Genomic DNA, 140,887 nt, shown 5'->3' with positions numbered 1-140,887 from the left:
GGAGACCCTGAGAGGATCACAAGTGACTCCCGGGCTCTGGGTGCAAGGCTGAAGGGTGAGGAGCTCAGGTAGTCTTGTCCTTGATCCTTGAGCTCAAGGGGAAGGGCCTTACAGGGAGTGGACGCATCTTGCAGAGCAGTGCATGGCTTCGCAGGTGGTGTCACCAGCAGGGCTTTGGCTTCTTCAGCTATGGGATGTTGTTCCAGAAGACGCATTGTTGGGGAGACTTGGGATCCACCGGACACAGGAGGGAAGGTCACGTTGCAGATAAGCTGGCTAACCTAGCGAGGAGGGCTTTAAACCTGGTTTGCCAGGAGATGGTGACCAAAGCCCTGCGGTACTTAGGGAAATGGGTGACGTGGAGGAAGCAGAATCAGGACGGGGAGAAGAGTCAAGTTAGCGGGCTGTTGCATTTCATTGTAGCCGTACTTGTCTTTTGTTCCTTTTATTCAATTATCTGTATTGTTTCTCTTTAGTGTCTATAGCCAGTAGTATTAGCAGTACTAGGAATTAGAGTTAGTATTCTTTCAAATTAGTATAGTTAGTTGGTAGTTAGCACTCATATTTATTAGCATTATGAGGACATAGTTGCCCATCATGTTAACAATAACCCCCTTATTTCCTAAGCATCCTGGCCACAAAGGAGCAGTTCACAGACTGTGCCGGTCCGCAGCTTGCTGGGAGTTTTCTCATGTCTGCTCCTCCTGGCTGCCAAGTCTTGCAATCTGGATCTCTCTCTCCATTGCTGGAGTATTTTCCTGATGCAGGACAAGGCCTCCAGTCCCCCACACCCTCCTCCCTGGGCCGTCCTAGCGCCTGGGCACTGAATGAGCAGAGCTCTCCCTCGGGGAGCAGTGATGCTGCTCGTCCTTGCCTGCTCCTCGGGGAAGCAGGACACGGGGACTGTGGGTAGCGCTGAGCTGGACGAGCCCCTGCGGCTTGCCCACGTCCTGCTGGGGACTTGTTTCGAGCCTGGGGGAGAGGCTGGGCCCCAGGTTGGTTTCTGTGAAATATCTGCTGTGTGTGCCTGTGTTGGCTCACCGCTCCACCCAGGAGCAGCACAGGCCATCTGCACACGCGGCCTCAGCCTCACCAAGGCAGTTTGTGCCTGAAGGTCTGCAAAGAAGAATTTTCCCACCTATTTATTTGATGCAATAAAAGAGATCGCATTCACCCCAAGAGCCATGTCTGCCCTGTCCTCGCACCAGGACACGAGCTCACACCCGCCGCCGGAAGTCAGCGGCAGAAATTCCCGTACTCCTTTCTGCGTGTGCCCCGGGCAGCCGAAGTGCGGGGCAACGCCACTTGGGGCATCTTCCCTTGGCTGCTGTCCCGAGCAGACGCTCCTATCTCGAATTCAGTCGCCTGTGTTTCACTAAAGCACGTTTACCAGAAAGACATCCCATCCTGATTTGAAGATGTCAAGAGATGGAGACTCCACCTTAGGTGGAGAGCACATACTTATCCCAAATTACAGCCATTGCAAGGAATAAGAATTACCTGCTAATTACAGACCAAATACACAGTGCAACTTTATTGATGCAGCATCATGCACACACACATTAGATATATTCTATATATCTGGCTTGTGGAACATATGGCCCGCAGGCCGCCAAGCCATTTTCCCTGTCCCGAGGTCCCTCGCTGGGGACAGGTGGGTGGGGGAGGGGTGGGGAGCTGCTCACCCCTCGGGGCTGGGCTCATCGCCCCCGCGGGCGGCCGGGCACCACGGTGAGCGGGGCCATGCGGACGAGGGGCTCCAGTGCAGCGGCCGCCTCGCTCCGGCCCCCCTTGGGCAGCGCCAGCTCGTGGGGTTCCTCTGCTCGAGGGATGGGGATATGAAGCCATTTATTTCTCCCCTTCGGTCTCTGGGGCAGGGGCTGGCTGGATGCAGAGTGGGTCCCTCCCCGCCTGCCCCTGCCCACCAGCCTCTACCATGAACCTGGCAGTAGGGCCGCACAGGCAGGGTCTCTCTGGCCAGCCCAGGACAGAGGGTGTAAAGGGGTCTTTGTCTTGGGTTATAATAACTGACTGGCCTGTGGGGCTAGCTGACAGCGCTGCCCATGTGGGACCCAAACCCAGTAATGGCTGGGCTGCCCCAGCCATGACACACAGACACCGGGACTGGCCCCAGGAGACAAAAGTCCTAGTCCTGCCCTGACTCCCCATCGGCATTTGAGGTGCACTTGGCATATGATGGCAGCACCTGCACGTGTCAGGCTGTGCCGTACATATTATGACTATACCTGATGGGTGGGGGTCCATGTTGACACCACAGTATCACTATATCATAATAAAATGGTGATTTTTAATTGGTGAGTTGTTTTTAACTTCACCTGTCTCTGCCAAACTCGTTTTTCTATGACTAAAATTAAGTTTGGCTCTATTAGCCACAGGGCCTACGCTACGCTCAAAAAATGGCAAATCAGAGGAAACGAAAATTGATGCTGAATGTCGAGTTTTCAGGGATAGTTGGACCGCTGATTTTTGTGTTGTTGAACAAAACGGGAACATCCTGTGTCTGATTTGCCAAGAGAAAGTGGCTGTCGGCAAGGAGGACAACGTGGAGCGCCGTTATTCTACAAAACACACAAAGAAATGTGGCAGCGCGGTGGGGCGCAGTAGACTTGCTCGGGTGAAGTCTCTAACACGGAGCATGACCAGGCAGCCGTCTGCTTTCAGAGCTGTGAGGCAGAGGTCGGAGGCAGCGACCACGATCCGTCTCCTGATATCCGAGGCAATAGCGAAGAGAGGGAAACCACTGTCCGATGGAGAATTTGTGAAAGATGGCTTGGGCAGATTTACTGATAAACAGTCAATCCACACGTCCAAGCCTTCATTCACAAGCTGCAGTTGTTTCAGAAACAGTTGAATAAGAAGAATGTCACCCAACTCACAATACCGTTAATGGGATGTGCTGGGACTGTGACCCACGACAAGTTTTCTGCACCGATCGGCCGTCCGCTGAACGAATTCAAACAAAGACGTGCGGATTTCAGGGAACGCAGCGACGAGCTGGACCTGTTTGCAGATGCATTTGGAGCGGATGCCACCGATGTTCCTGGCACGATCCAAATGGCACTAATTGACATCCCAAATAACGGTGCCTTGAGGAGAGCTTTTGCCGAACAGGACCTACTGACATGTTATAGTCAATGTGTTACGTGGCACTCTTTCCCAGATCTAGAGTCACGCACTTCGGTTCATTGCCCTGTTTGGCAGCACGTATTGCTGGGAGCAGCTTTTCTCAAGACTGAAGAACATAAAAACAAAATCAAGATCACTTTGGGCAGACGGACATTTATCTGGAGTACTCCGCATCGCCACATCGAGTGTGCCGGCAGGGACTGATAACTGCTGCAGGCAAAAACAATGCCAGGTATCACACTAAAGAAACCAGTGTTCGTTGTAGTTTTCAGAAAGTTAAGAAGAGTAGACTTGTACACGTCATTGCTTTACACTGTTTTTGTACACGTGCAGCGTGGATGGGAGCTGCTCGTTTTCTTGAGACTTGACAACGGTTGTATTGCCGCCTGTCTCTTTTTTTGCCTGGATAGTTCCTGTTGTAACCGAATGTCCCAGTTACGAACGCACTGGAGAGCTGTGCTGTACGCTTGTTTAAGCCTGACCAATATGCTCAAGAGCAGAGCCCGAGCGATCTGGGCTCCAGCGTGAATTTGGAGCAGGTAAAATCTGTGTACAAATACTGTCCAGGGCTTGGATCGGGTTTGCTTCTGTTTCTCTTTGCGCAGGGTTGGGGGCTCAGCTTGTTAAAGATGTGATGTCCGCTGACACTTGGGGAGGAGGAGGTAAAACTAACCAGACACCTCCATAGACCTACTCTAGGCCGATGAATAGACCCACACGATCCTACAGGGAGCCCCAGGGGAAAAGACAGACTGGCAAAGACATGAAACCTCCCACTCTATCAGATATATTACTAGAGCCTCTCTTCTTCCTCAGACCCAAAGATATCACTGAGCTTATACACTTCATCCTCACACGCAACAATTTCACTTTTAATAATCAACATTTCCTCCAGATGATGGGAACAGCTATGGGCACTAAAATGGCCCCACAGTATGCCAACCTTTTTATGAGCCACCTGGAAGATGACTTCCTCAAGAACTGCACCATCAAACCCTTGCTGTACTTACGATAGATTGATGACATCTTCATCATTTGGACTGAGAACCTGCAATCTCTAATTGAGTTCCACCAGAAATTCAACAGTCACCATCCCTCCATCCGACTTTCCCTAGAATACTCCAGCACCAACATCCCCTTTTTAGACACAATGGTCAGTATCCAGAAGGGTAAAATACAGACCACAGTATACAAGAAACCCACAGACCAACACACATATCTGCACAGAACCAGCAATCACCCGAAACACACCAAAAAAGCTGTGATATACAGCCAAGCCCTCAGATCCCACCGCATCTGTACTGAAGAGCACACCCGGGATCGCCACCTCACCAATCTTAAAAAGGCTTTCACCCAGCAAGGACACTCCTCCAGACAGAGAGATCACACGTTTGAAAGAGCCACCCAGATACCACGTGAAGAACTGCTGCAGTACAGAAGGAAAACACCCACAAATCGCACACGGCTGGTTATGACATATCACCCCTCCCTCGAACCCGTACGGAAAATCCTCAAAAAATTGCAACCCATATTAGAAAAAGACCCTATTCTTAAAAAGATCTTGCCAGAGCCACCCATCCTAGCCTTCAGACAAGCACCGAACCTCGCCAACCTCCTCACCAGAAACAAACTTCCTCAAGCCCAGACCACACCAAAAGGGTCCAGACCGTGCCAGGACAAGCAATGCAAAACCTGCCCCCACATCTCCACCGCCCCCACTATTACTACACCCCACAACACAGCCATCAGCACCCCAGGATCTTACAGCTGCACCTCCAGAAATGTGATATACCTCATCCAATGCACCAAATGCCTTGATGGAAAATACGTGGGGAGTCCAGACAACAACTGCGCACCAGAACGAACGCACACCGGACATCTATCAAAGACAGAAACACCCAATTACCGATGGGGGCACATTTCTCACAGGAGGGCCGCTCTCTCCCCAATCTCTCAGTCCTGATCCTCCCTCAGCTTCCCGCAGGAGCCATGACTCGATTTTACCTGCACTGCTGCCGTGCCCCGAGGTGTCACAGGGCTGCCCTCTGCCGACATGCGGTGTTCATCCAGCTGGAGCTTAAAAGCAGAATTCAAATCCACATCATGGAAAACTAGTGTCACAGGCTTACTGAGACTACCGGAGTATGTAAGTGCAGGACGGGCTTTGCAAGAATTGAATCTCAAAGGAGCATCTCGGTTAGACACCTGTAGCAGGACTACAGCCCACTGCTTCAAACTCAGCTGTTTTGGTTTTTTCATTCCAGTTTATACTTGACTAACACAGAGCTTGGACACTGGAATGACATTTAAAATGAGGAGTCCAGCCATTGACTACGAACTTGGAAAAAACTCAGTTTAAGCAGAAGTCTGGGGACAGAAGGATTAACATTTTATCTTTTGAATGTTAGGAGTTCATCTGACTCCCATTACCATTGCACCCACGTGCCTTACAGCCTACGGTGGATGTATCTTCACAACTTCCCCGTGAGGTAGAGAAGGAGCATTCCCACTCACGGTCAGCGCACTGAGGCACAGAGGGACAAAAGGATGTGCCCAAGGTCAGCAGGGCAGGCTGTGGCAGAGGCTGGAACGAAGCTCAGCTTTCCAAAGTCCTTAGGTAACCGGTGACCGTGTTACCTCTCGGTAGAGCTTGCGTCTCCTCTCCTTTGCATGAAATGCAGGAGTAACCACAAACGCATGAAATACGCACCAGAAAGATAAGATTGAGGGCCAATGTTTCTATGATGAGGAATAGGAATGACTGGATCATTTCTTTTAAAAATTAGGGGAAAAGCCTCCATACGTTTCTCTTTCATACACCTCACTGCAGGATCACCATGCAATACAGCACAGCTTTGCTTCCCAAAGGCCAAAAAAACCCAACAATCTTTCTGCCTGAAAAACAATACAATTTAAGTCTTTTCAAAGGTTTGGCTTCATTCAAATGATTTACATGTGTTGTTTCAGTACAAGACACAAGAGGCATGCAGAGGAAATGTATGAACTCAACACAAGTTGCACCTTCGACTAATTTAAGTTATAAAGTTAAAGTAAAAAAAAGAAAACGTTTTCTATCAATGACTAGACAGAGATCAATAGGATAATCAAGCTGCTTTAAAAGCCTACAGCAATCAACAGTAATTGAATATAGTTTTGCTGTCATTTCATCATCTCTCATATTTTTAATTAGTCACCAAACTTCAACTAACCTTTGGCTGGCTTCTGGGTAAAAATTAGCTTTCAGGATCTATTGACAAGGTGGCGGAGTGCTTAAGGCGACGGGCTATTAATCCTTTGGGCTCTGTATGTGTGGGTTCAAATAACTTGTCATGAGTTACTTGTGTAAATCAGGGCTGAACCACTGATTGTCCTTCTGCTGACTTCCCTAGGAGCCAGACTGTCAAATGGTGAAACTTGGGCAATTTCGTGCACTGGGCACGTGTGTTTTGGGGGCTCTGGGCTCCAGGCAAGTGGGGAAATGTTAGCGCCCACACCAGGCTAGCCCACATAACAGACATCCTACCTCAAAAAGTATTCACTTCACAAGAGGTTGTGGTGGAGCATGACAGTGGGAACACCAAGTGGGCACTCTGCTCCCCACACACCTTGTCATCCCATTCCCAGTCTGGCCTTTCCCCCGGCGAGGCTTAGAAAGCCCCAGGAGTTAGGAGGATCTTGGGCGCGACTTAGAAAGCCCCAGGAGTTTGGGGGATCTTGGGGCGGGGGGCACTTGGCAGCAAGCTGAGCAGCTGCCTGGACAGGCACCAGGAAGGAACAACTCTCCCCAGTAATGGGATTTCTCTGCCCTGCGCGCGGCAGGTCTCACCCCACAGTGTTTTATCATGCACCCGCGTTCACCCCGCTGGCCCTTTTGCTCCAGCCTGACCCTCTGATCCCTGCGCGGCTTAGGAATGTCTTCCATTTTCTGCCGCCCGGGGGGATTCCCTACCCAAGACGGCTCCCGTGAAGAGCACGATACCGCGTGGATGAGCCCCTGTTGGTGATGGACAGGAGGGGTTTCGGAGCAGGGGGGACCAAAGGGGTCACCTCTGTGCAAGTCCTCGTGTCCTTCCCACCAAGGGGCAGAGAGGACACGCGCACTCAGGGCCCTCATTATCCCCCACGGGTGGTAAAAGGCTGTAAATTATTGTAGCCATTTCCCCGAGATGTCTGTCACCACCCTTCCCTCCGAAACATCACACAGAGACATTTGGGGTGCAAGAGAGACGAGCGTACATTCGAGTATGCACAAGGAAGAGCTTTCCAGTCCAGGCTCACAGGTCATTTCCTGATATTTCGTACTTTCTTAAAGCAAATGGCACTTTTTTTGAACCCGAGCATCCCTGGGGAGAAGTAAAACCAGGCCAGATGGCAAGTTTCAAACATCAGCCTTTCCATACAGACCACCGTAGGCAGCACGAGTTACAATCACCTCCGAGGAAACACTGGCATTTCTGCCGAACTTGTGCAGAGCTGGAAGGGTCTTGCGCAGACTTCCCCAACAACCTCGGAAACATTGTGGGATGAGGCTTGTTGGGCTGACAGTGTTTAAATCTTTGACCTCAGGAAGTGCTCCCCAAACTTTGCCTCCATATGAAGGAAGCTTACACCAGGAAACTACGGCTATGGACCGCACCCAGAGTGGTGGCGGATGGGTCCTTCTCGGCCTGGAGGGAGGTGGGCACTGGGGTCCTGCAGGGTTCAGTCGTCGGACCGGTATTATTTAATATCTTCATCAGCGATTTGGACGAGGGTGTGGAGAGCACTCTCTCCAAGTTGGCTGATGATACCAAGTTATAGGGGAAAGTTAGTACACCGGAGGGCAGGGAGCAGATTCAGGCCGACCTGGACAGGTTGGATCAAAGGGCAGAGAGAAATAGGATGCAATTTTAATAAAGATAAATGCAAGGTACTCCACCTGGGAAGGAGGAGCCCCAGCACACCTATAGGTTGTGGAGTGTCCTTCTCAGCAGCTCGGAGGCAGAGAGGGATCTTGGAGTCATAATTGACTCCAAGATGAACAGGAGCCGGCAGTGTAACGAGGCCATCCACAAGGCCAATCGCACCTTGTTGTGCATTAGCAGGTGCATGACTAATAGCTCAAGGGAGGCGATGCTCCCCCTCTATGCGGCACTGCTCAGGCCGCAGTTGGAGTACTGCGTCCAGATTTGGGCGCCGCACTTCAAGAGGGACGCGGGGAATCTGGAGAGGTCCAGAGGAGGGCCGCTCGCATGATTAGTGGCCTTCATGATAGACCCTACGAGGGGAGGTTGAGAGAGCTGAATCTCTTCAGCCTTCACAAGAGACGGCTGAGGGGAGATCTTGTGGCCGCCTATACATTTATTAGTGGACGTCAACGGGGAATAGGGGAAGCGCTGTTTCCTAAGGCGCCCCAGGGAGTGACTAGGAATAACAGGTGTAAACTAGTTGAGAGGGGATTTAGGTTAGATATCAGGAAGAAATGTTTCACAGTAAGGGCGGCCAGGATCTGGAATGGGCTCCCAAGAGAGGTGGTGCTGTCACCTACCTTGGAGGTCTTCAAGAGGAGGCTAGATAGTCACCTGGCTGGGGTCATCTGACCTCGGCCCTCTTTCCTGCCGGGGCAGGGGGGCGGACACGATGATCCATTGTGGTCCCTTCCGACTACAATCTATGAATCATCTTCTCTCCAACAGGCCATGGTTTGCTGTCCGGTGAGCCCACACACCCCCAGACAGCCTCAGGCTTCCTGGGTATAAGCAAGAGTGGATTTTGGCCAAATGAACATCTCTCCTCACCTGCCGGGCCAGTAGAAACACATATAACATGTTCCTCCCCCAGCGAGTTCCCTTCTCCTTCTTCGCGTGGAGAGGACATGAGTCCAGGAAGATGCGGAGGGACCCAGAGGCCAGCTCTACGCTGGGCTCCAAGCCTGCGCCCCAAACCCTGCGGGATCCCTCTGCGCAGGTACTTAGGTCTCAAGCGGACTGTGATGTTCAGGGTTCAGTAATGTTACCGAATCTGGACTCCATTTCCTCGTGTTTTACCCTTGAGGTTTCTAACAAGATCCGCGAGAGTTCACGTGCGACGTAGTGAAATATCTTTGACCACGCTCGGTAGTTTCCCCGCACGGTTATGCGCTTTGCCATTGTAAACGACAGCTTCACCCGAGAAGATCAGCTTGGGCTGGATTTGAGAGCACCTGTCCAGCGCGCCCTGAGGAAGAAAAAAGAGACAAACAATTGCACCATGAATCGCTGCAGGGGGATCCATTGGTGCTAAATCCAAAGCCTAGTCTCAAAGGAGCAATAAGGGAATAAGAGGGGCCACATACACGAATAACATTAAAGCACTGACTGCACCTGTTCTTTCCACCCCCGCCCCCAACATTGTGATGACCAGTGGTTTGGTGAGGGCCAACCCTTCTCATGATCCAGCATCTGACTCAGCCACTTCAATACTGCAGGAATCGCGCAAGACCTTCCAGCACGGGTGCGGTTTTTTGGTATTAAGAAAGATTTTTTTTTTGTGGTAGGAATTGTAACAGGCATGACAAGGTGGCCGAGTGGTTAAGGCGATGGACTGCTAATCCATTGTGTTCTGCATGCATGGGTTTGAATCCCATCCTTGTCGTGTGGCACTTTTGTGGAGTGAGGTGGGCACGCTGGAGGGGAGGAACAGGATCCAGCTAGCTCTGGACAGGTTGCAGAGGTGGGCGCATGAAACTAGGCTGGGATTCAACACAGACAAGTGCAGGGCAAATGAGCCAGCAGCACACCCATAGGCTGGGAATCACCCCTCTTGCCAACATGGTTGCGGAAAGGGATCTTGGAGTCATCGTTGACTCCAGGACAGACATGAGCCACCAATGCGAGGAAGTGGCCAGCAAGGCTAACCGCACCTTGTTGTGCATCTACAGATGCATCACAAGCAGGTCCAGGGAGGTGATCCTTCCCCTCTATGCGGCGCTGGGCACGCCGCAGTTGGAGTACTGCGTCCAGATGACGGAGAAGGAGACGCATGCATGCATTTCCAAATCACAGACACAGCGCGTGAGACAAGCAGCCTGCACATGGAAGATCTTGCATTTGTTTTAATCCGAGAACATTTAACAAGGATGGCCGCATATGTAGGGAACAGATAAGAAAGGCTAAAGTGGCGACCAAGCTTAGATTAGCAACAGAAATCACGGACAACCAGAAGTCCTTCTTTAGGTACATGGGGAACAGGAGGAAAACATGGGAGTGTGGGGCCATTCCTCAACAACACAGGAGAGCTGGTTACCAGCACCCAGGAGCAAGCTGAACTCCTGAATGACTACTTCGCCTCGGTCTTTCACTGGACCACGGGGAAAACAGCGCCAGGTGGAGTACAGGATGAGCACGGCAGGAATAACTGCCTTCCTACTATTGCCGTAGAATTGGCGTGTGATCAACTAAAAATATTAGACATGGACAGGTCAGTGGGACCAGATGATCTTCATCCAAGAGTGCTGAAGGAGCTGGCCGAAGTCATTGAGGACCCCTTGGTGAAACTCTTCCACAACTCGTGACGCTCTGGAGAAGTCCCTGAGGACTGGAAGAGGGCCAATGCTGTGCCCATCCACACGAAGGGCAGGAGGGAGGACCCGGGTAACTACAGGCCTCTCAATGACCTTCAGTCAACTGAAATCTCAGAGGTATTGCCAATTAGCAACAGATGCAATGAATCTCCTGCTCTGTTCAGCATTGCTGAGGCCTCCCCTGGGGTCCTGTGTCCTGGTTTGAGCCACACGATTCAAGAAGGCTGTATCGGGAGTTGATTATGCACCAAGTGCTGAGATGCAGCTGCTTCTGGGGTGGGGCATGCTGGAGGCTAGGTCTACAGCACCCCCTGTCATGAAAGAGCCAGGTGCCTGGCATGGGTCATGGTTGATGCTCTCCCAGGGTAACCCTGGCAGCATCGTCATCCTCTGCTGGGGGCATGGGGTAGAAGGAGCAGTTCTGCACAGGAGGTGGTAGGGATCGTTTGGGGTCCTGCCGCACCCCACCTCAATGGCGTGGGCAATGCCTTTGGATCCAATGCAAGGAGGCCAATATTTCCCAACTACCTCCAAGCCTTTTTAAGAACAGCAAAGCTCACAGGGATGCACTGTATTGCCCAAGGATGCATTTAGGGACACGGTTCAAAGGAACCTCAGCCAGCTTTCTGTTTTGTGTGCTTATAACTAACTGCAGTTCAGTGTTAGCCTGTAGACAACTCCCTGGCTGATGCAAAGGAACAGCTAGATGTTTCCCTTGCACCGACATTGACTGTGCTGCGAAACACTTGAGGCCACTTTCGAGATGCAGACTTCCCTGCTGCCACACTTCACAACACTGATGTCCAAGTTGGAGTTGCTAAATATAGAGACTCCCCTCAAGGAGTTCACTGGGGGTGATATGCAAGTCTCACACCACTAGCATCCTCCTTCATCTGCACCGGGTATTACTTGAAAGCTGCAGTCACCGACCAGGACACTATTGCCCTAGATATACAAATGCAGAGCAGAGATCGTTCCTACCCTACAGGAGCTTGCAGTGCAAGGACCTGGTTTCACAAAACCCAGCAGCATAGAGCCAAAGCAGCATCTCGGAGGCTGCTGCCAATGTAGTGCCAGACCCCGGCTGTTCCAAGCTTGGGCGAGGCGAGAAGGGTCGTGCAGTCATCGTTCCTCCGCCCTGCACAGCCAGGACCAAGCACAGTGACAGTCTGCAAGTTCCCAAAAGAGGCAAGGGACTGCTCACTGGGCATCTGCCCCAGATGGAGCACAGGCCGGACCCTGGAGGGATACGCCACGTGCAATGTGGTGCACTAGGGAGCAGCTCTGTGTCTAAGGCACAGTTTTCCAGAGATCCAACAATGCAGCAAGACTCCAGCTTTCCCCACTGTGGGCCTGTGCACTCATGGCACAGCAAGACTCAGGGGCGGGAGCTGTCCCTGGCATGTTTTTACATGATGAACAACACGCCCAGGCACTGCCCTTCTCTTCTGGCAGGGCTCAAGGTTATGGCAGCTCTAATGCAGCCTTCTGTTTAGTACCCAGAAATGGGGCTCCAGCAGTCCACCATCCCGGTCCCTTGGATAGCGATGTGGTTATGAACAGTTCTTGTGAACACATGCTCCTGTCCTGTTAACAACAGGGCTAAGCAAGATGCTGCTCCAAGCTGGACTGTCTCCTACAGCTTTGTCCCTCTAAGTAAGATCACCCATATAGTAGCCAAACATCTGGCTTGTATTTTATTATGAGTTTTGGCTTCCGCATGGAGAGTCATTTCCTCTGAAGCATACACTCAATATTATGCAAAGGCTTCCCATGCTCATTCTCCACCGCTGCCAGGCACTGTGCTCTGTAGGATCATTCCTGCAGTACATGGTGGGAGGCGTAACAAGAGCCCCAGCTCAGGTTCAACTCAAAAATACCCCAAAGAAACAACCCCACAATCCAATTTTTTTGGAAAGCCAGTGTCATTTTCAGACTCCCAATAGACAGTGTGGACAGACCAGATCTCCATGCTGCGACACCAGCACACAGAAGTGTTAAACCTCAACCCCACGTGAGGCCCAACGACTAGGGAATCCGACGAAGCAATTGCCCGTGGGATCCTGATACCCGTTAGCCAGAGCAGAGCAGGGGAAAACCCAAGCACACGCCGTGCTCAACTGCTTTATTAGAGCGGAGGCAACTTCAGACGGGTGCAGCCAGCGCACACGCCCTGCAGAAGAGCATTGCTTTCGTACATTTATACTTCTCAGTTCACCCTCATTACCATCAACCACGCCCAGTTTCCTTCTGCCCCGCCCACGGTTTCACCCCCGCATTTACATGGAATTGCCTAGGCCTGAGGAACCTGTCCACTCTGCCCCCACATGAGGTTGGCACCCCACTTCACCCCGACTGTCCCTACTTCATCCTGACCATCTTTAGTCACAGGTCTCAAAAGCCTTCTTTATGCACCCATTGGTTTCCTTTCCGTTTGGTTTCAGTTCCTCTACTTCACAATGAAACAAACAGTTAAACAACTAAACAGACTATTAACCATTTAAAGCCCTAAGTAAACAGTGCCTAGTTCAATCTCTAACTTGATTCAGCTCAGCTCAACAAGGGAAAAGGGTGAGAAAGAGCAGATTGCAAAAAAGGTGAGAAAAAGCAAGCATTAGGAAGGAATGCAGGAGCTGTAAGAAATCACCATCCTAACAACAACTAAGTACCAGCTTGCGCCCGTGTGCATGCACACTCATACAGGCACTGGACAGGGTACGTTGGGTGGCTGCTGTTCTGCAAGCCCGCTGCCAAGCTGCCCGGCAGTCCTGGCTGCAGTTTTTGCACCACAAGCAGCAGCCTAAAGAGGAACACGAGTCAGGAGTACAAAGAGGTGCAAGGATCATGAAACTAAGCACTGCCTGTGAAGCAATATTTCCAAGAGCAGCTTGGCTCTGCCCAAGGTGGTGCCTGGACTTGCAAAACAAGCATTGCCGAGTGGGAGAAGATGGTGGTATAGATCTCGGGGAAGTGGAAGAGGCTGCAGATCTTCAGGGTGACCAATAACAGTGTCCTGGAGATCACCGGGGATCTTGCTCCAGAGGACCCGGCGAATGGGAGCTCTGTCGCCCTTCGGACGTATGCAGCCACTCATGGAAGTGTCCAACCCCCAACCGCTACACGAGCTGGGCCTGGGACCCGGGAGTCCAGGGGTGGGAGCTGCGACCTTGGTGCCCATCGAGGGCAGCCACAGCTGTCCATGCCCTGCCATCCCCATGGGGCCCCTAATCTGCATGGGCTTTGCTCAAGCCGGTGGGCACCAGCCCAGCGTGAGTCCTGACCTGCCCCAGGCGATCTGCCCCAGCCCAAAGCATGCTGGGAGATTGCACCAGGCAGCAGAGCCAGGGGGCCTGAGTTATCTCCCTGCTCTGGGAGAGGGAGTCGGGGGCAGGCCAGGAGCCCGGACCCCTGAGCTCCCCTTGCTCTGGCAGGGGCTGGAGGGTTACGCGGGGGATCTGGGAACCCAGGCACCTGGGTGCCCTCCCGCACCCCAGCAAGCGCTCACCCACCTGAGGTCGGTCTTCAGCTCCACCGCCACGTCTCTGCCCCCCGCGGGGAGAAGAGAAGGGGAAGCAGAAAAGCTGGATGGGGAAAGGGCAAGAGGGGCTGAGCCCAGGGCAGGGCACAGAGCACCTCTGCCTGGACGCCCTGCCATGTGCTGGGCACCAGGGGCGCCCGCCCCAACTACATCATCCCAGCCAAGGCTTTTTCTAGCCGGGGCTTCAAAACCTCCAAGGATGGAGATTAGAGAGCCTCTGTGGGAGCCTGTTCCTGTGCTTTACTACCCGCCTCCTGAGCTTTTCCTCTGATCTAACCTAAACTTGGCTGGATGCAACCTGAGACCAATACCCCTTCTTATACCTAGGCCAACGTCTGCCCGCAAAGGCCAGCCACCTCTCCTATTCCCGCTATACCCAGCCTGACACCCCCACAGCCAGCTGCAGCTGCAGCTCCTGTCCCTGTTATACCCAGCCCAATGCCTGCAGAGCCAATCGCACCTCCTGTCCCTGTTATACCCAGCCCAATGCCCCCAGAGCCAATCGCAGCTCCTGTCCCCGTTATACCCAGCTCAATGCCCCCAGAGCCAGCTGCAGCTCCTGTCCCCGCTATACCCAGCCCAATGCCCCAGAGCCAGCTACAGCTCCTACCCTTGTTTTCTGCAGCTGGTCACCCCTGCCAGACCCAGCCACAGCTCCTACCGATTATACCCAGCCTGACGCCCCCCAGATCCAACTCGGGGCAGCAGGGAAACTGAGGCAGGAATGGCGTGACCCGCAACCCAGCAGCAGGTTGCCAGTGAGTGGGGTGAGCACCCAGGTGTCCGGGTCTCCAGGCCGTGCTGCCCTCTGGCATTGCTAGGTCAGAAATCTGAAATTATTGTATGGGAAGCTCAAATCCATGGATTTTCTGCAAAACTATCCTACAAAAAAAGCGTGCGAATAAGTCTTGTTCTTTTCGTAACATCCCTTTGCCATATACTGTTCTCATCACGTCCTCAGTCTTGATCAACAGCTTCATGGAGGCGGTGGTGGCGGTGGCAGGCCCTGCCCTGGGCCCACACAGCGCGTCCCCAGCACTGCAGCCTTGGTGAGGCCATTGATCAGTGCCATGAAGCCTGGCTACCCACACGGCTGGTCCAATATCTCAGCCCGAGCCCAGTCTGGCCCGCTTGCAAGACAAGTGCCGAGTCCTGTCCCCAGCAACGCTGGGCTGGGAACGGGGGAGAGGAGACTTGTCCCCACCTGGATGTGGACGTGTGCAATATGCCCAGATGTGTTTCCCAGGTGTGGGGGTAGCAGCTGGCCTAGAGGACCTGCTGCAGCTGGAGCCTTTGGCTGCACCAGGCCAGGGTGCTGAGGGGGTTGAACCCTGACCCCATGATCCCGGCGGGGACGTGGTCAATCCCCCGCCCCGGGGCACCTGGAAGAAGGCCCCGGCCCAGCCCCGTCTCCTGGGACTGCAAGGGCGGGCAGCCGGCACTGCCCCGTGCACAGCACAGAACCGGGGGCCAGTTTCAGGCTGGATGTAAGGAAGAATTTCTTTACTATACGACCCCCAAGGTCTGGAATAGCCTGCCGCCGGAGGTGGTTCAAGCACCAACTTCGAACACCTTCAAGAGACATTTGGATGTTTATCTTGCTGGGATCTTACGATCCCTGCTGACTTCTTGCCCCTGGGGCAGGGGGCTGGCCTCGATGATCTTCTGAGGTCCCTTCCAGCCCTAATGTGTATGAATCTATGAATCAATGAATTCATGCCACAAAAAAATGCATGTGCACTTTGAACATACAGCATCATCTGTTGAGCATCACGCACACAGGGTCGGGACCAAGAGCTTTCAACTTTACCCAGCCAAGGTCATTGCAGGCCACGCTGGCTTGCCAGGGCTGCAGCGTGTGTGCTCTGCTGTCTGTGGCCTCAAGACCGGCTGCCTGGATTGCGTCCCCAGGCCCGCTGGGACGAGGCTGTTGCGCCGGGCTGAGTGCAAGGGGTGCCTGTCCCCGCCAGGGCTGGGCCTGTCTCTCACTGGGACTGGCTGGCTGCAGGCCTCTGGCCTGGCCTCATTGCATCCTGCTCAGTACATCTGGACAGACGGCCGGGGCAGACATTACGCTGTAACCGGAATAAGTGATCACAGTCCGGTCTATATCCACTGCACAAGAGAAGTTTGGCACACGTCGTTTAAATGGAGGGAGGTGGTTTGAGATTTGCACCCCCTGCCAAGGGCAGAGGTATTCTCTTCTTGCTACCAATCTAAGTTACACTGCGTAGAGATAAAACCGTAACTTAGATCAAGTGCACCTCGGCCTTTTTGAGTGTCTCTACTCGCCAGGGTCACCACACCGGGAACCTCTATGATCCATTTAGATGCTGCGGGATCCATTGATTTATGCCATGATGTTACATAGGTCTGACCTAGCACTTCCCACCAGCACATCCCAAAGGGCTGTCACAGCAGAGGCTGGGGCTGCTATCGCCCTACTCCACGTGTAGAGGAAGGCACAGCAAGGGGCCCCAACTCTTGAGCTGTGCACAGCTCTCCCCAATCCCTATCCAGGGGTTAGTCCCGGGCCCATGCTGCAAACTGTTGAGCAAGCCGGCTTTGTCTGAGGTTTGGGACCCCACTGGGGCTTCACGTCGCCCAGCTGAGCAGTGCTGCAGGCCCACAGCCAAACATCAACTTGCTTGGCCTGGCTGGGGGTGTGCAGAGGGGTCCTGACTGCCACCTGGGCCTGGGCTGAGCCCGCATGCTGCCACAGCAACTGACTTGGTGCAGCTCTGCGGGGGTCAAAGAGCTGGTGTTTCATCTGACCTTCTCCCAGGGCCAGGAAAATCAGCAGGCTCTGCATGATGCCCAGGCTCAACACCTGGTTGTGAAGCAGGAGGCAAATCTGGGGCCAGCTTGCTGCACGCTCCTTGCAGAACAGGTGGTCAGAGATGGGTGGGTCATGGGTCCTCGTTTGAGAGGGACAATCACGCTAGGGTGAGAGCAGAGCTGGCCCCTGACCCTGCTAATAGAGGAGGAGGCCGGCTTGACCCACAATCACCCTGGACGGCTCTGAGTTTACATCAGGGAGGACACAGGACTCAGTCTTGTGGCCCATGGGCAGGTGGCCCTGCCCAAGACTGAGCTACAAGTCCGTGTCTCCCATTTCTCCCTCCTGCTTCTTGCAAAAAAAGACAACAGTGTCCTGGGCTGTATTAACAGGAGTGTCATGTGTCCATCGAGGGAAATGACTCTTCCCCTCTATTCAGCGCTGGGGAGGCCTCACCAGGGACTTTCTGACCATGAAGGGCCAGACATTGGAGCAGGCTGCCTAGAGGAGCGGTGGCATCTCCGTGACGGGAAACTTAGAGAAGCAGGTTGGACGGACACTTGGCTGGGATGGGATACTCAGGGATGAGAGTGCCTGGATCAGGGGGCTGGACGAGATGACCTTGTGAGGCCCCTTCCAGTCCTCCTGTTCAATGATCCCATGTCCCTGGAGACACATCTGCTCACATGGAGCCCATCAGGTCCCCCAGTGAAGAATTTCCTATTTAACATGGACGGAAATCTCTTCCACATGGTTTGTGCTTTTTTAATTATTGCTTGAAGTTAGAGTTTCATGAACATTATACGAAATGCCAAATCCAGCCCCAGCCCCTTCCATGTATCCCACCCTGCGACCTGCTGTTAAGAAAGCTCCTGATGGACTCTCCTGCCTCTCCTGTTTAATCAGCATCTCCCCTCATGCTGCTCTCCTCGTGTCACCTCCACCCATCACAAGGCAGCTCCTGCCTTCTCTAGAGATGCTCCTGTCCTGGGCTGCAGACTGTCCCACCTGCTTGCTGGTCCCCAGTAAGGAGGCAGTCAGGCCCTCCCCTAGCCCTCTGCCATGTGCAGACAACACAGCCCTTCAGCAATGGCAGGTGTAGCATGGTGTCAGCTCCCCTTGTGCTCTCTGGCCTGCTCTGTCTTCCTGGACCTGGTCCTGGGGAAGACTCCAAGCAAGGTATCCTAGAGGGGACCCTGCCGCAGTGGTCAGGTGGGATGAACGGGGACCCAGATTTCTTGCCGTGACCCCAGTGACACCAGTGCAAGAAGGAAAAGATGGCTGGATAGATCAGTGCCCTGCAGAACAGGGCCTGTGACCAGCCATGGCCTCTCCAGGGGAGTTCAAGCCCTGGCACCTCATGCGGACGTGGTCTGGTGAGATCCTCAAGGCAGGACTGGTCGAGAGCAAGGGCAGGATGACCTGGACATTTCCCAGGTCACCTTTATATCCCATGGTGACAAGAGTGGGGAAGAGGGCAGGCTTGGATCCCACAAGCTGCCACAGCGCTGAGGGACCGACCCCATGTCCTCACATTTACTGGGATCTCTGCATGTGTCAGGCCAGGGAGCTGGACCCCAGAGGTGAAAGCTCCCACCTGGACGGTACCTGCATAGAAATCCTGATGTGATCTGCCACCTGAAACCTGGCCTGACCCGGCCTGAGGAAGGGGTCAGACTCCTCTGGGAAGTGGAGGAGGAGAAAACCCTCAGGGCAGATGGGAAGCAATGACTAGGGGAACGTGCAGGATGACGTGCTAAAGCAAACCCAAGCACCTTCTCTTCAGTGAAGCCCTTATGTGAGCCCAGGGAAGGTTTCATCAGGATTTGCAGTACTGGTATAATAAATTATCCCATTTTTTATGGCATGTTACATATTACACACCTATTTACAGGAGTCCTTTTCTAACACACTGATGCAGGTACTTCTATTTAGAGTTCATGTTATTGTGTCAGTTTTGAATGGTTGAGTAATATGAAGGCTGTCGTTCTCGCTGAACAAGTCGTGATGTTTCTTTTTGGAAAAGCCTTGAGATTTTTTAGCACATCTCATGGATGCCTTTCTTGAAGCTCTCGCTCTTCGTTGAGTGATCAGTGGTGCCAAGAGTGTCAGGGCAGTTGGCGTGTTTGTCCGTGAAGAACTGGTGGAGATGATGTCTTTTAGCAGGGTTTCTCCAGCACTTGACATTGAACCCCTTCTTTGGTTGCTTCTTTTGCTGACAGCAGTTTGTGGCCGTGCGGACGGGCATGGTGGAACATACCAAATGCGGATCCATCCAGCAGCCTTTTGTACTGCTCGTCCTCTCCTCCTCTTATAGATTCACAGATTCATAGATGTTAGGGCCGGAAGGGACCTCAATAGATCATCGAGTCCGACCCGCTAAGGCAGGCAAGAGTGCTGGGTCTAGATGACCCCAGCTAGATGCTTATCTAACCTCCTCTTGAAGACCCCCAGGGTAGGGGAGAGCACCACCTCCCTTGTCACTCATTCTGTACAGGAGCCTTTCAAAATGAAAAGACCAGCAAAAACACGAATGAAGGGTGTGACGGGCTGGCTCGCAGTGACCTAGCCCAGGGGTTTTGAAAGGGCAAAAGGTGATTGGAGGACCTGGGATTCCCTTTCCTCACCAATCAGGCCCCAGAAACTTGCCCCTCATGTCCCCTGATTGGCCCCTTGGGTCACCTGGAGGGGGATAAAAGGGCAGCACGGCTGACTCAGGGAAAGACCAGCAAGGGACCACTAGGAAGGAGCTTCAAAGAGCTGGCAAGAGCTGAGCCAGCGGGGCGGGAGCAGTTCCCCAGAAGAGCCTGAAGGAGCAGGACCTGCAGGCAGCAGTGGGACCCTCAGCAGCACGGCGTGTGGCCGGCAGGAGAGGCGTCCTGCTGGGCTCCAGGATCCCCGACGAGAGGCTGCAGCCAGCAGGAGAGCTTCCTGCTCCAGCAAGGATCTGAGCAGCGACCTGAGGGGTCCCAGCTCAGCTTCCAGCTCCTCCCATCAGAGAGCAGGCAGCTCGCCGGGGGGCCGGGGCTCCAGGAAGGTCCAGAGCCCTAGCGTGTTGGAGCAGGGCTAGCACTGGCAGCACTGGTGGCTGTGTGCCCGGGCTCCTGTCTCCCGCATGGGAGATCTGAGTGCAAGGCCCAGCGTTGGTGTCTCAGGGTGAGTGAGCTAACAAGGAGAAATTCCTCTTGCAGTGGAAAGGGGCCTTTGTTTTCTCCCTTTCCAGGTACCCAGGCCTGATATTTCTTTGTCCTTTGACATTTTGTATTTTGTGCCTGTTTATATTTCCCCAACCAGTACTGTTTGCTCTGCTGTTTGTGTTTTATATTTTGTTAACCCTGTCTTTTGTCAATGATTGTAAGTGTCTAACCTTTGTTGAATCCTGCCCCTTGGGGCATTGTGGTGTCCACTATAGCCCCTGATTATGCCCGTTATGTTCCCTCATTAAAAGGTCTATGGTTAGGTCCCCAGTGGTGGTCTGGCTCTGCTCTACAGGGGGAGGAGAGTCCCTACACCTCCCACAGCGCTTGTTCACCTGCTCTGATCCCTTCAATTGGAGAGGGGGTACCTCTTGGAGTACCACCCGGGTTACAAGGGTATTTTTAGAAGCTGTACCTGGCCCCCTGGGGGAACAGAGAAAGGCAGCCCTGGCCTATGTCAGGCAGCCCTCAAGGCATTCTCCTACATTCAAAGAACACGGAAAGGGTTACGGGAAGACATACCGTGACAGCTTGATTGCTGGGGCTGGGACACAGGGCAGCTCTGGATGCAGTGGGAAGTCGGGCGATGGGCTGGATCAGGTGTCCTGCTGTGCCTGGGCCAACTGCACGGGGAGTCTGCAGCGCAGCAGCGTCCTCACCCCTCTCTGGTTCTCGACTGGCATCCCACTGCCAACACCAGGCCTCACTGCAATCGTCCTGGGCTTGGCCTAGTGTCAGAAAGGGGACAGGACAAATTGATGAAAGAGACTTGTATTGTAGGGGAAAGGGTTTTGTGACAGGCTCATGCCAGATGCAGTGGCCGATGGGCCACAGACAACTTCCACCCCTCTGGGTCACGCCACGCCATGCCAAACCACGCCATGCCACACCTTTGTTGTTTCCACTGGGTGAAACTTCACTTGCCTGGAGGCGATCAGTGGTTCCCTGAGGGTCCAGGTGTGACAGCATGCTCATGACTTGTCTGGGGCTCCTCCTTCCCTGCAGCTCACCCTTTTCCACTCGGGTCTTGTAATTAGCCCTGGTGACATCTTGATGTCATGAGGTTGTCTTTTCTTCTCTGTGAGGTGTCTGGTGAGAATTGAAACCACAAGGACTCTGCTGCTGCCTTTTATGTCCAAATCACAAATAAACAGGTCACGTACGTTAAACAGCTCATACTAGGCAACCAAGTAGGGCAACGATGACTTTGCGCTGAGTGATCCCTTTCCTAGGCTTGGGTTGGCTGGTGCACCCCTCACTCGCCCACCGTCCCTCCCTGGTGCTAGGTCAGCTATGGCACCATCTCATCCTGACCTCCACTTCCTCTGAGCGAACCCCACTTACCCCGGGAGGAGGCCGGTGGGAATCCCAAACTCACAGGCGTACCAGCTGGGTACGTGGTGTTGGGAAGCGTCCTCAATGGAGTTCTTCACCTGTTTCCTGCTTCATATCGCCCTGGGCAGCCCTTTCCCAGGCCCACCCAAGCTACATGCTTCGGCACAGGCTTCCGTGTGCCTTTTGGGGACCTGCTGCTCCTTAGCTCAGGTGCTCACCGACTCTGTTGGATGAAGAGCATCCGCCTGGGTCCCTGATGCTGCAGCAGTCAGGAGAGCCTGCGGTTCTTTCCCGGCTCTCTTTTCCTCCAGGGGAACCTGCTGGATTCCTTCGTGTGGCAAGCTGAGCATCCAGGTTTTTCCCAGACACTACAGAAGAAGGACGAGTGTCCAATGCTTCCCCAGCTGTGCTGACCTTGGCAAAAAATCCCTGATCCCTTCCGACAGCTGGGAGAGCATCCGATCCTGTTTAAAGTGTCCTGGTTCAAGACCCCGGTGCCTCTGTATCCAGGCCCACTCTCAAGCCGTTGCACCCGGTCCTTGGGGCAATCAGCGGGGCTCCTGTGTTGGGCGTGGCACTGCCTGCCTTGATTGCAGCCGGGTCCCTGGAGCCGCGGTGCCGAGGTGCAGCGGGCAGGGGCCTGTTACAAGGTTACATGAGAGTGAGGGGGGCAATCCCAACATTAAGATTTCCTTGGGCTTTGAATGCTACAAGCAAATGGGGACGCGATGGGCTAGGGGTCGGAGGAGTGGTAAGGAATGGGATCAGCCAGCATATAGCCAAATGATATCATCTTGCCCAGGGCTGTCTCACTGATGACCTGTGCACGCAAGCATTTTCCTTCCTCATAAAAGCTGTAGACGTCTACAGAAATGCCCAGGCCTCTATTCACATCTGTGCTCTGAGGACAAGGGACGTTTTCCCAGGGAATGTGTAGTTCCCAGCTGGACACTTTGGGGGATATACATCACAGCAATGCCATAGGTAACACAGCTGCACTGTGAATCAGTTCAAAAAGTTCCTCCCTTTCCAGAGACACTTGTGACCCTTTCCATATGGCTTTAAAGGGACTCCAGAGGAATTTGAAGGGAGCAGGGGGCAGGAAACAAGGTTAAAATAAAAACAAAATTGAAAATTCAAACTACAAATTCTGAATGAAGAGTCATTCCAACAAGAGCATTGAAATGCTCCCCTCAGAAGGATCCAAGCAGGACATACCAAGCTCATCATTGCTCAAGCCCTTTTAAAAACCATGCCATGATTCTGATGGCAGTGGGTTGGACTGTCCGGTCCAGATCAGATGGTCCAGATCTAGGCCAAGACCACTCCATTAAAGACCAGAATGGTGAACAGGTGTCAAACTGGAGCAATGCGGCAGTGGTTCGTACCATGCCCCTTGCTTCACCGGTCACACTTGTGCATCCTCCTTGCCTAATAGCTCAGGTGTACTTGCAGCCTGCCTGGCTCATGGCCACGTTCTAAGGACATGGCTCCTAGTGGCCCTAAGAAGCCCTAAGGTCATGATGGCCCCTAGGTTGGAGTGTGCAGCCCAAGAGAAAGGGACAAAAGAAGAGTCTGTGGAAACCTCGAAGGAATGGGAAACCACTTACATGCTCAGAGAGGCAAAAGCACCAACACTGGCATCCTGTGGGCCATCCCGGATCAGGCAGGGGAGGATGGAGGGACACCTGAGTGCCGGTGTTTATCATGCAGTTGTTGTCTCCAAAGGACAGTGAGTTCGTGTCCGGTGCGCTTGTGTCAACAAACACACAGGGGTGAAGGATCTAACGTAATCTTTATTTTTGTGTAGAAAGTGGTGTTTGGCAATCGTTTATAAAGTAAGCACCCGCACCCTAGTGGGTGTCTGTCTTATATAGCTATGTAACAGGTTAAACTTGTTGATGTGATGAAATGTGTAGCAAGCCCAGCAAGTAACTCTTTTTTTAGCTCTCTCTCAAGTAACCCCCCCTTTTTGGGGGGGACTTTGTTGATATAGCTTTTTTTTTTTTAGCGAGGCCAGCAATTAAACAACTAAGCAACAAGCGATCTTTTTTAGCCTAAACAACCTATTTTATGTCCTTGGTTAGATAAAATATTTTTTTAAAACACATAAAGTTGTTTTCGAAGTATAGAAACTGTAGTGAAAGTTCAGGGGTGCTCATCAAATCCCCGCTTTGAGGCTATGGCCCTATGGAAATAGGATCATAGTCCTCGACCATTTTTTTTATTTTTAGAAATCTTTTTGTCCCCTCCCGATAGTTTTGGATCGGGTTTGTAACTGATGATTTTACAAACATCACGCGGTGAACGGGGGAAGAAATTGATTGTTTGAGTCCCTCACAACACATTGGCACACACTGTATCCCACAGCAGATTATCAAGAAAATATATATATTTGTCACAATTAATAGGAAAATGTGTTTAAGCTATGAAAAATTAGGAAGCCAAGAAGTAACTCATGAGAAGTTGAACCCTTTTTTTTGTTTAATGTGGGACAGAATTTTTTTTAACTTTTGTATTTTTGACTCTATTAACTGGAGTTATCTGTCAAATTAAAACAACACATTTTTTTGAACTCTTTATATCTGTGGTTATGTCTTAGCAACAGGTAATCTATGGCTGTTTTATTTTGTAGAGTAGGTTTTTTTAGTTTTTTTATTTTAATATTGAGGGCAGCTAGGGCCTGTGAAGCTGTATTTAGGCTCTCTGTTAGGGCACAGGCCACCTTATTAAGCTGCCTCTCAGCGTCTATTATTAGGCCTGGCACCCCTGTTAGGAAAACTGCTAAGGACACTATCTCGGCCTTCTTCAGGAGGTTTATGTCACTATCACAGGATTTATCTAGCACCTTTGAACCTCTCCGGTGACGCTTATTAGAGGTCTTAGGCATACCCGGTAGCCAGACAGTCAGCCGGCCCGGAGCACAAGGGCCTCCTGTGGCATTGGCTGGGATAGATGAATAGGCAGCCTTCCCACAAAGGAGGAACCACCCCCGGGTAATATAACATGACCGCAGTTGTAAGAGATATTAGTCATGTTTGAGGAATTGAAAATTTTTGGTTTTTTGGTTAGGCTTTTGTAAGCTTGGGTATAGTTTATAAAATTGGCACAGCTGGTGTTACCAGGGGAGGTGACTGTCAACAAATCTATTTTAAAGGTATTGGCGGTTTTTTTTGTGGTAATGGTTTTCCACGTGGAGTTGTTAGTGTAATTGATTGGACCTTTTATTTTTTTAGATGTGAACCAAGTTTGATTTTGGAGTGTTTTTATTGGAGTGGGCACCCCTATAAGGCATGACGTGAAAATATCCTTAACCGATATTTCACCTGTCAAACAAAAATGAGTGACATTTAATATGTCCTTTGTCAAATGAAACTATATATTTTAACTTTTATCGAACCTTTGATGTACCAACCCCTTAGACCCTAAAAACATTATGCCTATGTAAAGTACTATTGTTCACATGGTTGATGTTTAAACAGAAATGTAAGTCCTTTTACTGGCTCTGTTGTCTAACGGTGTCTGTTTGTGTCGGCTTTTGGTGCGACACTTTTAGCAACTTTTTTTGTGGGTGGTATTTTTGGTGTGGCCTTTATCCGGGTGTAGTGTGTCTATGGTTTTACCCCCTGAACTTTCACTGTAGTGTGAGTGGTGAGAATCACAGGATATGGTCTCTTTTATCTGGGCTGAAGCGGCTCGTCTTTTTATGTCCGGACCAGTATCTCGTCTTTGATCGGGAACTTATGGACTGGTGTATTTAAAGGGAGTGGAAGTTGCTCCTGGACATATCTGTGGAGAAAAGATAATATAGCAGACAAAGAATATAAATATTTTTTTATCTAGCCTTTTTTTTTATATGTATTTGACTCCCGTGCGACACCACTGGATTTTTAGGATATGGCTTGCCATATATTAATTTAAACGGACTAACTCTCAATTTAGTTTTAGGGGCTATGCGCACACTAAGCAAGGCAAGAGGCAGAGCTTTGGGCCATTTCAACTGAGTTTCCTGGCAAAGTTTAGCCAGCTGTCTTTGTAGAGTTTGATTTATTTGTTTTATCTGTCTACTTGGCTGCGGTCTCCATGTTGTGTGAAGGTCTCATTGTATCTCCAGAGCCCGGGAAACTGTCTGGGTCACTTTTGATATAAAGTGTGGCCCTCGATTCGAAGCTAATCCCTCTGGGATTTCGAATTGTGGAATCATTTTTTTTAGCATCACCCGGACCACTTTTTTTGTTTAGTTGGTTTGGCACGGGAAGGCCTCAGTCCATCCAGTCAGAGTGTCTACGAGCACTAACAGGTATTTGTAGTGTTTTTTTGTCCCACTTTTGAAGGTCGGTATTTAAGGCAGTGTTGAAAATAGTGGGACTGTTTGTAAAACCTTGAGGCAAAACTGTCCAGCACAATTGGGTGGTTTTTTTAGTATTTGGGTCTTTTTATTTGAATGTAAAAATCTCTTGGCTGTTTTTTTTAAGTGGGATGTAAAAGAAGGCATCTTTGAAAGATGATTGACACTCTCGAAGCAAACCATATTTAAGGAATCTTTGTATTAATGGTTTTAGGTCTTTTTAAGCTTTTTTTTTTTAATCGATATTGTGGCACTCTGGGCGGGGAAATTTTTGGCTTTAAATTAATGTTTATAGGGGTAGCTAGTTTGGCTCTTCTTGGCTTCTCTCCCACCCATACCCATGGTATTACAGCATCTTTTATTTTGGGGGGAATTTTTTTTGGTTTTTTTTTTTGTAATAGGAGACACACCTGAGCTTTTTAGGCTTTTTTAGTTGGTATCTTTATAGCAATTTTGTCTTTTGAAAAGATCAATTGGGCATGTAATTTGCACAGCAAATCCCTCCCAAACAAAGGCATGGGGCACTCAGGCATATACAGGAACTGATGAGATTTCTTTTTTTTTTAATTTGTATTTTATGGGTGGCACAAAAGGACGATATGTCCGCTGGCCGGTGGCTCTGATTATGGGGATCTTGGTTTTTGATAAGGGTCTTTTAAAATTGGTTATAAGCACTACTGCTTGTGGCCCTGTGAGTAACAAAGCACACCCCCAGCTCTGTTACATAGCCCTCATGGCAGGTTTTAACTTTACAGTTATTTGATGGAAGAATGATACAGCCAAACGTAAAATCTCAAGCAAGGTCCTAAATTATTTGGAAAACATCTTTCTGTTCCTAAAAGTGAAGGATATGATTAGTGAATCATCTCTCTTGGAGGTTGTCCTGACCAACAGGGAAGAATTGGTTGAGGACGTGAGGATAATGGGAGTTTAGTAGACTTCATCATTCCAAGACAGGGAAAGCACGAGGTCAGCAGAATAAAGACACTGGATTGCAAAAGGGCAATTTTCAGGGAAATAGTATGTGAGATGCCTTGGGAGGACAGACTGAAGGATAAGGTGGCCCAGGATGTCTAGCAGACTCTAAAGAGCATGAATTGGAGGCGCAATAACAAGTTATTCTGACATGATGGAAGCATAAAAAGAACAGCAGGTGACCAATGTGGCTGCACAAGGAGCTTCTTTAGATGCCTTATAATCAAAAGGAAAATGTAGAGGCAACTGAAGGACAGGAAGGCCACGAAGGAAGCATAGCAATAACTAGCAGAAAATGTCATGGGCAAAATCAAGGAGGCAAAGGTGAAAAATGAGTTACACTTGGTGAAGGAAGTTAAGGGCAACAAGGAGGGGTTCTAAAAATAGACTGGTCAGAATAGAAAAACTAAGCAAGTTGTCGGTCCATTGCTAAAGAGCCAGGCTGTGCTACTAACACAGGCTGAAAATAAGGCAGAAGTGCTGAAAAGCTACCTGGCCTCACTCTTATTAAAAAAAAAAAAAAAATCTGAAACAAGACAGCTAATAAAAATTAGACGAGAGAAAAAGTTAAGGGATAACAAAAGAGAGTTTTTGGTTGATTTAAAAAAAAAAGCAAGTCAGCCAGACCTGATGAACTTCATCTCAGGCTACTGAAGGAACTGGCAGAAAAGCTCTCAGAGCCCATGGCAATTATTATATTTATCAAAAGGCAGAACAGGTGAAGTACCAGAGGACTAGAGAAGGACCAACATTGTTCCCTTCTTTAAAAAAGGAGGACCCATGGAATTGCACACAGGTCAGCCCAACTTCAATACCTGGGAAGTTACTGGAGCTCATTTTTAAGAAGTTAATATGTGAGCATCTGGAGGAGAGGCTGATCACAAGCAGCCAGCATCAATTTGCTAAGAACAAATGGCATCAAAGAAATGTGATCTCCCTCTTCAACAAAGTATTTAGTTAGGTGAGGGCAGCGAATGCAGCGTGCATGCTGTGTTCAGATCTCAGTAAGATTTTTAACAAAGTTCCACACAAACTTCTCCTAGACAAATCAGGGAAACATGGACTAGGTAAACTTACTGCAGGGTGGATAGACACCTGAATTAAAAGCTGGAAGCAAAAAGTAATTATAAATGGATCGATGCTGGAACAGCAGGAGGTTTTGAGCAGAGTCTTACAACTGCATCCTGCATCCAGTGCTGCTGAAAAGGAGTATTAATGATCTGAATGCAGGGACAGAGAGCTTTCTGAGCAAATTTTCAAATGGCTTGAAACTGGAAAGGATTGCAAACACCCTGGAAGGAGCAAAATTCAGAAAAATCTTCATAGATCGGTGATCTGGACTAGAAACAACAGAATGAAGTTCAAAGCAGACCAATTCAAAGCACTACAGCTGAGGAAAAACAATTGAAAGCACAAATAAAGAACAGGAAAAACTGGCTGGATGGCAGCACTGCTGAGAAGAGTTGGTGTTTTGGTGGATCCTGTGATCCAGTCTGAATCAACAACGTGATGTAGCTGCATAAAAGTTTCTAAGACACCGGAGGTGGTAGTGCCGCTCTAATCAGTGGTGGATAGGCCTCATCTAGAGCACTGGGGGACAACCTTTTGGGCAAGTATACCACAAAATTACCCCCACACCCTCCCCAACTGCCAGTCCTCTCCTGCTGCTCAGTCTGTTATCCTGCTTTCTGTTCCCAGGCCTGTGTTTCCCTGCCTGATCTGCTTTCTATTTCCTTTCCTGTGCTCCTTGCCCAGTTTGCTGCTTTGTTTTTTGCTCCCTGCCCTATCTACCACTGTGCTTGCTGCCTGTCCCCCCCTGATCTGCCACATAGAGGCCACCCACCGCACTTGTGGCACTCATGTCATAGATTGGTCACCCCTGATCTGAAGGCTTGTATGCAGTTCTGGGCATTTTCAAAAGGATGTGGAGAAGCTAAAGAAAGCCCAACAAAATAATAAAGGGTTTGAAAGGGAAGCTCTACAAAGAGAGGCTGAGAAAAATAAGCATGTTTAGCTTGCAGAAAAAGCAACTGAAGGGAGGCAGAAGAGCGGTTTTCAAATGTCTGAAGCATTGGTAATGAAGAATGAAATCAAAACAGAGGGCAAGTCAAATAGCAATGGCTTGAAATTGCAGTAAAGTCGAATGAGTTCATTTCAGAATTAGGAAAAGTGTCTGTTGTTGCTGAAACAGTGGAACAGACTGAAGCAGGACGGCTTTGGTTGACCACTGTTGCCTAACTGTAGTTATAATTGTCTCTCTCATCTAAATTTGAGTGGCCACAGTCTGGAACGGGCTCCCAAGGGAGGTGGTGCTCTCCCCTGCCCTGGGGGTCTTCAAGAGGAGGTTAGATGAGCATCTAGCTGGAGTCATCTGAACCCAGCACGCTTTCCTGCCTATGCAGGGGGTCGGACTCGATGATCTGTTGAGGTCCCTTCCGCCCCTAGCATCTATGAATCTATGAAATGCAAGCTCCTGACTTATATTTTTTGGTCGATACCAGGCTTAGGACAGCATCAGAGTTTTGAATTCCTGATTGTCAGTTCCAGATCTGCCACCTCACTTGAGCCAGTTCAGGACTACCAGTGGCAGAGCCTCATCTTGCCCCTGTGTGCCAGGGAAGGCACTCCTAGGCTGGGCAGTGCCGGGTATGGGGCAGGGAGAGCATGGGCTCTGGGTGCAGGGGTTGCACATCCTCACAGGCAGATGTGAGAGCTGTGGCACCTGTGTTGGGTTCAGTGTCCAGGGGGAGCGAGGGGGACATGACAGCTGGCTCCAGCCCTGCCCAGAACAGGCTGAAATCATAGTACGTGCCCCCCTGCAAACATTCAGAACACGTTCTAACATTTAATACGGCCCGGTAATGGTTACTGTCATCTCAGATAAAACATGCGCTCAAAGTTTGATGTGACGGGGCTCTAAGGGTGACGGTCTATTCCTCCTGGGTCATCTCAGTGGCTGTTTGTGCTCATCTGTGTGGCACTTCAGATGCTTACACGCCCAGGGAATTCTGTTCCTGAACTTGTCTTTAGAGTGACCGCCTTTTCAAAATGCAAAAGAGGGACACATGAGGCCAGTGGCCAGGTAGGGGTGTCATGTGGTGCCACCCCACTACCTGCCATAACCCCCGCAGAGGGGAGCACATCTCCCCCATCCACCCCCGTGCTGTCACTGCTGCTGCCAGCCCAGGGGAACAGGTTGCCCACAGCCCCCGTGCCACACACCTGAGTGCACACAAAGCAATAGGGGTGGGCAGGCGGGCAGCAAGAGCCCACCTGCCGACACAGCAGAGTCAGGGGCAGTGTCCCAGCCATCAGGGACAGGTCGCACCACAGCCACCACCCCAGAGGGCACCCTCTGCACCCAGCTGACCCCAGCCCCATTTACTGCTGCTTCTGCAACCTCCTGGCTGCCACCGCCACTGGCGCTGGGCTTGGCACTCGCTCCCTCCAGCACCGTCTTCCAGCTGAACTGCGTCGAGGGAAATCTGGGACAAATGCTGTTCTGCGGTCAGTTAGCCAGGACTTGATGTTTACATTTCAGGACTCTCCCATCTAGATCTTTGAACCCCTGAGCTGGCCGCATGTTAATACCTTATAGTGGCTTAAAGCACTCGTTGTTCCATTTACAATTATGAAACTCCAGGGCAGGATTATCTTCAATCCGCCTAATGTTGTTCCTGTTCCATTGCTGTGTAGCCGCTTCCTACAGCTATTCTGCCCAAGCTTAAGTCCACCAGTATCCCAGAATGCAGTGGCTGCTCCTGACTCACGGCAAGCAGAGATGCTGGGGCACAGCAGAGCTGGGCACAGCGCCTCACCCCTTGGGGAGGTTGGGCAGAGTGGTGCCTCCCAAAAGCGGAGGCACGGGACACAAGCACTACCTGAGCTCCAAAGAAAAAAGCATCAGGCTACATGAAGCTCAGAGCAAGCACGATCCAGGGCAGCAAGCCCGGAGCGCACCGGTCTGGCTGAAACAGTCCAGTGGCTCTGTAATGGGAGCAGGGCCGGCAGGCTTAAGTCCTGACAGCCTTGCCCTCAGTGCAGAGCTGCTGAGTTGGTTTCAGTGAGACCAGAGAGCCCCAGGGAAGCTTCTCTCACTGCAACTGATGCAGTGATGGGTACGCTCCGTGTCCAGCAGGACTAGTGAGTGGGTCCTGCTCCAAGTCCTGCCCCTGCTCACCAAACCTCTAGTGGCAAGTCATAACTGTGCAAGTGAATAAGAGTCAGAGCAAACTTCCCTTGCTGCAACTTGAGACTGTTGCTCCTTGTTCTGTTATCTGCCACCACTGAGAACAGGCTAGCTCCATCCTCCTTAGAAGCACCCAGCAGGTAGTTACTGATTGCTATTAAAGCCCCTCTCAGTCTTCTCTTCCCTAAACTAAATAAGCCCAGTTCCCTCAGCCTCTCCTCAGAAGTCATATGCCCCAGCCCCCGACCCATTTTTGCTGCCCTCCACTGGACTTTCTCTAATTTGTCCACGTTCTTTCTGTAGAGGAGAGACCAAAACGTAACACATTATTCCAGATATGGCCTCACCAGTGCTGAATAGAGGGAATAATCACTTCCCTTGACCTCCTGGCAACACTCCTAGCAATACAGCCCAGTATGCCGTTAGCGTTCTTGGCAACAAGGGCACACTGTTTGTTCACATTCAGCTTATTGTCCACTGTAACCCCCAGGCAATTTTCTGCAGAGCTGCTGCCCAGCCAGAAGGCCCCCAGCCTGTAGTAGTGCATGGGACTGTTCCGTCCTACGTGCAGGACGTGGCACTTGGTGCTGTTGAACCAGATGAGATTTCTTTTGGCTCAGTCCTCCAATTTGTCTCGGTTATTGTGAATTCTAGACCTACCCTCCAGCATATCTATTATTCCCCACAGCTTGGTGTCACCTATGAACTTGCTGAGGGTGTACTCTGTGCCACCTTCCAGGTCATTGATGAACATATTGAACAAAACCAGCCCCAGGATCGACCGCTGGCATACTCCACTTAATCCTGGCTGCCAACTAGACATCAAGCCATTATTACTACCCTCTCAGCCTGATGCTCCAGCCAGTTTTCTATCCACCTTACAGTCTATAGTACCTGGGCAGGCTGGATAGAGTGGTGCTGTAGGCTAGATCCAGCCTAAGAGCTGTATGCTTGACATCCCTGATCTAAAGTGTCATCCACTAAAAAGCTAATACCTCCCTATACAAGGCTTTTACAGATACATCATGAAGTTGGAGAAGGCATATGAAAAATTAACAAAGGCCAATGCACTGAATATGTAATGTAACCAACACTGGAATTATATATGTAGGAAATAATTACCTGTGATGTCTCTTTTTTATATTGTGTAAAAAGAAGGAGTTAGTCTACTGGTGTTTCTACTGCAGCATCCTTAGGGCAGCGTATGTGCCCTTTCTGAGAAAACACAACTTGAAATATACATTTCTTGGTTCACTAACCAGTTGAGATTTTCTTGTATTTTCCTTTACTTTGAGCTCTCTTGATTGCAAATGTCATCCATGCACAAGCACCAATAATGAAGTTCAAACGATGCCCCAAACTTGTGCAACATTACTTAAAGTAGTTCATTTTGAGATTACAAAACACTTTTTATTTTCATTTCAAGTTTTGCATTTGCATTTTTCCCCATCATTACCACTACCTTGAATTGCAAAAAGGAGGAAATGTAAAAGGTGAAAAATTGACCTTTTATAATAGCTAGTACTTTTGGAAAACATTTTTTTCACCTGGCAATTATGAAATTATGTTTCCTGTTTTAATAGCCCAAGGATATGCATAACAATCATCTGGAATAACTCTGCAGTAAATAAAGATATCACCCTCCAAAACCCTTGCCTTTCACGTAATTCCTAGATCATCATGGTTGCAACATCACAAATACCTGGCTGCAACATCACAAGTGGCTGCAACATGCAAATACCAAATATTTGTGCCATTTTTAGCAAAAGTCTCAGAAACCAACTAGAATAAACTGAACCAATATATTAATGGACATTTCTCTTTTCATGAAGTTCAGCTTCATTAATGTGTTTCCCTCTTCAAGAGCACAAAAAAAAGACTAGGTACCATGCTGCTCCTGTTGTGAGAAGTTATGTCTGAACAAATACAAAACCAATAAACACAGAAAGTTGCACCACTTTGGTTACACGTTTAGTAACTGCGGTCTAACTTCGTACATGGGCACCATTGCATTAATTTGAACATGCCTTGTGTCCGTGCAGCAGTTTCCTCCTATTATAAAACCAGGTAAGTTCTGGGTGGGCAGAACCCTGTCAATGGACTATATATCTTGTTGGGTTCTTAGCAGAAGGGTGAATTTCAGCCTTGGGGGAACAAAGAAGGACATATATTGCTTCCAACACCAACTCAGGCTCTCCAGAGTTTGCTTTCAGTATAAAGCCTTGGCCCCAGTAGCTGTACCTGCCCAGTTATATTGTGCCATAATGGGTGCATCTACACCTGACCCTTGGCACTACCAGGGGCGCTCTCCTGGATAATGTCATCCCACCAAGTCTCATGAGATAATCCCAGAAATGAAGCAGTGAAGCCACTGTGAGACCACCCACCTTAGCAGCCTGCAAGCATATCAAAGAGAGACATTTTGAGAGTGGCTGGTGTTGGTTTGTGAGGACAGAGCATATACTGACAGAAGAGGCTTTATCACCAGACTGGCTACACAACGTCTTTGAACAACTTCAGTCAAAGCTGGGAAAAGCCCTCTTTTGGAAGCATTTCTGGGTGTGTCTACACATTCATTAATGCTCAGTAGTTACTGCACATTTAATTTAGTACTTGCTTAATGAAGTACTAGCTAAACATGCAGAAACTAGAGGAACTGTGCAGGAGTGCCAGCGAATGCCTTTTTAGTGACACTACTGCACAGTAGCCTAATAAGACTGCACAGGAGCGTATTAGCACTGTCCATGCTGTGATGCACTACTGCGCAGTGTTAGTAGGCTGCTGTGCGCTAAGTGTCTTGTGTAGATGCACCCCCTGTGTCCTAAAGAGGGATTTTGCTTATGATTATTTCGCATCCCCAGCCAACATGGCTATACTGGCAAAAATGTGACCTTACCTAAGTCTAAAAGAGATGACTGCAGTAGTGATTTTCATATGTCCTGAGAGTTTCTCTGAAAATGTTCTACCACTTGAATAACGATTCAAATCATTTAACCTGAGTGGATCAAGCCTGAGGATCAGTGTGGTTCACAGGCATAACCAGTCAGGACTCCTGGGTTTTGAAGGTAGACTTTTATCTTTCTGAAAGTTTTATTGTCAGTCTGGCCCAGATCTAGGTGATCTGATTTGCAGTCCCCGTGACTGTAGCCTGTAAGATACAATTTCTCTCTCATTTTGAAGAAGACAATCCAACAGTACTGACTCCCATCCCCACCCTGCCCTCATTCATGAGACTTTTGTACTTTCCAGGAACGGAGAAATAGCCAGACGTCCTGACTTTTTTCTCCACTGGCTATAAGTCACTAAACCCCACTCCCCTCCCAGACCAGGATCCAGAACCGAGGAGCCGGGAGCCACAGGACCATTCCTCCTCCACCGTAACTCAGTGGTCCGTCTTGCCCATCATTTTGAGTACGGCTCCTTTGCCCTCCTTGTTCCTCAGGCTGTAGATAAGAGGATTCAGGAGGGCAGACACAACATTATACAAGAGGGAAAACATTTTGTCCCGCTCGGGTGAGTAGCTGGAGGCTGGGCGCATGTACATGAACATGGCAGCACCGTAGAAGAGAGTCACAACAGTGATGTGTGAGGTGCAGGTGGAGAAGGCTTTGAACCTCCCCTCAGCTGAGCTGATCCTCAGGATGGCTTCCAGGATGAATACATAGGAGATTAGGATCAAAGACAGTGGGGTCACGAGTAGTATAACTGCCATCAAAAGGGTCACCTGCTCAGTGAGGCGTGTGTCTGCACAGGCCAGCTTCAAGATGGCTGGCACCTCACAAAAGAAGTGATTGATTTCATTTAAGCAGTAGGGGAACCTCATGGTGAAGCCTGTATTCATTATGGAAAGAAGAAAGCCAGATACCCAGAAGCTGATGGCCATCTTGACGCAGACTGACCTGTTCCTGATGATGGTATAGCGCAAAGGGTGGCATATGGCCACGTACCGGTCATAGGCCATTGCAGCATAGAGTATACACTCAATTATTGCCAGAGAGAGGAAGATGAACATCTGCGCAACACAGGCAGCATAGAAAATGCTTTTCTTTGTGGAGAGGAGGTGGACCAGCATCTGGGGAACGGTGGTGGTGGTGTAGCTGATATCTAGGAAGGAGAGGTTGGCCAGAAAGAAGTACGTGGGTGTGTGGAGACGGGAGTCAGTCTTGACAAGGGCAATGAGGAGGCTGTTCCCAAAGAGGGTCGCCAGGTAGATAGTTAGGAAGAACACGAACAGCAGCAGCTGCGTCTTGGGCTGGCTGGAGAACCCCAGCAGGATGAACTCCGACACCGAGGTGCTGTTCCCCCAGTAATAGTCCTCATGATTTCCCACCTAAGATGAAAAGGGAGTGGTGAGAGAAGCAATCACGCAGAAGGATAAAACCCAAAAGGGCTAAATTCTGTTTTGCTTTGCATCCCGCAATGGCATTTACACAGCCATGTAACTGCAGATTTTGGCACTTACATCGTTTAAAATTCACCTTGGGACTTGCAAGTGTGCACATGTGTGTTGAGCATCCTAACTACACACATGCACAGTATCCTATGCTTATGCAGGTATGCACATAGCCTGGAAAGCCTGAAATAATAGTCTGGGAAAAATGTATCATTAATCAGTAACAAATGATAACAAAGTGCTCTCCCATGGCCAAGGTACAAATTAGACTTTGACTCTTGGGGCAGGGGGACTTTGATTTCATTGATTAACAAGTCCACCTAAATGAAGGAGCAATCTTATCAGAGAAGCCCCCAGGTTATGATTTTCAAATCTTACAGGGGGCTCTTGTCTCTTATCTCTTGTCTCTAATTTGGACATTGTGCATTGCTAAACTGAACAGTTGGAGCACTCAGTCCATGCTAAGACTGCCCTGAACCTGGGGATTGGAATCTGCATTTTCTACTGGTATTAGCTCATAACCTGTTGCTGCTCCAGGCACCAAGCTACCACATAGTACAATACAGACACTTCCCCAACCTCCCCAATTCTTCTGGCCCACTAAGCAGCCAAGAGACATGGGGAACTAGAAGAAAGCCAGCTAGCTAGAAAATGCAGTGGTCAGTGAGGTGGCTGCTTTCCTGGATGGGAAGAAAGCAGCCTGTGAAGAAACTTTCCCAGTGCTATTTATCCACTCAAGAGTAGATGGAAAATACTCTAGGCAATGCTGAAGGACAGAAGATGGGAGGGAGGTTTAAACTTGGGTCTCCTGCTCCTTGGGCTTATACCCTAATAACTAGGTTTGGGAGTAAACCATTGGAGAGACTTCCTTCAGGACAGTACACATGGAGGGCAATTCCATCCCCTAATTCAGTAGGAAACAGAATTGCAAACTCTGCACAAGTTCCCAAAGCTGCAGTTATGCAGCTGCATACATGACATTTCACCATGCAAAACGAAGCAGGAATTAGCTCAAGGAAACTACAGCCTCTATCTAAGTAACTAACTCCCACTTAGCAAGGATTCCAGCTTCCCAGCAGCCCATTTCGATTCTGAGATACTGCACCGATTAAGTGACAGTCTTGCCATGGTCAAAGCTATTTTTTTTAACCAACAAAGATCAAGACGTCACCACAGCAGATCCTGGACCTAGATGGGCAACTCCTGTTCCAAAGAGCTTGCTGTCTCAAATGATAGAAGTCAAAGAATGAGAGGAGAAAGAAACACACCAGATCACTAGTACAGCTGCAACCAGCAACCTAGTCTCCGACGTCCCATTGCAGTGCCTCTCGTCTAAGTCATTCTCCTGCTGAAAATGTGGGTAGTGGGGGCAGATGCCAATCTGATGTTTTCCACTATTCTTGGGTTTATTCACATCTAGAGTTTGGTTGAAGCCTCATGAAGCACTCAGATACCATGATGATGGGTGCCTGGACAAATGGACACACAAACTGATAGAAAGGCAGAATGTCAGACACAAATCTCTATCCCGTCATTTAGGGCTCTCTTTTCAGAAAAAAATGTACAAATACACTAAATAGATATGCTAGAATTAATACAACCTTGTTGGTAGTCAACCTGAAAATGTTCTCCTTCCTAGAATCAAGGGCTTATCCAGTTACATCTTTTATTGGACCAACTGTATACCTGGAAGAAATGTTAGAGAAGCTTGATTTTGTGCCCAAAGGCTTGTCTAACAGCTCTTTCAGCTATACAGTTGGTCAAATAAAAGATGTTAACAAAAAAAGCCTTGTTTTTCACATATATTCTGGACTTTCATAGCTACAATAGCACTCCAGGTCTTCCTAGAGGTATTTGAGAAAGTATATATTCCTTGAAGGAACAATTGTGGCTATTCCTTAATTAAAATGATTCATTATTTGTTCACAAGTTCCTCAGAAAATCAAGATAGTTACTGGAAAAAAACCGACTAACTGGTATTGGAAAATTTCTGACCTGCTATAGTCCTGCAGTCTTTCCATGCTCTTAAGCAGATCATTCCCTAAGGGAATCTCCACTTTGACCGTCTGAACTCTATTGCTTGAATGGCCAACAGCAAAACAAAGTGGAGCCACTTCCCTGTTCTGCTTGGGGGTCCAGGTCTGCATTTCTCCACTGACCCAAAGCAACTGCAAACCTGTCTCAGAAACAGCCAGGTCATGGCTCCCTTGGCACAGCAAAGTGCATCAATGTACTCATCACTTCTCATTGACTCTGACCTATGATGCAGGATTTCAATTGGGCAGAAACACACCTAAGTACAAGGAACTGTTAACAGGATGCTGAGTAGAGCAGAGAGGCACTGCAAGAGTCACAAGGAACAGCAACATAAATCAGACTAGCTGGCCATTCAATGAAAGACCCTCTAATGAAGGACATGCACTCTACGGTATTCAGTACTGAAACTCACTCCAATGCACCTACACTCAAGCACTATCCATCTCCCCTAGTCCTTTCCTTCTGGATTAGACCAATGATCCAGCCATTCCAGCTCCTTCCTGATTATTCATAGGAGCACAGGAATTCCCAAACTGGACCAAGCTACTGGTCTATTTGTCTGACTGCCTGCCTCCAGCTGTAGCCAGTGCCAGCGCATGAGAGGAAGAGGCAAGAGGACAATTATGGAGCAAGAGGGCCACGGAAAAGGCCTATATTAAATGCCCATACTTGAAGATATGCTTGTATTCTGTTCCTCACCTTCACTAATACCAATTCTTTGTTTTTCCTCTAACCTTAGTGTTCAGTATCTACACCCCTCAGTCTAGTATTTTCATCCCAGCACAGTTCACAGGAAATGCCACTTACCTTCCTTCTCCTTTTCCACCTGAGAGAGCAGGATATTTCCTTCAGCTACCAAAATCCATGATCCAGATGTACCAGGCAATAGATCACCATAAATGAATTCCTCAGACCAAGGACAAAATAGTTGCTAAATCTTTCTTTACTTGTGCAAAACTTTGCCTGGATGGCAATCATATATGGCAGATAAAGAAAAAATAATAATAATTCCAAAAGATAAATGAAGCAGCTTACTAGTAGATCTACCAGTAAAATAAAATTGAATGGCAAACTCATTACTAACTTCATAGCTACATTTTGTTTCAAGAGAACACAAAGTTAAAATTATAACTTTTAAAAATTTTAGTTTGATCCAGTTAGAAGCATACTGGGGAGCTAGCAATTTTAGTCCTCTGTATGTGAATCTATGGGGTTATTATCCTTCCTTTTTTTTCATCAGCAAGAAATATAGGTTTAGAGAGATTCATTCTCTTCCCAGTTTCACTGCTCTCTGCATAAACTGGAAAGCTTATGAGTTAACTCAAGAACGTTTTCAATTATTTCAAAGCTAGCTTTGAATCCCTAAGTCATTTATTTAAAAAAGTCAGTCATCAATAGCAAAAGCAACTTGTAACTTTCTAGTCCTCTCCTGGGTTTTATTATCCAAACATTCAATTAAAACAAAATTACTAGATTAAGACGAATGCAATGGCAAAACAAAAAAAAGGAATCAGGCCTCATGGTAGAGGTGATATCTTTATTAGACCAACTAGATGCTTGAAAATAACGGTAGGTGCTGCAAAACCAGAAACCTATGGAACAAATGGGAGCAAAGGACTGGAATCATGGCTGGCCACCATGTCTGAACCTATTTTACTGAAAAGACTGACCTCTGCTCCCTTCCTTCCAAAGCACATAGGCACCGACCTGCAGCAGTGGGTTCTGGGCTGTAAATGCCAGGAGGATGAAGGGGCTCTCTCTGTATGGAGAGTCATAGAGTGGACTCCACAACAGCGAGCACCCAGGCCTGGGACCTGAAGAGAGCAACCCAGCAGGGCAGACTCAGTGCTTTTCTGCCTCCAGCAGCTCTCTGGTCAGTGCTGCCTGTTGTAAACTCCATTTGCTGTCTCCTACCCCTCACTGTGTTTTAAACAGAAATCTCTATTCCTGACCCAGGATGTAGAATCTACTATTGATGCCAGCTAACCAAAAGACCCCTGCCAGATGTTTAGGTCAAGGCACAATGGCACCTGATGTACAAGCCACACAATCACCCTTCTTCCCATGACACACATGCATGGCAGAAGGTGTGATGGTGGGATTGAACATCAGACCCCATCATGCAAAATTAACAACGGAGGGGGAGCCTGGTGTATCATCAAGTTATTACACATTTTTTGCGGAATAACGTTGTGCCTTATTCCTTGATTTACGGTGCTATTAAATACAGCCAAGTTACAACTTAAGATGTGATTTACTAGTGAATCATGTTTTAAGTAAACCATGTGGCAGAGGCCTAAGCCAGGCACTTTACAGCTCATCATCATGTATGCAGATGACACAAAGCTATGGGGAGAAGTGGACACGCCGGAGGGCAGGGAACAGCTGCAGGCAGACCTGGATAGGCTGGACAAGTGGGCAGAAAACAACAGGATGCAGTTCAACAAGGAGAAATGCAAAGTGCTGCACCTAGGGAGGAAAAATGTCCAGCACACCTACAGCCTAGGGAATGACCTGCTGGGTGGCATGGAGGTGGAAAGGGATCTTGGAGTCCTAGTGGACTCCAAGTTGAACATGAGCCGGCAGTGTGACGAAGCCATCAGAAAAGCCAATGGCACTTTATCGTGCATCAGCAGATGCATGACGAATAGGTCCAGGGAGGTGATACTTCCCCTCTATAGGGCGTTGGTCAGACCGCAGTTGGAGTACTGCGTGCAATTCTGGGCGCCACACTTCAAGAAGGATGCGGATAACCTGGAGAGGGTACAGCGAAGGGCAACTCGTATGGTCAAGGGCCTGCAGACCAAGCCCTACGAGAAGAGACTAGAGAAACTGGACCTTTTCAGCCTCCGCAAGAGAAGGTTGAGAGGCGACCTTGTGGCTGCCTATAAGTTCATCACGGGGGCACAGAAGGGAATTGGTGAGGATTTATTCACCAAGGCGCCCCCGGGGGTTACAAGAAACAATGGCCACAAGCTAGCAGAGAGCAGATTCAGACTGGACATTAGGAAGAACTTCTTCACAGTTCGAGTGGCCAGGGTCTGGAACGGGCTCCCAAGGGAGGTGGTGCTCTCCCCTACCCTGGGGGTCTTCAAGAGGAGGTTAGACGAGTATCTAGCTGGGGTCATTTAGACCCAGCACTCTTTCCTGCTTATGCAGGAGGTCGGACTTGATGATCTATTGAGGTCCCTTCCGACCCTAACATCTATGAATCTATGAATCTATGAATCATGACACGTAAGTCCCTTTCTGGACTTGAGCTTTCATTTTCCTACTCCTCACCATGTTTTACACAAGGAACCTCCATTCCTAACCCACAGTGTGAAATCCACATTCAATTAATGGCATGATAGGAACCAGCCATAACATTATTATACATTTTTGTGGCATTATATTGTTCATTCCTTGTTTTATGACGCCTTTAATTTCTTTAACATGCAACCGGGTTACAAGTTAAGATGTGATAAACTAGTGAATCATGTCTTAAGTGTAACATGTGGCAGAGACCAAAGTCAGGCACTTTACAGCTCAACATCAAGACATTTAAGTCCCTTTCTGGACTTCGGCTTTCTTTCTAAATTTCCCTTTTAAGTAAGTAACTGAGATCTCTGGGCCCTAGAGATGCCGGGCTGCCTCCGTGAACTTCATCCATTCTCATCTCCTGCATGTCTTCATCCCCTAGTCACCCAAGTTGAATTTCTGTATTTCCCATACTGCTTTGTCACTGCAGAGCAAAAACTGCTTAGCAAAAGCACTGGTCTGAGCTTGTCGTGTCTTTTTTATGTCTTCTAATGAATAGGCCCTAAGCTACCATTGCTTACCATCACCCCTCCCACCACGGGCCAGTTGTTAGAGCATTTTCTCCGGAAGTGAGAGGCCTGAGCTCTAGGCACAGTTCAAAATAAGCTGGGAGTCAGACTTGTGAGGTATGTGATCTCAAACATATTGATGCCAGCAATCATTACCATATCATTTTCAGTCAGTAATCCTCCTTGTTTTATGACACTGCTTCACACGTAATACACCAAGAATGCAATGAAATGAGCAGCCTGGAAGCAGGTATTCACACCAGGGCATTTTTGAATATTCTCCAGCACTAGAATACTTTTTAGGAATTCATTTCCCTGCTTGATAACACCTAGCAGAATTGGATTTGAAGAGCTTTAATTCAACCACAGACAATCAAAGGAACTCAGCATCAGGTCCTACCTGTAGGCATGAAACAATCTGCTGTTCCTGGGACGGTTCCCAGTCTAGTAGCTGAGGGTGCGACTGCATGTAAAATCCTGTATGTCTCCATGGAATTCAGTCTTACGTCAAACATCAAAAGCCCTAAAGGGTTTGTGACCTGTTTTAGCACCTCTTTGTATGTAACGCGTCTGTTTTCATATCCAACAAGATCCTACACTCCTATTCAGTCAATGAAAGGGGGAATAACAAGATGACATGCCAAAAAGCAAAAAGTGAATCTGGAGGGATTAAGAGGAAAAGCAGGAGCTGCAACTTAACAGTTCTGCCTTAGATGGTTTTCGGCTGGCTCCCTCATGTCAATTTTAAACGATTGTACAAATGGCAACGGGACCCAAACATTAATTCTGCTCCCAAGGTTATATGCTCACCAAATGCAGAAAAGGATGCAGAAAAGGCATCCATTAGGCATCCAGTTGTGCCCTGAGCACCAGCAAGCATCAGATAAGAAGTTACACTGGAACTGTGTCGAGGTCCATGCAGAAAAGGCTGAACTGCTCAATGCCTTTTTCACCTCAGTCTTCACGGGCAAGATCAGCTCCCAGACTACTGCACCTGGCAGCACAGTTTGCAGAGGAGGTGAGCAGCCAACTGTGGTGAAAGAACAGGTTAGGGACTATTTAGAAAACCTGAGCATATACAAGTCAGTGGGGCCAGATGGGACTCATCCGTGGTTGCTGAGGGAGTTGGCTGATGTGACTGCAGAGCCACTGACCATCAGCTTTGAAAACTCATGGCTATCAAAAAAGGTCCCACGTGACTGGAAAAGGGCAAACATAGTGCCCATGTTAAAGAATAGGGAAAAACAGGAGACTCCAGGGGCCTACAGACCAGTCAGCCTCACCTCAGTCCCTGGAAATATCATGGAGCAGATCCTCAAGGAATCCATTTCTAAGCACTTGGAGGAGAAGAAGGTGATTAGGAACAGTCAGCATGGATTCACCAAGGGCAATTTATGCCTGACCAACCTGATGGCCTTCTCTGATGAGATGACTGGCTCTGTGGATGCAGGAAGACCAATGGATGTGGTGTACCTTGATTTTAGCATGGCTTTTGATACAGTCTCCCATAACATTCTTGCAGGCAAACTAAGGAAGTACAGGTGAAATGAATGAACTGTAAGGTGAGTAGAAAACTGGCTGGAGAGTAGTACTCAATGGCTCAATGTCTAGTTTACAGCTGGTATCAAGTGGAGTGGCCCAGGGATCGGTCCTGGGGCTGGTTTTGTTCAATGCCTTCATCAACAACCTGGGAGATGCCATAGAGTGCCCCCGCACCAAGCTTGCAGATGACACAAAGCTGTGGGTAGTAGTAGATGTCCTGGAGGGTAGTAGTGCTAGGATTCAGAGTGACTTAGGGTGTGTGTAGATGAAACAAGAGGCATGTGTGCACAACACTTGAAGGTGAGTTAAATGCTTTTGTACCACTTCAATGGCGTTGGTGTTTGCATGCGTTTGCAGCGTATTGCACATTAATTCCAGCCGCTGTAGCACATTCAGAGGCATAATGTGCATTAAATTATTTTGGGGCACAGCAAACTAAAACACATCTGAAGAGTTTTAGTTTGCTGCCCTACAGCTGTGGAGAGAAGCACCGGGCTCTGTGCGGCTCAGGACCTGTGCAGGCAGCCCATGCAGGCAGCCTCGCAGCAGTCTGGAAAGGCAGGCTCCAGCAAAGAAAAAAAAAAGTGGCGAGCCTGATCTTCTTTGTTTTTTCCCGCTGGAGCTTGCCTGTCTGCATGAGCTGTGCAGGCACTTGATCCCTGCCTCTGCGGCCGTGGTGCGCCCCACGACCGCCCAAGCCGGGTGCCCACAAGCAGGTGCTGCCTGGGGGGGGGGGCCGCCACTGCCACAGAGGGAAGCACTAGCCCTGCCCCTCGCCCCCCCTGAACCCAGGGACCTCTCCACCCACCAGCAGCTCGCCTTCCACTACCCACCGCCAGAGAGGCAGGTAAGACATGGGTGTACACGACACAGGGGTTTACTTTGCCCTACATTGAAGCGGTGTTTCTAAAAACCCACCACTTAAATTTCGGATGAAGTAAACCCCCGTTTCATCTACACGTTCCCTAGACAAATTGGAGAATAGGTCTGAATGGACTCTCATGAGGTTCAACAAGGACAAATGCAAGGTCCTGCACTTAGGAGGGAAGAATCCCATGCACCGGTACAGGCTGGGGGCTGACTGGCTGGGCAGCAGCTCTGCAGAAAAGGCCCAGGAGGTTTCAATGGATAATAAACTGAATATGAGCCAACAGCATGTCCTTGTTGCCAAGAAGGCTAACAGTATACTGGGCTGCATTGGCAGGTGTGTTGTCAGCAGGTCACGGGAAGTGATTATTTCCCTCTGTTCAGCACTGGTGAGGCCACATCTGGAGTCCTGTGTTCAGTTTTGGGCCCCCTCGCTACAGCAAGGAAGTGGACAAATTGGAGAGTCAAGTGGAGGGCAACACAAATGGTGAGGGGGCCGAGGGACATGACTTATGAGGAGAGGCTGAGGGAACTGGACTTATGTAGTCCAGAAAATAGAAGACTGAGAAGGGATTTAATAGCAGCCTTCACCTGAAAGGAGGTCTGAAAGAGGATGGAGCTGGACTGTTCAGTGGTGACAGATGACAGAACAGGAAGCAACTGTTTCAAGTTGCAGCAAGGGAAGTTTAGGTTAGATATTAGGAAGGATTTTCTCACTAGAAGGGTAGTAAAACGCTGGAACAGGTTACCCAGGGAGGTGGTGGAAGCTCCATCCTTTGTCCCGGCTAGACAAAGCCTTAGCTGGGATGATCTAGTTGGGGAGGGTCCTGCTTTGAGCAGGTTGGACTGCATGACCTCCTAAGGTCCCTTCCAATCCGAATTTTCTATGAAAAATCTCTGAAACTCTCTGAATCTCTGAATCAGCCAGGCCAGGTCCATCCCCCGCCCCTCTCCCAGCCTGGCAATGGCCACCCTGCCCGCCCCAGCTCCCAGCACTTGGGGGGAAAAAAGGCCCAGCTCAGCTGGTGCTGCCAGGTGGGGGCTGATTCCTGCTGCCCCACGCTGCATGGGGGGCTCTGCATGAGACCCCCACCCCCAGCCCCCTCACAGGTGTCCCACAGAGGCCAGCTCCAGCCCTTTAAGAAAAAAAAAAACCTGAAGAAACCCGGGGACTCACTGCTTCTGCTGGGGGGGGCAATCCCCGCTGCCCCCCGCCATGTGGGGGGTCTGCAGCAGCCCCCAAAGCCCCAAGGCTGCACCAGGAGCGCTAAGTCCCCGGGCTTTTCTCGGCTTCTTTTTTCTTAAGAAGCCAAAGCCCTGGCCGGTGGGGCAGCCGTGGGGGACCGGAGGAGCAGGGCTGGGGGATTTGAGGGGGCTCATGCAGAGTCCCCATGCAGCGTGGGGCAGTGAGGATCACCCCCCGCCCAGGAGCATCAAATTGGGCACCGGGGATTTTTTTAAAAGTACCGAGCTGGGGCAGGCAGGGGCAGCCATGGGGGCGCTGGGGGAGTGGACAGGGGTCGGGGGGCTGGCAGGGGTCCCCCCATGGTCCCCTCCCCTCTCCCCCAGCCCCCACCTCTCCTGCCCCTAGTACTTACCAGCTCGGAGTGGCTGCGGCTTCCTGCTGCTGTCACCAGAGACTGTCCACATCATCAAAGCTCTCTGAATCTTTGCCGAAGATTCGGAGAGCGTTGGATCGATTCATACCTTTAAATTGGTCCCCTGATTCGATTCGGATTTGGAGATTTGGCCACCGAATCAGGCCGAATCTCCTCCGAATCGAGTCACCACCCGAAGCTTCACACAGCCCTACTTTCTACCTTCCAGGAATGGAAAGATAGGCACACATTATGACTTTTATTCTCCACTGGAAATGAATTACTAAAATCCCCTCCCCTCCACTCTCATCCTGTAGAGCCACTGGACCATTCCTCCTCCACCGTAACTCAGTGGTCCGTCTTGCCCATCATTTTGAGTACGGCTCCTTTGACCTCCTTGTTCCTCAGGCTGTAGATAAGAGGATTCAGGAGGGCAGACACCACATTGTACAAGAGGGAAAACATTTTATCCCGCTCGGGTGAGTAGCTGGAGGCTGGGCGCACGTACATGAACATGGCAGCACCGTAGAAGAGAGTCACAACAGTGATGTGTGAGGTGCAGGTGGAGAAGGCTTTGATCTTCCCCTCAGCTGAGCTGATCCTCAGGATGGCTTCCAGGATGAATACATAGGAGATTAGGATCAAAGACAGTGGGGTGAGGAGCAGTATAACTGCCATCACAAAAATCACCAGCTCAGTGAGGCGTGTGTCTGCACAGGCCAGCTTCAAGATGGCTGGCACCTTGCAAAAGAAGTGATTGACTTCACTGAAGCTGCAATAGGGCAACCTCATGGTGAAGCCTGTGTGAATCGTTGCAGAGAGGAAGCCAGATACCCGGGAGCTGATGGCCATCTTGACATAAACTGACCTGTTCATGATGACCGTGTATCGCAGAGGGTGACAAATGGCCACATACCGGTCATAGGCCATTACAGCATAGAGTATACATTCAATTATCCCCAGACAAAGGAAGATGTACATCTGCGCAACACAGGCAGTATAGGCAATACTTTTCTTTGTGGAGAAGAGGTGGACCAGCATCTGGGGTACAGTGGTGGTGGTGTAGCCGATGTCTACAAAGGAAAGGTTGGCCAGAAAGAAGTACATGGGTGTGTGAAGACGGGAGTCATTAATGACAAGTGTGATGAGGAGGCTGTTCCCAAAGAGGGTCGCCAGGTAGATAGTTAGGAAGAGCACAAACAGCAGCAGCTGCGTCTTGGGCTGGCTGGAGAACCCCAGCAGGATGAACTCCGACACCGAGGTGCTGTTCCCCCAGAGAGATTCCTCATCACGTCCGACCTAGGAACAAAAGGGAGCAATAAGAAAAGCAATTACTCAGAAGGATACAGTAGAAAAAGGCTAGATTCTGTTGTTCTTTGCACCCCTGATAGCAGACAGCTGCATGACTACGGATTTGGGCACTTATGCACAGTTTGAAATTCACCTCTGGGCTTGCAATTATGCAAATGTCCATTAAGCATACTGACTACTCACAAAGGGCTCTTTCATGGTTTAACTGCACAGCTGAAGCACTCACTCAGTGATCAGGAGTCTTTGGTGCTCAGCCTGCCCTTAAGCTGGGGATTGGAATCTGCATTTCCCACTGGTACTAGCCCATAGCCTGATGCGGCTCTAGCCACCAAGCTACCAGATAGTACAATGCAGACACGTGTGCAGCCTCTCCAATCCTGCTGGCCCACGAAGCAGCCAAGAGACATAGGAAACCAGAAGAAAGCCAGCTAGCTAAAAAATGCAGTGGTCAGTGAGGTGGCTGCTTTCCTGGATGGGAAGAAAGCAACCGGTGAAGACATTTTCCCAGTGCTATTTATCAGCTCAAGGGTAGATGGAAAATACTCTAGACAATGCTGAGAGGCACTGGGAAGGAAGTTTAAACTGGGGTCTCCTGCTTCTTGGGTTAATAGCCTAATAACTAGGTTTGGGGGTTAAAAAAGGAAGGAACTTCCTTCAGGACAGTACACATGGAGGGCAATTCCAACCCCCATTTCTGTAGGAAACAGAATTGCAAACTCTGCACAAGTTCCCAAAGCTGCAGTTACACAGCTGCATACATGCCATTTAGCCATGCAAAGCAAAGCAGGAATAAGCCCAAGGAGACTACAGCCTCTCTCTAAGTAACTAACTCCCACTTAGCAATGGGTCCCAGCTTCCCAGCAGCCCATTTCAGTTCTGAGGTACTGAGGTATCAGGTGGATGAAGTGCCAGACATGCCATAGTGAAGGCAATTTTTCCTTTGCCAACAAAGTTCAAACCCTTGCCACAGCAGATGCTGGACATAGATAGGCAGCTATTCCAAAGAGCTCACTCTCTCAGCTGACAGAAGTCAAAGGATGAGAGTGGAAAGAAACACACAAAGTCACTAGTACAGCTGCAATCAGCATCCTAGTCTCCAATGTCCCATTCCAGTGCCACTCCTCTCAGTCATTTCCCTGAGGCAAATTTAGCTGGTGGGGAGAGATGCTGCATTAATGTTTTCTACTATTCTTGGATTTTTTTTCACATCTGGACCTTGGCTGAAGCCTCATGAGGCACTCAGATACCATGATGATGGTGCCTGGGCAAATGGGCACACAATCTGATAGAAAGGCAGAATGTCAGACACAAAAGTCTATCAGGTCATTTAGAGCTGTCTTTTCAGAAAAATGTACACATACATTGAATAGCTACAAAAGAATGACTACAACCTTGTCCCGCATTATCCTGAAAAAGTTCTTCTTACTAGATTCAAGGGCTTGTCCGGTGATCTCTTTTATTGGACCAACTGCATATCTGGAAGAAATGTCAGAGAAACTTGATTTTGTGCCCAAAGGCTTGTCTAACAGCTCTTTCAACTATACAGTAGTTGGTCCAGTAAAAGAGATTACCAAAAAAGACTTTGCTTTTCACATATCCTGGACTACTGTAGCCACAACAGCACGCCAGGTCTTCCTAGAGCTATTTGAGAAAGCATATATGCCTTGAAAAAATTGTGGCTATTGCTTCATTTAAATGATTCATTAATTTGTTTGTGAATTCCTCCAAAAATCATGCTATTTACTGCTGAAGGAAAAAAAAAAACAGATTACCTGGGAGTGACTACATGAGGCACTACATCATTGTTGTGACGAGTTATGGCAATGCAGCTTTGGCAGGCACAAACCGTGATGCCAATGCTGCATCGCATAGTGGTCAGCTACACCACCGTAGCTCATTGCTACAGCAACATAGCATCTAAAAGTAACCGTGCACTGCCAGAACTGTGCAGTACCAAATGCGCAGTCCCGGGAACATGCAGATGCGCCAACTGCTACTGGAGTATTTCTGACCTGCTATAGTCTTGCAGTCTTCCCATGCTTTTAAGCAGATCATTCCCTAAAGACATCTCCACTTTGACAGTCTTAACTCCATTGCTGGGATGGTCAACAGCAAACCAAAGTGGAGCCACTTCCCTGTTCCCCTCAGGGGTCCCTACATTTCTCCACTGACCCAAAGCAGCTGCAAACCTGTCTCAGAAACAGCTAGGTCATGGCTCCCTTGGCACAGTGATGTGAATCAATGCACTCATCACTTCTCACTGACTCTGACCCACGATGTAGGATTGCAGTTGGGCAGAAACACACCTAAGTACACGAAACTGTTAACAGGATGCTGAGTAGAGCAGAGAGGCACCGCAGTGGTCACAAGGAACAGCAACATAAATCAGACTAGCTGGCCGCTCAATGGAAGACCCGCTAATGAAGGACATACACTCCATTGGATTCAGTACTGAAACTCACTCCAGTGCTTATTCACTCCAGCACTATCCATCTCCCCTTGCCCTTTCTTTCTGGATTAGACCAGTCATCCGCCCGTTCCAGCTCCTCACTACTTATTTGCAGGAGCACAGGGATTCCCAAATTGTACCAAGCTACTGATCTACCTTATCTGATTGCCTGCCTCCAACTGTAGCCAGTACCAGCTGCATGAGAGGAAGGAGGACAATTATGGATGTGGACGAGGGGACAGTTATGGAGCAAGAGGGTCACAAAGAAAACCTATACTAAATACCAATACTTGGAGATAGGCTTGTATTCTGTCCCTCATCTTCACTAATGCCAACGATTTGTTTCTTCTTTAACCTTACTGTTCAATGTCTACACCCCTCAATCTGGTATTTTCATGCCAACAAAGCTCATAGGAAATGCCAGTTACCTTCATTCTCCTTTTCCACCTAAGAGAACAGGATCGTTCCTTCAGCTACCAAAATTCATGATCCAGGTGTACCAGGCAATAGATCTTCATAAATTAATCCTTCAGGCTAAGGAGAAAATGGTCCTCACACATTGCTAAAGCTTTCTTTACTTGTGAAAAGCTTTGCCTGGATGCCAATCACATTCCGCAGTTCAAGAAAAAATTATAATATTTAAAAATGAGAAATTAAGCAGGATGCTACTAGACACACTAGTAAATTAAAATTGAATAGCAAGACATAACCAACTACATTTCTACATTCTGTTTGAAAAGAATATGAACATAAAGTAACATTTTTAACTTTTAGTTTGATCAGATTAAAAGCACATGGGAAGCTGGTTTATCGTCGTTTAAGTCGCCGTATGTCAATCTCTGCAATTACGATACTTCTCTTGTTTTTCCTCGGCAAAGAACCCAGGTTTAAAGAGATTCATTCTCTTCTCTGTTTCACTGATCTTTGCATAAACTGTGAAGCTTATGATTTCACTGAAAAATTATTTCAAAACTGGCTTTGAATCCCTAGAGCATTTCATTGAAAAAAAAGTTAATAGTCAAAGGCAAAAGCAGCTTGCAACTTGCTAGTCCTCTCCTGGGTTTTATTATACCATCATTCAACTAAAACAAACTTACTAAATGAAGAGGAATGCAATGGGGGAAAAAACGTTTTTTGTTTCCTGAGTTTATTTTATTTGGGGAAAAAAACAGGACTTCAAAATATTTAGTTTGGTTTATTTCAATGAACAGGCAGACAAGGGAATGTAACCATGGTCTCCCACACCCAGGGTAGGTGCTGCAAGACCAGGAAACTATTGGACAAAAGGGGCAAAGGGCTGGAACCATGTCTGGCCACCACGTCTGGCCCTCTTTTACTCAGAAGACTGACCTCTGCTCCCTTCCTTCCAAAGCACATAGACACCAACCTGCAGCAATGGGCTCTAGCCTGTAAAAGCCAACCAGAGTGAGGGGCTCTCTCTATATTGAGACACATGGAGTGGACTCCACAATGGCCAGCACAATGACCTGGGAGCTGATGAGAGCGCTCAGGAGGGCAGACTCAATGCTTCGCTGTCCCTCAACAGCTCTCTGGTCAGTGCTGCCCGTTGTAGATTGTATTCAATATCTCCTATCCCTCATTGGGTTTTGTACAAGGAGCCTCTGTTCCTAACCCAGGATGTGGAGTCCACTGCTGCTGCCAACTGACCAAAAGACCCCTGCCAGATGTTCAGTAAAGGCACAAGGACATCTGTTGCACAAGCCACACAACTGTGCTTCTAGCCATGCCACATGCAGAGTAGAAGGTATAATTGTGGGATCGAGCATCAGATCCCATCATGCCAAAGTGCTGATGCAGAGGAAGCCCGGTGTGTCCAGTAGCCATCTCCCACAGCTGAGAGCCCTGTCAGGTGATCTAGTGCTGATCCACACCATGGTGATCTGCAGCACAGTGTTCCCCCAACGCTGAGAGCCCAGATTACCTGACAGGGCTCCAAGAGTCAGGGATGCCTGGCCACACATTCAATTAATGGCATGATACGCCAGCTCTCAGCTTTCAGTCACTGTTGGACTCGAACAAAGCAACGGAGCAATTCTTGAGTTGCAAAGAACTCAGGAAGACTCCAAACAGTCAAATGTTTTGAACACTGTGGACTCCTAGTAAAAATCTCTGGGTTTATCTGGACTCACGTAGGTGTTTGCAAATCTAGCAGCACTCATATCGTGCATCCCTGCAGAAGAGCTCCCAGCGCCCTGGGGCAGTGGCTTTTCTCAGTTTACCCACATGTAGAAATTTGTGCACCCAAATAATCCCATTTCAATGCAGGGGGCTGTAAATTGGCAGCCTGCCATGGCCAAACCACATTTGGCCCGGGCAAGTCTCTGGTCAGAGATGTCCAGAAGAGTTCCCCAGTGGCACAGAGATGTGCCATGAGGTTGCCCAAAACAGGATATCTAGCTATAATCCCAGCCCCAAATCCAGGTCCTTTTTCAGGTCCATCTACTTAGCACAGTGGCTAGCCTGCTGTCAATTGGCAGCCTGGGACGGCCAAACCACGCTTTGAGCCAGGCAAGTCTCTGGTCACAGATGTCAAGGGCAGTCCCTCAGTGGAGTCAACAGGAAGTCTGAGGTGTGCCAAAATGGATTTTGCCCCATAATCCCATTTAAACCTACCCATCATTTAGGGCTCTGTACTTGATGCAGAATATTTTTATCAATATTAATTAGTAAATGTGCATAGCTAATGACATTCTCTCTGTTTCAGATGTTTAATTCATTAATAACAAGCTTTTGTTAGGTCTCGATGAGCTTTGAAAAAGGAACTGGGCACTGGGAGTAAGAAATAGGGAACTGGGAATAAGGAACTGGGAATAAGCAATCAATTTTTGATTGCTCTAGGTAGCTGGGTCCAGTGTTTGACCACCCCGTAAGTCTCATACTGCAGATCTCGTACAGTGTTGCAAAATGATGTTGGAAGCCCAGTTTCAGCCAGATGTTGGCTATGTTTGCTACACCCAACCCCTGGGGCTCAGCTCCTCCGTAGAAATCCTCTTTGCAGGGACTCAATTGAGGAACCAGTGCAGCCAGTGCCACGCAGCACAGGGTGAGGCCAAGCCCAGCAGCGCAGCTGGCCCCATGGCACGTGGAGCAGCAGGGCAAGCACTTCTGCAGCTGCTAGTTGGAGTTTCCCTGGGGGATCTCCCCCACCCCACAACCCCTCGCCCTGACAAGCTGCTTGCCATGGGCTGTTGGCATCCAGGCAGGGCCCTCCTTAGGGCAGGGCTGGGCCACGTAGCCGCAGCCCCATGTGCATCACGTGCCAAGCTTTTGTCAGGGCCCTTCTTGTTTGCTCCTCGGAGGAAAAGAGTCTCAGGCTCCAGTCTCCCCTTCCACATCCCCTCAGCACAGCCTTTTCTGAGAGGTTCAGATGCCGGTGGCACACTGGGACACACGGCCATTCAGTGCAGCGCCAGGGAGTGCCCCTGTGCTGGGAGACACGGGATTGAGACCCCAAGACACACGTCATGTCCAGCGAGTCCAGCCTCTGTTAGCCGGGCTGAGAGCCGCTATCAGTCCCAGCTGAGCTGGGCTGGTTGGACATCACTTGTGGCCCCGAGGTGTCAGGCTGGGCACTAGCACATCCCTGGGGCAGGCAGAGCCCCTCCATGGGGCTGGGGTGAATGTGCACCCAGGGATATAATTCCCGTGTCAGGACATTGCAGCACCTCAGCGACGACGTCCTCCTCCTCCCCCACCAACACTGATCACACCCACCGTGCCGGGGAGCCCAGGGCAAGGCTGCTGCGCCTGAGGAGATGAGAAAGTGTTTGCAGGCTCCGGTCGGTGCGGGAGGCTGGTGCGTGGTGTGCCATGCATTTGCTGAGCTGCCTCAGACACAGAGGACTGTTCCCTGTGCTCATTCACCATCTGTCTGGACCAGTGCAAATGTGCTGGGAAAACATAGCAGCATAGCAGAGATTTTGCACGGGCCTGGATACCAAGTGCAAGCTTTTCCGTTCCCTTCTTTTGGGTGTCCTGGGTCTTGAAGGGGGCTGGGTGGGCATTGAACCCCTGCTCCTCACATGTCACACGAGAGCAGTGACTGTGAACACGTGCTTGAGGTCAGGGGGGCAAACAACCAGCCAGGAGCTCCCAGTGCAACGCTGGGAGGAAATGTCCCAGGGACGCTGAACGAGGGAAAAGCAACAGAGTTAGGCAGGGATGCTGTCTTTTGTACAGTGTCAGTGTGAGTAGTACTGGGAGCCATAACCAGGTCTGGGGGTCGCATGTGGGACAAGGGGGAAGAGGAGAGAGGCGTCAATAAGAACCAAAGCAGTGACTCAAAGCTTGGTGAGAACAGCTCCTAGCAGGGTGTCAAAAATACGGCCGGTGAGCTGGATCCAGTCCCCAGAGCCATGTCCTGTGGTCTGCAGGGCTCCTGGAGGGGCCAGGGATTTGGGGTGGGACAAGATGAGGAACCGCCACTGAATTGCAGGGTGCGGAGCCGCCATGGACGTGTGCTGCAGCGCTGGGGGGTGACTGAGGGCTGCGTGAATCCCTGAGGCTCCCTGAGCTGACGCCGATCTGCTCCGACCACGGGTGCCACTGCTCCCACAACTGCAGGCGGGGGTCTGGATCCAGACTGCGCGGATCCCTGCAAGCCAGATCTAGCCCTGAGTGCCGGGGGGGGCTAAGTGGGTTTATTCTCAAGGGCCTTGTTTATTCCAGTGGAAAAGACTGGGAAGCTCCCTGTGCTGCAGCATGGATACAGAGCTGGGTCTTCCCAACCCACACCAAACAAACACAGCTCAAAACCCCAGAAACCCCACAGCCCCCATGACTGAGAGATCTTGACTCCAGTGACTTGGTACAAATATTAGCCTGGAATGGGCTCCATGGATCGCGCAGGGGGAGTGGGGCAGGCAGGGGGTTGTCCCCTGCTATTCAGAGAAGCCTGTTACAAGGGCCCATTTGTACACATTGTACTTTCACCAGAAAAATATACTGCGTAGCGAAGGGCCCTGCTTATTCCAATGAAAAGACTCTGGAGAAATCTGCGTTCCAGCTGGGATTCACAGCTGGGTCCTTCCCTTCCCATTGAGTGCCTTCAGCACCACAAAGCCATTGCTCCTGAAACATACTCCCCATCCCCATCTCTCTTCTATTTCTCCCTCTGGTCTTGACAAACTCCAACCTAGAGAACAGTTATTGGTTGTGGCAGTGGGTGTTTGTGCCCAAAAGCTTACAAAGAACATTTTTTCCAACTATATCTCCTAAGAGATATCACATCTACCCAAAGCACCTCGGCAACCTGGAGCAGAGAGAACTTTTCCCGTTGCCACTTTCTTGAAACGCCTCCCTGACCACCCAACGTTGACTTGTTGAGGAATAAAGGTGGTTTCCCATTGAACAGTATTAGCAGTTTCTCAGGCAGCTCGACCTTGACTTTCTGAGCTAAACATGCCAGGTTTCTCCTGTGTGTTGTAGACCCTGTTCTCTACAGCAATGGATCATCTTGTCTTCTTTCTTACCTTGCATGTCATGAGCTTGTATTTCACACAGGAATTTGAGATGAACACCAACACTTATAAGAAAAGAAAACTAAAGCTTAACTTTATTATCCTACATCTACTCTTAGTTTCTATAACATCTATGTTCAACATGACACATTACACTAAATCTATGTTCAACAGTGCACGTGGTTTATGCCTTTGCTCTCTTCACTCCCTGAATGGCTCTCGATGGATTCAAGGACAGGCTACTAACACAACAGACGCCGGGATGGTCTGATTATGTCCCGATGCCTCAGAGGAAGGCGAAAAACCCCCCGAAGTTGGTTCCATAAATGAAGGGGGAAAAAATTCCTTCCTGGCCCCAAATGGCGACCGGCCAAAGCCCTGAGGCAGGGGTCACAAAATGCCATCCACACAACAAGAGCATCCTCCACTTGGCACCCTGGGCACTACAAACTCATGGTGCCTGGTCTTTCCCCAGCCCTTTGCAGAGCTGGTCTGGAAGATATTCAAGTTCTTCACCACGAGGGTTTCTCAGGCTGCTCCTCTTGCAGAGGCTGACTTGGCTGTGGCGGACGGCTCAGACTGGATGATGACTTGTCAGTCGGTGACGTGTGTGGTGGCTTCAGCGCTGTTGCAGCTTTTCTCTGTAGCCGTCGGGCTCCCGGTGATGTTGGGGAGGTCATCTTCTCTCATGGAGGTGCTGTCAGGGTTGAGGTGGTCTGCAGGTGTTGCTACGCAGCGTAAGAAAAAGCAGCAGAAGATTAAATCCATGCATTGGGACCATGATACAAGGCTGCGATGTGAGGAAGTGGGGACTGGGAGCTTTCCCAGGACACAAAGGCCTGAACATTTGAATGAGGGGAAAAAAAATAGATGGTGCTTAGCCTCCTGCCTGGAAGAAGCTGAACATCTTTAGGCATCACTGCCCAGCCACGTTCAAGATGAGGTAGATGCTCTGAATGGACAACCCCAGCCCCAAAAAGACCATGGTTGAGAGAGCTACAAGCAAGGGAAAGCAGGTCTCCGACTGTGGGAGTGACAGCAGCCTTTAACAGGAGGCAGAGGGTCCCCCCTGTCCTGGGGTGGCTCAGCCACTTGGGACAGGTCCCGGGGCTCCTTCATGAAAGATGGCAACACCCTGCAGGCCCACCCATGCCACCCGGGGCAGAGGGCAGGTTTACCCGGGGGCAGCAGGGCACGAGGAAAGGCTCCTGCCATTGAGAGGAAAGAAAGGAAAGACCTGAGGAGGACGGATCCTAGGACAGGACTCTGTAGGGCAGAGGGGAGAATTGCCCACACGCGGCAGGGAGTATGTTTGTGTTAGTGCCAAGAGCCTCCCCCTCCCTTCCCACTGCTCCCTGCTCCCCAGCGGCAGAGGGGACAGGACAGTACCTGCAGGAGCAAGTGTGGGCGGCTGGAGAGAGGCGATGGCGCTGGAGGAGGTGACCAGCAGGCTGTGCCCTTGCAGATCTTTAGGCAGCTCCTTCAGGTAGGTGATAATGAAGACCTTATTCAGGACCCTGATGGGGATTTCTTTCTCCTGCAGAGGTACAAGAGCTGGTCATAGCCTGTCCTACACCCAGAAAGGACAGGGGATGTGGGGAGGGGTCATGGGGCAGGGATTGGACTGAAACCAAGGGGTCTTGGCAACAGCTCAGGGAAATGGGGGGCAGGTTCCTTGAGCAACATTTTTCTGAGAATCGCGGTAAAGACAGAGGGTGGCAGCTCTGGGCTCTGGGCAATGGGGCAGATCAGCAGCGCCAAGTGCCTGAATCCTCCGTTCTCCCTAGAGCAAGCACAGGATAGTCGGCAGGAGAAGAAATGGAGCCATGCGGGGACCTGTGCACCTCCTAAAGACTCCTGACTGCAGACTGGGAATGGGAAGCTTGTCCTGAGGGAACACGCTGTGTATCTTTGGGCCTGGTAAGAGACCTTGACCCTCAGGGGCATGACATGTGCAAAGGACAGGCTGGTGCCATCCTGCCTAGGCAGATTAATTCATTCCTTTCTCCAAGGCACTTGGCAGGCCTCCCGTTCTCCTCAAGGCCAGTTTGCTCAGAAGGCAAGGGAGATTTGCATCTTACAGACAGGGGCAGGTCACTAATTGAGTTAGTCTGCGAAGTACAAATGGACCCCACCGTGAGCTAGAGCTCAGACTCCGGTGTGTAGTGACCTCTCTCTGCTCCACATTGTCCCCACACAACAGGTCGTGATGGGACGACAGCAACTTTACGTGGAACAGAGCCGAGGGGCCGTGAGCTCACTCTCCTCCCTCCCCGCACTCCCCAACGTGGCTGCTGACCTTGTGCCCCATCAAGCGGCCGGCTTCCCCCAAGATTGCATACAGGAAAACCAGCCCAGCTTGGCTGATGTGCATCGGTCCATTGCGAACTGCATGAAGGGCCCTCTGCAGGAAAGCTCTCCTTTGCTCCTCCAGCAAGATCTTTCTCAGCCCCTGAAACAGGAGAACACAAGGCTGGCTACAACCCACACACAGGCTCCATCTCTGGGGCTGGCACCACATTGCCCTGGACACTTGCAAGGCTGTAACCCACCGCAGGAAGACCCCTGCCAGCTGGAGACAAGCACCAAGCCTTTCTCCGAACCCCTTCATCACACACACCATCCTCACCTCTCCCACTCTCGCCAGGTCCCTGTACTTCTGGACCTGGCTCTGATCGTTCTGGCGCTTGCACCGCAGCTCCTCTGCCCCTCGCATGTCTTGGCCTAGGACAAGTGGAGACACATGGCTCTGAGCTGCCATCCTAGCTTTGGTGCTCAATGTTCACCCAGTGGGGCTCTGGCTGCCCTTCTGGCACCATGAAGGGCAGGGCCCCAGCAGGAAGGTCATTGTTCTGCAGGAGTCAATGGACACCACGTGTCCTGGGACCAGTCTGGGCTGGGGGCCTGGGGATGGGCTCCCTGGTTTCCGCATGAGACACCCAGGATGGGTGCATTAGCACAGGCTGCAGTACCACAGCTCGGCGCTGAGCTGAAGAGGCCCAAATCATTAACGCCGACACCCTGAGTTGTTCCCAGGTTGGGAATGGACAGATGGAGACAAAGCGTCTGGCCCAGCACCTGGGACCAGGCTTTTGGAGGGAAACTGCTGGCATCGGAGCCTTGTACTCCAGCTGGGTCTCCTTACCCCTCTGATGAAGGAGGATTTGAGCGAGCAAATACATGCACGCCCTGGCCTTGCAGCTGATGGTCTCCTCCGGGTCGTTGATGGACAGACCCAGGCGGGCTGCCATGTCCCCCACCTCCAGTATGTCAGGGGAGCCCTAAGCAGGGGGAGAGGATCAGGCAGTTCATGCATGTCCCACCTTCCTTCCCCAATACATCCCCAGGCACAGTTCTCTCTCTCCACCTCTCCGCATTACCCAGCAGGAGGGCAGGAAGGCAGAGACCACAGTGCCAGAGCATGACAGCCCTCTCTTCCCATGGGAACCTGCAGCCCAGGGACTTGCTCGGGGCCCCAGGATCACTCCCCGTGCCTCATGCTCCAGGGCTAGTAGGCCCCATGTCCAGGGCTGACCATGCCCAGAGCAGGCCATGGAAAAGAGACCCGTAAAGAGTCACGGGCACCACTGAGGCAGAAGCAAAGCCCTGGAGTGAAGCTCCTTGTCCAGCTTTGACCCCACTCTCCCAGGAGGGCCCTGGCAAAGGCAGGGGACCAGGACACTGGGGAAGGAAGGGGCTCACTGACCTCAAATTGTGGGAGGAGCTGCACAGCAAAGGCAATGGCGCCGGTGATGATCTTCATGCCCAGTGCACGGTGCTGGGCATCCGGCGCCTCAGTCCACGATGTAAAGTGCTGTGGGAGGAAGATGTTAAGATGAGGGCACATGCCCTGCTGAACCCAGCAGCCTTGGGGTCCTCCTCCTCAGGAGCCAGGTTTCAAGCTCGGGCTTGACCATCTTCCTTCTGCTTTGAGAGAGGCTTGCTGCAGTGCACAGGGCAGGAGCTGTCCCGGCCCGAGCCCAGCCCCTCTGCACGGTGCTCACCTCCCAGATGGAGTAGAGCTTGCCCAGGCTGGGGGCGCTGGACAAGACGCAGCACAGCAGGCCCTCCAGGTACTCCTCGTACAGTCGCTGCACGACCTGAAAGGGGAGGCAGACCCGAGGGTCAGTGCCACGGAGCCTGGGGCCACTCCTGCCAGGGGGTGGCTTGTGGGACCTGGCAGTGGCAGGGGCACCTACCTGGTTTCGATGGGTTTCACGCCCTATGGCCAGGAAGCTCTTCTCCACGGCGGCCCGCAGGAGGCGCGACTCCAGCGCTGGCTCCAGGCTGAGCTTCGGGTCGCTGTGAGGAGAGAGGAGCCTGCGTCAGATTGAGCTATGTGGGGCGGCGGTGGCACTGGGGTGGGCAGGAAACAGCCTGGAAAGCTGGGCCTGAGCAGTGGGGATCCCCCTGGCCCACAGCAAAGTCAGGAGAGTCAGCCAGAGGTCCCTGTACCTGAGGCAGCGGATGGCGTCTATGCTGTACGCCAGGATGTGTTTTCGGTCGCCCTCCACTGAGATGGTCTCCATCAGGTCCTGTGAGCCCCAAAGGGGACGGGGAGGTAAGGATCAGCCACATCCCCCACGGGAGACCACCCAGTGCTGCAGGCGCAGGCAGCAGGATCCCAACCAGCCCCCTCCCACCCACCCAGCTGGGCTGGCCCTCTGCCTCCCACGGCCTTGCAAGCATGGCACTCAAACCTCTCCTGATCCCACCCTCCCCTGCCCTCCAGATGCAGGATTGCCCAACGCTCAACATCCAGGTCAGGAATCGACCACTATCTCCCTCATCTAGTACCCCCATGTCATGCCCAGGAAAAGGCGCGCCTGCCATTCTCTCTCTTATCCCGCTCCACCTCTCCCCTCCTTCCTGGTCTCACGAGACAACATTTCCTCTCCTTCCCTCTCCCCACACCATCCCGTGCTACTCACCACGATCCTCTCCAGCACGGCCGCTTTCAGGTCCTCCAGCTCCACAGCCACCTCTCTGCTCTGGTCCGCGGCGATGGTCAGGCTGATGATGGCCAGCAGGAAGCGCTGCCTGTCCTTCCCGTCCAGCATCTACCAGGAGCGAGACCAGGGCTAAAGCAGGCTCTTAGCCAGGAGCCTCCTGCTCCTCCGCAAGCCCCCTGTGGGACTCAGGCCTCCTCTGCCCCCACGGAGCTGAGATGCATCTCCTCGGGGCAGGTGTTGTAAAGAGCAGGGCAGTGTCCGTGGAGGGAGGGACCCAGCTGGGGCTTCACAAACACCCACCTCGAGCAGCGCCCCGGGGCTCCCTTGCGGGCTCTGGGTCCCAGGGGGTGACCTCCTGCCATGGGCCGCATGGGGGAATGGAAGACTGACTGGGTGCCGGCTCCGCTGGGGCAGTTTCATACCTCCCCGGGGTCCTGCAGGTGTTTCTTCACAAGGAGGAGGGCAGCTTCTTCCGGGGACCTTCCATCTTCCTCCTCCTCCTCCTCTTCCTCCTCCTCTTCCTCCAGCTCCTCGCCGGCTGGGCTGGGAATCACTGCACACGGAGGAAAGGGGAGAGGTCACTCGTGTGCCCCTGAGGGGAAGGGAAGTGGGTGTCGGGGGAAGAGATGGTGTCGTGCTCCCACCACCAGCACTAGGGTCCCCTGTCTGCCCCAGGACGTGCCAGGGAGGTGTGCGGCTCAGCCCCCTCACCTTGGCCAGGATCCCCCTGCCCGGCCCCATGGAGGGTCCAAGTGGCCTCGCTTAGTGAAAGGTGCTGAGACCTCTGGCCCCAGCGGCTCCCCTCACCTGTGCAGGTGGCACCGGGGGCCGGGCTGGTCCCAGACTCCAGGGAGCTACTGGAGTCCTCCGAGGAGGAGCTGCTGGTCGAACTGGTGGTGTTGGACTCCTCCGAGCTATCGCTGTCCTCCGAGGAGGAGCTGCTGCTCGTGCTCGTGCTGGTGCTTTGGGCCTCTTGGGACTTTTCAGAGTCCGAGGAGGAGGAGCTGGTGCTGGGGCTGGTGCTCCCGGACTCCTGGGACGTGTGCCAGCCATCCCAGGAGGAGCTGCGGCTCGGGCAGGGGCTGCTGTGGGCCTGGCTCAGCTCCTGCCCCAGGGCAGCTGGGCCCTCGTCCCCGGCTTGGCACGGGGCTGCCTCCTGCTGCGGGGCTGCAGGGCCGGGCTCCAGGCTGCCCCATGACCCAGGAGGGGAGCTGCACGGCTCTTTGGGTGCCGGGAGCTGTGATGGCGCTGGCTCCCGCCTGCCCAGGCGCACCCATGGCCACCTCCATCTGGACTTGGAGGTGGCTGATTTCTTTCCCTCCTTTCCCCTGCCGCTGGGAGCTGCCAGTTTACTTTGGCAGCAGATGGGGCACAGCCACCTCCTTGCCCTAATGGGCCCCTCCTCATCACGGCAGGTGGGGCCCCGCTCCTCCTGCCCAGGCTCCCTGCTGCTCTCCTCTCCCATGGAGAGCACCTTGGCCGACCTCCTCCTGAGCACCTGCCGCAGCCTGTCCATCCTGGCACCCAACAGGGGCAATTATCACTGGGGTTCAAAGCATCCCCTTCACACGTATCCACCCCCTCCTCTGCTCATCCAAGACACAGGCAGGTGAACCCTGGGTTACAGCCATATCCACAGCCTCCCTGGCACTAGGGTTGGCAGGTGGGGAGAGCCCTTGTCTTAGGGTCCAAGACCTGCAGCTGGTTTGGACACACAGCTCCCTGCTCCTCTACTCCCCTCTCACCCCACGTGACTGGCCATGGGCTGAGTGCCCATGCATTTGGGAATGCCAAGGAGAGGAGGACAGGGGCCATTTGCCTGGGACCTGCAGGAGCCCAGCAGCGCCACGGCTTGGGGCTCCCTGCACGCTCAGTCTGGGCAGCACTGGCTGGGCTGGGAGGGGTGGGGAGCTTCAGCACCTGGGGATGTCTCCAACCCGCTGGAAGTGGTGTGAGGGAGCACCAGGGGCTGAGTGCCCACATTGCGGGGGGTGGATTTTCTGCCCATTTCTACAGTTCCTGCACAGAGACGGGAAGCCCCCACGGCGCTGCAGGCCCCTCACCTGCCCTGGGGGATGGAGCGCTGCTGGGCGGGTGCTCACAGGCCCTGGTGACGCCGCACTCCTCCCTCCGGCTCTGGACTAAGGTCTCCTGCCTCTCCTCCGATGGATGTCCCTCGCCGCCTCAAGCTGCAGTCGCTGCCGCCGATGGGGGGACGCCTACCCCTGAAAGGGACTATGCCATCCTGTTGAAAGCCATCCTTGTGCACAGCCTCTTCCCCCAAAACAAAACTACACCTCTCCTCCCCACCGCCTATTCCCCTCTCTGTTTGCCCATGCCAGGACCCCTCTTCTTCCCTGATCTTCTCTTCCTGGCCCTTTCCTGCCACCCAACAGAAAGTCCTGCCACCCTGCGCTGGCCTTGTTCCACATCACAGGCGCTACTGGCTTGTGCCTGCAGCTTTACTCCATGCGTGTTGGTGCCCAGGAAAGACCAAGTGTCCTGCTCTGCGCCATCAAGACTGGTGGCTCTAAGTGGATTGTAACCGGGGTCCAGTCCACACTGGCTGTGCACCGCGCTCCAGCCATCCTGGCGGGGAGGGGAGCCCTGTCCCAGGTAGCTTTGGGAAGAGGTACGACACCGGTGTGAGAAATGATGTTCTGGATTGGAGATAAAACATGCAGAGTTCAAGGAGAAACATTTCTCATCATGGCCTCAGCAGGGGGTGGCATCCAGAGCATGCCCAGCTCCTGCACCCTACACACATGACTGCAGGGAGCGTTACTCAGCCCCTCACGCCAAGGGCAGGGTCCTGTCGGCTCCATCTTGATGCTTCACAGTTTCTCTGGACGCGGGCCACAGGCCTGAAAGCACAAGAGCCCCTCGCTCCCCTCCCAGCTCGACCCCTGCCGGCGTCTCCGGCAGCATTGCCCAAGGACCGATCCTGACCTGCTCACTCCGGGCTGAGAGATCGCAGAGCGAAATCCTCCACGAAACCGGTTCTGCTGTCGCTCTCCAAACGGCGCCTGATGATTACTAACAGAAACAAGACGGGACATTAAAATCACATGAACATGGAGGAAATACTTACTCTTCCCCCTGGACTGTGATTTCAAGGAATAAATTAATCGGTATGGGTTTGTTCTTCAATTCTCCCCTTCATTAAAAAGGAGGAGAAACCCCATCTCCAGGTGTCTGGGCTGGGGCAGCTCGGCCGGGCTCGGCTCCGTTTCCTCCCTCCGGGCTTTACACAGGCACAAACCACCCCCGAGGGAAAGGCGCAGACCTGGTGCCCGCTCTTGGCTGAACACAACCTGCAGGATCGGGTCCCACTGCCCTTCCCGGTCCCATCGCTGGTGGGGCTGGTGCAAATCCCACCCCGTCGGGCCGCGTCCCCCTGGGACACCTCGTCCAGGAGCAGGAGGGCGCCGGCCCCGCGGCTCTTTCACGTCTGACTCTGACAACCCCTGGGGCAAGAGGCCTCCTCTCGACACCCGCGTTGCCTCAGGCGGGGGCACAAGAGGGGCAGCGCTCTCCGCAGCCGACTTACCCGTCTGTGCAGACCCCGGGCGCCCGGCAGCACCGCTCCAGCCTCCGCCGGCAACTGCCTGGAATCCCGCGGCGCCGCGATGATACGAACGCTGCCGCGGCAACGCCCGGGGACCAGCTCCGTCGCCGGGAGACCAACCAACTCCAAGCAGGAAGACACCTCTATCCCTTTCCTGCTCCTAACCCTGGTCCCAAACCTGACCCTAACCCGCGCTCAGCTGCTCCTGCAGGAGACCCCGCACAGCCTGGCTCCAGTGACTGGCCTAGAAGTCCCAAAACCCCGTCACTGGTCCTGCTGCAAATTGCCTTGCTGCCAAAACACCTCCCGGACCCAACTCCAGGTGGGGCCCTCAGGCTCCATCCAGCTTCTTAGCAGCGTGGAGGAGGCGACCCACTGCAATACAGCACTAACAGGGAGTCCTACTCATCCCGAGCAGACAGACAGCTCCACATTTGCCTGTTCTCAGTCCCTAGCCAAAACCCAGCCCCTGCCCCTGCCCCTGCCCCTTCCCCAGTTCAGGCTGCTCCAGCAGCCTCCGGCAGGAGCCCCTGAGCAAGCTGACTACAGCCGAGCCCTAGCATGGGAAACCTGGGCTTGACCCTGGGGTAAGTCAGCCTGGGCCTGGAGAGGGAAGAAGGTATGGGCACGGGAGCTAATACAAAGCACCTCTTTAGGATGGTCAGCACTCCTGGGTAAGGATTGTTATGAGACTGCTACGTTTCCCTCTCCAGCAGCATCTCCACAGCCTGCCTCGCCATGCCTCAGCCTCGCTGGTGGCCTCTGTGGTCCAGCAAGTGCACGGCACATCTCTGCAAGCCTGGCCATTGCTGCACCCTCCTGACCAGTTCAGCACAGCAGTTTGAATGATATGCCGTCCAGGCCTGCCAGTCATCTGCACCCACCGCTCTCCTCTTCCTGGTCTTTCTTATTGGCTGCAGCCTGGCCCCTTGCTCAGCTCCCATCTCATGCAATGCACCAGCAGCAGTAGGAACCTTGCCCCTGACAGCTCTTGACCCTAGAAAGCAAATAAAGAAACAAGGCATCTGCTAAACTTGTCCAACTTGATGGTAAGCTCTGAACTCGCCGTCTCCTTTTACATTGGGTCTCCGAATCCTCTTTGCATTTGGTTCAGGCTCCCAAATCTGTCCTGAGGCTCTGGCCCTGGGATCCCTTTCTCTTTATGGCTGCCAAGCTCCCCTTAGTGGTACCAATGAGAAGAAATCCTGGCCAGATCCTGGCTCCACCCATGACAGGGGCACAGTCCCTTGTTCATGTGAAGGCAGAGGGGACGGGAACAGACTTCTTCTATTTGGGGTCAGACCCAGGAGACCACCATCACATTCCCAGCTCTTCAGAGGCCACTGCCCATGCACCTGGGGTTGGGTGTCCCTCAGGGCAGCCCGGGCACTCCCCAAATCAAGGGCAAGGGGAGGAAATGCCCAGTGCAGTCGCCCACTTTGCCACAGCCATTTTTTTCCACTGGTGCCAACACGAGAAACAGGCACGGTGTGCGCTGTGTGGAGCTGTGCGCATGGCACTGGGGCTCTTCTCACAGCTGCACCCCTGCCGGGCTCACTGGGCTTGCTCTGCGCTCCCTTGTGTGAACAGATGCAGGGGACCAGGCACAGGGCTGTGCACCAGCCCTGCCCCCAAAGCCTCACTCGGGCTGCTCCAGCAACCCCAGAAGGCAAAGCCCAGGGCAAAAGGTCCATGCCACTCAAAATGCCAACCCCAATGCTGGCAGCTCTCCCAGCCCATGCCCAGCTGGGTGCCCTGGGGTCCAGCTTGCTTCCTGCTTCCAGTGCTGGCCTCTCTCTGTGGGGGAGGGGGCTCTGGCTGCCACTGAAGGAGATGAGGTTGCTTTTGCCTTGCCTCTGCTCAGGAGACCGGAGTTGAGCCTCCTTCAGCGGCTGCTGCGGCTGCTTCCTTAACTGTGTTTGATGTGTTGTGGGTTCTGCAACAGCACTGTGGACCCTGCTGTGTTGAACTAAGAGTCATTTATTATTATAACTCTCTGAAATCATATCCAGGGTGGATCTTAACATTTGCATCCGTATATGTATGGAGATCTGAGACCTGCTCTGCCTCAACTCAGTCCAGTCCTGTGGAGGGAGAGGAAACAAGAAATGCCTCTGGCTCCTCATGGCAGAGAACAGGGAGTCCCAGTGCTGCAAAAGTGCCACAAGCAACTGAGCCCTGCAGTGCTGAGCATGAGGCTTTAGCCTTCAAGGGACAGCGCAAGGAAAACACAACCAGACACAACCGTGTTGGCAGTCTGGTTTTGAACCTTTGACCCCCACTCTGGTGCCTGGTTTCATTATAATTTGTCCCAAGTAATTAGTAACATGTCACTGTGCCACCAGTAGTAATAGGGCCTTATAGTTTCCTCCATGGGCCTGGGCTTATGACATCCCCTGGTGTTCACAGCCCAGGGTTGTGCTCTGGCAGGTGCTGCTGGGGCTGTGCTGGGAGACGCCTGCACTGCAGCCCCCGATGCCCAGCCCTGGGGGCACTTCCTGCAGTGCTGGGACCAGCGCCCCGGGCAGCCCGGCACCAGCTCCTGAGCCAGAGACTCCAAGTCATGGGGAGAGACCTGGGGGCTGGCAGCCCAGGGGCTCTGCACACGCGGCCCCTCCACACCCATCGCTGGTCCCTGCACGGCTGCGCATCCCAGAGCTGCTGCCCTCACTGATATACAGGGCACGGGCAGATCCAAGGCGGCGCACTTGCTCTGCTTTGGTTCCTGTTCCACCCAAACTTTCAAACCAGCTGCCTGGGAGAGGCAGCATCATTTCTACTTGGAGGGTGCATCTATACAAGGTGCTTATTGTGCATTGGCCTATTAAAACTGCACAGTAGCACGATGGTTAAAAACCGTACTAATAACCTACTGTGCAGCATTACTGGGCTCATGCGCAGGAAGCATCACAAAATAACCGTGCTCCAGTGCGACTGCACAGTAACGCTAGCTCCTGTGCCTTTAGTTAGTATTTTAGAAACAAGTACTAACCTAAATGCCCAGTATGTAACATGCACTGATGAATATGTAGATCTGCCCAGAGAGACTCAACCTATCTCATGGCCTGTAATCAGCTTCCTAATTCTTGTTAATCTTCCTCCCCTCCACAAGTGTCAATGACCCTCTTTCCTTTTTAATGGTCCTGAAGATCCGCTTTTCCAACTATCCTTTCTTCTGCAATGTCACTGCCTGATAGCCACTCTCTTCTGTTTCACAGCCCTGCAGACTGTGTTTAGCATTAGCTAAAAACTTCAACTCAGGTGTGGACATCTTATTTTAACTTGGGTGTAGAAATGACTGACCGTGAAGTATTGGAGGCCCTGTCAAAATCCTCAAGAAAGCTAGATTTTGTTTCATGAATCCAAATAAATGATGTACATTTAAATTTAATGATAGCAGGGCTTTTGATGCAATGACCTTTGACAATTTAACCTGGTTTGTTGTGTTTTTTAAACCTGATCTATATTCTAGCATAGGGGTTGTCAACTGGGTGCATGCATACCCCTCAGGGGTACTTGGAAAGGGGCTAGGGTGTATGCACAGGAGGGTGGGGACAGAGCAGTGTATTCTCGTAATCCTTGACATCGAAGGGGTTAAATTATAAAATGTATGCTGATAGGGTACGTAGGCAGCTGGTCAATCTGGAAGCGGGTGCGCAGTAAGAAAAAGTTTAGGAACCTCTGTCCTAACAGGAACACATCACGTGCGGCCTTCTAGTTTCCTCGGTGGGCCTGGGCCTGTGAAGTCCCCTGGTGTTCACAGTCCAGGGTTGTGCTCAGGCAGGTGCTGCTGGGGCTATGCCGGGAGACGCCTGCACTGCAGCCCCCGGTGCCCAGCCCAGGGCATCTGGGCCTTTCTGCACTGGCTGGATCCAGCTCTCCAGGGCAGCCCGGCGCCGGCTCCTGAGCCGGAGAATCCTAAATTGGGGAACCTCTGCCCTACCGTATTAGAGAAGCTTCTTGTTTTGCTTTAGCTGGAGGAAAATGCGTGTCGTGTACCGTGTGATGACGTGCCACACTGTCTGCATCGCTCTCTTCAAAATCCTAGATCCACTCGTGCACTCAGGATCTTGTTCCCAGTAGCCCTGGCAGGAGCTGACCTAGGTCCTAGGAAGTGGACATCCCTGGGAATGGGCAAGGGCGGAGATGTCCCAGCCTGGGGTGAAGGAGATGGGAAGGGAGAGCCTGGCTGGACAGGGCAACAGGAGCAGGCACTGGGGAGGGAAGTGGCCAGCTCCAGCCTGGCCCAGGCCCAGGCCCCTGCTCTGTAGCCAGCCTGGGAGAAGCACTGTCCTGTGAGCAGCAGAGAGGAAAAGCCAGTCCCTGCCCCTGCCTGGTGTCTGCACTGCTGAAGGAAAGGGTGTTCAGCAGGGACAATTTTGGGAAGACTGAAAATACTAAGACACCCATATTCTTGCCATACGGCCCTGGCTTGAGTAAAGCTGGAAAGGCAAATGGGGGACATCTAAAGAAGGCAGATTTTGACTTAGATAATGTACCCTGCAGCAGGAGGACAGCAGGCAGCACTGCAGTGAGACGGGCTGTCTGGGCAAGGGGCCCCGGCTTTGCCAGGAGCGCAACCACCGCAGTGCCGCCTGCCCCCAGGCCAGCGTGCTCCGCTCATCGTGGGAGATGTGCTGAACAGCAGAGGGGCTGCGTGGCATCACGGGGCAGGGCCCAAAGTGTGTAGGGAAGGTTGTGACCAAGGATTGTCGCAGGAAGGGAAGAAATCTGGTCAAATCAGGGCATGCCCTTGACTGAAGCCCCTTCAATTCCTTCCCGCCCCCACTCCCCTCCCCTTGCATTTCTCTCCCAGGCCAGCTGCAGAATAACTTCCCACTTCACTGCAGATTCTCCCTCAGGCCAGGAGACACCCTCCCCTATATTACTCCTTTCCAGTTACCCCTTTTCCCAGGATCAGTGAGGTTTTCACCATTATTTCCAGGCCATTCCCTGATGGTTGGGATGGATCCCAAGTGGCTTTCAAAAGGTCCCGTGTGAAATGTGTCTTTCAGTGGAGTCTCGTGCCTTGCTTCACTCAGACAGAGAATTTAGGGCAGGCGTTTGCTTGTGGGTGGGAGGTGACATCTGTCTTTTCAAGGGTGTCGCTTCACATCCAAATTGAAAAGCTGCAGGGAAATCCTGGCCATCTTCAATACGAGCAGGCCGTCTGACCCCAGACCTCGTGATGGGAACATGTGGAATAAAAGAAACCAGAGGCCTTTTGTGTCGGGAATGGAGAGATCTTGGCTAAAGCTAAGTGCGCTGCTTCCACTGAGACGCTCCTGGCTTGAAAAACCAGGATTATCTCAGCACATAAAATGACTTCAAAAAATGGGGCTCTTGTCCCAGTTTAAAAGTCTGTCTCAGGAAAGCCATAGAGTCGCACCGTCTCATTAGAGGTGACCGCAGTGAGTGAGGCCGTGGCTGCTCCCTAGGACACGTTACTGACAATAAATGGTGCCACCCTGCCCCCTGCTGCCAAATTCCCAAACCCAGAGCCCTACACAGCAGGCTGGGGTCAGATTCATAGATGTTAGGGTCGGAAGGGACCTCAATAGATCATTGAGTCCGACCCCCTGCATAGGCAGGAAAGAGCGCTGGGTCTAGATGACCCCAGCTAGATACTCATCTAACCTCCTCTTGAAGACCCCCAGGGTAGGGGAGAGCACCACCTCCCTTGGGTGCCCGTTCCAGACCCTGGCCACTCGAACTGTGAAGAAGTTCTTCCTAATGTCCAGTCTAAATCTGCTCTCTGCTAGCTTGTGGCCATTATTTCTTGTAACCCCCGGGGGCGCCTTGGTGAATAAAACCTCACCATTTCCCTTCTGTGCCCCCGTGATGAACTTATAGGCAGCCACAAGGTCGCTTCTCAACCTTCTCTTGCAGAGGCTGAAGAGGTTCAGATTTAGACTGGACATTAGGAAGAACTTCTTCACAGTTCGAGTGGTCAAGGTCTGGAACGGGCTCCCAAGGGAGGTGGTGCTCTCCCCTACCCTGGGGGTCTTCAAGAGGAGGTTGGATGAGTATCTAGCTGGGGTCATCTAGACCCAGCACTCTTTCCTGCTTATGCAGGGGGTCGGGCTCGATGACCTATTGAGGTCCCTTCCGACCCTAACATCTATGAATCATCAGGGGTGGTGATGGCATTCAGCTTTCTGTAGTCCATGCAGAACCAAATGGTGCCATCCTGCTTCCAGATGAGTACCACCGGGCTGGCCCAGGGACTCGTTGAAGGCCGGATCACCCCTAACTCCCTCATCTGTGCAAGTTCCCGCTTTATCTCCTCCATCACCCTGGCATTGTGTAGGGTCGGGATTGGATAGGGCGATGACTACCTGTGTCTATCGTGTGCACGGCCAGGTGCGTTTTACCTGGTTTGTTGGAGAACACCGTCTCGTAGTCCTTGAGTACGGTGAGCAGCTTGTCTTTGTCCTGGGACAGCAGATGATCCGGCCGGTGGAGTTCCTCTATCCTTGCCTCTTCATCTCAGTCACCATGCATAACCGGCTCCTCCGGGTCCTCGGGTGAGCTGTCAGCTGGGGAAACCCAGAACACCGTCTCCCCTCGGTCGATGTAGGGTTTCAGCATGTTCACATGCACTACCTTAGGCGTCTTTTGTGACCTGCTCTTGCTTCCCACATAACTCACATCCTCCAGCCTGTCCAGGATGAGCTGGGGACCCTCCCAGGCCACTTGCAGCTTGTGCGCTTTTAGTGGCAGGAACATCATGACCTTGTCGCCTCGCTCGAAGGTACGCAAGCGAGCCTTTTTCTCATACCAGACACTCTGCTTCTCCTGCGCCTGGGCCAGGGAGTCTCGTGCCACCTTCATCATGTCAGTCAGTTTCTGACAAAAGTTAAGCACATGCTCCACCACAGGTCTTTGTGGAAGGGATCTTCCCTTTCCACTCCTCTCTCACCAAATCGGGAGGACCTTGAACTCGCCTCCCGAACATCAACTCGAATGGCGAGAACCCAGTGGACTCCTGGGGCACCTCCCGGTAGCCAAAGAGCAGATGCGGCAGTTTCTCATCCCAGTCATTGGGATTAGAGGCCACCTAGGCCTTTAGCATCCCATTCAAGGTCCCATTAAACCTTTCCATCAGCCCATTTGTCTGAGGATGGTAGGCTGTGGTCTTAAGGTGTTTCACCCCACAGCACTCCCACAAGCACTTCATCACCTCGGACAGGAAGTTCCCACCCCGGTCAGTCAGGATCTCGGAGGGGAAACCCAGCTGGAAGAAGATGTTAGTCAGGGCATTCGCAACTACTGGTGCCTCAGTGGAGGTTAAGGCAACTGCCACCGGGTACCGTGTCCTAAAGTCCACCAGAGTCAGGATTTCTTCCCTCTGTGGGTCCGATGTCTCCGCGGGCCCACAATGTCTATACCCACTCTGTAGGAAGGTTGTTCGATGATCAGGAGAGGCTGTAGGGGAGCTCTTTGTTTGCCCCCACTCTTGCCCGTCCGCTGGCACGTCTCACAGGATTTGCAGTAGTCCGTCACGTTCTGGGCAATCCTGGGCCAAGAGAAGTTCGCCTGCAGCCGCTGGCGCGTCCGCTCCCTGCCCATGCAACCGGCACAAGCTTAATCACGAACTGAGGAAAGCAATTGTTGCCTGAATTTTCAAGGTACTACGAGCTGGCGAGAGGGCTCCCAGATCTTGGCCAGGTTCTTCGGTATCCACGACCGATAAAGGAGTCCCTTGTCCCAGACCACCTGTTCCCTCTTTTCTGGGGTGAACTCCGTCTCCTACTCCTGAGCCCTCTGCCGGAGTTCCTCCAAGCTGGGGTCTGCCAGAACCTCCTGCGTGAACTCCTCCTGCCCCGCTAAGCAATCAGCAGGGAGCTCAGGTGCTCCTGTAAGTAGTGCACCCCCACCCTCAGGGGCGTCCTCCAACTTCTCCCCAAGAGTCTGTTTCCTCTGCCACTGACTGACCAGCCTTCTCCCCGGGACTGTCACTTAACCCCACCTCCAGGTCGCTGGTTTCCTCAATGGCCAGGGGCTGCTTGCAGTCAGAGGGAGTCAGAGTCTCTCCTTCCTCCCCCTCTGCCTCTGTAGCCAATTGGGTGACCAGGCCCTGGGAAGTTTCCACTCCTCCCGCCTTAGCCTTTCTGCTCTGTTCACGGGTCACCACATTAACACGGTAGGGCTCTAGCTCTAGCTCTAGGAGGTGACCCTTCTCCCTGGGCAGGTATTCTAGCTCCATAATATCACGTCCCGCCAGGATGGGGACAGGAGCCCCTTCCAGCACACTCGCGTCTATGCTCATCCCACAGACTCTCCACTCGATGTAGGGACGTGTTACAGGTACCTTAAATGGTGGGCACCCCACCCCTTGAATGGTAAGGGTCCTCCCCAGGATTATAGCTGCAAGTGACACAAGGCTGGCATTGATTAATGACACACTGGACCCTGTGTCCAGCTCCCCAACAAGGTTCTCCCCGTTGGGGAGAAAATGCCATTTCCCAGTTGGTCTAATAAAAGGTATCATTTTGAAACCAAGAGTTCTAGTTTTTGGTATGTCTTTATGTCTCAGACAAACAGGACTACCAAGTACACCTTTAAACGTAAAAGATTTTTTTTGCCCATTTCATCCAAGGGTTACGTGGTGTTAAACAGATGAGCTGAACAGATGTGCCATAAGCTGACAATGGCAGCGAGCTGAGATTTGCTAATTTACAGATGCCAAAAGAATGGACATGTTGTTTAAAAAAACAAAACAAACAGCTTTCACGCTTTGCAGAACCTGCCTTCTTCCCCCTCATCGCCACCTTCTTCGACATAATCGTCATCATCATCTTCATCCTTCAAGATACAGAATATTAAGAGATTTTTTAAAAACTACCGTATGCTTAGGTTGTAATGACATGATCTTTAAACCTCAAAGTGCTGTTTTAATCTTCTGCAAAGCACATGTTTAATTTGTTTTTATTACTAGACATTTGTACAGACCAGAGTCCCAATTTACTGTATTACACTTATCAGGTTAGCAAAGATGTACAAAACCAAGGCTGGAGTCTTTTATTAGAGTCTTTTTCTGCTGTTACTTCTGACCTAATGATTATGCCAACTAGCTGTGAAAATGTCTCAAGAAGAGTATTACAAAATTCAGTGGCTCACAACAGCAACAGCTGAGAAGAACCCTTTTTGTCGGTAACGGAAGTCAAACAAGAAGGGAGAAAAAAGAGTTTATACATCCAGAGCTGTTTTGTTTCAAAACAAAACAAAAGTTGCTTTATAAATGGGGTAACTGGACAAATTTAGGCCACTTGGCTACATGAAATCCTAGAAATGTTACACACATACACCGAGATCTCCAGTAGTATAAGTGCAATAGCAGGAACTGAGGACAAACTAAAGCTTTTTTTGCATATAGGTAAATATCTTTGCAAATATATTATCTGCCAAATGAAATGCTTTACAACATCTGGTAAAAGTTGAAAGGCATTTAGCAATTCATTCTGGAATTTCATCTTTAACCGACATGTAAATTTAGGATGTGCTTTTGCTGGATTTATTCAAGTTCAGGTTTAGCTGGTGTATAATTATGCTGATTCCAGTCCTCATTTTCCCTTTCCAAAATATACTGAAATTGTTAAGACGGGACTTTCTGAACCGTGTGTGCTTAATGTTGGCTACTGCCTACTCCCCAGCAACAACAAATGAAAGGAGTCCTTCCTCTGTTACCAAGCTGTGTTGTGGTAACATTAGGAGTACTTTAGTTCCCAATTTCTTTAGCCCATGCTGCAGTTCTTCATCTCCTGGCAGCCGCTGTACACAGAAGCCACTAAGTATATTGAGGTTTCTACCAATATTGCCACCCCCACCAATCAAGTGTTCATTCATTTTCTCAAAGAATTACTGCCAAGTTCTTACTCAGATCCTCAAATGAGATTTCGTTTTTAGCTTTGGAAGGGGGTTTTTCTCCTCAAAATCTGACCTGGTGACCTGGTAGATAACAACACTAATTCTTCAAGGCAGTGCAGTAATGAACCTTGAAGCATTTCACTGAGCAAGACAATGCAGAATACCAAAGAGAAGTGGCTCTCCTACTGCAACGCACTTTTTTGATAGTAAAAGGTCTCTCTCTAAAGTAGCCTATGGCTCACATCTGATAGTGGATTTACATGGTTCTGCTTAGAGAAGTTTAAATTATTACACATGTATAATCAGACAGTGTCAAGGAAATCCTAAGTCTTACAGTAGAAAAGGGAAAGTTCTACCTGGATCTCCTTCATCATCAGGTATAAAAGACCAACTTCTTCCTCCTCTTCACCCTCCCCCAAATCTGAACCCGCATCATCTTCATCTTCTTCGTATTCTCCTGGTGGACCAGCTTCATCTTCATCTTCTTCATCCTCCTCATCCCCTTCTGAAAGGCAGGTAATCAATTCCTTACAGCTTCACTTAAACCTCAAAGGCTCGTTTGTAAACTCATCTTAAATAAGCTTCTAAAAACCGAATGAGCTACAGAATCAAATATGAAAATGACGGGTACAAAAAAAAGCAAAAGCTTTTGGTATCAGCAATAAAACGACTGCTTTTATATAGTTATGTCTCAGTAAAAAGATTTGTACTCATGTTTTCCTACGTGCAACTCTCCTTTAACTGTGCACAGCACCCATGACTACACTGTTTGCAAGCGCATTCCCCCCGCCCTCATTACTCAACAGAAGCAGTATTTGATACTGGCCTACACTTCAAAAATGTAGCTGATTTGTGCTCCAGCAGTTGCACAGTCACTCTAGTTCCAATTTTATATTTAGATACCGACTGAATGGCATAACTCATGACTGCATGTTTAGAGAAGTTACCTTCATCATCCTCGTCTTCCGAGTCAGGGGCCTCATTATCTTTCTGATCAAACCCATCTAGGTAGGCGATCTGTTGAAGCAGCTCAAAAACGCTTTCCCTGTAATCCTCCAGGTTTGTGACATCACAGTTGAACAAGTCCAGGCTCTTCAAGTTTTTGAGATTTTGCTGAAAATGAATGAAAAATGACTCACTGAGATGAAATAACTATTTGGTACCTCCAAGTACTGGACTGTTGCCTCCTAAATGTCATTGATTTTACTACGTATACCTACTACCTTCTCTTCTCCTTTGCTGTTCCCCATTGTCCAGAGTTCATTTAAGAAGTCTTGGTGCTGACAGTCAAAGTTCCTTCCCCATAAGACCAGAGATACCACCTCTCCCTCTACACTTGCTTTTGAAATAGCTGTGACCCAGGTTACTTCCCATTAAGATGCATGTCTGTTTCTGGAAGCCCCATATGATCCTATAAATCACCCAGGGCTCTCCCATTCTCTGGGGTCAGCACAGCCAACTGTCCCAGCACCAATCCTACCATGCCTGGTGGAGAGACAGCTTTCCATGGCCTGAATGGGGCAGCTATGGGATGTGCTGATAGAGGTAATCCTGCTTAGGGAGTAGGAGATCTGGGTTTTGTAGCCCATTATAATCATTAGCTGTTTGAGGTGTTCTTTTCAATACTTCAGTGATACTAAGAAATTGCGGTTTTGGGGGCCATGTATAAGAAACACCACTTTCAGAGGGTAGTTTTGGCACTTAAACAAGTATGCAACAAGTATAATTAACTTAAATAGAAACAATTTTATCTCTGTGACAACTCGAACCAGTGAGATGCAAGGCAGACTATCATTACCAAGTTTCTAAAACACTTGTTTAGCCTGTGTTTAGTAATAAGAACAGCAAAATTAATCATAAAGATTAGCACCTTGCTTCCAAAAACTTAATTAAAAATTTGTGAACTATTTTTACTAGGCCACAAACCACTTGTTAAAAATGGTCTTGTGGATACCTTTCATTTACTAACCAAGCAGTTTCACTTCTTTTTCCGCAGAAATCGGTTGTTATTAAAGAAATCACGGTGTCTTTTAATGCGTTTTAACCACTGAAAACAAATACGGGCAATACAGAACTATCGCTGACAGACCACAAGTTTGAATACATCTCCTCCTGTAAACCCCACGGCTGACACAAAATTGATTACTACAGTGTCTTTACAAGTCTGTCTCTAATGAACCATCAGATGATGCATGTATTGCAATAGGAGTAATCAATACTGGCCTAAGTGGGATACAGAAATTCAGAAAAAAGAAGCTTCAAATGTTGCCAGAACTGGCAACAAAAAGCTACCCAAGGCTTGGGAAATAGTGAGAGTTTTACTTTTTGCATACTGTTCAGTTCTGTTGAATGTCACACTAAAGCCATCTTGTTTATTATCTTTTTGTGTTTTATTGATTTCCTATTTCAACTGTGTTTGTTGTACTTATCCCTTCTAATTGCAATGACCTTCTATCGTCAGGCACTTACAAACTTTACATTTGCATTCAATGATAAAATTATTGTTATTTTTCTTTTATAATGCTAGAAAGATTCTGACTTCTTTAACACATTGCAATCTTCTAAGAATCTGACTTTGTACTTACAAGGGCTTCCACAGTGCTGAGATCTTTGATTTTGTTGCCACTTAGATTTAGAGGTGTGAGATTTGGACATCTTCCTGCCAGGACCTCTAGGCCTCCCGAAATGACGTCGTCGCTCAATTCCAGCTACAGCGCACAAAAGTTGGATAATTAGATGGTTGGTTTGATTGCTATCAAAATCAAGAGCCTGTATTTTATTGAAAGAACAAATGCATCACAAGACTATTGACTTCCTGTAGAGCCCGTAAAACCTCAGATTACTTGCATAAAATGAAATCTGGTTAAAAACATAGCAACCCATGTTGATCACATGTACGTCTCTTTAGAGCCTAACACTTATTTCAGAAGCTCTTCACGCCTGCGCTTGATAGTGATAATTCATTAACTAGTTTCATACTTGGGTGCCGACAGACACTCAAGCATGTTCTACTGTAAGTCAGCAAGTGATCTCACCGATCCCAACTGTTCAGTTAGCATACTTACTATGGTGCAAACTTAAAATATTTCCAGGCTTTATTTTTTACACGGGGATGTGAAACATAGCATTGGATCTTCGTACAGGCTTTAGAGGTCAACAGACTAGGTTGAAACTGGTTCCTTACAGGTAACGAACAATGATTTCAGTGTTCCCAGCACTTCACCTAATGCGACTGCTCCCGACCCCCTCTCTTTACAACAGACTGGGATGGCCATCGTTAACAGTTTTCAAGTGATGCTTTTTCAGTACTTTGGCTCATTAATGTTTGAAACCAGCTTTAATTACATTCAGGGTCTTAAAGACTTAATTCTTAAGTTCGCAATGTTTAGTAAAAAATTTCAATGAGATGCAAACGTGACTGTGACTATGGAAATACGCAAGTAGTTTAACTGTTGCTGTGTTTCAAGGTACACAACTTTGGCAGGAGAGAACCGATGGGTTTTTGTCTGAAGATGCATACCTTTCGGAGCTTACTCAAGGTGGGGAGCTTGGCCAGGGATGTCAGCTCTACGTTGGCCACGCTGAGAAACTCCAGCTCTTTAAAGGAGTCATTCAGACCTTCAATTTCGCCATTGCTGGATCAGCAGTTATCAAGCACTAACTCTGTCACCTTGAAACAAAACAGAACGTCACTTATTACTTTAATAGGGACCCTCAACCAAGCAAGCAATTCGGGTCAAACCAGCAGCCTGACGACAGGCTTTACTTCTCATCTGGGACGACCTGAACTTGAGTTGTCTGAACTCATCGACCATATCAACCTTGAGAGGAAGTAAACAGAGTATGAAGCACCATCACAGAGAACCAGAAGATAAAAACTTAATTTATTTCTGTTAACATGCTGGCTTCAGAAAGCACAACCACCAAGACAGAGTTCACAATCGCAGTCCTTTACAGGGCCGGACAAAAACCCACGGTCCTGGTTCTGATGAAAGCCGGAACAGATGCATCAGAAGAAGGAAGGAGCCAAAAGCCAACTAGGCAATTACAGAATGACCTACCCATATAGTTTCCTTCCAGAGCCATCACTTAATGGTTGCTTCATGCCAGATGAGGGTTTATATTCCCATTCACTATTTAAAATAAGGGGGTATAGCCTCGCTTGCCAGAAAAAAGCACCAAATCCTCTTGCAAACCCTATAGCTTTGACCCTCAAAATATTGAGGCAGGGAGTACCATAGGTTAATAATGCACCAGACTGAAGCATTTGCTTCTTCATTCTAGATGCATTTACTCTGTGTCGCTGAACGTGCTGTAGGGAAAAATCCATTTTCTGCTTGTCCGTCCTCCATGTCCCCAACGGTGGGTTGACCACAGTTGCTATTTTACCAATCCGGCTGCAAACAAAAAGGATTAAACGCAACACCAGTCTGGGAAGTTCAGCTCTGAAAGATTCATCTGTAGAGAGGACTAAAAAAGTCACTTGTTCACTGGCGACTTCTGAGTTATTTTGGTGGGCACGAGCTGCTCATTTGTTTCAAGTTTACAATCTTATTTCATGTTGCTGCAGAAAAAGGTGACCAGAGAGACCAGCTTTGAATTGTTTCGTGGTTTCCAAGTCCCAAAGTTGTTCAGGCTTTGCCCTGAAGAAAAGGGAAAGACTGAAACCATTTTGGGGGGGGGGGGGGGGGGGTGTAACTCCAGCCACAGTTTAAAGGCTTTAAAAAAATAATCCGACACAGTCAACTTGTTAAGAAATACACTGTTTATCGGAGTAGTTTTTATGCAGGGAATCTTTGTGCCGTCAGTCACCCAGGCCGGGGTGGAGTAAAAGCACTTTGCAATATCAACCTATCTGGACTTTATTCTTGGAGAGAGCAAGACACGCCAGTCGATAGCGTCCTTACTGACCTAAATGCCAAAACATCTGCTGGAGCGACAAATCATTTGTTGGCCGAGTTCAACTTGCAGCCTCCGCTTCCCTGCTGTTAATCAGCCTGCTCTCCATGCAGCTGGCACTGCAGTCAATGAAGTTACTACAGGAGATTAAGTAAAACCACGACCCTCTCCTAAAAAGCAAAGCGCGGCCACAATCTTTCCCTACGCAGCAGGGGGAAAAACCATGTATCAGATACCACCTGCCTACAGCCACCTCGGGGCGTGGGGGTGGAAAAAAAGGGGTCTTTTTTTTTTGAAGATGGATTCGGTGCCACTACGACCTGTTCGCAACCTCCACCAGCGAGAAGGTAAAAATAACTGAAGACCCGTCCTGCCAGCAACGCCAGCGCGGGAGGGACGGGCGAGCGGGGGGCACGCGACTTCGGGCTTCTCCCCGCCCCGAAGAAAAGCAGCTGTCCATTTATTCATTTATTTTTAACAAGGATACTTTAACACGTCCCCCCCCAAAACTCACCCCCAAACACAACCGAGAAACTGATGGCGGGCGCATCGCGGGGGAGGACCCAGACTCGGAGATCACCCAAGGAAAAAGGGGGAGGCGGAAAAGAAAAGCAAGTTCCTAATTCCCCGAAAATCAGCCGAACAACGAGAACAGATGCCCGCAGCAGCGACCGCGGCGAGCCCGTGCCCCGCGCAGGGGCTTCCAGCCCTCCTTCACTTTTCTACAAGCAGCGCAGGGGGCAGAAGAAGCCTTGGCCCGTCCAAAAACAATCTGATCGTTGCAATAATAATAATGATAATAATAATACGCGGTCAGGAGGTGAATAATTAGGAGAACGCACCACAAGGCACAACTGCGTAGTAAGGAGCACGCCGAGGAGGGGTGTTTTGGGGCCCGGGGCTGCTCCATGCCGGGTCGGGGCACGCGCAGCGCCGGGCACCGCCGCGACATGGCGGCCCCGAGCTCACCTTCTCGGGCGCGCGGTTCCTCAGCTCCAGCACCACGCGCTTCATCACCTGCATGGCCGAGCCCGCGCGGGCAGGGAGACCTGGGCCGCCGCCGCCGGCCGGAGCTCCGCGCTGCTCAGCGGCCGGGCGCGCACTGAGCCTCCATGCCATGGCGCGCCGCGCCCCCTCGCCCAGGACACGCCCCCCGCGGCCGGCGGGGCGGGGCCAAGGAAGGGGCGAGCGCTTCCTCTCGCTACGCCGCTTCCCATTGGAGGAGCGGCGCGGCGGCGGCCGATTGGCTCCGCCGGACGCCCGTCGAGGCTCCGAGCTCTTAAATGCGACTGTTGGCGGCTGTTGGGCGCCATTCCGTGTGACGCGGTTGGGTGGTTTGGTCGGCGGGGTCAGGGCTGGGCGGCTGGAAGCAGACTAATGAGGTGTTATAGGCGCTAGAAAAGAAAAAGGGACGTGTCTAGGTGTTCGGTGCGAAGGCAGAGATTAGCCGAATGACGGGCTAAAGATAACACTGTGTTTAGTGAAAACTGCAGCAAGGAGCTGGCAGATACTTGTGCAAGGGGCTTGAAAGAGGAGGGGTGGTGTTGGGACCTGCTGGCTTCCGGTCCTGATTCCCAAACGAAGGCTTTCTGTTTCGATTGGGGCGCGCGGCGTCTGGGGTGTCGCTTTCGCGGGTGCTGCGCGTGCCGGGTAGTGTTTAGCCCTGTTCGGCGTGCACGCCTGATTCACCAGAGGAGAAACGTGGGGGCTTTCATACAGGAATCAACAGAGTTCAAAGCCTTGCGGTGTTGGGGGCTTTCTCAGCGCTTTGCGACGGGGCAAAAATGATTTGTGACAAAAAAAACCCACTCGGGTGAAATGGGCAGTTTCTGAGGGGCGCCGAAAGGGACGCCTGACGTCTAGGAAACTGGAGAGCCGTGGGTTTAGTTCAGTGCTGTGGAAATACCCGGTTGTTGGGGTGTGCAAGGGCAGCGGACGTGCTCAGAAAGGCTGCCAGATTCCAAGAGCTGTTGGCTCCTGCCAGCCTTGTGGCCTCGCCATCTCTCGGGTTTAGGGGGAACGGGCAACGCAGACTGGCGTGCTTGATTAGTGCGAGGGACTGGTACGACGAGAGCCCCGACACAATAGACGCCGTGAAGACGAGGACTGCAGGCGTGTGTCGGGGGTAGCGGTGAAGCTTCGAAGGACAGAGAATAGCGCGGTCGGGGTCAATGAGCGGCAGAGATTTGACCTGTCAAGAAGACCAGAGTTTAGGCTGCAGTCGGTATTGGGCCGTGAAGCCCTAGGCAGCAGTTAACAAACAATGTGGGTGTCAAGGAAATAAACCCACCTGGGATGCTGCGTAGCCTGGGTGTCGGGTCTGGCAGGCAGCGTCTTGCTGCCCTTGGACTTCTGGTCGTGGCTCTGAAAGGGAACGTGCTGAAGTTCAGGTTGCAGTATTGAAGGGAGTCATGTAACTGCTCCCTCCCTCCAAAGTTTGAAACTACTTGCAGAAAACTTATTATTATGTTTTTCTTGCGCTTAACTTCTCATACTTATCGATAAGAGTAAAAAAGAACGTACCGGGACACCAGAGGCCGAACGCAGCACCCCCTCGTGGCGAAGGGGATTAATTCCAAGTCTTTGGAGTCAGGCTCTGAGTAGTGTTATTTTAAGGTGCTAAATGGACTTTAAAGAAACGGAAAATCCTGGGTCATGCAAACAAATGGAGCTGCGTTGATGTAAATGGGAACTTTTGTTTCCTCTGTGCATGCCCTAAGGCAGCAAGTACTTCGAGGTGCTCTCAGGGGCCCTGTGGTCTGTGGCTGCCTCGCAGAAGGGCTGTGGCATTAGGCTAGCCCCTCCCACTTACATTGGTCTCCTGGAGGGTGACTAAACCCTGAAATGCCTGGGTGGGATGGGAGTGGAGCTGATGGATGGGGAAGTAGCTCTCAGGACCCGCTTTATGCGAAGGGAGCGGCTCTTCTGCAGAGCCAGCAGGGAAGCAACACGTGCTCCTACCCCATAACCCCTCATGCAGTGGGTGATACTGGCAGGGCAGGAGCAGCACAAACCCTCAGACATGAGCTGTGGGCCCTCCTTACAGATCAATTCAACTTCAATTAAATTTATTAAGGATTGTGGTTGAAAGCCATGCTCCCAAAAACATGAGAAACATGCAACCATAATAAAAAATAAATTTAAGCAAAAAATAACGAATACAAATGTAATAATAAAATATAGCTAACCATTGGAAATAAACGTTTATTATTCATACTCCGGACATTAACGTAATCGAATAGAAATATAGTGATAAATCAGGTCATGAATCTATAAAAATGTTATAGATAGGCCTACAATTGACTCACACTTTATCACTGTATTTGATTTTACTATCAGCCTCATCAACAGTAAAGAACGTTTAGCTCTGATCGCTGTAGCCTTATAAGCAAAAATTGCAAGACAGCTTACTAAGTATAGATCTGTTTGCTGGAAAAGTCAGATTAATTTCTCTCTGTTTGAAAAGTATTTCTGCAAGAATGGTGATAGATACTTTCTCCATACGTTGTCATATGAAGAACATTTTAAAACCTAATGGATCGCTTCCAGAGCTCCTAGTGGAGTTGGGCTCTTGGAATGGGAAGTCGACACCCAGCCAAAACAGTTGTAGGCAGCTCTTCAGTCCTGAGTCTAGTCAAAGAGGATCACCATTTATTGTTGAGATCCAGCTGTAAATACCTTCCCCGCCCCCCCCCCCGCCCAATTCTTAGATTGTAGAATCTAATCCCATCTCTAATCTCAAAAGAGAGTTGGAGGGAGACCCAAAAGAGCTCCAAGAAACTTATTCTGAGATATGTCTACATGGTTACTGGCAGCGTAACCCCATACTTCAGCGCCATATAGGATCTGAGATTCAACTTTGACTTGATATACTAATACAGGATCTTAGACTGATGATCCTCCTGCTGTGGTCTCATACAGTTTCTTTATAGCCACGACTGGTTGGGCTGCCTCAGTTCTAAACGACTGAACGTGGTGTTTGTTTCCATGATGGAAAAACTGTAAACCTCATACTCAAGTACCTATAGGTTTTAACAACTTTGAGTTCATTTCCCCGCGTGTTCCACTGTTATTGCATCAAACAGCTTCCCCAAGACATTATTTTGGGTTTATCATAATTTATCTTTAAATTGTTCTGTCCACAGAAGATACTGAAAAGTTGTAATTGCTCTCTGTAACCCAGTGGGGGTTCTTAACAGTATAATGGTGTCATCCGCGTACATTAAAACAGGAATTGGAATTACTAGTAATTTTGGGGGGTGAAAATGAGCATCCTGCATGTTTCTGATAATGTCATTCATGTAACAAAGGGGCCGAAATACATCCTTGTCTAACCACAACCCCCTTCTGTAGCTGAAATTTCTGTGCAAGTTTGACCCTCAGGCCCCTACTAACTTGGGCTCATGTATCTTTATAATATTCTATCAGCAGGTGCAAAAGAGAAGGGTCAATCCCATAATTCAACAATTTCTTCCAAAATTTAATTCCATCTGTACTGTCAAAAGCTTTAATGAACATATAATCAATGGTACTTGATCCCCTAACAGTGGTCTAGGTTGAATTCTTTGAGGTAATGTTAGGGTAGGATACATTAATTGATCTTGAATTTAAAGTTAACGGTAGTGTCTGTAATCTTAGACTTGGGTTATTAATCCCTATATCATTGAATGATGGAACACCAATTCCCTCCTCACTGATCCAACTCCAGAGGCATCTTCATGTTGATGCCACCTGTAGGGTCCCTTCCTGCCGTGAGCCATTGGTCCTGCCCCTGGTCCTGTGCCGGAGGAACAGCCGCCCTGTCTCCACCTACCTGGCCACATCATATGGGTTGGGGGGGTGGTGCCGTGAGCCACGGATGGGCCTGTTCCCATGAGGGGTTGGGGCCCCCAAGTGTTGCGTCATCCCAGAGCCAATCTCCAGAGGTGCTGAGCAGCCCCAGGTCCAGCTGAAGTTGCTGGAGACCAGAGGTGCTTGGCCCTCCTGCAGATCCAGCCCTGGGTGTCTCAGGCTGGGCTCCCAGATGCTGCGGCAGCTCCCGCGGGGGCTAATACCACTGCAGGCTCTGTCATTGCTCGATTGCTTAGACTCCACGACTAATATGGGTAGCTTATTCCAATGCCTGATGGCTCTCCTATCAGCACTTCAATATTTCTTAGCTTTTAGAAGAAGATTGGATTAGTTCGATGCATTCAAGCTGGCCATGCTTGCCAGGAGTGTACGCAGCGGCAGAAGCCACCCTCTTCCCATCCCCATCTCCCCAGATAAGACCCTCACGGCTCCGCCCTGCTCCCGCCCCAGCTGGGGAGCGCCCCTTGGCGTCCCCTTCGCTTCGGCACCCAGGGCAGTCGCCCCACTTGCCCACCGCCTTGCTACGGCACTGCTGGAGGCCACATCCTTGGAGCGTGCCGATGTAATGTGGTGGAGATGCTGAGGCTGTACCGCTGTGCAGCGTAAGCAGGATGCCACGCAGTGCCTGGAAAAATGGGCCATTGATTCCTTCAGTAATAAAGCAAGGTAGAGTTGCACCTTTATCAACTAATTAAATAAGACAAATATGCATAGAGAGCATAAGCTTTCCAAATATATAGACAGACAGACAGAGCACAAGCCTCTTCCAATCTTATTTCATCTAGAACCCGACATCTGACTGACTCTCATGGCTCGGCACCTCTTCCCTTTCTCTGCACCCTTCATGATTTCACAGCAATCAGCACCCACGAAAGCAGGGAATCCCCTGTCTGACCTCACCCATGGGGAAACGGGGGCAAACAAAACACCTGGAGCACATTCATCAAGAACCACCTTTACTAAGAGAGACAGAGAAAAATATCACATCCGAAATATATGGAAGGACACATGGTTATCAATCCACTGCCGACAGGTCAGGGCACAGTGCTGGAGCCTTGTCATGCTGGAGGTCTGGAACTCGTAGCCACGAAGGTGTTGTAGGATGTCCCCACGTTGAAGAGGGTGAAAGGCAGGTGCCAAATGCACTCTCTCTCAGTGCTGTTCCCATGGGAAGGACCTAGAGATGGTGGAATTGCAGGGGGGGATGGGAAGTATACCACCGTTTCCCAATGCCAACTGTGGGGAGTCTGTGGGTGCCCATTTGTGATGCAGATGGGAAAAGATAACAGTGCCCTAGAAGAAGACGACCAGGAGGGCGAGCACCTGCCCGAGCCCAGGGAGAAGGTGGATTCCTGGGTGTCCCTCCCAGCAGGCAGGTGGGGACTGGGAGGTGCCAGTGGGGCGCCACCTTGGAGGCCTGATGGCGCAAGGGAGGCTTTGTGAGCCTGACGTTGGGGACCTTGTTCCGTGGATCCCGGGACAGCCGGGCCCTCGTGGTGAGGCAGGGCTTGGAGAAGGTGCGCTGGAGGCACCTCAGGAAGCGGCGGCACAAAGGGACCTTTTCTCTGGGCACCGATGGGGTCCTGGTCTGGCGTTTCTTTTCTTTGGTGGCCAGGAGAGAAGTGGCTCCGTCCATCTGCTGGGGGGGGAAATGCGTGGTGCTGGTGCTGACAGAGACAGTTCGGGGTCGTTGGTGGGAAGGTCTCCTCAGCCTCCTGTCCTGCCTCTGGCTCCCTCTCTCCAGGGGCTTCTGGTCCAGATTGGAAGGACCCAAGGGGTCCCCTGGAGATGAGCGCTGAGGCTCTTCAAGGGGTCCCTGGCAGCCGCCAGGGCCCAAAGAGCCACCTGGCTTCCTCCCCTGCTTCTTGCTACTCATTTGACAGACCCCATCCGGGGCTTGGGATGTGCGGAGCCAGACGTTCGTGGCATTGTCCAGGCCCTGCTCAGATGTCCCTGCCTTCGCCTGACCCATCACCCCCTTCCGTGTCCCCCGGGAGCCCCCTGTGGGCGGCCCCTCCTGAGCTGGCCCGCCGGGGGCATCTAGCCTGTAGCTCAGGCTCATCTTGTGGGCGTGGACCTGGCCTGGAGCCTGGACATCCAGCTGGGTGGAGAAGGCAGCTGGCACAGGGGCCTGGTGGGGGAAATGGCACTGACACCCTGGGGGCACTGCTTCTTCAGCAGGTCAGCAACAAACTGGAGCTGCAGGTCATGAGCGCGGAGGGAGGTCAGGATGGAGGCCAGGAGCTGCACCCGGTCAGGGGGCTCTACATGGTCTGGCCTGGGTGCGGGCCTGGCTGCCCCCACAGGGCACTTCTTGGTCCCTCCCTCCCTCCTTCCATGGCCGAGGGCCTGGCCCTGCACCCCGTCCCCTCTCCCTGGGGAGCCTGTTGGTGTCTCCGGGGGTGCCGGCGAGGCTTTCTCTTGCCACAGCCCTCGAGCTGCTAGCACGGGTCGCTTTTCCCTGCTGGGGCTGGCTGGTGCCAGGGGGTCTCCCCTGCCTGGGTCCCATCCCGCTTTCCCCACCAGGCTTGTGGATTGGCTTGTGGGGCAGCACTGAGGCTGGTCGGTGCCTCCACGCAGGCATGGAGGTCTGGGATAACGGGACATCGGTCCCCGGGGATATCTCGGAGCCTGGGGGCAGCTGGGAGACCCGTTGATCCCGTTCCCAGCTGGTCTCAAGGCTGCGCTGCTGGAGGCCCCTTCCTGCACCAGCCATGGAGCTTGTTGAGGCCTTGGGGCTTCTTGCCATGACCCTTGTGATCTTCCGGAGCAGCCCCTGAAGCTCCTTCAGGCTGCAGCTGGCACCAAGCTGCCCAGAGTCTCCTGGCCAGACCGCACGGGCTGGCTTTCCCTCCAGGCCACAGACGTAGGGGAGGTCAGGCGCCTGCCCACCAGCCTGATGCAGCTCTCGGCTCCCAGCTGCCACTGGCTGCCCGCTGGGTGCCCCCCTCTGCCCTCTGGGGTGCCAGGCAGGGGGCAGCTGGGTGCCTTTCCTGGGCTATTCCAGGCTCCACTGCTCCCTTCCTCCATGGCGGCCTCTCACCGGGGTGGGAAGGAGGCATCTGATGCTATTTGTTGTACTTCCATTGGAGGTACGCCACGGGTGGGACAGGTCCTTCTTTCCTGGATCAGTCTCTGCCCCTGAGGGCATTTGGCAAGAGGCCGGGCCTGGCTCCTCAGTCACCTCCTGCAGCTGCTTCCCCATGAGGTGCCGCTCCGACGCATCCTGGGAAGCGCAAACATCCTCAGATGGGTCTGGGACCTTGGTGCTGGCTTCCCCTGGCAACACGGTGGTGTCTGCAGGATCCTGCTTGCCCGGAGGCTCTGGGGCCAGGAGGTGCAGCTTCCACTGCAGGCTGGTGCACCCCAGTGGCCTGCAGGGGTTCGGGGGGGGGTGGCGGTGCTCTGGGCCCTTCTCTGGCTCAGCCGTGCTGCAAGGCTTCGCCCGAGGATGGCCCTGGGCGGCTGAGGGAGTCTCTTTCCCACACGGAGCCATCCCCTGGGACCCAGGAGGCTGTGTCTCCGGGCTCCCCTGCTGTAAAGACTGGTGTCAGCATGGGGCGCAGGCTGGCTCAGGGCAGCCTCAGGGAGGCTCATGAGCCTCAGGGCCCGGCAGGGCAAGGGCTTGGGGAGGCAGACACAGGGCTCCTGGGTGTCCAATCCCGGAGGCCGCGCGGCCTTATCCCGTGGGTTGGATCCAGGCTCCTCTGTCTTCACGGCCTCAGCCTCCTCACACTGTGGCGCCTCCTCAGGCAGGGCGGGCAGCGGGTGCGAGACCCGCAGGGCTGCGCGGGAATCCCGAGGGGTGCGGGAGATGCTCTTCCAGAGCCGGCGTCTCTCAGCGTACGTGGGACGGGGGCACCGGACCGGCACTGGGGGGATCAGACGGGCAGTGACTTGGTATCCGGGCTGGGGAGGCCCAGCTGGCGCTGCAGCTCCAGGCACCAGATGTGGAAGTCCAGACGCTGGGCAACGCCCGGCTCCAGCACTGGCACAGGCATGGGCTGACTCTGACACCCATCTGCCTGTCCTGGTAGGGACTTAGGGGGGTGCCAGGCTGGGCTGGGGAGAGCCACGCCATCTTCCTCCCAAAGCACAAAGGTCTCCCTTAGGCAGGCCAACGGCAACGGCCCCATGAAGGCATCCCCCACAGCAGCATGGCTGGGAGGTTGCATGAAGGCAGCGTCAGGGTCCTCCGTTTCCTCAGGCTCCTCGGAGATCCAGGATGGTGCAGGACATGCAGGTCTGGGCCTATGGCAGAGATGAGATGCGGGGCAGGGCACGTCCCCTCCACCCCGCCCCACACGGTCCAGACCCTGGGGGACGTGGGGCGGGGCCATGTCCTCCCAAAGACCACAGAAAACATGGCTTCCAGGTCCCCTCTGGGAACAGGCCCCCTCAGAGACCCCGCACCTTACCCTCTCAGCTCTTACGGGTTCAGATCTCATCAGGTGCCAGGTCATGTGCTGGAGCCTCCTTTCCACCAGCTGCAGTGTGCGCTCGAGGCTGAGCCTGTGCCCAGGCATGGGGCAGCTGCAGGACAAAGAGGAGGGCATCTCCTATGGCTGCATTGCCCCCTCTCCTCCTCCCTTTCCTGAGCCAGCCCCATTCCTGGCAGAAAGGGGTCCCTCAGGCCCCGGGAGGCTGCAGGGGCACGGGGCAGTGCTTACTGTGTGCACTGGCGTGGTGGTGTCTCCTCCACGTGTCCCCAAGCTGCTGTAAGGGAGAGAGGAAGGAGCTGGCGTGGGCCTGGGGAGACTCTGCCCCTCCCCAGCCGGCACCCCCAGCCTGTGAGCGGGGCCCTGGCTGCTCCTCCGTGGCTCCCATGGGCTGGGAGGAGGCAGGGGGCCATGGTCTTTCCTGCCCCAGGCCAGGGCCCGAGGCTACTCACCTCTCAGCTTGGCTCTTCCCAGTATCTGCCTCAGCCTCCGACGAACGGTCTGCACACACAGAGAGCAGCGGGCTAGAGGGCAGCTCCCTGGACCCCACAGGGCCGGAGAACTGGTGCCCGCCCGGCAGGTCCCACCATCCCCACGGGGACCCTGAGCAGAGGGACAAGACCCTCTAGCCAGGAGCCTGTCGTTCCAGCAGGAGCATTAGCACAGCCCTGTCACCATCCCCGGCCTCAGTTGCAGCCGACACCCAACGCCTCTAAAAACAGTTTTTGTTTTGTTTAGTTCGGGGTTTTTTTTAAAGAAATGTTTCATGTTGCAAGCCAAACCAGCCGAATCGAGTCTAAATTCATGAGTCGGTCCAAACCATAAGTGGCCCTACAACTGGCAAACATCCTCCACCCCCGCCAGGGGCTTCAGATCTTGCCAAAGTCTTTTGGCGGGCATCCTACGTGCAGGCCCGAGTCCAGAGACTTGGTGTTAAGATGCCCCCAAGTTTCGCCTGCCCTCAGTCATACATACGGCCGCAGATGCAAGCTAGGGAGGAGCCTCCCATTTCCAGGAAGTGGGCTTGAAGCCCCAACCCCGAGGCGGGTACTAAACCATGCCAGGGGAACAGTTATCCCTGGGAAGACTCAAGGAAACTGCCTTAATTGACCCAGTTCCAGGGTGTTTCCCCTGCCTCTACAAGAGGGTTAAGAACATCCTGACACATGGAGCAGAAAGGAGAGGAGGAGACATCCAGCAAAGCCCAGAAGCCTCCTCCCCTCTGCTCCCCCACCTACCTGCAAAGCCAAAAGCCCACTTGAGATACGAGTAAAACCAGGATGGATTTGACGAGAAAATCCATACTGGTAAGTTGCCAGGGTGGTGGAGCAGAAGATATAACAACCTCCCTCCTCCACCTCTTTCTTGGCAACTGCCCACCTGAGGGTCCCTGGGCCCTAGGAGGTAGTCAGGGAGTGACATCATGGTGAGGTCAGAATGGGAGGGTCCTTGTGAGCTCATAAGGGGGCAACAGACCCTGCCTGGCTGCACTCAGGGCATGAACTACTCTGGGGGGAGCAAACCCATGGGGATGTAGCTGCAGAGAGGGAACATAGGCTTTTGATGCTGGGGCCCCCTAGCATTTTAGCCAAGCTGCTAGGATGAAACTTCCAGGAGTCCTGGATCCCAGAACTAGTGATCTATTGATGAAACCTAGGAGTCCTGGATCCGAACTACCAGCTCCTTCCTTCACGGCACCAAGCCATCTCCTCCACGCTGAATTAAGCACAGAAGTGCTATATACTGGGTCAGACCACAGGTCTGTATTGCCCAGTCTCTTGTGTCGCACCATGGCACCATGCTGGAAGGGAGAGTAAACTGTGTCTGACCAGGGCTATCCATGGTTTCTCACTTGCAGCCTCCAGCATTTAAGGTCTAGGAAGCCCTGATTCAGAGGCCGTGCCCCTCATTCCTGTGCTCAATACCTACTGATGCCCCTTTCCTCCAAGAATATGTCCAATCCCTGTTTGAACAGTTTCCACCACATCTGGTACAATGGGTCCCACACTAATGACCTGCTGGGTTGCACCTTTATCAGCTCCCTACTAGTTTCATCCTGGCACCCCAGTTCTTGTACTGCAAGAGAGTCAATAATAAATCCCTATTGACTTACTCTTCCCCATTTAGTATCTTGTAAACCCTTCACATGGTCCCCCTCAAGCAGGTCTTCTCTAAACTGAATAGACCTGGCCTCTTTTACCGGCTCTCATGTGGAAGGAAGCCCCTCTGTGACACTCATGATTCTTGGTGCCCCTCTCTAGTTCTTCGATTTCCTTCTTGAGATGCGGGGACCAGACCTGGGCACAGTCTTCAGTGTGTGGGGGCACCATGGATTTGTAAAGGGGAATCCTGAGACTTTGTTTCATTTACAATTCTCTTCTTTAGCCATCCAGCTGGTATTTTTTAGCCAGCTGTCCGCAATTACTCCCAGATCTCTTTCCTGTGTGGTACCAGCTCATGTAGAGCCCATAATAGGTAAAGCATGGGTTATTTTTGCCCATTTGCATCACTTTACACTTATCAATGCTGGATTTTTATCTGCCATTTCATTGCCCAGTCACTCAATCATGCAGGATCCTTCTGTAGTTCCTCGCAGTCCACCTGGGTCTTTACCACCTGAAATCACTTTGTGTCATCTTGCCGCTACCCCCCTTTTCCTTAATGTTTCAGCTTGGAAATAGCCAGCTGCTCTCTGAGGCTTCAAAGGAAGGCCCCAAACCAAGAACTGAGCACTGTATCAGAGGCCAGGTTCTGCCTTTAAGGGGAATAAATATTTCTTTCCGGCCCCTACAGCCCCCAGCAACAGCCAGCAGGTACCCTGAGGCACAGGATGAACCCAGGAATTACAACCCCATGACACATGCATACATAACAGTATGCTCTATGAGCTAATTAAACGCATAACAGGGAAAAAGAGGAGGAAAGAAGGAAAATTGAGCAGGGGAGGAGTTAGGCTGGGAGGGGGGCTGCCCAGGCTGGGGAGACTCCCGGAGATCTGGAACCCAGAACGTGGCTTAGGTAGATCCACCCTAGAGGCCAGTGCCGAAGCACCAAAGTTTGATGCCTGGGACAAACCCCGCAGTGGCAGCCCGCCCTAGCCCCCTGCACAGATCAGGGGGGAACCCCCCCATGCTTGCCAGGAGTGTACGCAGCGGCAGAAGCCACCCTTTTCCCATCCCTATCTCCCCAGATAAGCCCCTCACGGCTCCGTCCTGCTCCCGCCCCAGCTGGGGAGCGCCTCTCGGCGTCCCCTTCGCTTCGGCACCCAGGGCAGTCGTCCCACTTGCCCCCCTCCTTGCTGTGGCACTGCTGGGGGCCACATCCTTGGAGCATGCCAATGTGATGAGGTGGAGATGCTGAGGCTGTACCGCTGTGCAGTGTAAGCAGGATGCCACGCAGTGCCTGGAAAAATGGGCCATTGATTCCTTCAGTAATAAAGCAAGGTAGAGTTGCACCTTTATCAGCTAATTAAATAAGACAAATATGCATTGAGAGCATAAGCTTTCCAAATATATAGACAGACAGACAGACAGACAGAGCACAAGCGTCTTCCGATCTTATTTCATCTAGAACCCGACATCTGACTGACTTCAGGCTCTCATGGCTCGGCACCTCTTCCCTTTCTCTGCACCCTTCATGATTTCACAGAAATCAGCACCCACGAAAGCAGGGAATCCCCTGTCTGACCTCACCCATGGGGAAACGGGGGCAAACAAAACATGTGGAGCACATTCATCAAGAACCACCTTTACTAAGACAGAGAAAAATATCACATCGAAATATATGGAAGGACACACGGTTATTAATCCACTGCCGACAGGTCAGGGCACAGTGCTGGAGCCCCGTCATGCTGGAGTTCTGGAACTCGTAGCCACGAAGGTGTTGTAGGATGTCCCCACGTTGAAGAGGGTGAAAGGCAGATGCCAAATGCACTCTCTCTCAGTGCTGTTCCCATGGGAAGGACCTAGAGATGGTGGAATTGCAGGGTGGGATGGGAAGTATGGGACCATTTCCCAATGCCAACTGTGGGGAGTCTGTGGGTGCCCATTTGTAATTTGTGCCAAAGTCTTTTGGCGGGCATCCTATGTGCAGGCCCGAGTCCAGAGACTTGGTGTTGTTGTCCCCAAAGGACAGTGAGTTCGTGCCCGGTGCACTTGTGCCAATAAACACACAGGGGTGAAGGATCCAACTTAATCTTTATTTCTGCGCAGAAAGTGGAAGTCCCCTGTGGTGACGCAGGGCTCACAGGATAAGATGGGGGAGCCGTGGGAGCAATTAGCAACTGCACGTCTCCCTCCTCCGGCTCCTCCGGACATACTGTGGTGACCCCCCGTAAAGCCATTACCCCGCTTCCCCTAAATATCCCACACGACTTCTGTGTAACCCCATCCCTATACAAAGTCATATATGCCTCTAATAAAGCATCTCATCCCACTTCCCTTGGTGCCTACAAAACAACTAACTGCAAGATTGTGCTATAATCCAAAGACCCGTTCTCCAGCCAGGCTGCAGCATCCACAAGTTGGTACTGTGGCCAACATGTATTGCAATACCGAATCATCTGTTGTTTCATCATAGGGTCGCTTCCAAACTTTGGCCAGTTTTTCAAAATGCATCCTAAGGGACTGCAGGGTGGAATCTTGGACTGGTTACTTCCCATTGTCCGACTACCGGACGGCGACCGCCGCTCAGCCTCAGAACCAAACTGATCAAAGGGAGCTCACGGGGCTGCCACCCGATCTCACTCGCCTAGGGCGTCTACACGGTCGGAACTTTTAAAGCCGTCTCTTCCCCAACCTGCTCAAAATATGGAAAGAAGTACTCACCAGTCCGTTGAAACCTCCCTCGCCCCACCCGATTAAGTTGGTCCTTCAAGCGTTGCGCCATTGTACCCCTCCACGACTCCGTCAGGCAACCAGGAGACGGTCAGACCTCCGACGTATAAGGTCGGTGGTGCCTGGCCCTCGCGCCGTCCACAGTTGTTGCCGGAGCCGAAAAGGTGGACCGGGCAAGGCAGTCAGCTAGGGTCCCATCTGGGTCGCCAGAAATTGTTGTCTCCAAAGGACAGTGAGTTCGTGTCCGGTGCGCTTGTGTCAATAAACACACAGGAGTGAAGGATCCAACGTAATCTTTATTTTTGTGTAAAAAGTGGTGTTTGGCAATCGTTTATAAAGTAAGCACCCCCACCCCAGTGGGCGTCTGCCTTATATAGCTATGTAACAGGTTAAACTTGTTGATGTGATGAAATGTGTAGCAAGCCCAGCAAGTAACCCCCCTTCCAGCTCTCTCCCAAGTAACCCCCCTTCCTTTTCTGGGACTTTGTTGATATAGCTTTTTTTTTAGCGAGGCCAGCAATTAAACAACTAAGCAACAAGCGATCTTTTTTAGCCTAAACAACCTATTTTATGTCTTTGGTTAGATAAAATATATTTTTTAAAACATATAAAGCTGTTTTCGAAGTATAGAAACTGTAGTGAAAGTTCAGGGGTGCTCATCACAGTGGCAGATGCATCATGAACAGGGAGGACGGAGGGGCATGGGGAGGGGAGGAGTTCAGCTGTTCATCTGGGGGCAAAACAGCACGGGACCATCCAGGCCAGGTGAAACTTGTGGGAGAAGGGCAGAATCAGGGCACGCGCAGGGTGGGGTGCAGGCCAGGTGAGAAGAAACTAGTGTGAGCGGGATGGGGTTGGATCTCGGCCCCTCTGCTCACACCCAGGAACAACCAAAGGGTAAAGGAGAGTCTCCTCAACTGGGAGCAGTACGTGGTTCTCACACTTGGTTCAGCGGGGATTTCTGTCCCAGCAGGCCTGACCTGGACCAGAAGCTCTGACCTCCAAACCCCTGGGGTGAAGTCCTGGCAACTCACCTGCTCAGTGCTCCCCACCTTCGCCTCCTCCCCTCTGCCACCGTGTCAGCACTGGGGGTGGGAGGCAGAGACACTGGTCACCTCGCAGACACCCCAAACCCCCAAGCCCTACCACTTCCACCAGCCCATGCCCCGGCCTCCCCTCTCTCCAGAACCCCTGCCCGTCATGGAGGCGAGCACTCAAACGAAGACTCGCCTCTGTCAAACTCTGCGTCCCCTTGACCTCATGGGACCCTGCCTCCGTTTCCTGGCAGGGGCTAATGCTCCTGGTTGCACAAAAAGGAGCTGGTCAGAAATGGGTCCTGGACTGAATCCATCCCCACCAGCACCGGAGAAGGAAGGACTCCCCTACCTGCAAACAGCACCACTTGCAACATGCCATAGCATGGCCCAGAGCCCACCAGCTACCCAGGACATCCCTGCACTTCACCCTGCCCTCTCTGTCCCCCACTTACCTCTCCAGGGTGGCCAGCACTCCTCCGCCATCTCCTCCATATCCATGGGAGTCTGGTGCAAATGAAAAAGTAACATAGCAGTGAAGAGAAAATCAAGCCCGTGGGCCAGCGCTGGCATGTGGTGGAGTATGTGGGGAGGCTGGGGGGCAGTAACCCAGGGAGCAGGGGAGGTCAGTGCAGCACAGACCTGTCACCCCACCGGTCCCACTGTGCCATCCACACAGCTCACATGGTGCCCAGCGCCGCACACACAAGCCCTCCCCCCAGGGCAACCCCCCGCCCCCTCCACTGCGGGGCTGGCACAGCAGGGGCCAGCCTTGCCCTGTGCGCACACGGGCACATGCACACTCCCCCTCCCCTGGGGCAGGGGCATGCAGAAGGACTCACCTCCGTGGGGCTGTCGTCCTGTTCGCAGCCCTGCTCCCTCTGCACCTTGAGGGCCAGCACCAGGAAGAGGTTCTGGCTCCTCAGCGCCTCCACTTGGGCCTGCACGAGAATCCCCCCAGCCCGTCAGAGCCTGCCCATGCCTGCGCCCAGCGTATCGGGCCCTGCACCCACCAGCGTTAACTCCCTGCGCACCCATCAGGTCCCTCCTCTCCCCACACGCCATGTGTCGGGACTCTGCTCCCAGCTTCAGCAGCCTCTGGGATGTCCCCCAGCCTGGCCAAGCTTGGCCTCAGCCTCTTCCCTCCCCTGCCCCACAGCCCTGAGGACTCCTGCCCCATGCAAACTCACCCGGAGCCGTTCCTCCCTTTGCCGTGCGCTGTGGAGACAAAAAACCATTACTGGGCTGAGAGAGATGGATGGTGCCGTCCCAGAAAACACCCCTTCCCCAGGAAGAAACATGCACAGAAGGTGGGATGGGCCCTGGGCTTGTGCCCCGAGCCCTGTGCCGCACAACGGGAACAGCGAGCTCCCTCCCCAGCCCCACACCTACCAGGACAGCACAGTTTCCATGTCCTGCTCTGCCTGTGCCAGCCGGGCCCGAAGCGCCTCCAGCTCCAGCTGCAGCAAACGAGACGGTGCAGGTTAGGGAAACGTCACGCCATGGCCTGTCTGCACACGTAGCCACCGGTTGACCCCATCTGTCCCTCTGGCCATGCATTCACCCGTCATCCCCCAGCCCAGCCCCAGCCTTGTCCCTCTGGTCCACCCCTCCATGCAGCCATGCCCAGCCCACTCGGTTTCCCTCGCAGCCCCCAGCCTGCCTGGGTCCCGCTCACCTGCTGACGGCGCTGCCTGCCACGGGGTTTCTCCACCTGGGGAAGGAAAGAGCTGCTGGGGCGATGGACTCCCCTGGGCAGCGAGTTCCCCATCTCCCCAGGGTGCAGGGATGGCAGCCCCCAGAGCCCTGGGGTTGGGCAGGGCTCACAGGCCTGGGTCCTGAGGGTGCCAGGGGTTGGCTGTTACCACCCATCTCAGGTGAGCCCCCACCTCCCAATCAGGGTCCCAGGTGCCCTCCGACACTCTGGTTTGGGAAGGACTGTCCCTGTGATCGGGGATGAGCCCACAACCCCCTCCCTTATTCTTGCAGGTCCCGTGGAGTCGGCAGGGAGCGAGATTCTCCCCCGGGATCTCATGCCATGCATGGAGGTGGGAGAAGCACAGGGCACCTGGGGAGAGACCCCTGACCCCCAAATCAGACCCCACACAGCCCTGGTCAGGGCAGAGACTCACGGCAGCGGGAGGGTCCGGCCACATCTCGGCCCTGGCAGAGCTGCCCCGCACAGCTGGGAGGGTCTCCCCTACCCCTCCACACCCCCCGGCACTGCTCCTGGTCCTGGGGAGACAAGGGGCATCGCGTCAGCTGCACCCACTCTGCTGACAGAATGGGTGGGTGCCAGGGCACGAAGGGATGAGGGGCAGTAAGGCTGGGGAGGGGTCTCCTGGCCCAAACAGGCATCTGGAGGGTGGAAGAAAGTGCTGTGGGGCTGGAGGGGCTGGATCAGCTCGACCCCTGGGAATGGAGACCGAGGAGGGAGAGGGGGTGCCCCCATGCAGAGACCTTGCCCCGTCCCCACACAACCGCACAAGCCCCCCAGCTCAGGCGACCCAAACTCACCGGGTGCAGGCTCCCTCCGCTCCTGGCCTGCCCCCAGGGGAGGTAAATCCGCAGCGCCCTTAATGGCGGGGAGCCTGTCTGCTGCCCGCCTGCCTGCGCCCAGGGTGGCATCTGGTGCTGAGGGGAGACGAGGGCTGAGCATCAGGCTGGGGGGACTGAGCACCGCTGTGAGGACGGGGGTCCCAGAGCCCGTGTGGCCCCCCCTGCAAGGGAGCAGAGGGCAGCAGGGCCATTGCCACGGGCAAGACTCGGGCAGGGGCAGGGCCAGGACCGGGGCAGAGTGAGGAGCCCGTGGGGGCCAGTCCTGCTCCCCGTCTCCAGGACCTGGCTGGTGCGGAGCAGGGGGCACAGCTGGGGGCACGGGGCCGGGTCTGTCCAGGTTGGACCTGGCACAGCGGGGCTTGGCCTGCCAGGCAAACCCTGCCGGGCCTGAAGCCTCCCGTGCCGCCCACCCCCATTGGTGCCGTGGGGGCCGTGCCCAGCCCTCACCCGGGGTGCTGGAGTGCAGGCGCAGCGGTGGCAGCTTCTCGCGCCGCAGCATCTGCACCAAACACAGGCCTGAGCTGCAGGAGGGCGAGAGGAGCCGGGCTGGCGAGAGCAGGGACGAGGCCCGGGGCCGCGTCCTGGGCCTGGCGCAGCCTGAGCCTCTGCCCCACCACGGCACCGTGAGTCCCGTGAACGGGCACTCACGGCTCCCGCAGGCGTGCGCTCCCGCCGCTCGGGTGGGGAACGACAGGAAACTAACTACTGAACTAACTAACTAACTAAACTAACTAACTAACTAACTAACAAATACACTACTGATCTACTGAATTAAGGAACTAATTAACTGTCTAACTAATGAAGGAACTAACGATCTATCTAACCAAAGAAGTGACTACCTAATGAACTAACTACTGAACTAATGTACTACTGAACTAGCAAACTATCGAACTAATGAAGTAACAAACTATCAAATTAACGAACTACCTAACGAATGAATGAACTAATGAACTACTGAAATAACAAACTATCGAACTAACGACCTAACAAACATAACAAACCAACTAACAGCGAATCAACTAACTCCGCAAACACTGCCGACCGGGACGTGCGACTGGCTGCGGCGATGCCACGAGCTCGCTGGGCGGAGCCGGGCTGACAGTTAGGCTGGGGATTGTGATGTCACACTTTTAAGCAACAGGACCATTGCCACGGTAACCAGAGTGTTCATCCCCCCCTGGGGCTAGGGCTGTGGGTGCCGGGGGTCTGGCCTGGCCTGCGGGGGTCCCCGGCCCCGGACGACCTTTGACCGTGACTCTTGGGGCCGGCAGCGAAGCACAGGGACAGCCCTGGGGCAGGGTCCTGGGTAACCCCGAGCCCCGGGGCCAGATCCTCAGGCCTCTCTGCTCTCTGCAAATCCTCATGAAACCTTTCCTGGGCTCACATAAGGGCTTCACTGAAGAGAAGGTGCTTGGGTTTGCTTTAGCACGTCATCCTGCACGTTCCCCTAGTCATTGCTTCCCATCTGCCCTGAGGGTTTTCTCCCCCTCCACTTCCCAGAGGAGTCTGACCCCTTCCTCAGGCCGGGTCAGGCCAGGTTTCAGGTGGCAGATCACATCAGGATTTCTATGCAGGTACCGTCCAGGTGGGAGCTTTCACCTCTGGGGTCCAGCTCCCTGGCCTGACACATGCAGAGATCCCAGTAAATGTGAGGACATGGGGTCCCTCAGCGCTGTGGCAGCTTGTGGGATCCAAACCTGCCCTCTTCCCCGCTCATGTCACCATGGGATACAAAGGTGACCTGGGAAATGTCCGGGTCATCCTGCCCTTGCTCTCTGGGTGCTCAGGACCAGTCCTGCCGTGAGCATCTTACCAGAGCACGTGCACATGAGGTGCCAGGGCTTGAACTCCCCTGGAGAGGCCATGGCTGGTCACAGGCCCTGTTCTGCAGGGCACTGCTGTATCCCGCCATCTTTTCCTTCTTGCACTGGAGTCACTGGGGTCACGGCAAGAAATCAGGGTCCCCGTTCATCCCACCTGACCACTGCGGCAGGGTCCCCTCTAGGATACCTTGCTCGGAGTCTTCCCCAGGACCATGTCCAGGAAGACAGAGCAGGCCAGAGAGCACGGGCAGCCGGGCCTGCAATGACCTTGGCTGGGCAACGCTGAAAGCTCTTGGTCCCGACCCTGTGTGCATGATGCTCAACAGATGATGCTGTATCTTCAAAGTGCACACGCATTTTTTTGTGGCATGAATTCATTGATTCATAGATTCATAAACATTAGGGCTGGAAGGGATCTCAGAAGATCATCGAGGCCAGCCCCCTGCCCCAGGGGCAGGAAGTCAGCAGGGATCGTAAGATCCCGGCAAGATAAACATCCAAATGTCTCTTGAAGGTGTTCGAAGTTGGTGCTTGAACCACCTCCGGCGGCAGGCTATTCCAGACCTTGGGGGCTCAGATAATAAAGAAATTCTTCCTTACATCCAGCCTGAAACTGGCCCCCGGTTCTGTGCTGTGCACGGGGCAGTGCCGGCTGCCCGCCCTTGCAGTCCCAGGAGACGGGGCTGGGCCGGGGCCTTCTTCCAGGTGCCCCGGGGCGGGGGATTGACCACGTCCCCGCCGGGATCATGGGGTCAGGGTTCAACCCCCTCAGCGTCCTGGCCTGGTGCAGCCAAAGGCTCCAGCTGCAGCAGGTCCTCTAGGCCAGCTGCTACCCCCACATCTGGGAAGCACATCTGGGCACATTGCACACGTCCACATCCAGGTGGGGACAAGTCTCCTCTCCCCCGCTCCCAGCCCAGCGTTGCTGGGGACAGGACTCGGCAGTTGTCTTGCAAGCGGGCCAGACTGGGCTCGGGCTGAGATATTGGACCAGCCGTGTGAGTAGCCAGGCTTGACGGCACTGGTCAATGGCCTCCCCAAGGCTGCGGTGCTGGGGACGCGCTGTGTGGGCCCGGGGCAGGGCCTGCCACCGCCACCACCGCCTCCAAGAAGCTGTTGATCAAGACTGAGGACGTGATGAGAACAGCATACGGCAAAGGGATGTTACGGCAAGAACAAGATTTATTTGCACGCTTTTTTTGTAGGATAGTTTTGCAGAAAATCCATGGATTTGAGCTTCCCGTACAATAATTTCAGATTTCTGACCTAGCAATGGCAGAGGGCAGCACGGCCTGGAGACCCGGACACCTGGGTGCTCACCCCACTTGCTGGAAACCTGCTGCTGGGTTGCGGGTCACGCCATTCCTGCCTCAGTTTCCCTGCTGCCCCGAGTTGGATCTGGGGGGCGTCAGGCTGGGTATAATTGGTAGGAGCTGTGGCTGGGTCTGGCAGGGGTGACCAGCTGCAGAAAACAAGGGTAGGAGCTGCAGCTGGCTCTGGGGCAATGGGCTGGGTATAGCGGGGACAGGAGCTGCAGCTGGCTGTGGGGGTGTCAGGCTGGGTACAGCGGGAATAGGAGAGGTGGCTGGCCTTTGCGGGCAGACGTTGGCCTAGGTATAAGAAGGGGTATTGGTCTCAGGTTGCATCCAGCCAAGTTTAGGTTAGATCAGAGGAAAAGCTCAGGAGGCGGTTAGTAAAGCACAGGAACAGGCTCCCACAGAGGCTCTCTAATCTCCATCCTTGGAGGTTTTGAAGCCCCGGCTAGAAAAAGCCTTGGCTGGGATGATGTAGTTGGGGCGGGCGCCCCTGGTGCCCAGCGCAAGGCAGGGCGTCCAGGCAGAGGTGCTTTGTGCCCTGCCCTGGGCTCAGCCCCTCTTGCCCTTTCCCCATCCAGCTTTTCTGCTTCCCCTTCTCTTCTCCCCGTGGGGGGCAGAGACGTGGCGGGGGAGCTGAAGACCGAACTCAGGTGGGTGAGCGCTTGCTGGGGTGCGGGAGGGCACCCAGGTGCCTGGGTTCCCCGATCCCCCTCGTAACCCTCCAGCCCCTGCCAGAGCAAGGGGAGCTCAGGGGTCCGGGCTCCTGGCCTGCCCCCGACTCCCTCTCCCAGAGCAGGGAGATAACTCAGGCCCCCTGGCTCTGCTGCCTGGTGCAATCTCCCAGCATGCTTTGGGCTGGGGCAGATCGCCTGGGGCAGGTCAGGACTCACACTGGGCTGGTGCCCACCGGCTTGAGCAAAGCCCATGCAGATTCGAGGCCCCATGGGGATGGCAGGGCATGGACAGCTGTGGCTGCCCTCGATGGGCACCAAGGTCGCAGCTCCCACCCCTGGACTCCCGGGTCCCAGGCCCAGCTCGTGTAGCGGTTGGGGGTTGGACGCTTCCACGAGTGGCTGCATACGTCCGAAGGGCGACAGAGCTCCCATGCGCCTGGTCCTCTGGAGCAAGATCCCCGGTGATCTCCAGGACACTGTTATTGATCACCCTGAAGATCTGCAGCCTCTTCCACTTGTTACGTCTCCTGCCATGTACTGCAGGAACGATCCTACGGAGCACAGTGCCTGGCAGCGGTGGAGAATGAGCATGGGAAGCCTTTGCATAATATTGAGTGTATGCTTCAGAGGAAATGACTCTCCATGTGGAAGCCAAAACTCATAATAAAATACAAGCCAGATGTTTGGCTACTATATGGGTGATCTTACTTAGAGGGACTAAGCTGTAGGAGACAGTCCAGCTTGGAGCAGCATCTTGCTTAGCCCTGTTGTTAACAGGACAGGAGCATGTGTTCACAAGAACTGTTCATAACCACATCGCTATCCAAGGGACCGGGATGGTGGACTGCTGGAGCCCCATTTCTGGGTACTAAACAGAAGGCTGCATTAGAGCTGCCATAACCTTGAGCCCTGCCAGAAGAGAAGGGCAGTGCCTGGGCGTGTTGTTCATCATGTAAAAACATGGCAGGGACAGCTCCCGCCCCTGAGTCTTGCTGTGCCATGAGTGCACAGGCCCACAGTGGGGAAAGCTGGAGTCTTGCTGCATCCAGGGATCTCTGGAAAACTGTGCCTTAGACACAGAGCTGCTCCCTAGTGCAGCACATTGCACGTGGCGTATCCCTCCAGGGTCCGGCCTGTGCTCCATCTGGGGCAGACGCCCAGTGAGCAGTCCCTTGCCTCTTTCAGGAACTTGCAGACTGTCACTGTGCTTGGTCCTGGCTGTGCAGGGCGGAGGAACGATGACTGCACGACCCTTCTCGCCTCGCCCAAGCTGGGAACAGCCGGGGTCTGGCACTACATTGGCAGCAGCCTCCGAGATGCTGCTTTGGCTCTATGCTGCTGGGTTTTGTGAAACCAGGTCCTTGCACTGCAAGCTCCTGTAGGGTGGGAACTATCTCTGCTCTGCATTTGTATATCTAGGGCAATAGTGTCCTGGTCCGTGACTGCAGCTTTCAAGTAATACCCGGTGCAGATGAAGGAGGATGCTAGTGGTGTGAGACTTGCATATCACCCCCAGTGAACTCCTTGAGGGGAGTCTCTATATTTAGCAACTCCAACTTGGACATCAGTGTTGTGAAGTGTGGCAGCAGGGAAGTCTGCATCTCAAAAGTGGCCTCAAGTGTTTCGCAGCACAGTCAATGTTGGTGCAAGGGAAACATCTAGCTGTTCCTTTGCATCAGCCAGGGAGTTGTCTACAGGCTAACATTGAGCTGCAGTTAGTTATAAGCACACAAAACAGAAAGCTGGCTGAGGTTCCTTTGAACCGTGTCCCTAAATGCATCCTTGGGCAATACAGTGCATCCCTGTGAGCTTTGCTGTTCTTAAAAAGGCTTGGAGGTAGTTGGGAAATATTGGCCTCCTTGCATTGGATCCAAAGGCATTGCCCACGCCACTGAGGTGGGGGCGGGGCAGGACCCCAAACGATCCCTACCACCTCCTGTGCAGAACTGCTCCTTCTACCCCATGGCCCCAGCAGAGGATGACGATGCTGCCAGGGTTACCCTGGGAGAGCATCAACCATGACCCATGCCAGGCACCTGGCTCTTTCATGACAGGGGGTGCTGTAGACCTAGCCTCCAGCATGCCCCACCCCAGAAGCAGCTGCATCTCAGCACTTGGTGCATAATCAACTCCCGATACAGCCTTCTTGAATCGTGTGGCTCAAACCAGGACACAGGACCCCAGGGGAGGCCTCAGCAATGCTGAACAGAGCAGGAGATTCATTGCATCTGTTGCTAATTGGCAATACCTCTGACATTTCAGTTGACTGAAGGTCACTGAGTGGCCTGTAGTTACCCGGGTCCTCCCTCCTGCCCTTCGTGTGGATGGGCACAGCATTGGCCCTCTTCCAGTCCTCAGGGACTTCTCCAGAGCGTCACGAGTTGTGGAAGAGTTTCACCAAGGGGTCCTCAGTGACTTTGGCCAGCTCCTTCAGCACTCTTGGATGAAGATCATCTGGTCCCACTGACCTGTCCATGTCTAATATTTTTAGTTGATCACACGCCAATTCTACAGCAATAGTAGGAAGGCAGTTATTCCTGCCGTGCTCATCCTGTACTCCACCTGGCGCTGTTTTCCCCTTGGTCCAGTGAAAGACCGAGGCGAAGTAGTCATTCAGGAGTTCAGCTTGCTCCTGGGTGCTGGTAACCAGCTCTCCTGTGTTGTTGAGCAATGGCCCCACACTCCCATTTATTTTCCTCCTGTTCCCCATATACCTAAAGAAGGACTTCTGGTTGTCCGTGATTTCTGTTGCTAATCTAAGTTTGGTCGCCACTTTAGCCTTTCTTATCTGTTCCCTACATATGCGGCCATCCTTGTTAAATGTTCTCGGATTAAAACAAATGCAAATTCTTCCCTGTGCAGGCTGCTTGTCTCACGCGCTGTGTCTGTGATTTGGGCGCCTTAGGAAACAGCGCTTCCCCTATTCCCCATTGACGTCCACTAATAAATGTATAGGCGGCCACAAGGTCTCCCCTCAGCCGTCTCTTGTGAAGGCTGAAGAGATTCAGCTCTCTCAACCTCCCCCCGTAGGGTCTATCACGATGGCCACTAATCATGCGAGTGGCCCTCCTCTGGACCTCTCCAGATTCCCCGCGTCCCTCTTGAAGCGCGGCGCCCAAAACTGGACGCAGTACTCCAACTGCGGCCTGAGCAGTACCACGTAGAGGGGGAGCATCGCCTCCCTTGAGCTATTAGTCATGCACCTGCTCATGCATGACAGGGTGCGATTGGCCTTGTGGATGGCCTCGTTACACTGCCAGCTCATGTTCATCTTGGAGTCAATTATGACTCCAAGATCCCTCTCTGCCTCCGAGCTGCTGAGAAGGACACTCCCCAACCTATAGGTGTGCTGGGGCTCCTTCCCAGGTGGAGTACCTTGCATTTATCTTTATTAAAATTGCATCCTATTTCTCTCTGCCCATTGATCCAACCTGTCCAGGTCGGCCTGAATCTGCTTCCTGCCCTCCGGTGTACTAACTTTCCCCTATAACTTGGTATCATCAGCCAACTTGGAGAGAGTGCTCTCCACACCCTCGTCCAAATCGCTGATGAAGATATTAAATAATACCGGTCCGACGACTGAACCCTGCAGGACCCCAGTGCCCACCTCCCTCCAGGCCGAGAAGGACCCATCCACCACCACTCTGGGTGCGGTCCATAGCCGTAGTTTCCTGGTGTAAGCGTCTTTCATATGGAGGCAAAGTTTGGGGAGCACTTCCTGAGGTCAAAGATTTAAACACTGTCAGCCCAACAAGCTTCATCTCACAATGTTTCCAAGTTTGTTGGGGAAGTCTGAGCAAGACCCTTCCAGCTCTGCACAAGTTCGGCAGAAATGCCAGTGTTTCCTCGGAGGTGATTGTAACTCGTACTGCCTACGGTGGTCTGTATGGAAAGGCTGACGTTTGAAACTTGCCATCTGGCCTGGTTTTACTTCTCCCCAGGGATGCTCGGGTTCAAAAAAAGAGCCATTTGATTTAAGAAAGTACGAAATATCTGGAAATGACCTGTGAGCCTGGACTGGAAAACTCTTCCTTGTGCGTACTCGAATGTACGCTCGTCTCTCTTGCCCCCCAAATGTCTCTGTGTGACATTTCGGAGGGAAGGGTGGTGACGAACATCTCGGGGAAATGGCTACAATAATTTACAGCCTTTTACCACCCGTGGGGGATAACGAGGGCCCTGAGTGCACGTGTCCCCTCCGCCCCTTGGTGGGAAGGACAGGAGGACTTGCACCGAGGTAACCCCTTTGGTCCCCCCTGCTCCGAAACCCCTCCTGTCCATCACCAACAGGCGCTCATCCACACGGTATCGTGCTCTTCACGGGAGCCGTCTTGGGTAGGGAATCCCCCCCGGGCGGCAGAAAATGGAAGACATTCCCAAGCCGCGCAGGGATCAGAGGGTCAGGCTGGAGCAAAAGGGCCAGCGGGGTGAACGCGGGTGCATGATAAAACACTGCGGGGTGAGACCTGCCGCGCGCAGGGCAGAGAAATCCCATTACTGGGGAGGGTTGTTCCTTCCTGGTGCCTGTCCAGGCAGCTGCTCAGCTTGCTGCCAAGTGCCCCCCGCCCCAAGATCCCCCAAACTCCTGGGGCTTTCTAAGCCGCGCCAGGGGAAAGGCCAGACTGGGAATGGGATGACAAGGTGTGTGGGGAGCACAGTGCCCACTTGGTGTTCCCACTGCGCTGCTCCACCACAACCTCTTGTGAAGTGACGACTTTTTGAGGTAGGATGTGTGTTATGTGGGCTGGCCTGGTGTGGGCATGGCAGGTGTGGCTGCTAACATTTCCCCACTTGCCTGGAGCCCAGAGCCCCCAAAACACACATATGCCCAGTGCATACACTTGCCCAACTTTCACCATTTGACAGTCTGGTTCCTAGGGAAGTCAGCAGAAGGACAGCCAGTGGTTCAGCCCTGAGTAACTCATGACAAGGCCAGGATTTGAACCCACACTTACAGAGCCCAAAAGATTAATAGCCTGTCGCCTTAACCACTCCACCACCTTGTCATTAGGTTCTGGAAGCTAATTTTTACCCAGAAGCCAGCCAAAGGTTAGTTGAAGTTTGGTGACTAATTAAAAATATGAGAGATGATGAAATGACAGCAAAAGTACATCCAATTACTGTTGATTGCTGTAGGCTTTTAAAGCAGCTTGATTATCCTATTGATCTCTGTCTAGTCATTGATAGAAAACGTTTTCTTTTTTTTACTTTAACTTTATAACTTAAATTAGTCGAAGGTGCGACTTGTGTTGAGTTTATACATTTCCTCTGCATGCCTCTTGTGTCTTGTTCTGAAACAACACATGTAAATCATTTGAATGAAGCCAAACCTTTGAAAAGACTTAAACTGTATTGTTTTGCAGACAGAAAGATTGTTGGGTTTTTTTGGCCTTTGGGAAGCAAAGCTGTGCTGTATTGCATGGTGATCCTGCAGTGAGGTGTATGAAAGAGAAACATATGGAGGCTTTTCCCCTAATTTTTAAAAGAAATGATCCAGTCATTCCTATTCCTCATCATAGAAACATTGGCCCTCAATCTTATCTTTCTGGTGCGTATTTCATGCGTTTGTGGTTACTCCTGCATTTCATGCAAAGGAGAGGAGACGCAAGCTCTACCGAGAGGTAACACGGTCACCGGTTACCTAAGGACTTTGGAAAGCTGAGCTTCGTTCCAGCCTCTGCCACAGCCTGCCCTGCTGACCTTGGGCACATCCTTTTGTCCCTCCGTGCCTCAGTGCGCTGACCGTGAGTGGGAATGATCCTTCTCTACCTCACGGGGAAGTTGTGAAGATACATCCACCGTAGGCTGTAAGGCACGTGGGTGCAATGGTAATGGGAGTCAGATGAGCTCCTAACATACAAAAGATAAAATGTTAATCCTTCTGTCCCCAGACTTCTACTTAAACTGAGTTTTTTCCAAGTTCGTAGTCAATGGCTGGACTCCTCATTTAAAATGTCATTCCAGTGTCCAAGCTCTGTGTTAGTCAACTATAAACTGGAATGAAAAACCAAAACAGCTGAGTTTGAACCAGTGGGCTGTAGTCCTGCTACAGGTGTCTAACCGAGATGCTCCTTTGAGATTCAATTCTTGCAAAGCCCGTCCTGCACTTACATACTCCGGTATTCTCAGTAAGCCTGTGACACTAGTTTTCCATGATGTGGATTTGAATTCTGCTTTTAAGCTCCGGTTGGATGAACACTGCGTGTCGGCAGAGGGCAGCCCTGTGACACCTCGGGGCATGGCAGCAGTGTAGGTAAAAACGAGTCATTGCTCCTGCGGGAAGCTAAGGGAGGATCAGGACTGAGAGATTGGGGAGAGAGTGGCCCGCCTGTGAGAAATGTGCCCCCACCAGTAATTGGGTGTTTCTGTCTTTGATAGATGTCGTGCCAGGAACATCGGTGGCATCCGCTCCAAATGCATCTGCAAACAGGTCCAGCTCATCGCTGCGTTCCCTGAAATCCGCACGTCTTTGTTTGAATTCGTCCAGCGGACGGCCGATCGGTGCAGAAAACTTGTCGTGGGTCACAGTCCCAGCACATCCCGGTATTGTGAGATGGGTGACATTCTTCTTATTCAACTGTTTCTGAAACAACTGCAGCTTGTGAATGAAGGCTTGGACGTGTGGATTGACTGTTTATCAGTAAATCTGCCCAAACCATCTTTCACAAATTCTCCATCGGACAGTGGTTTCCCTCTCTTCGCTATTGCCTCGGATATCAGGAGACGGATCGTGGTCGCTGCCTCCGACTTCTGCCTCGCAGCTCTGAAAGCAGACGGCTGCCCGGTCATGCTCCGTGTTAGAGACTTCACCCGAGCAAGTCTACTGCGCCCCACCGCACTGCCACATTTCTTTGTGTGTTTTGTAGAATAACGGCGCTCCACGTTGTACTCCTTGCCGACAGCCACTTTCTCTTGGCAAATCAGACACAGGATGTTCCCGTTTTGTTCAACAACACAAAAATCAGCGGTCCAACTATCCCTGAAAACTCGACATTCAGCATCAGTTTTCGTTTCCTCTGATTCGCCATTTTTTGAGCGTAGCGTAGGCCCTGTGGCTAATAGAGCCAAAATTAATTTTAGTCATAGAAAAACGAGTTTGGCAGAGACAGGTGAAGTTAAAAACAACTCACCAATTCAAAATCGCCATTTTATTACGATGTAGTGATACTGTGGTGTCGACATGGACCCCCACCCATCAGGTATAGTCATAATATGTACGGCACAGCCTGACACGTGCAGGTGCTGCCATCATATGCCAAGTGCACCTCAAATGCCGATGGGGAGTCAGGGCAGGACTAGGACTTTTGTCTCCTGGGGCCAGTCCCGGTGTCTGTGTGTCATGGCTGGGGCAGCCCAGCCATTACTGGGTTTGGGTCCCACATGGGCAGCGCTGTCAGCTAGCCCCACAGGCCAGTCAGTTATTATAACCCAAGACAAAGACCCCTTTACACCCTCTGTCCTGGGCCGGCCAGAGAGACCCTGCCTGTGCGGCCATACTGCCAGGTTCATGGTAGCTGCTGGTGGGCAGGGGCAGGCGGGGAGGGACCCACTCTGCATCCAGCCAGCCCCTGCCCCAGAGACCGAAGGGGAGAAATAAATGGCTTCATATCCCCATCCCTCGAGCAGAGCAGCCCCACGAGCTGGCGCTGCCCAAGGGGGGCCGGAGCGAGGTGGCCGCTGCACTGGAGCCCCTCATCTGTACGGGCCCGCTCACCGTGGTGCCCGGCCGCCCGCGGGGGCGATGAGCCCAGCCCCGAGGGGTGAGCAGCTCCCCTCCCTTCCCCCACCCGCCTGTCCCCAGCGAGGGACCTCGGGCCACGGAAAATGGCTTGGCGGCCCGCTGGCCGTGTGTTTGACAAGCCAGAGATATAGAATATATCTAATGTGTGTGTGACTGATGCTGCATCAATAAAGTTGCACTGTGTATTTATTTGGTCTGTAATTAGCAGGTAATTCTTATACCTTGCAATGGCTGTAATTTGGGATAAGTATGTGCTCTCCACCTAAGGTGGAGTCTCCATCTCTTGACATCTTCAAATCAGGATGGGATGTCTTTCTGGTAAACGTGCTTTAGTGAAACACAGGCGACTGAATTCGAGATAGGAGCGTCTGCTCGGGACAGCAGCCAGGGGAAGATGCCCCAAGTGGCGCTGCCCCGCGCTTCGGCTGCCCGGGGCACGCGCAGAAAAAACGTGAATTTCTGCCGCTGACTTCCGGCGGTGGGTGTGAGCTCGTGTCCTGGTGTGAGGACAGGGCAGACACGGCTCTTGGGGTGAATGTGATCTCTTTTATTGCACCAAATAAATAGGTGGGAAAATTCTTCTTTGCAGACTTTCAGGCACAAACTGCCTTGGTGAGGCTGAGGCCGCGTGTGCGGATGGTCTGTGCTGCTCCTGGGTGGAGCGGTGAAACAACACAGGCACACACAGCAGATATTTCACAGAAACCAACCTGGGGCCCAGCCTCTCCCCCAGGCTCGAAACAAGTCCCCAGCAGGACGTGGGCAAGCCGCAGGGGCTCGTCCAGCTCAGCGCTGCCCACAGTCCCCATGTCCTGCTTCCCCGAGGAGCAGGCAAGGACGAGCGGCATCACTGCTCCCCGAGGGAGAGCTCTGCTCATTCAGTGCCCAGGCGCTAGGACGGCCCAGGGAGGAGGGTGTGGGGGACTGGAGGCCTTGTCCTGCGTCAGGAAAATACTCCAGCAATGGAGAGAGAGATCCAGATTGCAAGACTTGGCAGCCAGGAGGAGCAGACATGAGAAAACTCCCAGCAAGCTGCGGACCGGCACAGTCTGTGAACTGCTCCTTTGTGGCCAGGATGCTTAGGAAATAAGGGGGTTATTGTTAACATGATGGGCAACTATGTCCTCATAATGCTAATAAATATGAGTGCTAACTACCAACTAACTATACTAATTTGAAAGAATACTAACTCTAATTCCTAGTACTGCTAATACTGCTGGCTATAGACATTAAAGAGAAACAATACAGATAATTGAATAAAAGGAACAAAAGACAAGTACGGCTACAATGAAATGCAACAGCCCACTAACTTGACTCTTCTCCCCGTCCTGATTCTGCTTCCTCCACGTCACCCATTTCCCTAAGTACCGCAGGGCTTTGGTCACCATCTCCTGGCAAACCAGGTTTAAAGCCCTCCTCGCTAGGTTAGCCAGCTTATCTGCAATGTGACCTTCCCTCCTGTGTCCGGTGGATCCCAAGTCTCCCCAACAATGCGTCTTCTGGAACAACATCCCATAGCTGAAGAAGCCAAAGGCCTGCTGGTGACACCACCTGCAAAGCCATGCACTGCTCTGCAAGATGCGTCCACTCCCTGTAAGGCCCTTCCCCTTGAGCTCAAGGATCAAGGACAAGACTACCTGAGCTCCTCACCCTTCAGCCTTGCACCCAGAGCCCGGGAGTCACTTGTGATCCTCTCAGGGTCTCCCTGGCAGCATCACTGGTGCCCGCAGGGATGAGCAGCGCGAGGGGCGGTAGGGGCAGCGTGGAGTCGTGGATGAGCACTGTGGAGTCAGAGCGCAGAGACAAAAGCAGAGCAGCAAGGAAGTGAACGGGCAATAAGGAGCAACCACTTTCACCTTGGCCACGAGGAGGAGGCTGAGTCCTAGCTCTGCCTCTTAAGGCTGCAGAGCCTGGGGCAGGTGGCCCTACCCATGGCTCAGCCTGCTCCGCAGGAGACCCCGTGCAGTCTGGCGACAGCACCTGGCTTGGACAGCCCCAAACCCCACTGCTGGGCCTGGCTGCCTGATCCCTTATGCCAAGACAGCGCCTGAATCCAACCCTGGGGCAAGGGGGCGCGAGTCCATCCAGCAGCCTTGTCGAATGGATGAGGACACGCATCTGTCTCCAAAATATGGTATCAAGAGGAAGTCCTACAAACCCTGAGCAGAAAGACAGCTCCATGCTTTCCTGCTCTCTGTCACCAGCCAAAGCCCCAACCCCAATCCCAGCATGAGCTTCTGCAGCAACCTCAGGCAGGAGACCCTGGGCAAGCTGCTGCCAGGCAGTAGCTGGGAAAGCCCCCAAGTACCCTGCGGAGGCCGACACCGCTGCTTTCCAAAATGTAAGCCTACGCGAGGGGGTCCAGGATTCATCCCACATCCACTCAGCAGAGACTGGGCAAACTGCTCGTGTCCTGGGAACAGCCCTCGGACAGCTCCCATTGCCAAGGGAAAAGAGCTTCAAACCTTCCTGTTCTCTGCCCAGCCTGAGCTCAGCTGTCTCCAGGAGCCCCCGGGCCGTGACCACAATATCTGCATCCCCAAACCTGGGGAAAGCCCAAAAGCCCACCACTGAGCTCAGCTGGGAGATCCCTCCCTGGCAACACGCACCCGGAGGAAGAGGAGCCCTCCACAGCCAAGCCTGACCCCACCGCTTTCAACCTACCAGACCCAACCCCGTGTGGGGGCCCAAGCTTCAGCCTCGTACGATTAGGATGGAGGAGGCTACCTACAGACGTCCTAAATAGCCCTCCAGGCATCCCACCAAGGCAGCTCTGAACTAACCCATTCCCTAACCCTAGCTCAGGCTACTCCAGCAGCCCCGTGCAGCACACTGCCAACTACCTGACTGAAGGGACCTGCTTGCAAAGGCCTCAAACCCCGGGGCAGAGCCCCACCAGGAGGTCCGGAGATCCCCAAAGTGCCCTGGAGCAAGAGGATCCCTCCAATACCCAAGCCTCACCCCGCTGTGAGGAGCGCTCCCAAACCCAGCCAAGGTGGGGGCCCAGGGACCCTCCCACATGAATTACCTGAGCCAAACCTACCTACCTGTGTCCAAAATACGACTCCAGGCGGCTGACCCATCCCCAGCACAAACACAGCTCAACGCTTCCCACTGTCTACCCCTGCCCATCGCTCCTGCTGCTCCAACAGTTCCCGGCACACGTGTGTGAGAAGCGTGAGCAGAGGAAGAGCTCGGCACTGCGGCACGGGGGGTGTAGCCCAGGAGTTAGTTGCCCAAAGCACAGGAGTAGTCCAGATCGGCTCCCCAAGGTGCTAGGTTTCGGAGGGGCCGGGGTGGGACTGGGTTGGAAGCCGTAGCCAAGTCAGGACAACCTGGGCTCAGACTGTGACCCAGACACAACGGCAGCCAAGGGCGAACCGGGAGCAGAAATGCAAACCCAGAGGCAAAGGGCAAACCAGCCTGAGGAGCAGGGAACGCCCCGGGTCTGCCTGGAGTCAGGGCCAGGAGGCAAAACCCGAGCAGGAGGGACGGGAAGGAGCCATGAGGAGCACGAACTCGCCTTGGCCTGGACGAGGAGACCGAGGCCTGGCTCTGGCTTTTACGGGCTGCAGAGGAGAGGCCGGGGCTGCTGCCTGTGGCTCCAGGGGACGGTGCCCGCACTGCCTCCCTGAGCCCAGCTGGCACCGCGGCCCTGCTGTGGACTGGCTGCAGGCGCCCCTTGTTCTGGGGATGCCGTGACCCCATCTCCTCATGGCGACTGGCTGGGCCCAGGGTTTTGGCTTAGCCCCATGTCATGAAGTGTCTTGGACGCCCCAAAACAACATCATTGACCCCAGCGGGGGGATTTCTACCTGCCAAAATATCCCAGCAGAAAGAAAAGTCTTTCTGCACTGCCAATGACAAGGAGAAAGGTGCCTCTAACCCTTTCCCTTTCTCTGCCCCTCACACCCACTCACACCTGGACCCCAGGCTGGAGACCTTGCCCCTGGGAGGGCATCAACCATAACCCATGCAGGCACCGGGCCCTGACTCTTACATGACAGGGGGTGCTGTAGACCTAGCCTCCAGCATGCCCCACCCCACAAGCAGCTGCATCTCAGCACTTGGTGAGGGGGCCCTTTCATAATCAACTCCCGATACAGCCTTCTTGAATCGTGTGGCCCAAACCAGGACATAGTTCCCCAGGGGAGGCCTCAGCAATGCTGAACAGAGCAGGAGAATCACTCCCCATGATTTGCAGGTGACATTCCTGTTAATGCAACCCAGGAGGCTGCTGGCTCTTTTTGCAACAAGAGCACAGGGCTGGCTGACACTCCGCTCAGGGTCCACTGTAACCCTTAGGCCCTCTGCAGCACTGCCGCCCAGCCAGTCACTGCCCAGTCTGTATTTGTGCATGCGGTTCCTCCATCCCAAGCGCAGGGCTTGCACTTGATTTCGCTGAACGTCACTGCAGAAGAGGTTCTGCCGCCGGGGCATGAGACATTCATGAGTGGTGCCTACTGCTTTCATGCCCAGGCCCATATTCCCTTCCTTAAAGGATAATCATTTCTTTGCTAATACTTGGGATTTCTTGGTTTCCCTTCCTGGAGCAGGGCTCTGGGGGCCACACTAGTGGGGGAATGGCAGGATCAAAAGCTCACATGTGACAGGACCAGAACACACTGTCATGCTTGGCCCTGTTGTGCCCCCCGTCCTACACCAGGCAAGAACAGCCCCTCACCCAGCTCTCATCCAGCCCCGAGAAGCAGCAGTTTTTGTGTTCTTGTGGAGGAGACGTCCGAGGAGGTGCAGACATTAGGTTTGGATGCTCTTTAATTAGGAAAACTGCAATCAAGCCTGCACAGCTGCGTCCACACAAGAACTGATGAAGGTGCCAGGCCAGAACAGTGCATGGGACAAGGGGGCGCTTGAGGCGGCAGCCTGTACCCACCACAGAGCAGGCGCAGGCAGGCTCCTGGGGGCCAGGACTGGAGCACAGACCTGCAAGCAATGAGGGCCCCTTCCAGGGGCATCGGGAACAGCTGCTGCTCCCTCTGCACCTGAAGGCTGCAGCCAAAGCCGTGGGGCAGACCAGCTCCTCGGTCTGTGGGCTGAGTGTGCGAGTCTGTCAGTCCAGTGGCGTGACCAGTGGGAGGCAAGTGCGAGCGAGCTCCAGGTGCAGGTTTAGAGGAGGCACCACAATGGCAGCTCCTGGGGAGCCCACACTGCCACAGCAGCAGCCACGGCAAAAGGACACTGAGTGGTGGCGGCAGCAGGAGCAAGGGCCTTTGAATCTCTAGAGAAGGCAAGAAATGCACACACGTGCATGCATGCATGTGCTCTCTCACACATACACGCACACACATGCAGACACTCTCTGGCATCTCTGCCCAGGGTAGAAAAGTTTTCAGTTTTGCCTCAGTGACACTCCAACGCCGTGAGGGGTTTGGGGAAAGGTGAGGATGGGATGGCAGTCCCTCTACCCATTCCCTCTCTTCTCCTCTCCATCACTCACATTGATGCTTCCTCCTGGTGACCATATGCAGAACGATGATCCCAGGGACCAGGACTGCCAGCACCCGCAGCAGGACAAGCCCCTTGGTGCGTCAGTAGGACAGCGATGGGGCACCTGGATAGCTCAGTACACGTGTAGGAGTTAGGTCAGCTTGGAAACAAAAACCATGGAGGCAGCTGAAGCTCAGGCTCCAAAGCACTTGGCTCAGGCCGGGCCAGGGGCAGCACGGGGACTCCCAGGTGCTCAGTCACCAAATCCCTGCCTACGCTGCTGCTGTGTTCGGGGTCTGTAGGGCACACCCAGTGCGCGTGCGGCTGACACGAGCAGCACTGAGGTCAGGACGGAGCACAGCACCCAGCACCCGCTAGGCAGCCGCAAGTGCAGGACGCGTGGGAACAGCAGGCTGGAAAGCAAAGAGTGTCCTTCTGCAGCCCAGCGATGTGGGCGCTCTGGGGGCTCCCTGCTAAGAGCAGCATTTCCACACTGTGTAATGGAAACAGTCCTGGCCTGACAGCCCGTGTGAGCCAGAAAGAGGCCCTGGCAGGCCCTCAGCATGACGACACTGGGCTGAAATCCCTACAGGTGCAGAGGGATGCCCACGGAGGTGGTGGAGGCGGTCAATGCTGGTCATGAGGAGGATGGAGAGAGAACTGGAGGGCAGCAAGCAGCAAGGGGGAGATTAAGATTATTTTGAAAAACAAATTAATTTTGTCACAATCTTTTCATGATTCATGTTTGCTTGCTTGCTTGAACCCTGGCTGCCTGGCACCTTGAATGGTGCATATCCTGGTGCAGGGCAGGACCACTCAGCTCGGCTGTGTCTGGTGCAGCTCCCAAACTCAGACGCTCCAAACAAGCTAAGGGTGCAGCAGAGGATTGTAGCCAGGACAAGCAGGGTCTGTAATGCCTCCTGACAAGTGCCCTGCCAAACGCACCCCCGTGAGGCTTGTACAAAAAGCATGTGGCCAAGTTGGAGAGAGTAAATGGCTGTGGGACCGGGGGGCAGGATTTGTAAGGAGAGGCTAAGGGAACTGGGTGTATTGAGTTAGGAAAAGAGAAGACTGAGAAGGGATTTGATAGCAGCCTTTACCTACCTGGTACGGTTAAGGGCTTGCAGACCAAGCCCTACGAGAAGAGACTAGGGCACCTGGACCTTTTCAGCCTCTGCAAGAGAAGGTTGAGAGGCGACCTTGTGGCTGCCTATAAGTTCATCACGGGGGCACAGAAGGGAATTGGTGAGGCTTTACTCACCAAGGCGCCCCCGGGGGTTACAAGAAATAATGGCCACAAGCTAGCAGAGAGCAGATTTAGATTAGACATTAGGAAGAACTTCCTCACAGTTCGAGTGGCCAAGGTCTGGAACGGGCTCCCAAGGGAGGTGGTGCTCTCCCCTCCCCTGGGGGTCTTCAAGAGGAGGTTGGATAAGCATCTAGCTGGGGTCATCTAGACCCAGCACTCTTTCCTGCCTATGCAGGGGGTCGGACTCGATGATCTCTTGAGGTCCCTTCTGACCCTGACATCTATGAATCTATACCTGCAGGGTGGTTTCAAGGAGCACAAAGCTGGACTGCTCTCAGTGGCCACAGATGAAAGAAGAAGGCACAAAAGGCTCAAAGTTGAGCAAGGGAGGGTTAAATTGGATGTTAGTAAAACCTCCCTCCTTATGAGGGTGGTGAAGCACTGGAACTGGTTACTTAGAAGAAGCCTGTGAACATATGTTCACTGCCTTCTCATCTGCACCTTGGTTAAAGATTAACAAGACCACCCCAGGAGGGACTTGAACCCACAATCCCTGGCTTAGAAAGCCAGTGCCCTATCCATTGGGCCACTGGGGTTTCTTGGTGCCCTTTTTCCCAAAGGATGGGCTTCCCTGCCTGCGCCCATGTGTTCTCAAAACAACGGTGGACAATGAATGCTTTTCTTCCGGCACTGCAGAAGGACTGCCATTTACTAGGTGAGACCACAGATCCCGCATCCAGCCTCCCGTGGCACACGGTGCTAGACAGCGGATGCTGAAAGGCAGAGCAAACCGGATCAGACCAGGGTATTTTGCACGGTTCCTCTTCCACTTGCAGCCTCCAGTGTTTAGGGTCTAGGATGCTGCGATTCAGAGGCTGTCTGCTCTAGAAGCAGCTCCTGGGTGGCACCATGCTGTGCTGGACGGCAACGCGCTTCTCTTCAACCCCAGAAGCCAGGTTCCTCTCCTGCTCGCTGGCCACCTGCTCCTGCTCGCCCACCTCTGCTGCTCACATGCCTCCCTCTCCTGCTCTGCTCCTGCCACCGGGTGCCAAGCCGGCAGGTTGGCCAGCCACTCCTCCATGACGGTGCCCAGCTGCCCAGCAGGAGGGTGCTGTCCTACGCCTGGTGCTGGTGGAGACGGTGCATTCAGAGGGTCTGGTCATCGGGACACCATTCCTCATGCTGCATCCCCGGTGGCAGCTGGTGCCTCTCCCCCACGCACAGCTGCTGGACCTGCAGAGCGAGCACACTGTGGACACTTGTACATGTGTCACTACGGCAGTGTTGTTCTTGCACCATGATGTAGTACTTCCTTCTGCAAGTGTTAAATCATGGCGCAGTAACAGCCCGTAGTATGCCGTTATGTGTGGCGCACTGTTATTTTTAGCAGAGTGCTACACCAGGGGAGCACGTCGCTGTGGTGACGTAGCTGTTGTTTATGTGTAGACACTTGCAGACGCTACATCACTGTAGTGTGTTGCTACGGCAACCTACTCTGGACCATCTCTTGTGCTCAGTGACCACCATTCGCAGCAGCCACGCAGCCTTCACTGCTCAGAGAAGAGCATTGGCCCTCCTGCCCTGGCAGAACTGCCGCTGCACCTCGGCATTGCCCCAAATCACCAGAACGTCTGTGGTCTCTTCTGCTGCCCAGTTGGGGCCAAGGACCGAGCATCTCAGGGGCAGGGAAGCTGCCATGTCCACGGGGTTCCTCTGCCAGGGACTTCAGGCAGATGCCCCACGAGGTCCCCACAGCAAGGCCAGGGGCTGGCTCCCGTGCTGGAGCCAGAACGTACCCGCACCACAGGGGCGCAATGCCCAGGGGCCAGGGAGCAAGCAGCAGAGCCTCCTTGCTCCAGCCGGGCCTGTGCAACACTGCTGCTGCCCAGACAGGCCCACCAAGGAAACCCCCACGAGCTGGAAGCAGGCAGAAGCTGGCCCCAGGGAGCTACAGCCAGGCAGGGGTGGCAGAGAAGCCATCCTTGCCCCGTTTGGAGGGAGTCTCAGCCAGGGTGCTCTCGCGAGCATTAAATCTAGTACCTGCTGGTGACTGTACATGAGCCAGGAGGCTGCTCACACGCGCTGTGATTACAGCCAGCTGCTGCGTCTCATGTAGCAGTGTCCCCGTGCTTCAAAATGGTGGCAGGGGCACTACAACTAAAGCTTGTTTGACGTATTGAAGTGTGGGGATGCTGATATATGAGACACTCCAGGTGCTTCAATTTGGGTGGCTTTTGGATCCACTTAAATTAAAGCACCTTCCCCCGCACCCTAGAGCATGTGCAAAAACTCTGTATCTTCAGGTATTAGAAAAATGCACATTTCACTAATCAAACGTGCATTAGCCTAGTGCATGGTTTTACGGCCGTGCTTTAATGCACATCAGATGAATGTAATGCTCATTAAAGCATCTCATGTAGAAGTACCCAGAGGGTCCAAAGGAGTTGCCCAGGCACCAGCAAGACTCAGCCTCTCGTTCAGTTTCTCTGTCTCTCGGCCCATTTCTAGATGATTTTTCTCCTCGGTGGTTTCCTACCCATCCTTGATCTTTGACCCATTAAATGCATTTGGAAAGTTCAAATCAAAAACCCTATTTCAGAAAGGATGCCCCTGGAATCTGGACTGCGGCGCTCGGCGCGGCTCCTGGGATCTAGTTTCCTTTCACTTGGGCCTGGCCCAGACAACCAAAGAGGACCTTTAAAACACGAGACAGTCTCTTGACAAGAAGAACAGCATTCAGAAACATGCATTTCCTATGATGAAAAGGGGTTTATATTGCACAGGCCTGCAGTTGCACATAGAAACAGGGAAGAGATCTCATGTTTTCTGATTTTGCCCCACTCTAAACACTGCACGTATCCTGCAGGAGAACCCATTTCTTGTTCATTAGAGACAGGTTTAGATGCTGTAGCAAGAAGAATGGTCTACCAAAGTCCCACGAAGTGGGAAGAAGGAGCCAGGGAGCTACATATTGACACCAGGACCAATCCTGCTCCAAAGGTAGGAAACTGGGGCTTTGCAGTGAGCTATGAAGAGATAGGCACTGCTGGGATTTGAACCCAGGCTCCCCTGTTTACAAGGCAGGTGCTTTAACCAACTAAGCCACAGCGCCCATAGGATTAGGGGTTGCGCCCCCCTCCACATCTCACACCAGTGAAGAGCTGGCAGTTGCACACCCGCTCCCAGCAGGTCCCAGCCGTCTCCTTTGTATCATTGGTTCCCTCCACACAGACCGCTGCCCAAGATGCACGTTCCTGAATCCAATGTCCAAGGCCCGGGCAGAGTCCACAGGAGTCCACGCGTGCTCCTGGTGTCATCCTCACGTCTGGTGCAAATGCCAGGGTGGCACTATTCAGTGACTTGATGAGAGACCAAGCGCTGGCTCCAACTTCACAGTAGCTCCAACTTCACAGGAGCGTGTCATCATCACAAAAGGCACCAGTAGCGTCCGCGCATGATTTGATAGTTTGATAAAATGATATGCCTGGTTCAGCAACAAAGGTTCAATCTGGTCATTGAGGCAGCTGCGTGGGTTAATCCTCACTCAAGCAAGCCACTGCAGGCAGCGTGGAGGCTGCAGGAGGCAGTGGCTGCAGCAATGCAGAGCCCGGCTCCCCCCACAACTGCTGCCTACCTGCTGGGGGCTCGGCTGGGGGTGAAGCCAGCTCCCCGCTGTTGGGCGTATTCCCGGGGAGCAAGAGGGACCCACACCTCTCAGATCTGTGTGAAACGGGGCTGGGCGCACCGTGGACCTGGGCGTTGGGTTGTGCCCCTGGCTGCAGCTGCGCGGGCAGGGAGTGCATCGCCAGGGCAGCGTGGAGCACGTGGTGGCAAGGAGCTTCCCCGTGCTTGGTGGATGCAGAGGCCCCGGGAGAGGGCAGCAGGAAAGGAGCCTGAACCTGCAGCAGGCAGCTGGCAGCACCCCTGCCCCCTGAGGCCGCACATTGTGGCCCCGACCCCACGCACTGCTCGGCTGGGCAGCAGCCCCCGCCTCAGCCCTGCCCAGCTCCCTGCCTCCCTCCCTAGAGGGGCTTCAATCCCTGCCCCCAATTTACCTGCAGAGCTGCTCTCCACGCTGCCCGGGCCATGTGCATGTACATGCACCTAGTGCCCCTGCCTGACCGCCCTCCTCCTGGTCCCCCACCACAACCCTCTTGCGGGCCTGAAGTCTGTCAGCCTGCAGAGAGCTCTTTGCAAACATGCACGATCCATGGGTTTCTCCATTAAAATGAGAAATCCGTGTTTTCCTCAGGTACAGGGGGGAAATCTGTGTTTTACTCCCTTTTCGGTGGGAAATGCAAAACCCCGATCCCGATACTCACCTGCTGGAGGTGCCCCAACTGCAAGCCTCTCCCCATGGGATGTGCTGCAGAGCTGCAGGACCGGGAGCAGGTGCTTCCTCAGCCTGGCTGCAGAAGCCAGGACACTGCTGGCAGCTCCGTGTTGCCCGGGAGGTGTCACACAGACGTTTTCCCTCGAGTCCAGGGGCTGCCCGGGCCCTGGCCGGGACCTCTCCTGCTGCTGCCTCCTTGGAGACCGTCCGGAAGCCCGAGGCTGGGTGGATTCAACGTCCCTGGCAGCAGGTCCCGGGCACTGCGAGAGCCGGCAAAGGGCTCCCTGCTCCGAGCCCCGCTTCCCACACACGGGGCCTGCAATGCCGCTTGCTTTGCCATGCCACGACGAGAAAGGCTGGCTCTGAGCTGGGCGAGCGGGCGCGGGGGAGCAAGCTCCTGCCCCTGCTGCAGGCTCCCAGCCACAGGGCACCTCAGCAATGCAAGCAGCTGCCCAGCACGTGGGTGGAGCAGCAGGGTGTGCAGGGGCCAGTGTCCTCCTCCCGGCGCCAGCGGCCCAGACGGACCCTGAGAGCATCGACATGGAGGCGAAGGGGCTGGGAGAACATGCGTGCACACCCTGCTCCACGCAGAGAAGAACTGGTTTCCTCCGCCCTCCCAGAGCACTCACAGTATCCCTCTATGCAGTGGTTCTCAGCCGGGGGACAGGGCACACCGAGGTGCCTTGACATCCTTGCAAGGATGCTGCAGTGTAACCTGCAGTGTCAGAACTGCTGGGTGTGCAAACACGATCCGCAATTGAAACCCTGGCATTTCACATGGGAACCCAGAGTGCCAAAAACACTGGGACCCGTCGCGCTCTTTCTGACTTCTCTGCAACAGGAGAATTGCTCAGTATTTTGTCTGTATTCCAAAAACGAGTGAAAAGCAAGAGCTGGCATTTGTGAGGGTGTCTGTGAGTCCAGCAAGGGCTGAGTGGAGCCCAACGAGAAGCGCCTTGAGGCTCAGGAGTTCAGAAGTGCTGATCTAGGAGCTTCCCAAACAAGAGATTTTCTTATTATTATTACAAAATGTTTCTGCACAATATTATCTTCATTATGTATGCAGGATGTTTAGGGGCTATGAGATGAATCAAAGGATCCATTAATTCTGGGTGCCTAAATCAAGACTCCTTGAACTTGATTTTTTCTTATGTCCAGAAGGTAAAAAGTCTGTCTGACGCCTTGTGTCTAACAGGAAGGGGCCAGCAGTGTCCTGGCTTCTGCAGCCAGGCTGAGGAAGGCACCCTGCTGTCCAGCCACACAGTTCTCTAGTACATGGCATGGGGAGCAGGCCTGCACTTCGGGTGCCTCCAGCAGGAGATTATAATTCACTCTGCACAATCATGCAGCTCCTGCTCTTGTCACTGGGCAGGACTCAGACACCTCCAGAGCGGGATCCTTGGTTACCAGGATGTGCCAGGCTCTCCATTCACTTCAGTGGGGAGTTCTAGCCTGCGCTAAGACCCCCCGTGCTAAGTTCTAGCCGGCGCTAAGACATGCGGGGCATCCCATGTCTGTGCAGGGGACTGCAGAAAGGGGAGGAAAGTCCGCCCCGCTCCAAGGTGGTGAGCACGGCCCTGATGCTCTCACACCCATTCCACGGGGTTGGAAACATCCCCAGGTACAGGAGCTCCCAGCCCTCCCAGCTCAGCCCGCGCTGCCCGGCCGGAGCGGGCAGGGAGCCCAAAGCTGCGGCGCTGACGGGCACCCACAGGTCCCAGGGAAGGGGTCCCTGCCCTCCTCTGCCGGGCACTCCCCAATCCCAGCCCCGGGTTTAATCCCAGGAGCTGCCTGGACTCCCGGGGGCTTCAGCCCCGAGCCAGGCACGTGGAGCCAGAGGTCAGGGGCTGGAGCAGGGAGCTGTGTCCAAACCAGCTGCCTGCCAGTCATTGCCCCTGAGCCCAGGGCTTCCCTGCCCATGATCCCCAAGTGATCAGGAGGCTGGCGGCATGGGGGCATCCCCGGGGACACCGGCCTGTCTCCTGGAGAGCAGGAGGTTCAGGGGCAGACGGGTGCACAGGGGTGCCTTGAAGCCCAGCTGATGACTGCTCCTGCTCGGTGCCAGGATGGACAGGCTGAGGCGGGTGCTGAGCAGGAGGACCACCAAGGTGGGCTTCGTGCCAGCAGATCACAGCGGGGGGCCTGGGCAGGAACATCTGGGCCCCCCCGGCCATGAAGAGGAGGGGCCCATCAAGGCGAGGACGTGGCTGTGCCCTGTGTGCTGGTGTAAAAAAACAGTACGTGCCAGCACCAAAGAAGAGCATTTGCAGCAGCCCACCACCTCCAGGTGCAAGTGGAGGTGGCCCTGGGTGCGCCTGGGCAGGCGGGAGCCCGGAGGAGAGGAGCGCCGGGCACAAGAGCCGTGCAGCCTCCCGCCCGGGGCATGGAGCAGCCTGGAGCCCGGCCCTGCAGCCCCCCGGCAGGAGGCAGCCCCTGCAGAGACGTGGAGGAGGGCCCAGCCTCCCTGGGGCTGGAGCGGAGCCCGTCCTGCACCAGCCCCAGCCCCAGCCTGAGTTGCAGCTCCTCCTCCGCGGACCCACACGGCTCCCTGGGGTCTGCGAGCCCCCCGACCCCTGGCGCCAGCCGCACCGGTGAGGAGCCGCGCTGGGGCCACCCAGTCTTAGGGCCATTCACTCCAGGGGGCAAGGCAGACCCTGCGCAGGGCTGGGCAGCGGCATCCTGGCCAAGGCGAGGGGGCTGAGCCGCACGACCTCCTGGTCCCCGTGCGTGGGGTGGCCTTGGTGGGGGTGGGTGATGGGGGAGGCAGGGTCACTTGTGGGGGCACAGGGACCTCCCAGGTCAGTGGGGCAGTCCAGTGTGCTCTCAGCCATGGGGGCCGTGAGGTTGCGGGGGCGGAGGAGCGGGATGGAGAGGGCCCTGGGAGATTTCTGCAGACAGGGGGCCCTTGGCTGGCAAGGGGAGCACGGCCCCATCTCTGCCCCCCACACTGCACGTGTCTTCCCCTCGGGGGCAAAGGACTCACCCCCCACTTTTCTTCCTGCTGCAGTGAGTCCCAGTCCGGCCACAGAGAAGATGCAGGACGAGGAAGACCAGGAGAGGGAAGAACAGGGGACACCGGAGGAAGCTGTGCTCAGTGTCACCCAGCGCCTCCAGGACCGCGGGAAGGTAGGAAACCCGTTCAGTCCTCTGTTCCCTCCCCAGGGGAGCCCATCCCGCTGACCCAGAGCTGACTAGGGGAGACGCTCGCCCGCGGGCAGTTCGAGGGGAGGGTGTGTTTGTGAAGCCCCACCTGGGTCCCCTCCTGCCACAGACACTGCCCTGCTCCTCCCTGCGCCTGCCCAGGAGGAGACTCATGGCAGCAGCCTGGGGGTCCCAAGAGGCCTGAGTCCCACAGCGGGTTTGGGGGGGACAGGGAGGTCCCTGGCTCAGAGCCTCCCTTTACCCCGGTCCCGCTCCTGGTAGATGCAGCGCAGGAGGGACGGGCAGCGCCTGCTGCGGGAGCTCCTCACCCTGCAGGCAGCCGTGCAGCAGAGGGGACACGAGGCTGTGGAGCTGCAGGGGTGGAAAGCGTCCGTGCCAGAGAAGATCGTGGTGAGTAGGAGGAAGCACGGGACAGTGCAAGGACAGGAGAAGACGGAGGAAATGGTTTCTTGAGTCCAGGTTGGAGGGGAGAGATGGAGCTGGACCGGGGAGAGAAGAGCAAGCACACCCGTCCCTGACATGAAGTGTCATTCTTGTAGCAAGATGCTGCCTTGTGTCACATCCCTCCACCCGTTCATCCGTCCTGCTTCATCAGGGACCTGCGTTGGGACCGGCTGAATGGGAGAAGAGATCTGCAGGCGTCTAAAGTCACGTCCTGAGGAAGACACAAGCATAGGCCGTCTCTGGAGCCTAAGCATCATTTCTGAGAAAAATCCGGCTCCTTATTGCACTGTCCCAGAGGTCTTTTGTGTCGGGAATGGAGAGATCTTGGCTAAAGCAAAAGTGCTGCTTTCACTGAGACACTCCTGGCTTGAAAAACCTGGACTGTCTCAGCACATAACATGACTTAAATATTGGGATCTTGTCCCAGCTTCAAGGTTTGTCTCAGGAAAAGACATACAGTCATACTGTGGCTGCCCCATAGGACATGTCACTGGGGCTGCACTGTCCTACTTCAGGTTGCCATTATTTCAGTGACTCCTGGGCCCTTCCCAGGGTCTCCTTGGAGTCCACTCTTTTCTACCATGTGGGTGAAAGGAAGGCCAAGCCATAGGGATGTTACAAGTGTCTGAAGGGAAGAAGGACAAGTTCTGCGCTAGGGACTGCGACCACGTGAGACGTCCCAGTCCCTCAGCTGAACAGTGTGCTACTCCAGGTAAAATCGCCCTGCTCAGAAGCTCTGACTGGTGGGACTGTAATATGCTGGGAGTTCAGCATCAACCCTCTGGACACTCCTGCTTTGAACTACACTTATTTATTATTATAACCCTCTGAAATCACATCCATGTGGATCTTAACCTTTGCCCTTGGTACATGTGTGCAGAGTTTATACTTGCTTTGCTCTCACTTGACCCGTCCAGCCCTGCGGGGGGAAAGGAACCAAGAAAGCCTCCGGCTCCTCGTGGCAGAAAGAGGGCGTCCCCAGTGCTGCAAAACTGCCACCAGCAAGGGGCCCCTGCAGTGGAGGACAGGAGGGCTTTGGCCTGAAAGGGGCAGTGCACAGAAAACAATAAGACACAACAGGCAGACATTACGCTTGAACCAGAATAAGTGATCAGAAACTGGTCTGTACGAATTACAGAAGAAAAGTTTGGCATCATTGTTTAAAACGGAGGAAACTGGTCTAAGATTTGCACCCACTGGCAAGGGCAAAGGTGTGCTCTTCTTGCTACCAATCTAAGTTACACCGCTTAGAGAAAAAAGGATAACTTAGATCAAATTCACCTCAGCCTTTTTGAGTGTCTCTACTCGCCAGGGTCACCAGACCGGGAGCCACCGTTGTCCGTTCAGATGCTGCGGGATCCATTGATTTATGCCATGATGTTACATAGGTCTCACCTGGCACTTCCCACCAGCACATCCCAAAGGGCTGTCACAGCAGAGACTGGGGCTGCTATCGCCCTACTCCACATGTAGAGGAAGGCACAGAGAGGTCACAACTGTTGAGCTGAGCACAGCGTTCCCCAATCCACATCAGTCCTGGGCCCATGCTGCGAACTGTTGAGCAAGCTTGCTCTGTCTGAGGTTCAGGACCCCACTGGGGCTTCACGTCGCCCAGCTGAGCAGTGCTGCAGGCCCACAGCCAAACACCAGCTTGCTTGGCCTGGCTGGGGGTGTGCAGAGGGGTCCTGACTGCCACCTGGGCCTGGGCTGAGCCCGCATGCTGCCACAGCAACTGAATTGGTGCAGCTTTGCGGGGGTCAAAGAGCTGGTGTTTCATCTGACCTTCTCCGCCTCCCCAGGGCCAGGAAAATCAGCAGGCTCTGCATGATGCCCAGGCTGAACAGTCGGATGTGACGCAGGAGGCAAACCTGAGGCCCACTTGCCGCATGCTCCTTGCAGAACAGGTGGTCAGAGACGGGTGGGTCATGGGTCCTTGTTTGAGAGGGAAAATCTTGCTTGAGTGAGAGCAGAGCTGGCCCCTGACCCTGCTAATAGAGGAGGAGGCCAGCTTGACCCACAATCAACCTGGACAGCCCTCAGTTTACATCAGGGAGGACACGGGTCTCCGCTCCGTGCCCCATGGGCAGGTGGCCGTGCCCAAGACTGAGCTACAAGTCCGTGTCTCCCATTTCTCCCTCCTTCTTGTTCCAAAAAAGACAAGAGTGTCCTGGGCTGCATTAACAGGAGTGTCATGTGTCCATCAAGGGAAATGACTCTTCCCCTCTATTCAGCGTTGGGGTGGCCTCACCAGGGACTTTCTGACCATGAAGGGCCAGACATTGGAGCAGGCTGCCTAGAGGAGCGGTGGCATCTCCGTGACGGGAAACTGTGAGAAGCAGGTTGGACGGACACTTGGTTGGGATGGGATACTGAGGGATGAGAGCGCCTGGATCAGGGGGCTGGACGAGATGACCTTGTGAGGCCCCTTCCAGTCCTCCTGTTCAATGATCCCACATCCCTGCAGACACATCTGCTCACATGGAGCCCATCAGGTCTCCCCAGTGAAGAATTTCCTATTTAACATGGACGGAAATCTTGTCCACATGGTTTGTGCTTTTCAAATTATTGCTTGAAGTTAGAGTTTCATGAGCATTATATGAAATGCCAAATCCAACCTCAGCCCCTTCCGTGTATCCCACCCTGCGACCTGCTGTTAAGAAAGCTCCTGATGGACTCTCCTGCCTCTCCTGTTTAATCAGCATCTCCCCTCATGCTGCTCTCCTCGTGTCACCTCCACCCATCACAAGGCAGCTCCTGCCTTCTCTAGAGATGCTCCTGTCCTGGGCTGCAGACTGTCCCACCTGCTTGCTGGTCCCCAGTAAGGAGGCAGTCAGGCCCTCCCCTAGCCCTCTGCCATGTGCAGACAACACAGCCCTTCAGCAATGGCAGGTGTAGCATGGTGTCAGCTCCCCTTGTGCTCTCTGGCCTGCTCTGTCTTCCTGGACCTGGTCCTGGGGAAGACTCCAAGCAAGGTATCCTAGAGGGGACCCTGCCGCAGTGGTCAGGTGGGATGAACGGGGACCCTGATTTCTTGCCGTGACTCCAGTGCAAGAAGGAAAAGATGGCGGGATACAGCAGTGCCCTGCAGAACAGGGCCTGTGCCCAGCCATGGCCTCTCCAGGGGAGTTCAAGCCCTGGCACCTCATGTGGACGTGCTCTGGTGAGACACTCACGGCAGGACTGGTCGAGAGCAAGGAGAGGATAACCCGGACATTTCCCAGGTCACCTTTATATCCCACGGTGACAAGAGTGGGGAAGAGGGCAGGCTTGGATGCCACAAGCTGCCACATTTACTGGGATCTCTGCATGTGTCAGGCCAGGGAGCTGGACCCCAGAGGTGAAAGCTCCCACATGGACAGTACCTGCATAGAAATCCTGATGTGATCAGGCATCGGAAACCTGGCCCTGCTCCAGCCTGATGAAGGGATTAGACTCCTTTGCGAAGCAAACGGGGAGAAAACCCTCAGGGCAGATGGGAAGCAATGGCTAGGGGAACGTGCAGGATGACGTGCTAAACCAAACCCAAGCCCCTTGTCTTCAGTGAAGCCCTTATGTGAGCCCAGGGAAGATTTCATCAGGATTTGCAGCACTGGTATAATAAATTATCCCATTTTTCATGACATGTTACAGATTACACACCTATTTAGTGGAATCCTTTTCTAACACACTGATGTTTAAGTTTCATATTTAAAGTTCATGTTGTTCTGTCAGTTTTGAATGGTTGAGTAATCTAAAGGCTGTCATTGTCATTGAACGAGTCATGATGTTTCTTTTTGGAGAAGCCTTGAGAGTTTTAGCACGTCTCATGGACGCCTTTCTTGAAGCTCTCGCTCTTTGTTGAGTGATCAGTGGTGTCAGGAGCGTCAGGGCAGTTGGCGTGTTTGTCCATGAAGAACTGCTGGAGATGATGTCTTTTAGCAGGGTTTCTCCAGCACTTGACATTGAACCCCTTCTTTGGTTGCTTCTTTTGCTGACAGCAGTTTGTGGCCGTGCGGACGGGCATGGTGGAGCATATCAAATGCGGATCCATCCAACAGCCTTTTGTACTGCTCGTCCTCTCCTCCTCTTCTCGTGTCCTGCCTGTGACGGTCGAGGACAGGGATTCAGCAGCACTGCAGATTGTCAGGATCTGCCCGGGCCACAACGTGAGCGCTTCTGCTACGGCCGTTGTAGCTGTTGGGGTCCTGCACTGCGCTGGTTGTAGCTGTGCTGAGGGGGACTTTGCAATGCACTAGGATACAGTCAGTTAGGAGCCAGGGTTTTGAGCGGGGGTCTTGCACAATGGCTTCTATTTATTGCTTAGTGATTTATTCCTATGGAATACAGCATCCGAATAACAGAACAAGCTCTAAGCATCCTATCAGCAACGGCACTGAGGGGGAAGGCGGGAGTGACCGTATCAGGTATGATACCTATGGCGAGGCATCGTCAGCAGCCTAGTGCAGGTCTTCAGTGCAATCATTTCAAAGATAACTAGGACAGGACAGTCCTCGGTGATATGTGCTACAGTCTGGATTTTGCCACACTCAAACCTGGGCGCTTTAATACAATTCCAGTACCGAAGTAGGTAGTTGTCCACTCTGAACCTTGTTCAACATAGTCAAACTCTGCCTCAGTAAAAGAAAACCAGGAAGTTTAGACACGAGGTCCATGATACTGTAGCCTCTTTATCTTGAAATTGAGGAGAAGGGGTATGAGACAGAAGAGACAGCCAAGGATATGAGTGTATCTGCAAGTACCTGTCATACGTTTCACTGTGTCATTCAGTTGCTTTGGGATGAGTAGATCATTTTCTGCACGCTTGTTCAGGGAAAGAAATCCATGCAGCTCTGGACACAAGTGCTGTCCTTCAGGCCAGTCGGTCGCTGTTAGTGCTGTGCACCAGGGTGCGGATAGTCCAGGTTGCAGACCTCAGTACTTGACCTGGGCAGATTCAGGCAGGTGACATGACACAGGCTGTTCAAGGTGCCTTTTCTAGTGTCCCCTGCACACAGATGAGCAGAGCTGATCGAAATAGGCCTGCTCAGTCATAATTGCAGCTGCCTCATTGCACACCAGTCTCAGTTCAAAGTACAAATCATCATCATCCAGTCACTGGCTCCGTACGTGCAGGTCTGTGACTGGGGAAGGTCCGTGACCAGGGGCCTCTGGTAATCACGCATGTCTGCCCCATCGCCATTATCAACGTGGGAGTTGTATTGAAACAAGAGGCCTCTGCATGTTTTCTCTTAAGGTGGGGATGACACTGAGCTTCAGCAACCACACAGTACTTCACAGGAAGGAAACCTGAATCCCATGGCCAGAAAAACCAAAAGGACTAAAGATTTCTGTTGTGCTGCAACCTACTTCTGGCTCTGCCACCATCGTGAAATATTCTGCTTCAATTGCTTGCTCCACCATCAAGAACTTTTCTCTATTTTTGGAGCACTATTAGCCTGCCAAGCCTCCTCGCAACTTTGCCAACGTGTATAACCCTAGCAGGACAAATTGATGAAAGAGACTTTAATTGTAGAGAGAAGGGTTTTGTGACAGCCTCATGCCAGATGCAGTGGCTGATGGGCCACAGACAACTTCCACCCCTCTGGGTCACGCCAAGCCATGCCAAGCCATGCCATGCCACACCTTTGTTGTTACCACTGGGTGAAACTTCACTTGCCTGGAGGTGATCAGTGGTTCCCTGAGGAACAGGAACAGGTGTGACAGCATGCTGATGACTTGTCTGGGGCTCCTCCTTCCCTGCAGCTCACCCCTTTCCACTCGGGTCTTGTAATTAGCCCTGGTGACATCTTGGTGTCATGAGGTTGTCTTTTCTTCTCTGCAAGGTGTCTGGTGAGAATTGAAACCACAAGGACTCTGCTGCTGCCTTTTATGTCCAAATCACAAATAAACAGGTCATGTACATTAAATAGCTCATACTAGGCAACCAAGTAGGGCAGCGATGACTTTGCGCTGAGTGATCCCTTTCCTAGGTTTGGGTTGGCCTGGTGCAATGCAGGAGTGGCTCATACCATGCCCCTTGCTTCACTGGTCACACTTGTGCATCCTCCTTGCCTAATAGCTCAGGTGTACTTGCAGCCTGCCTGGCTCATGGCCACATTCAAAAGACATGGCTCCTGATAGCCCTAAGAAGCCCTAAAGTCATGATGGCCCCTAGGTTGGAGTGTGCAGCTCAAGAGAAAGGGACAAAAGAAGAGTCTGTGGAAACCTCGAAGGAATGGGAAACCACTTACATGCTCAGAGAGGCAAAAGCACCAACACTGGCATCCTGTGGGCCCATCCCGGATCAGGCAGGGGAGGATGGAGGGACACCTGAGTGCCGGTGTCTATCATGCAGTGGCAGATGCATCACGAACAGAAACAAAAGAGGGGCATGGGGAGGGGAGGAGTTCAGCTGTTCATCTGGGGGCGAAACAGCACGGGACCATCCAGGCCAGGTGAAACCTGTGGGAGAAGGGCAGAGTCAGGGCACGCGCAGGGTGGGGTGCAGGACAGGTGTGAACAAACTAGTGTGAGTGGGATGGGGTTGGATCTCGGCCCCTCTGCTCACACCCAGGAACAACCACGGGGTAAAGGAGAGTCTCCCCAGCCAGGAGCAGTACGTGGTTCTCACACTTGGCTCAGCGGGGATTTCTGTCCCAGCAGGCCTGACCTGGGCCAGGAGCCCTGGCAACTCACCTGCTCAGTGCTCCCCACCTTCGCCTCCTCCCCTCTGCCGCCGTGTCAGCACTGGGGGTGGGAAGCAGGGACACTGGTCACCTCGCAGACACCCCAAACCCCCAGGCCCTACCACTTCCACCAGCCCATGCCCTGGCGTCCCCTCTCTCCACCACTGCCTCTGTCCCAGGAACTGGCACAGGGGTCCCAGCCCTCAACCCGTCTTGCTCCCAACCCGCAAGACCTTCCCAGGACCAGGAACATAGTCCTGGCTGTCTCTAGTGGGTTGTGGAATATAGAAAATCCCACACAATTTACTGATTCCTTTTGATGCACTGGCTGGGGAATTAGCTGATTGCACGATTTCACAATGATTACACACTTAATTTATACAACACAATTTTATTTTAAAACTCTTCGCTACGTATATAACACTGCTTAGCTTTAAGGAATACCACAAACATTAAGAACACAATAACTACATATATCAGAAACAATGCTCCGAATGCACTTCCTTCCCAAACAATGCTATAAGAATTAGTGTTACAAAAACAACTACAATTACAACTAAAAGTTAAATTTGAATCAATACTATTATTTTCATAATATACTTACAATCCTAGAATTCCGAGAAGCCAAATACCAAAAAATGGTTTCATTCGTCAGTAGTACGATTTAATGGGTTGGCCTCAGTAGTTAGGTTCAATGGGCTCGCCTCAGCAATACAATTCAATAGGCTGGCCTCAGCGGTGATAGGACTAAGTCCCCTTCCTTCAGTCCCTTTCAGGTGCTCCGCGGCTTCAGCGTGAACTAAAAGATTCGTGTTCATGGAGAGGTTGGTTCAGGTGATCAATCTGATCTGGCCTACACTTGCGATTATTCCTTCGTTGTTCTGCAAGTAGAGTCACCTCCAAATTGGGACAGTAAGTTACAGTTTTTATTGAGTGAGCTCCCGTCTTGGGCCGCTCCTACTCAAACCTGTCATTACTCCCAAATTTGGGCTCGGATCTTACTCAATAGATTCTTTTGCTTAGTAATTAGTTTCTTTTGTTGAGCATTTTAATTACTTTGGGGAACTTCCATACCACTGCAAATGACCTTTTCTTACCAACCTGGTCAAAAGGCCCTAGGGTTTGATCTCTCGGAACTCAGGATATTTGCTCTTTGTAAAAGACTTCTAAAGATAAAATTCAAATTAAGACTTTAAACAAAGTCAGGAACTTTTACACGTAGTCCAAAAAGAATGACTTAGATAAGGAGATAGATCTTATCTTCTTCCTGAAACTGGCTAATGGGCAACCATTACAAACATTCAAACTATTTCATTCAATATGACACTGGCTCCAGCCCTTCCAACCCTCACACAGATCCCACGCTCTCATGCTAGCACTAGGAAAATCATTATACCTTTCCCCCTGTCGTGTCCATCTTAGACAATGATGCCCCTTGGTCTGGGTGCTTGCCTCCAACATCGTCCCCGGGCCAGCCTGGCACCCCACCTCAGCCAGGCAGAGGGCCCGGGCTGGGTGCAGGAGTCTCCATGGTGGGGGCCCTCTGCCTGGGTGCTGGCCTTTCTGGTACGGGGCAGGCTGGCCTGGGTCCCTGCGTCCAGCCCCTGGGAGGGGCATCTGCTCCTGATTGCACAAGGGTAACTGGTTAGAGATGGATGATGGACAGCATAGGATGCATTTTAATAAAGTTAAGTGCTAAGCGCTGCACCTAGGGAGAAAGAATCACCGTCACACTCACAAACTGGGAAATGACTTTCAAAGGAGCACAGCAGCAGAACGGGATTGTGGCAGGGCACAGTTTGTGCCTCCCACTTTAAGGGCTAGAAGCCAGCAGCCAGCAGGTGCCTAATTACAGCACCCATTTTTTGATTCAGGGCTGCCTATATAAGCAGGGCATTTTGCTGCTGGCAGGCCAGGCAACAGCATCGCCTGGCTGTGAAGCTTCATGGAGCACCCTGGAGGTAAGGGAGGAGCTGTAGGGGATGCCTAGGAGGCTCCTGGTCCTGGGCATGGCCAAAAACTGCACCCTGCTGGGAGTGGGTGGCCTGGTGAAGCTCCCAGTGGTGTGGGAGCCCCATGAAATGCCCATTACCACCCTGGTGAAAGGGACATCGAGGCACCTTAACCTCCGGGACACCACCGGAGGTAGGGGGTCCAGGCATGGCTGCGGCCACCTGAGCCCACCCGGGAGGGAAGCTCCGTGGGCCTGAGGGAAGGGTGTGGAGATGGGGAGTGCGAGTGAAGGGGGAGAAGACCCAGAGGGCTGAGGGCCCAGTACATTTATATACACATCGTGTTGTCCCGGAAGGGGCCAGAGTAAGCTTAGACCCAGTTGAGTACTTGGCTGGCCACTGCTCCGGTGAGGGTTGTGGGAGAAGCCCCACAGATGGTACGTCTGCCACCCAAGGAATGGACTAGCTAAGCCTATGGCCTTGCTCCCTCCAAGAGGGAGCAGGGCAGCATAAGTTGGTGATGCATGAAAGAGACCCTGTGAGACAGGGTGGAGTGTCGAGGCCCGAGTGAGAGGCGGGAAGTGTGAATGTGCAGGTGACCGAGGCCTGACAGCACGGCCTAAGCTTGCTCCAGCGCTAGGCCGGCAGCACTGTAACATCTGGATGCCATCTGCAAGGAATGGGCTGTGGTGTAGGGAAGTTACGGAGCCACAGATGGTGCTCCCTGGCATCGGGGCTGTAAATGGCCAGTCTCCTGCCTAATTAAGATCATTAATTAATTAATAACAAGGTGTGGAAGGCGAGTCAGGTGGGGGAACCCAGCACAGCGCCTAGGCGGGGAGCCCTACCTTGCTGCAAGGATCTCAGAGTCATAGTCAACTCCAAGATGAACTTGAGCCGTCAGTGCGACAAAGTGAGAAGTAAAGCTAACTGCACTCTGTCATGCATTAGCAGGTGCATCCCAAACGGGTCTAGGGAGGTGATACTTCCCCTTATGCAGCATTGGTAAGGGCATAGCCGGAGAACTGCATCCAGTTTTGGGTACCCACTTCAAGAGGGACGTGAATAACCTTGAGAGGGTCCAGAGGAGGGCCACTTGTGCGGTTAGGGGCCTGCAGCTAAGGTCCTATGAAGAGAGATTGAGGGACCTGGATGTCTTCAGCCTCTGCAAGGGAAGATGGAGAGGTGACCTGTGGCCGTCTACAAATTCATCACGGGTGAGGTGGACAGCAAGAAATAGGAGATAGCCTATTGACCAGGGTGCCCCTTGGGATAACTAGAAACAAGCTCCACCAACTGACAGAGCAGATTTAGATTAGACATCAGGAAGAACTTCTTTACGGTAAGGATAAGTAGGCATCCCCCCAGCATCTTCGGTCTTCATACCGCCAGGAGGCAATCCCCTCCCAAGATGTGGCGCCCACACAGCATGAGGACAGGATGCGGAGGCCCAGGGATGATGTGGGACTGACACAGGGGACAGCTGCTTGGTTCAGGGCACTGGCACCCTGAGGGATGGACATCAGGGGTCATCCTGACCTGCCTGGAGGCAGAAGGGGCCCTGATCAGCACCCAGGTCCCATCCCGCTCTGATCCCAGGCTCACAAACAAACAGTAAAAAAGCACCATACCGTTCCCCGTGTCCTCGGTGATTTGGACGGAGGCGAGTCTTGGTTTGCATGCTTGCCTCCATGACGGGCAGGGGTTTAGTCTCGCACCTGACTTCAGCCCGGCAGAGGGCCCCGGTCTGGGTATTGGTGTGTTCATGCCCAGGGCCCTCTGCCTGGGTGCTGGCTTCTGCAGGGAGGGGCACCTTGATTTGCGTCCCCTTGTCCTCATGGGACCCTGCCTCCTTTTCCTGGCGGGGGCTAATGCTCCTGGTTGCACAAAAAGGAGCTGGTCAGAAATGGGTCCTGGACTGAATCCATCCCCACCAGCACCGGAGAAGGAAGGACTCCCCTACCTGCAAACAGCACCACTTGCAACATGCCATAGCCTGGCCCAGAGCCCACCAGCTACCCAGGACAGCCCCGCACCTCACCCTGCCCTCCCTGTCCCCCACTTACCCCCTCCAGGGTGGCCAGCACTCCTCCGCCATCCCCTCCATATCCATGGGAGTCTGGTGCAAATGAAAAAGTAACATGGCAGTGAAGAGAAGATCCAGCCTGTGGGCCCAGAGCTGGCACGTGGTGGAGTATGTGGGGAGGCTGGGGGGCAGTAACCCAGGGAGCAGGGGAGGTCAGTGCAGCACAGACCTGTCACCCCACCGGTCCCACTGTGCCATCCACACAGCTCACATGGTGCCCAGCGCTGCACACACAAGCCCTCCCCCCAGGGCAACCCCACGTCCCCTCCACTGCGGGGCTGGCACAGCAGGGGCCAGCCTTGCCCTGTGCACACATGGGCACACGCACGCTCCCCGTCCCCCGGGGCAGGGGCATGCAGAAGGACTCACCTCCATGGGGCTGTCGTCCTGTTCGCAGCCCTGCTCCCTCTGCGCCTTGAGGGCCAGCACCAGGAAGAGGTTCTGGCTCCTCAGCACCTCCACTTGGGCCTGCACGAGAATCCCCCCAGCCCGTCAGAGCCTGCCCATGCCTGCGCCCAGCGTATCGGGCCCCGCACCCACCAGCGTTACCTCCCTGCGCACCCATCAGGTCCCTCCTCTCCCCGCACGCCATGTGTCGGGACTCTGCTCCCAGCTTCAGCAGCCTCTGGGATGTCCCCCAGCCTGGCCAAGCTTGGCCTCAGCCTCTTCCCTCCCCTGCCCACAGCCCTGAGGACCCCTGCCCCACGCAAACTCACCCGGAGCCGCTCCTCCCTTTGCCGTGCGCTGTGGAGACAAAAAAACATTTCTGGGCTCAGAGAGATGGATGGCGCCGTCCCAGAAAACACCCCTTCCCCAGGCAGAAACATGCACAGAAGGTGGGATGGGCCCTGGGCTTGTGCCCCGAGCCCTGTGCCGCACAACGGGAACAGCCAGCTCCCTCCCCAGCCCCACACCTACCAGGACAGCACAGTTTCCATGTCCTGCTCCGCCTGTGCCAGCCGGGCCCGAAGCGCCTCCAGCTCCAGCTGCAGCAAACGAGATGGCGCGGGTTAGAGAGACGTCACGCCATGGCCTGTCTGTCTGCACACGTAGCCACCTCTTGCCCCCACCTGTCCCTCCGGCCATGCATTCACCCGCCAACCCCCAGCCCAGCCCCAGCCTTGTCCCTCTGGTCCACCCCTCCATGCAGCCATGCCCAGCCCACTCGGTCTCCCTCAGCCCCCAGCCCGCCTGGGTCCCGCTCACCTGCAGCGAGTTCCCCATCTCCCCAGGGTGCAGGGATGGCAGCCCCCAGAGTCCTGGGGTTGGGCAGGGCTCACAGGCCTGGGTCCTGGGGGTGCCAGGGGTTGGCTGTTACCACCCATCTCAGGTGAGCCCTCACCTCCCACTCAGGGTCCCAGGTGCCCTCCGACACTCTGGTTTGGGAAGGACTGTCCCTGTGATCGGGGATGAGCCCACGACCCCCTCCCTTATTCTTGCAGGTCCCGTGGAGTCGGCAGGGAGCGAGATCCTCCCCCGGGATCTCATGCCATGCATGGAGGTGGGAGGGGCACAGGGCACCTGGGGAGAGACCCCTGACTCCCAGATCAGACCCCATACACCCCTGGTCAGGGCAGAGACTCACGGCAGCGGGAGGGTCCGGCCACATCTCGGCCCTGGCAGAGCTGCCCCGCACAGCTGGGAGGGTCTCCCCCACCCCTCCACTTCCCCCCGGCACTGCTCCTGGTCCTGGGGGGGACAAGGGGCACCGCGTCAGCTGCACCCACTCTGCTGACAGAATGGGTGGGTGCCAGGGCACGAAGGGATGAGGGGCAGAAAGGCTGGGGAGGGGTCTCCTGGCCCAAACAGGCATCTGGAGGGTGGAAGAAAGTGCTGTGGGGCTGGAGGGGCTGGATCAGCTCAATCCCTGGGAATAGAGACCGAGGAGGGAGAGGGGGTGCCCCCATGCAGAGGCCTTGCCCCCTCCCCACACAACCGCACAAGTCCCCCAGCTCAGGCGACCCGAACTCACCGGGTGCAGGCTCCCTCCGCTCCTGGCCTGCCCCCAGGGGAGGTAAATCCGCAGCGCCCTTAATGGCGGGGAGCCTGTCTGCTGCCCGCCTGCCTGCGCCCAGGGTGGCATCTGGTGCTGAGGGGAGACGAGGGCTGAGCATGAGTCTGGGGGGACTGAGCACCGCTGTGAGGACGGGGGTCCCCGAGCCCGTGTGGCCCCCTGCAAGGGAGCAGAGGGCAGCAGGGCCATTGCCACGGGCAAGACTCGGGCAGGGGCAGGGGCAGGGGCAGGGACAGAGTGCCTAAATAATAGCTTGAGAAATAAAAGGAAGGCAAGCCTAGCCCAACAGTTGGGAGGTAGGAATCAGTGATGTTAAGAAGGTAAGAGGGTTTTAGAGGAGTAGGTTTGAAAGAAGGATCGAAGAAAAAGAGAAGTGTGGATGGAGTTAGACTATAGAGGAAATGCCAGCAGAAATTAAGAGGTTAGCATCTTGTAGAACAGGATATGGGATTGATTTTACTGAGTTAAGATAAAGAGAGAGAAAGGAGAGATTCCAGTTGGGGAATTGAATCAGAAAAGGAGGACAGAGAGATGATTTTGGTAAACAGCTGTTATAAAATTCCATTTCTGTGCCTTATTTTCATAAAACAGCCACACATAACTAAGCCTGGTACAGCCATTTTTACTCATCTCATTTACTTCCAAATAAATTGGTGTATTTAGACAAGCCCAGAGACCTGCTCAGGGACCAGCCCGGAGACCAGCCCAAAGGCTGGCAACTTCAGTGACTGCTCCCCAGAGGCCCTGGCACCGGCCTGCCCTGCTCTCCAGGACCTGCTACAGTTGCCATCCACGGTGTTTGCAGGATGCCAGCGACCAAGCCCCGTCCCTAGGGATGCCAGCAAAACCCAGCACTCCCTGCACTTTCTAGTCTGTGATGCTGCAAAGGCCTGTGTGCTCCACACCACACCGAGTGATGTTGAAATGAAAGATTAGAATATGAAAATGTAAAGGCCACCCCTTACAATTCATTAAGTTGATTTATTTATTTGATTTCCTGCTGCACTATCAAAGTCAATAGAAACAGGTAAAATACTACTACAACAACAAGTTCCCGAGGAATACTGAGAGCTTTTCCCCATCTGCTAAAAGTCTGCCCAAATTGAAAGGTCTTACTCAGACTCCAAAAGATGGCCAAAGTAATGGGTCGTGTTGTGAATGTGGGAATTGAGGGATGAGCCCTACTTAAACCCAGGAAGCCTGAGCTCCAGTTTGCAGCAGCTCTCCATGACTGGTGAGAAAAGGGTTCATTTTTTCTCATCCAATGGCTGTTCTTATCTCCTGAGCCCATACGGACACTACACTAACTGCCCCTGCACCCACACTTTCCAGCTAGGGCCTGGGCAGAGGGTGCAGAGTGCCAGGAATACATCTGGACTCTGTAAGGGTCACACAATGTGCTGAGCTGAGAGACCCCACGTGGGTTGTCTTCTTGGTTTCTGCCACAGGAGCCTGTCCCCTTCCACACTAAGGCCATGGATGTGGCTTGCAGGACCGCACAGGGCACAAACCCGACTACAGGCCATGTGTGAAGCCCTGTCTGTGCTGCCAGGAGATGGACAAGGAGCTGGACAAGGTGTGGAGCGATGCCCAGGAGGAAGTTCCCACCACACGTCACAGCTGGCTGCCCACGTGGTCAGGACATGTGTGCACAGCTGGGAAGGGAACAGCCACTGCCCAGCATCGCAGTGCAAGGACTGCCCTGGCTTCTAGGTTGCTTTTCTAGTCTTTCCCTGCTTTCCTCCTGCATGCTCTGGTCACTTTGCTAGCCACAACAGTGGGGCAGGGGGAGACCTGTGCCCGTGGGTCAGCACCAGTCAGGATAGTGCTGGCCTGGAGCCCAGGAAGTGCAGAAACCTCATGGTGCCTTGATTGCAGGGAGGTGCAGCTCAGAGCACTGAGCAAGACAACTGCCCAGAGGGAACCTCCCTCCCAGCCTCTGCTTTGGGGGTCACCTCACCCCAAGCAGCCAGCGCAGCTGAGACACGTGTTGGGAAGGGGTAGTAGTAGTGGGGTAAGCAGATGGGAGGAGGAAGGGGATGAGGAAGGTGAGCTGGCAGAGCTGGGTCGTGAGGCAGAGCCTGTGAGACAGCACTGCTGTGCCCGCTCGTGGATTAGAAATTGGCTTAAGATAAAAGCAAAGAGCGAGTAGAAATGGCCCTTTTCCAGGATGGAAAGTAAACAGCAGGGCTCCCCCGGCATCCGTGTTAGGCCCAGTGGTGTTTAACAGGTACATCAGGGACCTGGAGAAGGCAATGAGTAGCAAGGTGGACAATTTTCATCTGGCAAAAGTATTGCAAGCAGTAAAGACATATATTCTTTCCACAAAATGAGAAGTAGCTAGAACTTAATATCCCAGGGGTGCTATTTAAAATGTTTGATTTGACTGAAATAGGACACTGTGTTGGCAAGCAAAGTGGGGAAGGGGCTCCAGAGTTTGCAAGCAGCTTTTCTTTCAGCATGTTTTCCTCCTTCATTTCATCAGATAAGTTTTTAAAATGTGTGTTGCTAGGAGTGTGGTGCACATGGGCTTTCCACTGAGCTCTGTTCAGGGAGGGTATAAAGAGACCCTTCTCTTGTTACCTTATATTTGGGGGGGAGGGGGGGTGGATGGCAGGCATTTCACCTGAACTGGTGAAATGTCTTGCAGCTCTACCTTAAGTGGCTGGGGTCACTTGAGCCCAGTTTTCCTCCTGCTCGGGCAGGGGGTCGGACTTGAAGATCTGCAAGGTCCCTTCCGACCCGACTTCTATGGTTCTGTGACTGAGGCACCTGCAAGGCTGTGTAGCAGACTCAGGTTACTGCTGAGCTCAGACAGTCTCTCCTACGACAGTCCATACAGGGGCATTCACAGGCCTGGGTCTTCTCTAGCCCTGAGAAGGCACCTCTAGTTCACTGCTGCTTCCTCCGCACTGCAGTCATGCACCCCGCTCTGACGCTGGTCCTGTGGTGGGACAGCTGCTTCTGGCCTGGGGTCTCTTTCCAGATCCTAAGGAGTAGCGAAACGAGGGAATGAGCAGCTAAATAGCAGGTGAAATTCAATGCAGATAAATGTAAAGTGAATGTAAAGCACGTTCGCAAAAATACCCCAAACTCTACCTGCACTCTGATGGGCTTTACATTAGCTATTACGACACAGGAAAGAGATCTAGGAGTCACTGTGGATAATTTGCTAAAAACACCTGCTCGGTGCTCATCAGCTGTCAAAAAATAAAGGCAAACAAAAATGTTATTAATTCTTATGAAGGGGGTTGTAAACAAGGCAGAAAGTATCATCATGCCTCTTTATAAATCCATGGGGCATCCACATCTTCCAAGGTCCCTTCCAGCCCTAATGTCCATGAAATCTATGAAACCTTGAACACTGCGTGCAGTTTGAGTGCCCGCTCCTCACAAAGGATGCAGAAGAAGGAGTGAAGGTGCAGAAAGGGGCAGCAAGGTCGGCTGTGATATGGCAGGACTTGCAGACAAGGGCAGACTGAAGAGGCTCGGCCTATTCAGTTTAGAGAATAGACGCTGGAGGGGGGTCATGATGAGAGTTTTTAAAATACTAAATGGTGAAGACAAAAAGTAAATAGGGATGGATGTATTGTCTACTCTCACAATACAAGAACGAGGGGTCATAAACTAAGTTTAAAACAAAGAAAAAGGATTCTTTTTCAGCCAGCGTGTTATTAAAGTGTATAACTCATTGTCTCAAGATGCGGTGGCCATGGGGTAGGGTGCTGCGGAGGTCTATAGTATAACTGAGTTCAGAGAGGTGTTGGATAAATGCATGAGGGAAAAATCATGACAAAACAGTCAGGGCTGTAACCTCAAGCTCATAACACCCCTAAACCTGCAATCAGAGGTGTAGGCGGCTATTCCAGCACCCTGGGCAGCAAGGAGAAGGGAGAAGGCATGGGGTGGGTGCAGTATTGTGCCTGCTGTGATCATGTGGTTCATTGAAAACAGGCAAGCATGAATGAGAAAGAAATAACAACAATTTCTAAATGGGGAGCAGTCAACAGATAACCCTCCCCCCTGGTTTTGTCCCTGTACCAACTACCCAGTGACTAAGGCTGCTGAGAGGCATTCAGTTCAAGGTGTGATGGGATCTGATCCCCGATCCCAAGAATTGCATCTCCTACCACACCACGTGTGCTGGGCAGGAGACATGTCAGCGGGATCAGGGATCAGATCCCAGTCAAGGCCTATTGCCCCTCATTGCAGCGCGGGTGGGGGCCATTCTGGTGCCCTGCTCCCCCAGTGTGTAGTTATGTGACTGCCTGTGACAGCCTGCGGCCGGGGGAGCACGAGCGGCAGAGGATCTCTGCAAGCACTCCCTGCTTCTTGTGCTCTTCCCCTGGAGCAGTGCTGCTCAGCAGTCTTGGGGGCGGGGGGCTGGGCTGGCCGGCCCCTTGCTTGGACCCAGTGTGGGCGGAAACTGCTGCTCTTTTTTCCTTACGTCCACTCTCGCCGGTACGGAAGATGTAGCCCTACTGCATTTCTAATACAACACAGTGGCTGGTCTCAGTGGTAGCATTAAGGGCAGTGTCTTCTTTGTTCATTCATCCTGAGAAAGGGGACTGCCCCAGTCCTGTGGTAACAGAAATGCCACTGGAGGCACATTCACCCTGACCCGGAGTGCTTTATCCTGGCAAACGGGTGCCCCCATGTTCACTGCTATGGGCAGTGCTTGCTGCTGCTGCATTTACAATGAGAAAGCAGCTGGCTTCACCTTCGGCTCTGGGGTCATGTCACTCTGCGGTGTATTCGTGTTAACAAACGGGCTCTTTCAGGTGTGAGAGTTGGGGCAATGCCGGTCCCTGCTTTAGCCACACTCACAAAAGTGCTGTTGACATTTGCCCCCGTGGGAGTCTGTGTCCTTGCTGCAGTCACACCTCCGCATGGGCTGTTCCTCTCGTCACCCCGGAGCCAGTGTACCTGCCACTGCATTCGCACTCGTGCGGGCGACCCCGCACTGCCCCCAGGCCTGCGGTTCCCACCCCCAGGGCTACGGCTGCTGGTGACTCCTGCTTCAGTCACGCTGACAAAGAGGGGATGTATTCCCACTGCTACAGTTCGGGGCAGTGCCCCTATTGCTGAGTTACCACTGCCCACCGGGCTGTGCCTGCACCTCCACGGGGCAGTGTGTAGTTGTGCTGTGCTCACACTGGCCGGCGCTCTTGTCCACTTGCTTGTCCACCACTGGGGGCAGTTTGGGAGCAAGAGCAGGGACGAGACTGAGGAAAGCATGGGGTGGGGCGGAGGGGAGGACAGGTCTGTGGGAGGCAGGGGGGATCCTTCGAGATTTTAGAACAATATTCAATTCACAGCCAGCTTTATCACTTGCACAATCACTCTCACACACACACATGCATGCACGCACACACACACACACACACACGCACGCACGCACACGCATGCATGCACACACACACACGCTGTTGCTGCAGGGAGCTGGGGGCAGGTGGCCGTGCCGGGGCAGAAGGGGGACGGAGCAGACAGGTTCGGGGAGGGGGCAGCAGCGGTCAGGGTCCATTCAGCTCCCTTCAGCCCTTGGAGAGGGGAAATGCCCAGAGCCTGCAGCAGGTTTACCCTGAGGGGTTTGTCAACCATTCCAGCTCACAAGTGCCCCGAAGACCTGGCTCCAGACAGAGATCTCCCAGCAAACACCCCCCCGGCCCCACACCCACACACCACTCTCAAACTAGAAACACTTCTCTGGATGCACCCCTGGCCTCACCCCTAAAATACACCCACCCCCAGCAGCAAATATGCCCCCGTGCTCTGCCAGGCTCATCTCGGCCCCAGCTCTGCCGTGGGAGCTGGGCTCTCACATCCCTCAGCCTCATCCAGACCGGCTCTGAGCCCCTCGCGTCAGTGCTGGGCAGCTTCTCAGTCTCGTTAGTAAGTGGCCGTGTTTGGCCGGCAGGTCTAGGAGCACGTCTCAGCGGGGACCAGACAACACGCACCGCTGTAGTGTATTTGTTACACAGCGGCGAGCTCTGCGCCTGCAGGTGATGCCGGGATCTTTAGAGGCTCTGCCCGTGGCCCCTAATCCAGACTGAGGAGAGAGCGGCGCTGATGAACACGCCGGCTGGCACCATGGTAGGGGCGCTCGCCACTCCCAGCCCACCCCGCAGCCCCAGCAAAATGCAGAGCTGACACCGTCACACGGGAGATACGATTGACCCCGTGTGTTTCAAGTCTTCCTTCTGCCTCCCTAGAGATGGACTCCGTCACATGGAAGATGGACCCAGCACCGCAGGGTTGGGCGCTACCAGAGTACCTAAATCCCAGACTTTTATGGGACGGAGGCAGGAAATGAGAAACCGCCTGTGGGAACAATTCAGAGAGAACGATATGAGTATTTGTGTAGAGGTGGGGCCTGTTCAGTAATTCAGGACCCTAAATTACTGTAGCTTGAAACAGGGAATCTCCTGAATTACCTCCC

General features: G+C 53.0%; 3 protein-coding genes, 2 long non-coding RNA genes, 3 other non-coding genes and 1 pseudogene across 8 annotated transcripts; 1 reads left to right on the top strand and 8 right to left on the bottom strand.

Moving 5' to 3' along the window:
- The first annotated feature begins 9,677 nt into the window (after positions 1–9,677).
- Positions 9,678–9,759, top strand: TRNAS-GCU (transfer RNA serine (anticodon GCU)). Its single transcript has one exon. It is a non-coding gene; the product is annotated as a tRNA-Ser (tRNA).
- A 24,588-nt stretch (positions 9,760–34,347) lies between these two features.
- Positions 34,348–35,861, bottom strand: LOC132243750 (olfactory receptor 2K2-like). The gene is made up of 2 exons (XM_059714138.1): positions 35,820–35,861; positions 34,348–35,378 (listed from the first exon to the last, which is right to left on the bottom strand). The coding sequence occupies exons 1-2, from the start codon at positions 35,859–35,861 to the stop codon at positions 34,431–34,433; spliced, it is 990 nt and encodes a 329-aa protein (XP_059570121.1). The 3' UTR covers positions 34,348–34,430.
- Positions 35,862–45,569: 9,708 nt separating this feature from the next.
- On the bottom strand, positions 45,570–46,803 carry LOC132243749 (olfactory receptor 2K2-like). The gene is made up of 2 exons (XM_059714137.1): positions 46,789–46,803; positions 45,570–46,593 (listed from the first exon to the last, which is right to left on the bottom strand). The coding sequence occupies exons 1-2, from the start codon at positions 46,801–46,803 to the stop codon at positions 45,643–45,645; spliced, it is 966 nt and encodes a 321-aa protein (XP_059570120.1). The 3' UTR covers positions 45,570–45,642.
- Positions 46,804–54,600: 7,797 nt separating this feature from the next.
- Positions 54,601–64,395, bottom strand: LOC132244184 (uncharacterized). Its single transcript, XM_059715226.1, has 14 exons — positions 63,703–64,395; positions 61,550–62,522; positions 60,294–61,003; positions 59,909–60,039; positions 59,466–59,594; positions 58,990–59,069; positions 58,734–58,836; positions 58,539–58,634; positions 58,241–58,348; positions 57,680–57,815; positions 57,164–57,258; positions 56,834–56,986; positions 55,924–56,071; positions 54,601–55,262 (listed from the first exon to the last, which is right to left on the bottom strand). The coding sequence occupies exons 3-14, from the start codon at positions 61,000–61,002 to the stop codon at positions 55,129–55,131; spliced, it is 2,022 nt and encodes a 673-aa protein (XP_059571209.1). The 5' UTR covers position 61,003; positions 61,550–62,522; positions 63,703–64,395; the 3' UTR covers positions 54,601–55,128.
- Positions 64,396–71,562: 7,167 nt separating this feature from the next.
- On the bottom strand, positions 71,563–78,957 carry LOC132244183 (acidic leucine-rich nuclear phosphoprotein 32 family member E-like; annotated as a pseudogene).
- A 14,911-nt stretch (positions 78,958–93,868) lies between these two features.
- Positions 93,869–94,698, bottom strand: LOC132243907 (uncharacterized). The gene is made up of 4 exons (XR_009455478.1): positions 94,661–94,698; positions 94,375–94,442; positions 94,173–94,200; positions 93,869–93,923 (listed from the first exon to the last, which is right to left on the bottom strand). It is a non-coding gene; the product is annotated as an uncharacterized LOC132243907 (long non-coding RNA).
- A 19,617-nt stretch (positions 94,699–114,315) lies between these two features.
- TRNAR-UCU (transfer RNA arginine (anticodon UCU)) lies at positions 114,316–114,388 on the bottom strand. Its single transcript has one exon. It is a non-coding gene; the product is annotated as a tRNA-Arg (tRNA).
- A 2,442-nt stretch (positions 114,389–116,830) lies between these two features.
- TRNAT-UGU (transfer RNA threonine (anticodon UGU)) lies at positions 116,831–116,904 on the bottom strand. Its single transcript has one exon. It is a non-coding gene; the product is annotated as a tRNA-Thr (tRNA).
- A 15,270-nt stretch (positions 116,905–132,174) lies between these two features.
- LOC132243906 (uncharacterized) lies at positions 132,175–132,875 on the bottom strand. The gene is made up of 3 exons (XR_009455477.1): positions 132,804–132,875; positions 132,415–132,467; positions 132,175–132,225 (listed from the first exon to the last, which is right to left on the bottom strand). It is a non-coding gene; the product is annotated as an uncharacterized LOC132243906 (long non-coding RNA).
- Positions 132,876–140,887: the final 8,012 nt, after the last annotated feature.

The sequence above is a fragment of the Alligator mississippiensis genome, chromosome 11, assembly GCF_030867095.1.
Source record: "Alligator mississippiensis isolate rAllMis1 chromosome 11, rAllMis1, whole genome shotgun sequence".
Lineage (NCBI taxonomy): Eukaryota > Metazoa > Chordata > Crocodylia > Alligatoridae > Alligator > Alligator mississippiensis.
This window is presented reverse-complemented; position numbering and strand designations above follow the sequence as displayed.

Coding starts and splice junctions, on each gene's coding strand:
- LOC132243750 (XM_059714138.1), bottom strand. CDS start 35,861: ATGTCCAAATTAGAGACAAGAGATAAGAGACAAGAGCCCCCT. Junction 35,379..35,819: donor ATAAGAGACAAGAGCCCCCT/GTAAGATTTGAA, acceptor TTTTCATCTTAG/GTGGGAAATCATGAGGACTA.
- LOC132244184 (XM_059715226.1), bottom strand. CDS start 61,002: ATGGACAGGCTGCGGCAGGTGCTCAGGAGGAGGTCGGCCAAGGTGCTC. Junction 58,635..58,733: donor GTGAAACCCATCGAAACCAG/GTAGGTGCCCCT, acceptor CTCCCCTTTCAG/GTCGTGCAGCGACTGTACGA. Junction 58,349..58,538: donor AGCTCTACTCCATCTGGGAG/GTGAGCACCGTG, acceptor TTCCTCCCACAG/CACTTTACATCGTGGACTGA.